At 38.8% G+C, this 137438-nt stretch overlaps 5 protein-coding genes, 1 long non-coding RNA gene, 76 other non-coding genes and 1 pseudogene across 82 annotated transcripts; 73 read left to right on the top strand and 10 right to left on the bottom strand.

Moving 5' to 3' along the window:
• Positions 1–2985: 2985 nt before the first annotated feature.
• LOC115766556 (general odorant-binding protein 56h) lies at positions 2986–3587 on the bottom strand. The gene is made up of 2 exons (XM_030710535.1): positions 3511–3587; positions 2986–3443 (listed from the first exon to the last, which is right to left on the bottom strand). Exons 1-2 carry the CDS (start codon positions 3565–3567, stop codon positions 3093–3095), a joined length of 408 nt encoding a protein of 135 aa, XP_030566395.1. The 5' UTR covers positions 3568–3587; the 3' UTR covers positions 2986–3092.
• A 19238-nt stretch (positions 3588–22825) lies between these two features.
• On the top strand, positions 22826–22898 carry Trnar-acg. The gene has a single exon. It is a non-coding gene; the product is annotated as a tRNA-Arg (tRNA).
• Positions 22899–23186: 288 nt separating this feature from the next.
• Positions 23187–23259, bottom strand: Trnak-cuu. Its single transcript has one exon. It is a non-coding gene; the product is annotated as a tRNA-Lys (tRNA).
• Positions 23260–28132: 4873 nt separating this feature from the next.
• Positions 28133–28333, bottom strand: LOC115766599. Its single transcript, XR_004018226.1, has 2 exons — positions 28264–28333; positions 28133–28188 (listed from the first exon to the last, which is right to left on the bottom strand). It is a non-coding gene; the product is annotated as an uncharacterized LOC115766599 (long non-coding RNA).
• Positions 28334–58012: 29679 nt separating this feature from the next.
• On the top strand, positions 58013–58645 carry LOC115766560. The gene is made up of 2 exons (XM_030710538.1): positions 58013–58089; positions 58152–58645. Exons 1-2 carry the CDS (start codon positions 58033–58035, stop codon positions 58500–58502), a joined length of 408 nt encoding a protein of 135 aa, XP_030566398.1. The 5' UTR covers positions 58013–58032; the 3' UTR covers positions 58503–58645.
• Positions 58646–74249: 15604 nt separating this feature from the next.
• Positions 74250–77083, top strand: LOC115766584 (odorant receptor 56a). Its single transcript, XM_030710570.1, has 6 exons — positions 74250–74556; positions 74612–75042; positions 75098–75313; positions 75375–75476; positions 76615–76767; positions 76829–77083. Exons 1-6 carry the CDS (start codon positions 74250–74252, stop codon positions 76883–76885), a joined length of 1266 nt encoding a protein of 421 aa, XP_030566430.1. The 3' UTR covers positions 76886–77083.
• A 965-nt stretch (positions 77084–78048) lies between these two features.
• On the top strand, positions 78049–78167 carry LOC115766632. The gene has a single exon (XR_004018234.1). It is a non-coding gene; the product is annotated as a 5S ribosomal RNA (ribosomal RNA).
• Positions 78168–78459: 292 nt separating this feature from the next.
• On the top strand, positions 78460–78578 carry LOC115766646 (annotated as a pseudogene).
• Positions 78579–78870: 292 nt separating this feature from the next.
• Positions 78871–78989, top strand: LOC115766637. The gene has a single exon (XR_004018239.1). It is a non-coding gene; the product is annotated as a 5S ribosomal RNA (ribosomal RNA).
• Positions 78990–79282: 293 nt separating this feature from the next.
• Positions 79283–79401, top strand: LOC115766630. The gene has a single exon (XR_004018232.1). It is a non-coding gene; the product is annotated as a 5S ribosomal RNA (ribosomal RNA).
• A 293-nt stretch (positions 79402–79694) lies between these two features.
• LOC115766629 lies at positions 79695–79813 on the top strand. Its single transcript, XR_004018231.1, has one exon. It is a non-coding gene; the product is annotated as a 5S ribosomal RNA (ribosomal RNA).
• A 293-nt stretch (positions 79814–80106) lies between these two features.
• LOC115766628 lies at positions 80107–80225 on the top strand. Its single transcript, XR_004018230.1, has one exon. It is a non-coding gene; the product is annotated as a 5S ribosomal RNA (ribosomal RNA).
• A 293-nt stretch (positions 80226–80518) lies between these two features.
• Positions 80519–80637, top strand: LOC115766627. The gene has a single exon (XR_004018229.1). It is a non-coding gene; the product is annotated as a 5S ribosomal RNA (ribosomal RNA).
• A 293-nt stretch (positions 80638–80930) lies between these two features.
• LOC115766626 lies at positions 80931–81049 on the top strand. Its single transcript, XR_004018228.1, has one exon. It is a non-coding gene; the product is annotated as a 5S ribosomal RNA (ribosomal RNA).
• A 293-nt stretch (positions 81050–81342) lies between these two features.
• On the top strand, positions 81343–81461 carry LOC115766696. Its single transcript, XR_004018294.1, has one exon. It is a non-coding gene; the product is annotated as a 5S ribosomal RNA (ribosomal RNA).
• A 293-nt stretch (positions 81462–81754) lies between these two features.
• Positions 81755–81873, top strand: LOC115766634. The gene has a single exon (XR_004018236.1). It is a non-coding gene; the product is annotated as a 5S ribosomal RNA (ribosomal RNA).
• Positions 81874–82166: 293 nt separating this feature from the next.
• On the top strand, positions 82167–82285 carry LOC115766695. The gene has a single exon (XR_004018293.1). It is a non-coding gene; the product is annotated as a 5S ribosomal RNA (ribosomal RNA).
• Positions 82286–82577: 292 nt separating this feature from the next.
• Positions 82578–82696, top strand: LOC115766694. Its single transcript, XR_004018292.1, has one exon. It is a non-coding gene; the product is annotated as a 5S ribosomal RNA (ribosomal RNA).
• A 293-nt stretch (positions 82697–82989) lies between these two features.
• On the top strand, positions 82990–83108 carry LOC115766692. Its single transcript, XR_004018291.1, has one exon. It is a non-coding gene; the product is annotated as a 5S ribosomal RNA (ribosomal RNA).
• Positions 83109–83401: 293 nt separating this feature from the next.
• LOC115766691 lies at positions 83402–83520 on the top strand. Its single transcript, XR_004018290.1, has one exon. It is a non-coding gene; the product is annotated as a 5S ribosomal RNA (ribosomal RNA).
• Positions 83521–83812: 292 nt separating this feature from the next.
• On the top strand, positions 83813–83931 carry LOC115766689. Its single transcript, XR_004018288.1, has one exon. It is a non-coding gene; the product is annotated as a 5S ribosomal RNA (ribosomal RNA).
• A 292-nt stretch (positions 83932–84223) lies between these two features.
• LOC115766688 lies at positions 84224–84342 on the top strand. The gene has a single exon (XR_004018287.1). It is a non-coding gene; the product is annotated as a 5S ribosomal RNA (ribosomal RNA).
• Positions 84343–84635: 293 nt separating this feature from the next.
• Positions 84636–84754, top strand: LOC115766687. The gene has a single exon (XR_004018286.1). It is a non-coding gene; the product is annotated as a 5S ribosomal RNA (ribosomal RNA).
• Positions 84755–85047: 293 nt separating this feature from the next.
• Positions 85048–85166, top strand: LOC115766686. The gene has a single exon (XR_004018284.1). It is a non-coding gene; the product is annotated as a 5S ribosomal RNA (ribosomal RNA).
• A 292-nt stretch (positions 85167–85458) lies between these two features.
• LOC115766685 lies at positions 85459–85577 on the top strand. The gene has a single exon (XR_004018283.1). It is a non-coding gene; the product is annotated as a 5S ribosomal RNA (ribosomal RNA).
• Positions 85578–85869: 292 nt separating this feature from the next.
• LOC115766639 lies at positions 85870–85988 on the top strand. The gene has a single exon (XR_004018241.1). It is a non-coding gene; the product is annotated as a 5S ribosomal RNA (ribosomal RNA).
• Positions 85989–86281: 293 nt separating this feature from the next.
• On the top strand, positions 86282–86400 carry LOC115766684. The gene has a single exon (XR_004018282.1). It is a non-coding gene; the product is annotated as a 5S ribosomal RNA (ribosomal RNA).
• Positions 86401–86692: 292 nt separating this feature from the next.
• On the top strand, positions 86693–86811 carry LOC115766683. Its single transcript, XR_004018281.1, has one exon. It is a non-coding gene; the product is annotated as a 5S ribosomal RNA (ribosomal RNA).
• A 293-nt stretch (positions 86812–87104) lies between these two features.
• On the top strand, positions 87105–87223 carry LOC115766682. Its single transcript, XR_004018280.1, has one exon. It is a non-coding gene; the product is annotated as a 5S ribosomal RNA (ribosomal RNA).
• A 293-nt stretch (positions 87224–87516) lies between these two features.
• LOC115766681 lies at positions 87517–87635 on the top strand. The gene has a single exon (XR_004018279.1). It is a non-coding gene; the product is annotated as a 5S ribosomal RNA (ribosomal RNA).
• A 293-nt stretch (positions 87636–87928) lies between these two features.
• LOC115766680 lies at positions 87929–88047 on the top strand. The gene has a single exon (XR_004018278.1). It is a non-coding gene; the product is annotated as a 5S ribosomal RNA (ribosomal RNA).
• A 293-nt stretch (positions 88048–88340) lies between these two features.
• On the top strand, positions 88341–88459 carry LOC115766678. The gene has a single exon (XR_004018276.1). It is a non-coding gene; the product is annotated as a 5S ribosomal RNA (ribosomal RNA).
• A 292-nt stretch (positions 88460–88751) lies between these two features.
• LOC115766633 lies at positions 88752–88870 on the top strand. The gene has a single exon (XR_004018235.1). It is a non-coding gene; the product is annotated as a 5S ribosomal RNA (ribosomal RNA).
• A 293-nt stretch (positions 88871–89163) lies between these two features.
• On the top strand, positions 89164–89282 carry LOC115766677. The gene has a single exon (XR_004018275.1). It is a non-coding gene; the product is annotated as a 5S ribosomal RNA (ribosomal RNA).
• A 292-nt stretch (positions 89283–89574) lies between these two features.
• On the top strand, positions 89575–89693 carry LOC115766645. Its single transcript, XR_004018246.1, has one exon. It is a non-coding gene; the product is annotated as a 5S ribosomal RNA (ribosomal RNA).
• Positions 89694–89986: 293 nt separating this feature from the next.
• On the top strand, positions 89987–90105 carry LOC115766644. The gene has a single exon (XR_004018245.1). It is a non-coding gene; the product is annotated as a 5S ribosomal RNA (ribosomal RNA).
• A 293-nt stretch (positions 90106–90398) lies between these two features.
• On the top strand, positions 90399–90517 carry LOC115766642. The gene has a single exon (XR_004018243.1). It is a non-coding gene; the product is annotated as a 5S ribosomal RNA (ribosomal RNA).
• Positions 90518–90810: 293 nt separating this feature from the next.
• Positions 90811–90929, top strand: LOC115766641. The gene has a single exon (XR_004018242.1). It is a non-coding gene; the product is annotated as a 5S ribosomal RNA (ribosomal RNA).
• Positions 90930–91222: 293 nt separating this feature from the next.
• LOC115766676 lies at positions 91223–91341 on the top strand. The gene has a single exon (XR_004018274.1). It is a non-coding gene; the product is annotated as a 5S ribosomal RNA (ribosomal RNA).
• A 293-nt stretch (positions 91342–91634) lies between these two features.
• LOC115766675 lies at positions 91635–91753 on the top strand. Its single transcript, XR_004018273.1, has one exon. It is a non-coding gene; the product is annotated as a 5S ribosomal RNA (ribosomal RNA).
• Positions 91754–92046: 293 nt separating this feature from the next.
• Positions 92047–92165, top strand: LOC115766674. The gene has a single exon (XR_004018272.1). It is a non-coding gene; the product is annotated as a 5S ribosomal RNA (ribosomal RNA).
• A 293-nt stretch (positions 92166–92458) lies between these two features.
• On the top strand, positions 92459–92577 carry LOC115766673. Its single transcript, XR_004018271.1, has one exon. It is a non-coding gene; the product is annotated as a 5S ribosomal RNA (ribosomal RNA).
• A 293-nt stretch (positions 92578–92870) lies between these two features.
• LOC115766671 lies at positions 92871–92989 on the top strand. The gene has a single exon (XR_004018270.1). It is a non-coding gene; the product is annotated as a 5S ribosomal RNA (ribosomal RNA).
• A 293-nt stretch (positions 92990–93282) lies between these two features.
• Positions 93283–93401, top strand: LOC115766670. The gene has a single exon (XR_004018269.1). It is a non-coding gene; the product is annotated as a 5S ribosomal RNA (ribosomal RNA).
• Positions 93402–93694: 293 nt separating this feature from the next.
• Positions 93695–93813, top strand: LOC115766636. Its single transcript, XR_004018238.1, has one exon. It is a non-coding gene; the product is annotated as a 5S ribosomal RNA (ribosomal RNA).
• Positions 93814–94106: 293 nt separating this feature from the next.
• LOC115766669 lies at positions 94107–94225 on the top strand. Its single transcript, XR_004018268.1, has one exon. It is a non-coding gene; the product is annotated as a 5S ribosomal RNA (ribosomal RNA).
• A 293-nt stretch (positions 94226–94518) lies between these two features.
• On the top strand, positions 94519–94637 carry LOC115766668. Its single transcript, XR_004018267.1, has one exon. It is a non-coding gene; the product is annotated as a 5S ribosomal RNA (ribosomal RNA).
• Positions 94638–94930: 293 nt separating this feature from the next.
• Positions 94931–95049, top strand: LOC115766666. The gene has a single exon (XR_004018265.1). It is a non-coding gene; the product is annotated as a 5S ribosomal RNA (ribosomal RNA).
• A 293-nt stretch (positions 95050–95342) lies between these two features.
• LOC115766635 lies at positions 95343–95461 on the top strand. The gene has a single exon (XR_004018237.1). It is a non-coding gene; the product is annotated as a 5S ribosomal RNA (ribosomal RNA).
• Positions 95462–95754: 293 nt separating this feature from the next.
• Positions 95755–95873, top strand: LOC115766665. The gene has a single exon (XR_004018264.1). It is a non-coding gene; the product is annotated as a 5S ribosomal RNA (ribosomal RNA).
• A 293-nt stretch (positions 95874–96166) lies between these two features.
• LOC115766664 lies at positions 96167–96285 on the top strand. Its single transcript, XR_004018263.1, has one exon. It is a non-coding gene; the product is annotated as a 5S ribosomal RNA (ribosomal RNA).
• Positions 96286–96578: 293 nt separating this feature from the next.
• On the top strand, positions 96579–96697 carry LOC115766663. Its single transcript, XR_004018262.1, has one exon. It is a non-coding gene; the product is annotated as a 5S ribosomal RNA (ribosomal RNA).
• A 293-nt stretch (positions 96698–96990) lies between these two features.
• On the top strand, positions 96991–97109 carry LOC115766662. Its single transcript, XR_004018261.1, has one exon. It is a non-coding gene; the product is annotated as a 5S ribosomal RNA (ribosomal RNA).
• Positions 97110–97402: 293 nt separating this feature from the next.
• Positions 97403–97521, top strand: LOC115766661. Its single transcript, XR_004018260.1, has one exon. It is a non-coding gene; the product is annotated as a 5S ribosomal RNA (ribosomal RNA).
• A 293-nt stretch (positions 97522–97814) lies between these two features.
• On the top strand, positions 97815–97933 carry LOC115766660. The gene has a single exon (XR_004018259.1). It is a non-coding gene; the product is annotated as a 5S ribosomal RNA (ribosomal RNA).
• A 293-nt stretch (positions 97934–98226) lies between these two features.
• Positions 98227–98345, top strand: LOC115766659. The gene has a single exon (XR_004018258.1). It is a non-coding gene; the product is annotated as a 5S ribosomal RNA (ribosomal RNA).
• Positions 98346–98638: 293 nt separating this feature from the next.
• On the top strand, positions 98639–98757 carry LOC115766658. Its single transcript, XR_004018257.1, has one exon. It is a non-coding gene; the product is annotated as a 5S ribosomal RNA (ribosomal RNA).
• A 293-nt stretch (positions 98758–99050) lies between these two features.
• LOC115766638 lies at positions 99051–99169 on the top strand. Its single transcript, XR_004018240.1, has one exon. It is a non-coding gene; the product is annotated as a 5S ribosomal RNA (ribosomal RNA).
• A 293-nt stretch (positions 99170–99462) lies between these two features.
• LOC115766657 lies at positions 99463–99581 on the top strand. The gene has a single exon (XR_004018256.1). It is a non-coding gene; the product is annotated as a 5S ribosomal RNA (ribosomal RNA).
• A 293-nt stretch (positions 99582–99874) lies between these two features.
• LOC115766654 lies at positions 99875–99993 on the top strand. Its single transcript, XR_004018254.1, has one exon. It is a non-coding gene; the product is annotated as a 5S ribosomal RNA (ribosomal RNA).
• A 293-nt stretch (positions 99994–100286) lies between these two features.
• On the top strand, positions 100287–100405 carry LOC115766653. The gene has a single exon (XR_004018253.1). It is a non-coding gene; the product is annotated as a 5S ribosomal RNA (ribosomal RNA).
• A 293-nt stretch (positions 100406–100698) lies between these two features.
• LOC115766652 lies at positions 100699–100817 on the top strand. Its single transcript, XR_004018252.1, has one exon. It is a non-coding gene; the product is annotated as a 5S ribosomal RNA (ribosomal RNA).
• Positions 100818–101110: 293 nt separating this feature from the next.
• On the top strand, positions 101111–101229 carry LOC115766651. The gene has a single exon (XR_004018251.1). It is a non-coding gene; the product is annotated as a 5S ribosomal RNA (ribosomal RNA).
• Positions 101230–101522: 293 nt separating this feature from the next.
• Positions 101523–101641, top strand: LOC115766650. Its single transcript, XR_004018250.1, has one exon. It is a non-coding gene; the product is annotated as a 5S ribosomal RNA (ribosomal RNA).
• Positions 101642–101934: 293 nt separating this feature from the next.
• LOC115766649 lies at positions 101935–102053 on the top strand. The gene has a single exon (XR_004018249.1). It is a non-coding gene; the product is annotated as a 5S ribosomal RNA (ribosomal RNA).
• A 263-nt stretch (positions 102054–102316) lies between these two features.
• LOC115766648 lies at positions 102317–102435 on the top strand. The gene has a single exon (XR_004018248.1). It is a non-coding gene; the product is annotated as a 5S ribosomal RNA (ribosomal RNA).
• Positions 102436–102728: 293 nt separating this feature from the next.
• On the top strand, positions 102729–102847 carry LOC115766647. Its single transcript, XR_004018247.1, has one exon. It is a non-coding gene; the product is annotated as a 5S ribosomal RNA (ribosomal RNA).
• A 293-nt stretch (positions 102848–103140) lies between these two features.
• LOC115766643 lies at positions 103141–103259 on the top strand. The gene has a single exon (XR_004018244.1). It is a non-coding gene; the product is annotated as a 5S ribosomal RNA (ribosomal RNA).
• Positions 103260–103552: 293 nt separating this feature from the next.
• Positions 103553–103671, top strand: LOC115766631. The gene has a single exon (XR_004018233.1). It is a non-coding gene; the product is annotated as a 5S ribosomal RNA (ribosomal RNA).
• Positions 103672–103964: 293 nt separating this feature from the next.
• On the top strand, positions 103965–104083 carry LOC115766690. The gene has a single exon (XR_004018289.1). It is a non-coding gene; the product is annotated as a 5S ribosomal RNA (ribosomal RNA).
• Positions 104084–104376: 293 nt separating this feature from the next.
• On the top strand, positions 104377–104495 carry LOC115766679. Its single transcript, XR_004018277.1, has one exon. It is a non-coding gene; the product is annotated as a 5S ribosomal RNA (ribosomal RNA).
• Positions 104496–112712: 8217 nt separating this feature from the next.
• LOC115766667 lies at positions 112713–112831 on the top strand. Its single transcript, XR_004018266.1, has one exon. It is a non-coding gene; the product is annotated as a 5S ribosomal RNA (ribosomal RNA).
• Positions 112832–113124: 293 nt separating this feature from the next.
• Positions 113125–113243, top strand: LOC115766655. Its single transcript, XR_004018255.1, has one exon. It is a non-coding gene; the product is annotated as a 5S ribosomal RNA (ribosomal RNA).
• A 293-nt stretch (positions 113244–113536) lies between these two features.
• Positions 113537–113655, top strand: LOC115766625. The gene has a single exon (XR_004018227.1). It is a non-coding gene; the product is annotated as a 5S ribosomal RNA (ribosomal RNA).
• A 639-nt stretch (positions 113656–114294) lies between these two features.
• On the bottom strand, positions 114295–114366 carry Trnad-guc. Its single transcript has one exon. It is a non-coding gene; the product is annotated as a tRNA-Asp (tRNA).
• Positions 114367–119332: 4966 nt separating this feature from the next.
• On the bottom strand, positions 119333–119404 carry Trnae-uuc. The gene has a single exon. It is a non-coding gene; the product is annotated as a tRNA-Glu (tRNA).
• Positions 119405–119756: 352 nt separating this feature from the next.
• On the bottom strand, positions 119757–119828 carry Trnae-cuc. Its single transcript has one exon. It is a non-coding gene; the product is annotated as a tRNA-Glu (tRNA).
• Positions 119829–120148: 320 nt separating this feature from the next.
• Positions 120149–120220, top strand: Trnae-cuc. Its single transcript has one exon. It is a non-coding gene; the product is annotated as a tRNA-Glu (tRNA).
• Positions 120221–120422: 202 nt separating this feature from the next.
• Positions 120423–120494, top strand: Trnae-uuc. Its single transcript has one exon. It is a non-coding gene; the product is annotated as a tRNA-Glu (tRNA).
• Positions 120495–120667: 173 nt separating this feature from the next.
• On the bottom strand, positions 120668–120739 carry Trnam-cau. The gene has a single exon. It is a non-coding gene; the product is annotated as a tRNA-Met (tRNA).
• A 4118-nt stretch (positions 120740–124857) lies between these two features.
• Trnai-aau lies at positions 124858–124931 on the bottom strand. Its single transcript has one exon. It is a non-coding gene; the product is annotated as a tRNA-Ile (tRNA).
• A 1011-nt stretch (positions 124932–125942) lies between these two features.
• On the bottom strand, positions 125943–126553 carry LOC115766596 (thioredoxin, mitochondrial). The gene is made up of 2 exons (XM_030710583.1): positions 126326–126553; positions 125943–126251 (listed from the first exon to the last, which is right to left on the bottom strand). Exons 1-2 carry the CDS (start codon positions 126493–126495, stop codon positions 125999–126001), a joined length of 423 nt encoding a protein of 140 aa, XP_030566443.1. The 5' UTR covers positions 126496–126553; the 3' UTR covers positions 125943–125998.
• Positions 126554–126728: 175 nt separating this feature from the next.
• Positions 126729–127311, bottom strand: LOC115766597 (general odorant-binding protein 56d-like). The gene is made up of 2 exons (XM_030710584.1): positions 127205–127311; positions 126729–127142 (listed from the first exon to the last, which is right to left on the bottom strand). Exons 1-2 carry the CDS (start codon positions 127256–127258, stop codon positions 126804–126806), a joined length of 393 nt encoding a protein of 130 aa, XP_030566444.1. The 5' UTR covers positions 127259–127311; the 3' UTR covers positions 126729–126803.
• Positions 127312–137438: the final 10127 nt, after the last annotated feature.

Here is a 137438-nt window from a genome sequence, read left to right as displayed (position 1 = left end):
TAAACATTATTATATAAATAACAAAAAAACTCAAAAATGTAATATAAATATAAAATCTGTACTCACATAAGATTCCAAGATTCCTTTTATAGGCAATATTTTAAATGTTCTATTAGATTATAACTTGAACATGTTCTGAAACGAAAATGTAGCTTAATAAAAACTGCATATTTATATAAAATAAATAATATATTCAAATCATTTTAAAAACATTCCTTTCGCTCATCAAAAATAGTTTCAAAAGATATATGGCCCGTCTTTGCATAGTATACTACTCATCACCATAAACAACAACTGTTTTAAATTCTTGGCAATATTTTTGCCAAGTCATTCAGCAGCACTTTGGTCTCCACTGGCAACCATTGAGAGGCAAATCGCAAGTCGAAGCAACCGCCCTGTGCAGATGCATCAACCCTTTCGACGAAGCTGAACAAAAGCCTAAAAACAAATCAACAGCAACTTTTACAATATATCCCATTGAAAGGCAGACTTTAGCCCAGCTAACACCACAGCACACCCCACCACACGCCACACCGCACCACACTGCACACCCTCTCCTGCTGGGCACCGTAACTACGTACAAACAATGAACTCATAACTCAAGTGACACTTTTTAACTTGACTGCATTTCATCATGTGGCACATGAGCGCTTCTTCTTGTTCATATTCTTCTACTGCTGCTGCTGCTGCCATCTTCTTCTGCGTCTTGGACTCAAGTCTTGCTGCTTGGATCTTTGGTTGCATAGGGTACCCGTCTACCCTTGCATAGGGTATTTTAATTATGTCACCAAATGTGTAACACATGGATATAGAATAAAGTAATTTCGTCCTTCTGTTGCATCTATATCTATATCTATATCTATATCTATATCTATATCTATATCTATATCTATATCTATATCTATATCTATATCTATATCTATATCTATATCTATATCTATATCTATATCTATATCTATATCTATATCTATATCTATATCTATATCTATATCTATATCTATATATATCTATATCTATATCTATATCTATATCTATATCTATATCTATATCTATATCTATATCTATATCTATATCTATATCTTGTATCTATATCTGCATCCTACTTCTATATCTACATCCAATATTTATATGTATCCTATATCTATGTCTTCAAGTCTGCAAGGGTATATATTCAGTGGCATCACGAAGACAACATCTCCATATTCTTTCTTTTTTTTTTCAGTTTCACAATATTCAAATTGAGTTTTCCAGTGCAGGCAACGACTGTAGTCATCCATCGTCAAAGTTTCTTTTTGTTCCTCTTGTTGTTGCCTGTATTTGTTAGTTGATAAAAGGCCAAGCCATTATATGCATGGCCAAGCTGCACAATTTCAACTGCCGCTCTGTCCAGGTTGTGGTGGGCGGCACGGAGAGGGCGGCGCAACAAATTTGTATGCATACGGCTGCTATGGCTACCGCCTGGCCTGGACTGGGCTGGGCCTAACTTCAACTCCAACTACGACCCGACCTTTCCTTTCAATTCAAAGTAGCTCAGCTTGAGCCGCAGCGTACTCCGCTCGAATGTCTTTTTTCCAAATTGTCATTGGCTTTGGGTCGTTCACTGTCCTTCAAAGAATTTCTTGGCTTTCTTTTCTTCTTCAGTTTTTTTAACACACGCGTACAAAATTTCGTTGTCTCATGTCGCCCGGGCTTGTCAACCTGCGGAGCACAAAACCCCCTCCCGCCCCTTCAGCTTCGTCATCTGCAGCAACATCTCAACCCCATTGCAAGTGCAATGAACTGCGCGTTGCAGGCTGGCGGCGTTGATTTATGTTACATCTTCTATGGTTACATTGGTCCAAAACCCCCCTCTCTCTACCCCCTTCACACAACACTCCAATCCAACGCAGTTGCTTGTAGCCCATTAAGCGCAGCTCATATGTTATGGAGAGAGAGAGAGAGTGAGAGAGAGAGAGAGCGGGAGAGAGCGCGGGTGCGGGGCACACACACGCACATGTGAAAATGATTTATTAGCGGTAATTGGTGTCACAATGTTCCAAAGAAAATGGAAAGGATTGCCATATCCCATTGCCCACGGCCATGACCAGGTTCTCCAGCTACAATGTCCCGCATTACTACCTCCAGTCACCCAGCCCCCACTCCCCCATGCGCTTTGTGCGTTGTTTTAATTATCTTGATTTTAAACTTATTAAAATTGACAAATGATATTCGTAGACAACATCGCGCTGTCGTCTTGTAGGAAACAGGTTGTCAATGGCTGCTTCCTAGAACTCCGTGCGTGCGCGCTCTCAAGCGACTCTTGATAAATCACATGAGGCATATTCCACTTGGGACCATCTTCATCTGCTGCTTACTACCAGCAACTTTTATTGGAGGTATAAATGTCTCTGGTCAGTGGAATTGTCTGGGCTGTGTTGTCTGGCTTGTCATCTCTCTAGGATGCGCTGGGCTTGGCCCCAGGAACGTTTTTGGAACACACCTTGCACTCTGAATGTTTTGATCGCAGAATACAATCTCATCGATTACATTTAAGATAAGCAAATACAAAATTTGGTATTGGGAATTATTTACTTACAGGTAGATATCTGTCACATCTATGGAGTGAAGAGTTCTCTGTGCATCAAATTCTTTAGTAGTTTTAAAATAAAAGTAAAATAATTGAGATTTTTTCATAACTTATCAACTGCTAGAAGAATTTGAACAGCGCTTCTTGAGTCGAATTAATAATGTTGCTAAATAGTGCTAGAAAGCTGCTTAAATTGTCTAATTAAATAAACACAAGAATTTGCTGCTTTGATTTGAACCGGTGACCTCCGACTCTATAATCCGACGCTTAGCAACGTAATTTCGTACGATTTTCCTAGTAACTCATTCGCTTTGGTCTCACCGTTTAGTCGATCAGTCAGAGCAAAGTATTTTATATAGATTTGAAAATCTTTTTTCAAGCACTTTCTCTTTTGCCAAGAACCCAACACCAAAAATATTTCCTTTAATGCATTATATAAAGAGACAAACAAACATTTATTTAACATTAATCTAAAACCTCTGAGCCCTGCCGAATTGAATGTGGGAAGTAACTTGATTAAGTTATTTTATTGTGGGCCGCCGATTGCCTTGTGTTCCTTTAGACACATGGAGATCTTGAATGCAGTATCGCAATCATTGGTGCCCTTTATGTTCCTGCATGCATTCACACCGGACGAGATTTCGGGCATTTTATCTTTCATTTGGGGCACATCCTTGAGGCTATTGAGCAGAGCGTCAGCGTTGAATTGTCCATTGACCAGGTGCCCTTGCTTCTCCATCAGGCACTTGGCGTAACATTTGAGGTTCTCATTGGGATTATTATTCATGCCACTGGACATGAACGCCTTCAGCTCCGCCTCCGTCAACTTAGTTTCGTCCAAGCACTGTTTCATCATCTGCTGGTAATTCGGATTGCACTGCAAAGGCCGAATAGTGGAAGCTCTACATGAACTGTTTTCACTGAAGGATAAGCCGTCACGTTACCTGGACAACCGACATAACGACAAAGACTAGAGTTGCTGAGAAAAAAGTTGGCTTCATTTTGCTCTGAGGTTTCAACTGTGACTGTTGTGGACATGCTAAAAAAGCTGCTGTTTATATACAGCCCACACAAGTAAGTGCAATTGAAGCAATTAGAGTTTTTGCAATACTGTTTCAGTGTTTGATTACGCACAATGCTTCAATTATTGAATAATCGAATTTCCCTTTTAAATACCCTGTGATCCATAGAAATGGGCATGCATACGGCAATGTGCTTTACTTTTAGAACTGAAGCACACATCGCATAATATTTAGTACAAATATTACTATAAATTCTTCAGCTGTATTCATTATGACCTCATTTAAATCAGTGATTTGAGCTTGAATGCGAAAATGAGGCATATAATACCCTGATAACTATCAAATTAATAAGGATACAATTCTGATTGATAATAGTCAAATTAAAAAAGATAAATTATTGATTTTTTTTACACTCGTATCTTAGCACAACTTTTTGTAAATAGTTTACAGAGCATGGTCTAGTCGAGTACTCCCGGCTGGAACGTTTTTTTGATATTGTTATTATATTTCAGCTAAAATTAACAGCTATATCTATAACGCCGGCGACTGGGATTGTAAACAGGCACACACACACTTAAATGTAAACTAAAATAAGTGTGTGCACACAAAAACATAAACATGAGTGTGCACACATACTCACACAATGGTCAAGCACAATTAGTTTTCTGCTTAAACAACAGCAGATCAATTATTTATTTATTGTGTGTATGTGTGTGTGTGTGTGTGTCCGTGTGTGTATGCTGACAATTTCAGCTTTTGTTTAAGCCTTTGTCTACATTATTCAGCTGGACAAAAATTATAATTTGTCGTGCACACTTTACACCAATTTTGGCCAACAAATCCGCAGTTGATTTAAACAATTTGTTGCTCTCCAATTTCGAACTAACTGGCAATTGCAGATTTTTGGCAAGGTCATTATTAAATAATCAACCGAATTGTCAAAGCTCTCCCCTGCTCGCCTCGTTTCTTATATAGTACTTGAATGATGCGAATTAACAAATTATTAGTCATGGTGAGGTGACAATTGTTTCGCTATTATTCAACATTCATCAAAAAAAGCAAATTTCATTTAAATTTGTAATTTTAGAATTTGATGAGAGTCTGTCAATTAACATAATAAACAGTCAAGTATACGCTTTAATTGACACGTGTCGAAAATGGGAATAGAAAAGAAACATGTAAAAGAGTCGGAAGCTGTCAACCAGGAGATACCCTGAGCAAAGTGCCTGCGGTATTAAAATCAGATTATTTAATTATTTTTAAGGTTTGGAATAGCTTGAATTTAAATTTGAACTAAAGCGCTGTTTAGATAAGATATCGATAAGTATAAATATGTAACCACTAACCATACAATGCATTATATTTATGACAATATTAAATTTTTTCGATCCCGCTATACTATACGAGAGTGTATCAAATATGGAGATCTAAGCTCTTATAAGCTCAATATCTATAAGCAGACATTTACGCAAAGCAATTATACCATATTTATCAATTTTAAATGTGCTCAAGGGCACATTATTGTAAAAATGAAATCAAAGCCAGTAAAATTAAATGTATTTAGTTAATTTAAATACATATATTTCTCTGCAAATAACGTATTACTTTATAATTGGATAGAATTAGATAAATATTGATCATTTGAGACGAAACAAATTATTATGTTGAAGAGAGAGAGTTAAGTCTACTTCTATAAAATTCCTATTTAAATATCTCTATTTTTACATAATAATTATCAATAAATAAGCTTCTACTTAAAAATTATCTCAGGACTTTGCTTGTTGCCCAAAGCAATATGTAGCTAGCATTAAATATTCCATATAAAACTATATTTATACCATTAATCTATGTAAATAAATCGCATCAAAATGTTTTCTATGGAAACCAAGCTAACAAAAATAAAAAAAAAAATGAACAAAGAAAAACAATTAAGCAAGCAGCGTGTGGCCCCGTCCAGTTGCCTGACTCCCCACACTCTGAACTGGCCTATCGATAAATGTGGACTATATAAGTTATCTAATACTTTGGCCAAATTCAAATCAATAGGCCAAACAATAAGTCGAGGCAAATGCCATTTACAGGCCCCGTTCAGACGAGTATGCCGAAAGCAATGCTGACAGTGAAAATAATTTATGCCTTTGTTATAAAATGCGCACCTGCCTCTGGACTTGGACTCTGGGCTTTGGCCCTTGCCACTTGTCACGCCCATTGGCCGGGGTCTGGGGTGCAGCCCCTGAGTAGTAGTTGCTGCTTCTGCTGCCGCTTGTAAGTTGGCTTTTTACCAGGCAGCAAGAAGACAAACGCCATTAAAGCCAAAGAACTGGAACTGAAATGGAGATGCGAAATGGAGTTTGTGACGAAGACGGAGACGGAGACGGAGACGTAGACGTAGTTGGTTAAGCTGGCCAATGACTATGAGTAAGAGTCGTTGACAAAAAGGCAAAGGGATACCGGGACGACCGGGACAACCGGGAACCGGCAGGAATTGGCAACGTGCTGCTGCCTGGCTGGCTGCTTGTCATTAGTCAGCCCAGGATAAGCAAAAGGACATGGCCATAAAAAGGGCAATGCGAGCGAGGCAAGTGCTGGCCAACTACAAGGTGTGTCCTCTGTGAATGAATTGCTGAGTAACCAATAATGAAGTAAACTGTGCTAGAGTCCTGAATGTGTCATTGTGGCAGGACGAAACTCAACCGAAGCACAATTCACTGTCAGTTGCATTGTTTTGACCTGATTTACATGCCGAACCCAAGTACAGAGCGATACTAGAAGGAGAGAGATAGAGAGAAGGACTAAGCCGAGTTCGCACTGTGGACATTTATAAATTACAACAAGAACAATCTATCTGCGATACAACGAATATAAAATACTCTTACAGAAATATCGCTAACCAGCTTGCAGTTATGTAGGGAGATGTTTGGTGGGGACATCTTGAAATTCCGACCAATGCCTGCTATATGAATTATTTATCCGATGATAATAAAATTAATAAATAAATATCTTGGAAAACAAATATATTATACAAGAAGTTAATATTCGAACGCACCGTTCCGATCCACCAAACAAAAACTTTCCTAACGATAGATTTAAAACTGAGTAACTAGTTTGTATACAAACAGGACTTTAGATGAAGAATATATATACTTATGGGATTGGAGATATAATTTTCTATGTGATATTCATTTAATGACAAAATTATAATATTCCCTAGAAGAGTACAAAAAGTACTGAAACGGCGACTGCTTCCTGTCCTGCCAACAGGACCCGCAGACGCCGATGACAGGGCCAAAACAAAGGCCAACGTTAATGAGCCAAGAGAATGGCGCGAGCCGTAACAAATGCACAAGGAAAATAGAAACGGGCGCAAATTGTAAGAAAGCAGAACTGTGTCACAATGTTTTGACACAGAGCAAAAGGCTAAAGGGAGCGGGAGAAAGAGTGAGAGAGTGTGGCAGAGAAAGGCAAAGTGAGACAAAGATAGAGAGAGGGATAGCGCGGCACAGACGGCAGCAGGGACCACAGCTCGGCCATGTAGCTAGTTAAGGCCGGGCGGACGCAAAAGACAAAGTTGATAAAATTAGATTTGTATGGTAAATAGTTTCGTGGCTTGGCGGCAGCCGTTCCAGATCCTGTCGTCCTGCTGCTTCCCCGGCCCCATCCACCGCCTGTCGTGCGCCAAAAGTTTAATAAATGTATAAAATTAATTAGCCAGTTGAATGTTCATTAACAGCTGGCGAAACAACAAAACAACTGACAACTGTATTAAGCCCGTCCCCCTACAACGCAGCACTCCTCCCTAATCCCACCAAACTCTCAAACCTGGTCGCTTCAAGTCGGCGCCTTTTGATGCTCGCAACGGGTTCTTAAACTGGAACCAAATTCTGTTTTAATACTCATAATTCTATTTTTTATAAAAATCCTCATGCTCTCGTATTTCCTGTAGTATTTATCACACCTACCGCGACCACACCACACGCTGCTTGCGTTTTTAAGCCAAATAAAAAAAGAATGTTCTAGTCGGGATTGCCCGACTGGGAGATACCCTGAGCACAGCGCCAAGCTGTCGTTAAATACTTTCTAGCTTTTAACAATATATATAAACATACAGAAACACACACACACATACATATATATATAATCGCTATAATCGCTCTATAATGCACCCCTTATTAACTTCTTAGTTTATAGTCCGATATTTCTGGAATTTTCAGGTCTGAAATACGGCATATAAAAGAGTGTATATACCAAGTCTCTAGCCCTAATATAAGTTTTATTATTTAATTTAGAGGAAAGTTATATAAATTGAGAAGAAAAACACATTTCTGTACATATGGAACGCTATCCTACATACCAAAACTTATGTATCCAGCACTTCAAATCTTCGAGCTCATCTCTCACAATAGACGAGTAACAATATTATCAAAATGGGAAAAGATATCGAAGAAGAATGTGATAGCCCATTTTTTCATACGGTAAAAGATAATATTTAATTTAAATTTCCAATTTCTAGCATTTCTAGTTTCTGTTTCGGGTTGGAGATGCTTCCTTCTGTCTGTTACACACATTTGCACATTATACAACATTATACCCTTACCCACTATCGATGTGTACAGGGTATAAAAATAGAAAATAAAAACGGAAAGTGAAAAACTCCCTAAAAATGTTGACTGACCTTTAACGATTGCCCAATCCACGTGGGCTCTTTGTGCCCCTGGTTGCAACAATCGGTTGTTTGTAGATACCTCATGTTGTGAAGGTATTTATTCATTTCTTCTTTCTTTTGCTGCTATATTTGTTGTTGTAAATGTTGCATTGGTTGCAACAGCGATGACCACAAAAGTGCCGGACAGCAGGAAATGAAATCAAAATTATTTTTGGGCATTGTGGTAGAGTAATTGGTTTTCAGTCAAATTCCATTAAACAAGAGCATTGGAGACGAGGGGTTGAGAAGTTAGTGAGAAGGATATTGAACGGAAATAATATTAAAGAAGCATACCCAATAGATGAAAAAAAATATGGTGAATGAAGCAGAAAATTTAAACCCTATTTTAATTTTTAGCATGTTTTATGGGTATTTTATTCATAATACCCATTCCCGTAATATAATTCAGAATTTATTTATTTTTGTTATATTTATATTTGTACTCGTTACTTTTTCTTCGAGACTGGGTGCATAAAATGATGTGATTCTTGGCTGTAATAAAATTTAGTAAATAATTTCAATAAAATGTGTTGAGAATTCGATAATCGTTTTTCGAAGGGCTTTCTATTCGATTTTCCAGAAGCGTTGTCAACTTAAGTCTGTACTATCGAAAAATTTAATTTATGTAATTCACGGCCAACACTTTTCGCCAATGGCAGCTGTAATTGAAATTGGGTGGGTGTGTGTGTGTGTGTGTGTGTGTGTTGAAGCTATTTGGCAGTCAAAGACACAAATGCTCAAGAGAGAAAAAAATTGAAAAAAATAAAGAGGAAGATTAAAAAGCGAACGCACAGAGTTATTGAAATTAAACATCAAATGTCAGCAGCAGGCGAAAACGAAGGCCAAGGCACGCACAAAAGCGCAAAAGTCCTGCCACATGAAACACCGAGGAGAGGCAGCAGCAACAGGAAAGAAAAAATGGCTGCCACTTGGCTGACAACTTGCAAAAGAGCATGGAATTTGAATTTTGGAATGGAGAGCTTGCAAGTTTTTTGGCAAAAATAAAGTCGATGCAAGCGCCAGCGTCGAAGACAATTGCCCCAGCAAATGAAATCAAGCACAAGCAGGAAAGCGCCCGAGCGGGGATCCGGCAAAGGGAACCACTAAATACGACGACAAGGGCTGCGCACAAATACAATTTACATGCGTACGTGTGACAGCAGAGGGTAAGGATGGATGGACGGACGGGCAACGCTCTATAACATGTCCTTAGGATATTTGTATGCAAACAGGCACAATGCGCTGAAATCGATATGCGGGCGCGCGCGTCCTCGTCCTCGTCGTCGACGTCTGCGAAGAAGCTGAAGCTGCAGCTGGCTGCCGAGACGGCTCAGGCCGCATCTACTGCTGGCTGCTGGCAGTTGACAGCCATGTGCAGCGGCGCAATAAAATGAAAAATAGTGCGAAGACGAACAGGACGACGCCGCCGCCTGCAGCTAAAAGCCTGCGGGGCGGCGACAAAGAAACAGATTTCTGATATGCCCATAAACCGTATCGATGCTAGGGATGGGCCGCAATCGACTCTGATTTTGGCAGTTATAAATTAAATGGAATCGGAAGTTCAGTTGGATTTTTCTATTTCAGACTAGAATTTGCAATCGATTTACAAATGTAATATTTTTTTTAATTTTTATATATATAAATATATTATATGGGAGACAAAAAAAGCCAAAAATAATCTGTGGCAAATAAAGCTAACAAATCTTATATACATTGGCACTATAATTATGGGAAAGCAGTGTTGATAAAGGTAAACTAAGAACCCAGTGTTAGTAGGTAGTATTATATGGGAGACAAAAAAAGCCAAAAATAATCTGTGGCAAATAAAGCTAACAAATCTTATATACATTGGCACTATAATTATGGGAAAGCAGTGTTGATAAAGGTAAACTAAGAACCCAGTGTTAGTAGGAAGACTTTAAAACCACGGTAGCTATTAAAATAAGAGAATATATTATATAACATATAACATGATGATTTTATGATTTAAATAAAACATTATAAAAAACTATTTTGATAGTATCAAAATTTTTCAAACATAAGTTGTGGTTTTAGTGACCATTTTATTATTAAATACATACTCATATTAAGCCGGCCAGCTCGAGGTCAACGTTTAATATTAACCTACAAAATCTAGGCTTGCTATATCTTAAAAAAAATTAGCGGAATAGTTTTGCACCGAAAACCACATGAAGTCAAATAAGTGTTGGAAAATGAAAATTGTGACCCAGTTGCTGTTTATTAGCGTTTTTATATATACATCCATTCTCTTTAGTATTGCAATAAAAAGTGTTTTAAAATGTGCGAAGCCCAAACCTTACTTTTAATAAAACTCTCACATTGCACAGCCTGAAAATTACATAATTAATGCCATAATCTCACAAATATTTGTGTGCCAAGGTTCACACAGGCATTAACATTAACAGCGTCACTTTAACATAAAATGTAAAGCAAATTCGGAAATGCTGTTTTCTGCACCCATCCCTGGTTACACGTTGCTGTTGCTGCTTTTGCTGTTGTGTGTGGCAGTGTGCCGCATTTGATTATATCTGAGCTCTGTTGCTTGATTTGTTTTGCACACATTACCCAACTGATTGTCTATGCCACGTACGGTGCTCCACTCAGTCGCGTATGACTTGCAGTCAACAGTTGCCCTCTATGAGTGAGTACTTCTCGATGCCCGAACTCAAACTCAAATATTCAATACTCTCAGTTATCCAATACCCATTACCCGGAGTGTTGCCTCGTTTTATGCTGGTGCGTCATGCGCTGCTCTTCTTCGTCTTCTTGTTCTTGTCTTGATTGTGCAACTTTGATAAGCAATTTTGAGCGTCGTTCGTTCCCCCCACAATTGTGCGTGTGTCACCAGCAGCAGCTCCCTCTTCCTCTCCCACATTTAGATAGTCATCAAATTAAGGCCGAGGCAAATCAATGCATTGGACTTGCCCTGAGGTTGCGGCTGCTTTTACAAGTCAGCTCATTGTTTAGCCAGCCTAATTGCCAGTTTTACCTTTTACGGACAGGTGAAAATTGTTATGAGACTTCTTTCTCTCGATCTTAACCCTAACACACATGTTCACTAAATGCAAATGAAAAATGTTTAAAATATGCCAAAAGCCGAGCTGCCTGCGCACTTACATGTGCTGTAAAATATTCTTTTTTTTTGGGTTTTCTTTTTTTTTTTTTTACGGTAGCAAATTGGTTACAAACACAGCTGTCGACCCTTACGGGCCATAAACTAAAAGACAAAAGGTATTTGATTCTTGTTTCTTTTTACCTTGCCCCAAAAATTACATTAGATGGCGAACAGAACACGTGACCGAGACGCAGAAGAAACAAAGAAGAAGAAGAGGAAAACGCAGAGTTAAAATAATGCGGCTTCGAAGTTATAAAATGTTTAGGTATTTTTCATGGGTGGTCAAAAGGTTCAAGTGGAATGCCAATGCAAATATCGTTGCCGGCCATTACAAAATTTGTATAAATATTTACGTCATGTTGTTATTGTTGCTGTTGTTGTTGTTGTTGCTGTTGACCACAAAAGAACTGTAACTATGTGCGGTTGCCATTTGTGTAGGACAAGCCAGACAGAGAGCGAGAGAGATGCAGATGAATTTGAGTGGGCTCTTGAATATAGTTATCATTTTGTTTTTAGTTATTTAATATATGCATTGTACATACTTGACCCACAGAGTTGTGTGTGAGCTATTTGCTCTACTAAAGATACATTGTTTAGCTTTGTTTCCGAATATTTACACATTGTCAATGGCTTTAATAATCCAAAAGGCTTGCAAAAATTAAATTAAATATCTTTAAGTTAAATACTTTGGTAAAGTTTTGAGCTTTCTGCAATTGATACAGAGAAAACAACTCCAAGCATACAGTAATATTTGAGAAAAGCCGCATAAATTAAAGAAAAAATGAGAAAAAAGCACAAATGTATGGTAGCTTATATCTAAAATAAAAAAAATTATTGCAAAATTGGAATCATATTTTTTTAAATTTATATTGCGAATACAAGATATTCTATCAAGTTAACTAAGGAACAAATATTAATTTTCTGATATCTAAATTTCCGCATTACCCAAATTTTAAAGCCTTGGCAATTTAATGTAATCAATGTAATTAAATGCTGTAGTAAAGGCTTTATATGGCCGCAGATGATATCAATTATGTATATCGTATAATATCGCAGGTGCACTTTATTAGTATTTAAATCGAAAATAATCATTTTAAAGTTTGTAAAATCCTTTCTAACCCATTTGCAAGTATTGCATCAACAACCTCCTATACACACATCTTGTGATAATTTATAGTTTAGGCTTGCATTTTATGCAGCACACTTGATTGTATTCAGTTATTCCTTTTTTCGTAAAACCAAACAAAACATAAATATTCACCATCAGCTGTTGAAAACTGGCACAACAAACTACAGAGCACACACAATAAACATTTCTGCTGGGAATCGCCTCTTTGTCTGCCTGTCATCGTCGGACCACAGCACAAATATATATGGCTATATATATACAAAACAGCAAAAGATATATACCTTTATATATACATTGCATTCCTATATGTATTCCTCTAGAGCTGCCTTCGAGCTGATTACGATTGCGAATTGCAAATCGATGCCGACGAGATATAAACGTAAAAACCGCACGGTAGGAAATTTGAATAAAATGCAATAAGACAAAGAAATCAAGACAAACACATGCATGATAATTTGTAACCGTCGCTGCTGTTGTTGTCGGCACTTTGGGCATCTCAACCTGCCCTCGCCCCCCTCTAAATCCCCCCTACAACAATCCCTTCCTGTGTATATGCAAAACTGAAAGCAGACGCAGCTCGTGCGTGTAACTCGTGATGATGATACAGTAAAAACAACGAGCTCTAAACAACCTCAGCCACAAAATACATCAAAATGATGCGGTTAAAACCAATGCAAAAAAACAAGTTCTCAAGTGGTTAAGAGGTGTCTGAGCTGTGTGTGTGTGTGTGAGAGAGGAAAACTACACACACACACACTCAGCGCTGGGCATGGTACAATGAACCACTATCGAAGTGCTTCTTCGACTATTTTAAGTGGATCCGTGTTCTTGGTTTTGTTGTTGGCAAAAAGACAGACAAATGTGTTTAAAAATCAAAACAGAAAACTTGATTGGAGTTTGGAAAAGTTATAGGGAAATGCAAAGGGCTTACATGTGTACGATTTTTTCAGTTAAAATATATAGTTTAACAGGAGTTTAACATGACTGACGAACCGACTGATTGGGCATCAACGCACAGCCCAAATCGTAAGGGATGGGAAGTTGAAATTTCTATTGAAACTTCTTTTTGGAAACTTTTACTTCCAAGTGGTAAAAAAGGTTGGTCAAATATTACGAATTGTTCTCTTATTTTGTCAACTACAATGCTGTCACATGTCATCTTTCCCATCTTTCCACAGACTAGAGTAACGACGTGGGCTAAGCAACACAGTGAGCATTATGTTTAGGGATCGAACCTATACGAAACAATGATTGCTTCTTTACAAATTTCTCTTGTCGTATTTATTCTTTTAATCATAATTGTTGAAATTAGAAAATATATAAAATTACATACACAACAGACGGGGTCGCAAATTGAACCGCTTTGTATGTAGTGTTTAGTATGTGTATTCAAAATTATTGTGAATATGCAAAATATTATTAAACAAAAAAAAACGAAAATGTGTATTCATTTTTTGTTTTTATAATCTGAACAATTTAACGAAACAGCTTGACATATATTATAATTTTTAGATGCACATGAGTACAATTTTTAGATCAAGTACGAAATGGACAATAACAATATTGTTTTTTTGATAAATATTTTGTCCAGTTTAATAGTGCTCTTTGAGAGTCTCTCACTCAGAATACCAGAGTGCTATTTCAGAAAAGTGGGCGGTACGAACATTAGGTTTATTACCAAAATTGCCAGGGAGTAGGACAACAAATGGTAGTTGTGCAGCGGTCCTTGGGGGGTGCGCTGTTGGCAAATGCAACTGTCTGACCTTACGAGCTGTAAATTATGCATCTATGCATAATTTATAACTTATGCGTGGCTGGGGCCGAACCTCCGATACATTTTGCCATAGACAGATGCACAGACAGACAATGATTAGAGCCCACACACACACTCACACTCACAAGCACATACCTATTATTAACATTGTAGACCGGGGTGCACTGTCCAGTCGTGTGGACAATTGCAATTGCTTGGCAGTAATTTTCAATTTAATTATAGTAATACACATACACACACACTCGCGCACACACACACACACACACTTATACACACAGAGAAGCAACACAGTCACTTGTCTAAGTGCAGATTTGAGCGCATTTGCACTTAAGCCAAAGTTTTATGGCTTGACTTTGCCTTAAGGGCGAACCGACGGCCTGTTTGCCCTGGAGGCTGTGCTGCGTGCAGAGATGAGCGCGTGACACGAACATTTAAGAGCAGACACGACGTGTTCGAGTTGAGAAACTCGATTAGGTGCGTGTTTGAATTCAGTGGAACAACTCTTCATGTAGAGACTAGACTAGACACGACCTGTTCGTGTTGAGAAATTCGACCTGGTTCGTGTTCGCAAGTAAAACAAGACACGATTAAAGAAAACTAAGCACGACCTAACACGACATAATACAATCGAACAGGCTTGGCGTAACATCACCTAAGCCAACTATGTTGTAATAAAAATATTGCTATTTTTGATCCAATACAATAACGGATCCAATACAATATAAAAACGGACACGACAATACCTAACACGAATAAAAATTGGGTATGGGTCTAAATTAATGCATTACAAAACCACAAAATAACATGACCAAATTATTATTGTAACTAAATAATTTAGTCCCCTTGCCTAAGCTTCTCACGCACCCATCTCTCATCAAGAATATTTGCGAGCTCTGAGGAATTGTTCAGTGCGTAAATCAAATGCAAATGTTCTGTGCGTGTAACTGCACTGACAGCATTGTCCTTTCTGCCTGTCCAGCCTGTTCTGTTTGTCCTGCCCGTCTGTCTGCCTGTCTGTTTGTCTGGCTTGCATTTCGCCATATTAATTATGCGGTAAGTGCGGTAGCTGGCACTTAAACGCTTGCACTCGCAGTTATCTCCCGTGTCCACCCCTACCTCAAAAAGCAATTGACTTTGATTGTAGTTTTCTGACCTGGCCAAGTTTTAGTAGTTTTCATTTTCGCACGTAGCCCTAGACCCAAACTTATCCACATACTATATCGCAAATGAGTAATCAAGCGGCATAGAGAGGCGGTACACAGTTCCAGCTCGTAAAATGATGCTCACGTAGGAGGTACGTGCTGTTGATTTGATGGTCAGTTAATTATTATTTTTTGCGTTTATAGAGCTCAGCTCTGTACCACCTGGATATGCATGTTATATACATCGAAAATCAGAGTGGGTTACATTTAGTTGGGTTGGGTTCGGCTTCAGTGAGTCAAGAATAGATTATGACAAGACAGCTGCGTTATGAAGTGTCCTATAAAAATGAAACTAACATGATATTAAAATAAAAGCAGAAATATGCGATTCAATAAAAACAAGAGATATGGCGAGTACGCTGATACGTGTGAATAAGAACTTAAATTAAACGAAGAATTGGATATATGACTAGCTACAAAATAATTCAGAATAAGAGAGTATAAAATCATGTCCTCTGTAATGATTGGCCGTTATTTTTTTTATTTTTTTTTTAATATTTAAGCTATTTATGAATCAAATAAAGGGATCCACTGAAGTAAGCTTTGATTCTTTCGGTACAGTTCAGCTATGGTTCGAACCAGTTTCCTAGCTTAAGATTTGGTTCGTAAGCCTGAAATCCCATAAACTCAGGTTCTGATTCAAGCCGTGGTAAAAACTGCGATAAAAAATTTAATTATTAATTTGAAATTTCTGGAAAATAATGCGTGTTGTTCATAGAGAAGGCGAAGGCTAATTAAGAGAGAAATCAAATGCTTTAAAGTTCTCTATTTTGACTCAATTGGGGTTTGGGTTCGGCTATATTTGAGCAGCTGATTTGGTTTAAGATTCGATTCACGTTAACAATTTCATTTCGAGCCCGAAATCGAACGATTTGCAGCCTTTCGATAAACAAGAATACCATTTAAATATGAGCACATTTGAGCAGTTTTATCTTTATACAAGTACTTAAGCCTTTTCGATTATACCTCAATGAAAAGAGCTACCACAATGTTTTTCTGGTTGCTCCCAATCAGTGAATAACAGCCTAAACCTGGAAACTGAACCTTAACCTAGCATCAGGAGAACAACCTTCTCAGTATGAAGCAGCATCGAGGAAAACACTTCCTTAATACTTATGATTAATAAAGTTTTTTTTTTCTTTTTGTTTTTATGAGCCCACGCCACAGTTCAAGTTTAATTTGGTATGCCACTGCCCTGCCCTGCCTTGTTGTTTGCGCCTAATACCACAAAATTCACTGGGCCGCATCGTTGTAATGAGATGGCGAAAACCACCAACGCCAGAGAGCATTTCCTATGCTCAATGCCAATATTAATCAATTCTATATGGAGCGCGCGCAACGCTGCTGGACCATAACAATCCCTAACTGGTTATCCTTGTGCAGCAACAACAACAAGTCAAAACTCATTTCGTGTTGCGACTTTTGATTATGATGATTATTACGCGTAATCGCCGCTACATGTGCTACATGCAGCGCCATCGCCCCAGCCGCTTATTGATGAAGTACGAAGCTGACGTTGCCCCACGGCCAGAACCCTGGGACACCTGTGTGTATATTATTATTACACATGCGGCATGCGGCATGAGACATGAGGTATGGGGTATGGGGGATATTGAGCAAGGGCCAGGCCCTGGGCAGACGAATTTAAGCAAGATGCACACGCTGTAAATGGCCACTAATGTGGGCCCAAGCATATGAGCAGAACAACATCCACAGTGTTGGGCATTTATATAGAAACAGCTTAAGAAATGGACTCTGACTTGCATGCTGTACTTGTACTTTCTTGACGCTTTCAAATCTCAACTAGTTTAAGCTTTTCAATCGACAGCACAGTTTGCAAATCAACCGAGAGGTTGTTGAACTATGATAGTTTTCTCTTGCAAATTGCACAATGTATCGATTACGTTTTAATTTTTTTGTATAAGGTTTTTAGTTAAAAACAGATATTATTTTAGAAAATGTTTGCTGAGATTATTAGAGGGAATAGTTATCGATTGAGTTTTACATAAAACAAATCCTGACTAACAAAATGCCTAGTTTTTTACAAAATAATTGCTATGAATTGAATTAAGGAAGATGTTACTATTTAGAATATCTAAAACATTGTAATTGTAAATCAACCAATCGATGCAAATAAGTATATCGCAATACAACGAATTTGTTTTAGATTGAAGTGAAACTTCTTCTCCTGCCTCTGGCTGTTTTACCAGCAATCAAATGATCATCAGAGTATGTAAGACTTATATAGCAACTACAATACAATATATACAAGCTCAAGAGCAGACCCACTGAACGGCTGACGTAACAACAAGTTAACAAGATAATGACAGTAGCGGCAGCGGACGAGTAGGTTTAGTTCAGTTCGGTTCAGTTCAGACCGCGACTCTGGACTGGGTGACGCTCTACGAGGTTGCAACTAAGTTGCCTGCGTTGTGCCCCGCTCTGTTATTTAGCTGGGTGTGTTGTGTGTGCATGTGTGTGTCTGTGTGATGGGTGTAGAGTGTGTGTTCGCTTTGAGTGACGTGCCGTGCGCATAAGTGACTGATGGCCGGCGACGTCCAGTGCCCAGCCCCTTTCTTTATGTTGCTGCTGTCTCCGCCTCTGCTCCTGCCCCTGCCTCTGCTGCTGCTGGCCAAAGACCATAATCAAGTATGCTAAAAAGACGCGCAACCAAAAAGGAAATTGAAATGAAATATGTACATACATAACCGTATACATATATGTATGTGTGTATGCGTTACCTGTGTCTGCAAGTATGTGTGTACTATGTCCCAAGGTAGGCAGCGACCATTCGCGTTTACTCTTTCATGGTATTTCGCACCTGGAGCGGCGGCTGCGAACGGCGGCGCTCGCCTTGTTAAGCACAGCGTCGTTAACACTTAAGGCAGTTATACCCTGTATACCCATTGAAGAGGGATGTTACATGCAGATTGAGGCATAATCAAGTCTGTCTGCCCGACTGTCCGTCTGCCCGTATATGTTCGTGTGATTCTTATGTATAATCATACTTTATATTAGCCAAAATCGATTCAAATTTACTATCGAATACCGTTTTCAGGATAGTTATTTTACCCATTTTCATTAGATCGATTAAATAAGAGACACCGCTTGATAAAATCATACTTGTTGGATCCCTTCTCTCAGCTCATCACAAAATAAAAAAATAAAATTCGTATCTATCAACACATAATTTCAATGCAAGTACAAGGTATCCACTAGTCGGACACGACCGACTGGAGCACTTTTACTTGTTACGAGTTGTTGTTGTTGTCCGCTTCGTGGTGCTCTTGCATTGCCAACAAGCTCATTAGTTTCATAATTAGCTTTCGTTATGCTTTTCGTGTATTAATTAGAAGTTATTGCCAGCTACAGTCCAGGCGCCAGCACACGAATGGGTCCACTCAACACCCAGACTGAAACACTGGACACACTCGACCACGCCCACAACATTGCGCCAAGCACTGCACTTACGAGACCTGCGACTCGACCATGAAAACAAAAAACAAAAACGGGGAAAATAGAAAAACTTGCTTATCAAGAGCTTGTTTTCCGCACTATAGAGTTAACCTCTTTTTATTACAGATTACAGCTTTTCCTTCTTTAGTTCGTTGTTGTCTTATTTCTTATTTTTTATCATTGGCCAGCCACGACTAATGCGCAGATAATGATGCTGCGGCTTTGATCGATTTGATAACAATTTAATTTCGAGTGCACGCACAACGCTTTTTCTTATTCTCAGGCAAGATTTGCCAGAGATAATGCAATGCGGTGTGCAAGGCACGTAGGCAGATTAGTTGATGGGAGCGACGGGTAGAGGAGTATGGGAGGGAGGGGAGGTGGCAAAGTAATGGATGTACACACATTTAATTTGGCTAATGGTGCATGTTTCGACAGAAAAAGTATCAAAAGCCATAACAGGACTATAGAATCAATAATGTTTAGTTATTGTCACAATTTATATAATGTTGAGAAGAAAATGCCACAAACTATTAGAGCGAGTGCACATATGCACAATTTGTTCACAGTCCAAACATGATTAACTGCAAAGTATAAAAAAGGTACAATTAAATTTAAGTTTTAGTTTGTATAATACATTTTATTCAATACACTTACCCTATATACATATTTAGCAAGAGGGGAAAATAATAATAAAGGCTATGACGTCATAACATACGTTGCAAACAAGGTCACAGCAGGTAATGAGCTACAGACACTTTGGTGGCCGCCAGCAGTAACGAATAACGGACCGAAACGATTTGAGCATGGGAATCGCATTCATTCAAGCAAAGAATGAAAGTTAAAGAAGAGCGAAAATTCCATGTGTGTGCATGTGTGTAAATTTGCATAGTATTGCATACAAATAACTGTTGTCTGCTACGGCTTGCGTACCAATTACATACATACGTATAAACATATGTATATATGTATGTACACATGTATGTGCACACAGTGGAAAGCACTTTAGAATTGTATATTTTACTCTTCGACTTTTGATATGCCAGTATGTGTACGCTTAAACAGTCGTATTTGTTAATTACACACAAAACCACAAATTTTTTTCACTTGAAACATGAAATTGATCACTTTACTATTTCCTAAGCCAGTTTAAGCATGATGCGCGTGCTTCTTCTTCCTAATCGTCCAGCAGGTGGCTTGCGAACATATCAAATTCTAATGCAATAATAAGCATTTTAATAGCTCGATTTCAATTAACGACACTAACACAATTATAAGCAATATTTGGCAAACTCAAATTAACAGTAAATTAACAGCTTTTTCGGCCTTTAACCAATTGGCCCAAACGACACATTAAATAATAGGAAAACTGAATAATGTGACCAAATTGTAGAAACTGAAAATTATCCAAACATACTTGTTACTTATCACGTGATCACGTGCCAAAGCTGCGATAGTAGAAGTAACAGATGAAAAATCACTGCTGTACATCATAACAGATCGTGACTGCTATCGAACATCGTTATTGGTAATTGTGATTTTATACAATGCAGCGATAATTATTTTTGGAAAATACCTCAGACATAACGTGCATTCTTTGCATACTCCAATTTTTACGTAAATTGATTTATTGCATAATTTAAGCTGTTGAATGCAGTAGTATGCGATTTTTGTAGTATTTAAGTTTTTGTTGTTAACATTGTATGCTGCGCTTTTCAATTTGCTGCGCTTTAAGCCCCACAAACGTAATCAAACTTCACTTCTGTGCTTTGTTGTTGTTGTTATCTGCTTGCACAATTGCTTGCAAATAACAAAAACCAAATCTGGCATAATAAACATAGCAGAAAAAAATACAAAAATGCTGAGTAAACCTTATTAAAAAGGGATAACAGAGCACGAGCAACGCTAATGACAATGCCTGCGAGGATGGCCTGAATGAATAAATGAATGGTTGGGTGCGAATGAATTGGTTGTTTGTCAGTGTGTGTGTGTGTGTGTGTGTTCCCGTTGGTTGTGCAAACACACACGTCACTCAGCCACGATTTCCTTCCGGGAGCAGTGCAACCCGGCCGGGGCTTAACGCCGTTAATGACCAAGAACAGCGGCCTCGCCCTTGCTATCGCGGCCGGGGCACTGCACGGGTCGACTCGTTATGACGATTTTATTACGTGTATTCTCAACAATTGATGCTGCAATGTCATACGTCAGCAGAAGGTGCGCCAAATCAGGACGCACAGGACGTCGACAGGATAAACAATTGTTACACTAAACAACATAAAATGAGACTAATTGGAATGGCTTGTAATAAAAGTAGTTATAACAAAAAAATAAAAAAATAGCATACTACCTGAGCCCGGCAGCACAACTGAGTTGGTATTTTTGTTGCTATGTTTGGTGAATCCAAAGCTGGCATTTATTACGACACTTGCCATGTTGTTTAGTGTACAGTTTGTAAGTAAAAGAAAAAAAGTGCAGCATAATGTTTATTTGTCCGGACAATGGAAATTTATGTGTTTCTGCCGTCTGGCCAAGGCATTAAAAAACTTTTGCCCAAGATTTTGTTTGTGAAAAGGGTTGCGCCCGACCCACACACCCCCTGCTGACAGAGACCTGGGACAAATCTGCGTGGCCAATGCAACTTAATTAAATTTGAAAATACTTTGCTGGCCCGGAACTCAAGAATTATGATGCAAAATGTTTTCGCTGTTAATTACAAATTGTAAAACTCAAAGTTCAAATTGCAATTTGTATTCATTTGTGAAGCCGCCATTAAATTCGTTAAGCGCCGATGTCTAAGCCAACGGCGCAAAATTATAAATTAATGCGGGCGGTCGGCTGTGGCTGTGGCTGTCACAGCGGACACCTTCGGAAAAACCGCGGTTGTGAGCTCCCCCGGTCCCCCATCTACCAGTACTCAAGCATTCACCCACATAATTTAAATGCATTTCCTTCGGCGCATTAATTTCCTAAGCTTTTTTGCATACCAAAATCCCCGCACAAAACTGCGTTGAATGTAATCCCATGAGCTTTAAAGTCACGTGTGTGCGCCCCTGCCCTGCCCTGCCCTGCCCCCGGCACTTGGCTAACGGAGGCGGAGTTGGAGGCGTGTGTTTCGGCGAGACTGACGCAACACAACAAAAGCGACGGCGACGATGATGCCGACCGCGACGCCAGCGCTGGCATCGTTATTTGTTGTTGTATTTGCATGTAATAAATGTATTTGTTTATCCCCTCGTCTAATTTTTAACTGCATGTGGAAAATATTTCACAGGCGCTGGCCACAGGCAGAAACAAAGAGATGAAATGCTCTGTTGCTAGGGTTGTGTGTTGCGTGTTGGAATGAGAGAGAGAGAGAGAGTGAGAATGAGAGGGGGTGGGGTGGGGGGAGAGGCAGTGTTGCTCCATTCGTTGTTTAACCAGCTAGCTTTTGCGTAAAGTTTTTTGTAATATAAATTGTCCTGCGGCTAGGCACGGGGCCAAAATTCTATATGCTGGACCCACTCTATATATATTATAACAGGCTGCGTATTTTCAAAAATATGTATGGAAATATATTTGTTTTATAGATGTGTGTGAGTGGTGTGCATTGCAGAATGCAAATATATTACTGAAGGTCGCTTCAAATTCCACTTTCACTTGAAGCTCTTTAGACGGTATTATATTTTTGATTAACATAGAGTCTAATGAAAATCGATTTTCGTAAAGACTTGCAAAAACTTATATACAAATCAAATTATAAAATATGTATTTATATCTTTAAAAAAGTTAATCATTCTGCAGATCTTTTTATTACATCTTTTTATTTTTGTATTTAACTTATGCCATTGTGGAAACCATCGGTCCTGTGGCGCAATGGATAACGCGTCTGACTACGGATCAGAAGATTCCAGGTTCGACTCCTGGCAGGATCGAGTCAGATTATTTATTTTTGAAGTTAATTTTTTATATTATATATATATTTTATTAACACAAAGCACTTTTGTGCCACCAATAACGCGTGTTTTAATAACATGATAAATTAATTGATTTTTAAATAATTAAGTAAGTATATTAATGAATAGTACGTACGAAACATTAGCCAGTGTGTACAATGTAATAATTCAGCATATTTCATTGCTATTGTATTATAATTAGTTGAAGCACAAACTGTGCAAATCATTTTTATAATTAAAATAATAAAAACCCAAAAAATTTCGTTTCGCCCAACGTGGGGCTCGAACCCACGACCCTGAGATTAAGAGTCTCATGCTCTACCGACTGAGCTAGCCGGGCAGTTCCTGACAAGATCACCAATTCGTTAGTAGGTCTGACACACGCATTAAAGTATATATAGTATATTTATGCTACAGAACAAATTTATTTTGGTCGAAACTCTTTTGTTTCTGTGATATTTTAAATGAATTTCACTTTAAATATAGGCGTATTAAATGCACCTTAATTTACATAAGTATTGGAAGGCATTATTGTAATATTTAACGTAATTGAATATTGAAAGTTTTTTAAATTTGGTTATATATATCATGATAGAAATTAAATATATGATGTAAAGATTTGTTAATTATGAAAAATTTTAAAATTAGTATGTGAGAAATATATAGATTCCCATTTCTTTAATATTTAGAAAATCGTACATGTGAATGTACTTTGTACTTTCTATAAGGCTTAGCAGAACTCTTCGTCATCTCGACGTGTTCATTCATAAAACCTGTAACAAATGAGTCTCGCTGAGCTCGTTGAAGATCAAGGCATACATTAGCTCACAAAGGGAAGTACGAGTTTAAATAGCCCAGCGGCATAAATTCCATTACGAGTACAATTCTGTTCCGTTTCTCAGGGCAGAGCTGCCAAAGAGGTGCCAGAACGAGAACTACATAAAATATTTTGTGCAGAGAGATGAAGAGTTAGGAGGGAATGAACAAAAAATGGTTATTCATAATCATTTGTAACGCTTAATTGTTGTCTTTGCGGTTTTACCTCATGGGCTGCTTTTGTATTTTGTTGTTTGCCCGACCGCAAATTGTTTTTAAATTCATTTCTCACTCGTCCAGAGTCTCGGATTCTTTGTGGCGCGCGGCAAATTACAAAGCCCAAATGGGTAGCCTGAGAATTTTTGATTATTGTCATTACATATACTTATATACATATATTGAACCAAAACCATTTGGAAATACGAGTATATTTTCTGTGGAGTCATGTGTGAGGCGTTTCATACTCCAGTTATTTCCCATCATGGCTGTGAAATGCACGCCCAAACTCGAGACGCGCTCGTCTTTTTATGTCTATCTATTATACCCTGTACATTAATGACTGGGTCCAGTCCCAACGAACTCGTAGCCTGTCAGAGCTAAAATAAGCAAATTTGGTGTAAAGGTTTTCTGTATCTTATGCAAATGTATTTGATGTGATGGTTTTTCGTATCTCTCACTGGTTGCCAGAAAAGCGCCTTGGTTTTTAATAGGATTATTTATGTTTGCATTGGCTACAGGGCATCTGTTAGTCGCTCTCGTTTAACACTTATTTGTTGCTTATTTTTGTTGAAAATTTAAATCCGCACGCGTTCAGATTTTTGCTTTTGCCCGACCCTGTGCCTCGCCCTGTTGCTGTTGTCGCTGCTCCTGTTGTTGTTTTATCATCCTTTTGCTGGCACTTTTTTATGAGTTAAGCCAGACGCGGCTTATCTATGTGACAATGCGGTAGGCGCCCAGGGGTGGGGCTCCGGGTGTGTGTGTGTGTGTGTGTGGCAATTGCTTTTATTGCCAGCCTACCAGGCTGTCGTACCACTACCCAGCCCCACACCACATTTCATTCATAAATAAATTAAATAAAAATATTTTTCCAAGCCGCAAGCCATGCAACAATAACAAATAAGAAAAAAAAAAAATATATATATATATGAGAGAGAAAATGTTGAACGGCAAGAAATCTGCATAATGAAGCGTAATACGCAAATGGATGCGGAGTTTTCTGATTGGGGTAGACGGCAACAGCAACAGCCACGGCAAATGACAAGGTGAGGAGTTGGCTTTCAGAGTACCTTTGCGGGGGAGGGTTAAGTGCGGTTTATGGCTCGCCATGCTCACAATTGAATGATTTAAGGTAAACAGCATAATTATGCGAAAAAAAAACCAATATAAAATACATGTGATGAGCAGGTGCTGTTGATTTTCTATAGATTTAAATAATACACACGAATAATAAAGAAGCTGGCAGAAAAGTTTGAATGATGTGAAAAAGAAATGATCTGAATTTGCATAGATCCGCCGAGAATTTTAAATAATTTACTATATTGTTCTGCCCATAAATTTGTTCCCAGGTAAAATTATACATAAGTAAGTTTGCGTTGGTTTATTGTATCACAGAATAAAAGTTGCCAGCTGCAACTTTACTTTAAATATTAATTGCTTGAAAATTATTATTTCATTTTTTAAATAACATTTGTATATTTGTACACCCTGAATCCAGTGAAATGTGTAAAAAGGGTATAATGTTTTTGGGCAATTGTTTGTAAAAGGCAAAAGGCATCAGCTTCATGTCCGTCTGTCTGTCTGCTCGTTCGTCTGTCCATCTATCTGTGCGTATGTAGGTCCTCCTAAAGTCCGCGCAGTACGAGTTTGTTCCCAATCATCGATAACTTGCCCCGTTTCCAAGCAAACGATAAAAATCGATATCGAAGTTCTGTTTTTTGAGCAATTTGACAAATGGCTTCTAGAATAGCACATATGTACATATCAAGAATCTTTCATTTTATTGCTATTGAGAAAAGAGGATGGAGCTTGTAGTGCGAGCTGCATTTGGTGTTAATAAAAGATGGTTTAGCGTATCCCCTAGTCGAGTAGGCCCAACTAAAGCACTCTTAATTGTTTTATATAATATTTGTTTACAATCAATTTATATTAGAAACTTTGTTTACACTATATATAATATAATTGGACTTGTTAGATACAATCCATTAGCCTAAAAATATATTTGAGTTGATTCTGCATATATTTCTATCGAATTTTTACTGACTATAAAATAATGCTCCACATACAAACTGTCTTCATTTGCCCCATTCATAGCCAACATTTAAATAACAATAAATACTTTCCTTATTATCCTATAAATTGTTGAATCCATTTCAAGATTCAATTATATGCACATAAATATTCCAATCATCTGCGTTTCTCGGCTTTCACTCTTAGTTTCAGGCAAGCCAAAAAGCTCTGTAAAGATTTGTAGCGCTAAGTTCAGAGTATTAAATCCTACGCTTGGAATCAAAACATAGTCAATACCACCCAAGTCTTACTGCCCAGTAAAATTCGACACGCCTATCCGCCCACCATATTCTCCTCACGGCAGATTTCAGAATTCTGTGCGCCTCATTGGCAGCATTTGTTTGGGGCGTGTTAAAAGTTAAAATAAATCAAACAGCCATAAATTTTGCCGCTTTTGGCAATATGGGGAATTCGATACGTTCATCAAATGTAAAAGGGTTCAAGCGTTGCGTTTGCTATCTATCAATAAATGTCTCTATATAAACCGGGCCGACCACCCTAACGCATATATATTTTATCAATCGAAGGGCAGCAGCCGCAGCGGCAGACGACGACGAGGACGACGACACCAGACGACGTAGCCTTTTGGCCTGCTCAAATTTAGCACACTTGTCAAGCCAGAGAAAAGAAAAAACAACCAGGAAATAAGACAAAGGTGTGTGTTGTCGAAGATAGAATACTCTATATATCTATATATAAGAAAGAGTTTGCCCTGTCTGACTGAGTGGTTGGCGGCAGCTTAATTCGTAGGGGCTAGGATGTTGCTAGGATGACGAGCTCTAATATGGGATTTTGAGAACAACGACTTCCAAATGGAGCAAAATGCGGATCAAAGTTAATATGCAAAACTTCAACATAAGCCATATAAATATGCTTTACAAATGTGATGTCGTGAGCCTGAGTGACAAGTTATCTGAACGTCGAACTAACACGCGAGAAGTCACTGGTTCAAATTCAGCAGCAGATTTTATATTTGCTTAACACAGTTTGATTTCTTTACAACGGAAAAAATCTAATAAGGTAATAGGTCTTTAGTTGCTAGGGTCCTACTTGGGACTACCCTGAAAATTCTGCTATAAAACTAAAGATACTTGATCTGTATATTATATGTTAAAAGCTACATGTTAAAATTGGCAACTCTAGCCTAGGATTTCGATATCGATTTGTGTCGATTGTTTTGAAGCGGGGAAAGTTATCGATCATCGGTCATAAACTTGAGTGGCTTGTGTGAAGCTGGCGCGAATTACAAGCAAATCTTCAATGTTACGTAATATATACAAATATTCATTATAATCTTCCCAATCCAAATTATCTTCAATATAACATGTAATCACCCTAAGTGCGTTACACAGCACCCGAAAAAGTCATAATACCTTCGGTGAGGGCATCAAATAATGGCAAACCCCATTCAGCAGACGTACCCAAACACAGCAGAGCCCACCAGTGGGCCAGCTTATGAAAAATATGGCGCAAAGGGGTTAAATGACGTATGCATTGCCAGGCATTTTTCTTTGCTTTTTTTAGGGGGCTGACAGGACCCTCACTTGATTTGCCTGCCTGCCGATGTCTTAGTTACCAAAGCGGAAGTGCCAAATTTATCATAGACCTCTCAGCCGGACTCTGTTTGTGCTTTATGAGTGGGCAAAGGTTTTGGCAATAATTCTTCGACTAAAAATTTGATCAATAACGGTGCAAGTAGAGGCCACTACAAATATACAAATGTTGGGTCATTTGCAGTTTTCTGTGTTGTAAAAGTTCAGATTGTGCAAAAGTGACAAAAGTGAAAGCGAAGAAATCAATGTTAGTCAATTGATGGTGAAGATTATATTAAGTACGAAGTTCAAATCAAAAATTCGAATTGATGGACAAACATTGTTGAAAAGCAATGGATTAATGTTAAAAAAACTGTGAAAGGAAACTTGCTTATAGTCATAAGCAATTATTATGTTTCTTACTATTTAATTAAGAATCGTTCTAGAATGTGTTCGAGAGAGACAAAATAGTGTTGTAAAATTTATTGATGGCGCTGGCGACCTTTCCATATTTCAATATTTATTTGTTGGCTGGCTCGAGGTCCGTGTTTGTTAAAACAAACAATGAAAACAATTTTATTTTAATTTTCTTCCGATATATTTCGGTTGCACATCGGCAAACCGTCTTCAGGGCACTAACACCAAGATACAAAAAACAATTAACAATTATAATACAATAAATTAAACATTATTTCGAACATTTTACATACATTATTTTACACGTCTGCGCTTTTTGACGTGGAGATTGTTACTGAGGTTGTTTGGCTGTTTAAGAGGTGTCTATACAAGTGAGCGCAATTTTCTGTGCCTGTCTTGTAGTTTAGTCGTTTGTTGGTTGGTGTGTTAATTATGTGTAGCATTTCCAATGTGTGTCGCTTGTTATAGTGTTGTTCTCTTTGTAAGATTGTTGTTTCATCAAAATTTGGTGTGTGGTTGCTTTTTATACAATGGGTCATAAGTGCTGTTTTCTGTATATTATTTTGATGTCTTAGTTTGAAGTCCGATTTATGTTGACTAATCCTTGTTTTTAGCTTCGATTTTGTTGTACCTATGTAGACACTATTGCACTTGTTGTTGTTTTCCCCGCCGCATGGTATTTGGTAAACGACGTTGCTTTTGTCGATCATCGGGATTTTCGACTTTATCTTGTTGAAGAATTTTTGTAATGTATTCGTCGGTTTGTGTGCTACTTTTATATCTTGTTTGTTATAACAGTCTGAGTTTGTGAGGCGTTCTGATAGTCGTGGTACATATATTAGTGATTTGTATATTTTAGCAGGTTCTGTTGGCTTTTTTCTTTCGATTTGTCGTCTTTTTAATAATGTTTTGATTATATTTGGGGGGAAGTCATTTTTGGTCAAGAGTTTTTTGATTTCATGTTCAATTTCTTTGTGGTATATTGTGTCCGATATTTTCATCATTCTATTCATACAGCCTAGTGCTGTATTGATTATCATACTCTTTGGGTGGTTTGAATTGAAGTTGAGTATTCGTCCGGAGGCTATGGGTTTCCTATACCACTGTATTTTGAGTGTGTTGTCCATTCTGCTTACAATGGAGTCTAAAAATGGTAATTTCCCGTCCTTTTCTAATTCCATTGTAAATTTTATCTGTTTGTGGAAGGAATTCAATTCTTTTAGAATATTTTCCACGTCTATTTTGTTCGTTATGGCAAAAAGGTCATCTACATATTTGGTCAAGAGTCTTGGTTTTATTTTTAATTTATCTGTAATCTTGTCCAACAGTTCCTCCATTAATATATCTGCGATTACTGGGGAAGCCGGTGATCCCATTGGCATTCCCTTAAGTTGTGTGTATATTTTGTCTTCGTATTTGAAATATCTGTTTTCCTGTATGCAAAATCTAACTATGTCCATAAATAGTTGTTTCGGTATATTCGTGTGCTCTTCTAATTTGGTCCATTTTTGTCTTATTGTGTCAAGTGCTAATTCTATTGGTATGCTGGGAAATAAGGATACTACGTCAAAAGATACTAATGTTTCCTCTTCTCTAATCTGGGAGTTGTTGACTCTGTCTTTAAAATCTACCGCGTTCTTGATGTTGTACCTAGAGTCCATTGTCATGTTATGAAAAATGATAGGTAACGTTGAGAATAGTCTTGAATAATTCATAAATTTGTTTATATCTTATTTAAGGGATAGGAGGTTCTTCTTAGTAAAAGTAAAAACATTTTCGATCAGAATATTCTTTGAACTCAGTCAAAAAATTTGTTCAGTGTATGTTGACTATAAATAAAACTTGGCATACCTATTAAGCTACATTTAGATTGCAAATGTTGGTAGTTAGTCTGACGAATGTCCGAAATTGTAGGAAATATTTTATTTAAATTATATATGAGCAAAAGTTAAGTAAATAGCAAATGTGAGTAACCTTTGGGAGAGTTGGAGGTGGGTGAGGCATGCCAAAAAGGCACTGCAATAAAATGTATTGTACGATTGTCTGATTATCAGAGCAACCGCAAAACAATTTAATACTAAAACCCAAACCACATGCCACGGCACGCGCATCCCGTTCCCCTTTTGCGAACGCGTAGCCTGGGAGTATGGACGACCCAACGACCGACCACATGCATGATAAATGCACAAAATCTGCAACAAAGTGTTGGAAACACGCACTTTCTATGATAGGTAGGGGTACTCACTATATACATATATATATATATATATATATATATATATCTCTCCACCCATATCTCTGGGGTGTAGCATTACAATCTGAAGCCGCCCTCTGACAAATGGCTTAGGCAGAAACAAAACATTGAGCTGCAGAGACTCAAGATTTGAAGATAAGTTCTGTGCCAGGGTTGCCAAACTAATTTTTGTGATTGCAACCAGGTAGCGAGAGGGTCGAACAATGCCAAACCTTAATAATAATGATAATAATATGAAAACCAGCCAGAGAAATGCATACATTTTTGTCCATTTTAATGCACAATGTGGCAAAAGGATAATTTCGAAAAGCCATTAATATGCCATGGACATTAACATGCTGTTGTGACAGGCAGTCAAATAGGCGCAGGACCTCAGCTCTGTTAGCGACTGCCGGTGGAGGAATTACAGAAACAACAACAACAAAGAAACGTTGCAGGAAGTGCAAGCTGCAGGGCCTTCGCCCTTTTCCGAATTTCCATTTGCCGTGCTCCTGTCAATGGACACGCAGACCTCAACTGGCGGCTGTCGCTGGGCCCCGTCATTTACATGGAATGCAATAGATCGATGTATTCTGAGAAACTGTTGACGTTGCAGCCGCATAAATCAGCAGTCACTTCAGTGAGGGGGTCAGGGGGTGCGGGTCGGGTGTGTACAATGGGGGTCAGCCGCTTGTCTAGAGCCCAAAGAGTTTTTGTTATTTCAGATTGCAAGCTGAAGAGGTCTTAGAACTAAAAGTGATATTGAGACGAATGTGTAAAAACGGGTAAGTAGTTTACAGTATTTCCTGGAATCTTGTTAAATGTAAGTATTACAAACCTTTGTCTGGAACTTAAATAAAGTAAAGATTCAAGTGCTTGGATTATTATCATATTTTCATATGTTAAGCCCTTGGCGAGAAGTATATATCATATAGAAGTATATACCACTATATGATATAGCTGCAATAGGAACGATCGGTTGAAAATTAAGTTTTTGTATGAAAAAACATTTTGTTTGTCAAGATATCTTGACCAAACTCGGCATTAACTATTTTTCCTGTGCTTCTTAGATACGGGCAAAGCACTCTAAGCATTATGAAAAGGTTGGGTCTGCAAGGGTATTAGATCTTCGGCGTGCCGAAGATAGCCTTTCTTTCTCGTTTTAATTAATTTTCTATTAAATTCTTATTTTAAAAAATTTTACAAAAAATTTTTAAATGGTAATAAAAATAAAATAAAAATAATTATTTATGTGATACAGAATCCAATTATTTGTATAATTTTTATCACCATATAATTTTTAAAATATTTTTTAAATTATATTCGCCGAGTCCTAGATGCATTTTTAATTTGATCTTATGAAAGGTCGCTTAAAACTTTAATTTCTATCTCTCTCTCTCGCTCTTTGTCTCTCTCTTTTTTTCCGTCTCGTTCTCCCTACCCCTCTCTCTCTCTCTCTCTCCCTCTCTATATCCGCACAGCTGTCTACTCAACAGATCTCGACTTAAAAATAAGTTCTATAATACCTTACGCCTTTTACCAACAGCTACTTCTGTGGCTACCAAAGTCTGTTGCTTGTTGACCTTGGATTATCAATGTTTGCCAACTTTGAATCCCGTTTACGGCCGCAATGCAACCACAAAATCGCATAAACACAAATAGGCTGCAGTTCGCTGTCTGAAATAAATCCCATTTGAAAATCCAATTTGATAAATAGAAACCAATAAATGCAATAAAAAACGTCGAAATGAGCTCTAACCAAATATTTCTGCGTTTGCACAAATTGTAGAGCACAAATTAGCAATATGCCTGAATTTATGAAATATGTGAAAAACGTGACAACAATAATACGATACTAAAACCCAACCCAACCATACACCCAGACCCGGAACATTAACCCCAGCAACATTTGTTGCAACTGCCCTCCAAATGCTGCAATGGGAGGAATAAAAAAAAACAGGAAAAAACTGGGGAAACAGCTGAGTAACTAAAAATGAAGCCAATATAGAGCAAAGCTATGATTACAATAAAAACTGGGCTCGGTCCACGCACAAAGTCAGTGCCGGGAGGAAAAAAGGGCTGTGCAATGCCAATTAGAGGGTGGCTAGCGGGTGGCTATCGGGTGGTTCTCTCTGGGATTTTTTTTGGGTTGAAGGGGGCGTTGCGAGTGTCATAAGTGCATAAAATGTTTTTGTGTTTTGCACAAAAGCGAAGCGAAAAGTTTAATTTTCTCCAGGCGAACAACAGTGCTGGGTAACCAAATCCGTTTAGATCGAAACATAAAAAACACACACTTTAAGTGTGTTCAAGTTGCGTATTATAGCCTAGAAGATGCCCTGTACAAGCAGCTTTGCTAAGCTAAGAAACGTTTATACATTTGATTTGATTTACAACATTCTTTCTCTTAACGCTTACCTTTGCTTAGAATTAAAGATTAATTGGTTGAATGAATTCTGTGTTTTTATTTACTATATACTACATTTTGAGAGTTCAAATTTACCTTCGAAGATCAAACTTAACCTAATATCAAAGCTTTGATTTAAAAGTTAATTGGAATATGCCAAGAAATTACATATAACATTTTTCACTCTAGACCTAAGAGTTGCCGAGATTGTTGAGCTTATATAAATAAATAATTAATGACTTGGATAAAATATCATATGCAAAAATTTAAGTTGTTTGACTCTATCTATAATAGTTCCCGAGATTGTTGAGCTAACAGAGATAAAAGATCAAACTGACCTGCTCAAATGAACTTATGCATAAAACTAGAGCCTGGACTTATCAAATATCTTGACTCAATCTAAAATGGTTCCCGAGTTTGTTGGGCTCATATAGATAAGGAATCATGAGAGCTTTGACGTAAAATTAGTTCTGAATATGGTAAAGAGAAACTGCATATCGAAATTTTCGACATTAGCTCTTATAGTTCCCGAGATAGTTGGGATTATATAGAAATAGATTTTCTACATATGTTGCTTCTATAGTTACGCCTGATACAAACACTTTTCTAAGTATTATATGCCCTCGTTTGATCTTACAGGGTGTGCAAAAATACAATAATAAATGTAACAAATGACGCACACGCTGTTGCTTGGGTGAGTTAACAGCGGCCGGGGCGTTTGCAATTTTAGATGAATGCCCGGCGGCGCTATATATGAGAACCAGATATCGTCCATATATATATGCACTTATTTGACTAATGTCTTTAATAAAAAATTACACACGTCGCAGACGCGAGAGCAAAGTGAAAAATTGGCAGGCAGGAGCGCCAATGCCACATGCCTTATAGGAAGGGTAAGGCGTACGGCGAGTGTACGCTGTAATACTTGCGGCTTACAGAAATTTAGCATTTCATTAGGCAGACCGAACCACCCCCAGCAATTGCCGTGCCACCCTATACTTTTTAATATTTACTAATATTGACAATACTTAAAGAATTTTTTGTGTTTTTTAGCCGCCGTTGCACGGCTGGGAGGGTTGAGTTGGACCAATGCGCCTTGGTAACCAGAAACTTTGACATATTTATAGTTGACAATGGTAGAGGGGAGGGTAGAGGGGCCGAAAATGTAAGCCCAACCTTGACAATTGTAAAGTGGTGGCAGGAAAGCATCCGTGGTGCGAGTTGGTGGTGGGCCTGCTTTTGGGATTTACACAATATTTTTCAAGTGCTCGGCAAAGCGACCGCCGTCGCTCGGGTCCCCTGGTGACTTATTAAGGGTTGCATTTAGCGGGCTTTTCTGTCATTTTATATGCAAATTGGATTAAAAATGAAACGCAACGCATTTCCACAATCCATATCTGGCCAGTCGTTCGTTTTCTGCTCTACGCGTTTACTAAATTAGCATTCATCTTATTGGCATATAATGCCAACAATAAATAATGTAGCCACATGCACGCATAGAGAGTACAATCCTGTACAAAATATTCTTCAATGCGCTTTATTAACTGGGAAATGCTTTTGATGGCAACAATTTTCATTGCGCATTTCAGTTGCCAAGCGGGTGGTTCTTGTGGAAAACCTAAGCCTATCAGGCGATTAAATTTCCCAATTTGTTCAAAATTCTATTTTGATTAAACGATCTGTTTCTGGTTGCTAAGCTTTTGTCATGTAATTAAATTAAATTAAATAGGGAAGTATAAATAAATGAATGCATTATATATTACATGTGGAGTCTATAAAATATGATTTAGTTTGTGTTAACATTATTTAAGAAATAATCAGGCTGACTTTAATTATTTAGATATCAAAGAATAAATTTTAAGTGCAAAATAAAATTTAATTTTAATATGGTTGCTAAGCTTGTTGTTTAATTAAATTAATTAATTTTAATTTCTATATTCTTATGCATTAAAAAATAAATATTTACAAAAAGAATAATAATAAAATACTTTCTGAAATAGAATAAGATTTATATATAAAACAATTTCAAAAGTTTAAGCAATGATTAATTAAATCTTAGAAGTTATATTTCTTAAGTATTTCCTTTTTATATATTCCGTACAATTGTATTTACTTAGTGCACATAAAAACCCAAGTAAACAAAAACACCAGATATTTTTTATAAATAAATTCCAAACTAGCCGGTGAAAAATATGTCATCAAATCAAAACCTTGACTATAATTTAGGTATGGGGCAAGTATATGAACGGGGCGTTTTCTTTTCTATGGGCATATAGAGTTATCTATTTGATTATGGTCATCATGGCCGGCCATATGATTAACTTAATTTAATAGTCGCACGTTTCATATTTATTTGGTATTGAACTGTTTGGTGGAATGGCGGGGGGTAGGGAAAGGCATAATGAAAGCAATTTGTGTGTACCTAAAAAATAATACCATAACTATAACAATAACAAATGTGACTGTGTAAGTTGGTCTGTGTCTGTGTGTTTATCTATGGAGCTGCTTCCAGTTGGACTATTAAACTAATTTCTAGTTGTCATTGACAGGCACGCACACGTCCTGTATCTGGGACCTCGGCCCGCTGCTCAAACAGGACACGCACAGGCATAGACAGAGATAGTGAGTGGGGGGACGGAGAGAGAGGCGCCTATAAGATACAACAACACGAAGAAGCAGCAGAAAAACATTTCAACTATGTTAAACTTCGAATATTGCCCTTCGGCCCCAGCTGCCTGCTTTAGTCTACAGTCTTGTAACATCCTGTAGCCATTCACTCTGAATGTTGATGAATGCTGCTGATGTGTCGCAACTGCCTGTGACTTCTGCAACCCACCTCTGCTCCACTCTCCTCAGCCTTTACTTGCAAATGAAGTTGACTTTGTTGGCAGGATGCTGGCCGGAGCCGGGGGCTAGGGCCCAGCCATGGATAGCTGCTGCACTACCTGAGCTACCTTTGCCTCGTAGGCATTTTTGGGCCAGTGCCATTGCACAAATTCCATATTTACTGTCAATGTTAATTGCTCTGAATTGCACTAAAGTGTTGACTTTTGTGCCGCACAGGAAACTTGCGTTCCACATGCCACATGTAGCAGACACTCGCTGTGTGTGTGTGCGTGTGCGTGTGTGCGCCTCAGCCGTAGGCCAGAGCTGACTCATGACTGTTGCAATTTGGTCAACTATTTAATGAAAAGCTACGAAACGTATCGGACAGCACTTCCAATTATGCAATTGTTTGTCCAGGCCCCATTTTGAGTGCGTTTATCTTGAAATATTTTTTACTATTTATAGGTTAGAAACTACTCTGTCTGCTTTGGGAGTAACATTCGCTGCAAATAGCTATTGGAATTGAGAATTAGGAGCCTAATTGCACTAACCGCTTAGAGTCTAGGGCCCAAGAATGCATATGACAGCATTGTAGTTGACTAAGCAAAACCAAACCAAGGAAAAATTCTAATTATTTTAGTTAACATTCTATTAAGCCTAATGTGTTTGTTAACAACCGTTCAATTGTTATTTACTCCTTGTTAATATAAACAAACATAAGCAAACATAAACTTTAACCATTGTGTTCCCCACTTAAGGTTCGAATTTTTCTTATCCACTTGTGAAACAAAAGAAACCTTTAGTAAAAAGTTGAGCTTCGTTTACATTTAAAGATGTACTTTTTAAGAATTCTTACTCTATTTAAGTTTAAGTTTAGGTTCATATAATATATTTTATATACAAAAGCTTTCTTTTATGATTTAATTAAATATTTAAACATATTCTATTTCCCATTAAAAGATTTTTAACAGCTAAAATAAGCTGTAGTATTATTGTAAAACTTTCTATCTGTGTGCTTATAAAAAGTCTGCGACTCTTCATTAAGCTTCAGTTCAATTCCGTTTTAATTATCACAGATATGAGCTTAATTCTATCTGACCCCTGTCAGCTCTCACTTTCAATGTATTTATTTGTCTAAGGAGTTTTTGCAGTGCGAGTTTTATTGTAATGAACCTTAAGCTGTCCTTACAGGACACACTTCACGTGTCCTCTGGCACAGTGGGAAAACAAAGAATGGTGAAAATGATTTCCAGCAATTCACACTGAGCTGAGCTCTCATTGCTGCTCACTTACAGGGCATCGCTTTCCCGGGAATCATTTGCTACTTAAGGCGGCAACACATGTCGGCTTAAGCATCCTTCTAGCTCGGTATACGGCTTGGGTTTCAGCATCAAATTCGGGACTCACTTGGTTAAAGACATGTGGCGCAGCCATTGTCATTGTCAAATGTCGCCTTAGTCTCGTCTTACGCGCTGTGTTAATTATACTAATTGCACTAAATCACTTGAAAATTTCAGAGCAGGCCCTGGAAAAGACGCCTTGTTAAAAAATAGCTGAAATTAGGGCGTAGCAGCCAGTCCCAGAATCCAAGCTGAATGTCAACGCAGGCTGTGTGAGAAAATTTGTTGTAGGAAGCGTTGGTAATCCTAGCATTTCGGCATTTTTTTCTCTGCTCTCCGTGTTTTTTCTCTTTTTGCCTGGCATGTGGTACATCAAAATAAATTACTAAATCCTAGCTGGGATAATACTTAAAAAAGAATGATGCGCATTACTTTTCTTGTTCTCAAATATAAAATAATTAATGATAGAAGCCTAAGGCCTAATGAAACGCCTACATTTCTTCTTGAGGTGTTTGGGGAATCAATTTTGGAGACTGTGTCGCGGCTTTATAATAAATTAGGTTAGTTGAAGGAAGACTGTGGGAGACCCTAAGAATCGAATGTACTTAGAGAAATGATATATATGCCAAGGCTACAAAGCCGAGTCTAATCAAATTTCAACAAGTCTTTCCAAGAAAAAAATAATGCTTTGGCGTTTGATTTTTGAGACAGGTCCAGCGTAAAATTGCAGTTATACAATAAATCAAATTTAACACTCAGTTTGCATATATAAATATGTTTGACTTGCAATATTTTAGGAAGAACTGTTCATTACAAATTTTGAAAATATCTGATAAACGAACCAGTTACAATTTCTTTAGGTCTTTCATTTCTGTTTATAGTATACAATCATTATGTGACCAACCCTAAAGCTTAATTCTCATAATTCCCAACCAGTTTTGGTTCGAGACAAATCAATGCTTCTTTTGCATGCTGCCCTTAAATGCGTTGAATATTATGTAAATGTAAGTATTTGTTATGCGTATGAGGTCCAAATGCAACCCCGTGACCAGTATTTGATGCAACACAGTGCTGGTTCTTGTGCACCTTCTTGACGCCTACTTCAACTGGAGACCAAGTTCAATTGTGCAGACAGCCCGGATGTAACCGAGAGCCACAACCCCTAGCGGGCGCAGCAAGTGTGGATGTGCGTGTGTGCTTGTTGTGCGAGTCCACCCAAACCATTTAACCAGACAGCGCCTACACGGCAGTGCAACCTGTTTCTATGGTGGGAGATCTGGCACGCAGTGTGGGTCCATGTCGTGCATTTTCACAGAATTTATACCAATTTGTGCGGAACGTTAATAACAGTAAAAGGCCTATAACAATAACCCACATCAATACGGCGGCACGTAGTCGCCGCACGTGGTAAAGGCAAAAGGACTTGCCCCGCTGTGCGACAAACAAGGTGAGTAGGTAAGCCGGGGAATGCAATCAGCAAAGATGTGTGTGTGTGTGTGTATGCAACACCCACACCACCCAGCAGCGTTGCATGCAACCCTTACCGGCACAAAAAAACCCCAACTCCGCCCAGCACCCCCCACAATGCGCATTGTAAGCCGACAAACGCGTGTCCAAAACACACGCGCGGCATCTTTGACGGTCTATGGAATTGGGCACAGAGTATTTGGGTATGGGGCACTGGGAGTTGGGTACTGGACCGATTCTGGAGTGCGTACTCCTCCCTGCTCTCACTCATTATATTTGTGCATTGACTTTGCACATGCCCGAAAAACTGGCATCGTCTTTGCCGCTGCTATTTGCACAAGTGTTCCATGCTCTGCGCTTTGAACAACAATAAAAGAGATTAATAGATATGGGCTGTGGATGGATTGTGGATGAGTTGCGTTTGTGTGTGTTTGTGTGTGGATGGGCTGCCCAGTCACATAGTATGCACAATAATTGGTGCCTAAAAGGCTTGCATATTTGTCTGCGGGGGTAGCTCACAAAGGATTCTCTTAGCAGCAATGATCGATCTGCAAAATATTTCAATTTAATGAATTGCGTGCACAGTGCGTGTTGAAAGGGTTGAGCGCGGTGGTTGGCACAGTGGCACGAGATCTTGCTATATTCGAACTGAACACACTAATATTTTCCACATAATATTTTACAATTATTTCGCAAAAGTAAATTAAAGAACTTGGTTAAAAATAATGGAAGTGTAAAAACAATAGTAATATTATTATTACTATAATAATGATAATGCAAATTATTCAAATAATTATAATATTAAAATCTTTGGGCACACTTAAGACTCATTGCTTCATATTTTCCAGTTCTTTCACAAAAGTCAAACAATACAATTTGTAAATAAAATATCGGAAAATCGCAAAGAAAATAATAATGATAATAATAGTAATAATAATTAAAATAATTATAATATAAAAATAATAATAATATTTTTTGATCTTTTCATTTCTTTTGCAAAAGTCAATCAAAAAATTAATCGAAAATGGAAAATCGTTATCAAAATAATAATAATAATTACTGTTATTATTAAAGTAAATAAAATTAAGTTAAATAAATAAATTTTAATATTATTATTAATAATCAAATCTTTGGGCACACATTGCTTAGTATTTTATATTTTTTTCGCAGTCAATAACAAATTAAAAAATAAATATTAAAACAAAACAAAAATAATTGTTATAAATATAAAATTATTTAAAATCTTTGCGCACACCTTAAAACTTCGCTTAATACTTTCTAGATATTTCGAAACAGTAAATAAAAGTTGTATAAAAATTAAGAGCGTTTAGAAAAAAGTAATAACAATAATTATGATGATAAAATAATAATAATAAAAATTTTAATATTAATAATTAAATTATATTATTTATTATAATAATAATAATAAAATTATAATTATAATTATCATGGAGATAACAGAAAAAAGAATTTTTTTAATTTGTTAAAATTTTTTTTAAATGATTAAATCATCTGACTCGAGGTCTAGGGTTTAAGTTATAAAAATCAGAAATGAAAACAATTTTGTTTGAATATATCTTTTTTTCCAAAATCTTTAAAGCATATTAAATATACATATATTAAAAATATAATATAGCATATTTAAAAATGAAGAGGTAGCCATATTATACATTTACAATTTTTTAAATGCAGCTTTTAAAAAATATTCGCCTTTTACTTTTGAGTATATAATATTGAATATCGAACCGGTTTATAAGTACGCTATATGTGAAAGTTTCGAATCATATATATTTGAGATCATATATATATTTATTTTCAAATTCCTGCTTTTATAGATTAATATCTACAACTTTACAGCAACTCTTTAGTTTTTGTATTATGCTGTCAACCCCACTGTTAGCTTTGTAATCGGAGTTGTTGTCTACGTCCTGAGGTTATTGTCTGCGCATTAACTGTAACTTTAACACGCTTATCGCTTATCGCTATTAATGGCCAAATATGCGGCTCAAATATGCCGCTTATGAGCCGCTCATCATGAGGATAATGTTGTCCCTCTTGTTGCTGTTGTTGTTGTTGTTGGTGGCTTGTCAATCAAAATGTTCGTGGAAAAAAGGGTTGCCACCCCCCGCTCGGCTGTAAAGCCAAAAGCCTCGAGTGCCACTCGACGCTTAGTGCTGATAAGAAGATGCTGCAGGCACAACCCGAGTAGAGTATCTGTAAATTTGTACCGCCCCTTGAACTCCCTTCCCATCCTCACTCACTTTATACAATTGTTAAATATATGAATATATATATAGATATGACAGTTAAATGTTGACGCTCGAGTGCGCGCACCAATTTTTACCTGGCAAAAAGCTATTTTAATTTTCCGACTTTTTGGCCGTTTTTCCCGTTTGCCCGCTTCCACTTTCCACCACTTGGCACATAATTTAGTCATTTCATTTGAAATGCTCGGCTGGGTTTTTGTATGGCGTGGTTTTGGTCGGGTTGTCTGGGTCTGGGCCGCACTATGCGCGATCTGTCAAATGTCAAATGCATGTCAAAGGCAACATGTCAGAGCCATTTCCTACGCTTCAGATTGTGCTGCTTCTTCATATTTTTTTATTTTATTCTATTTTTTTTTTTTTGAAATTTTTTTCGGTACAGGCGTTAAATGTATTGGACAGCAGCGAGCGCTCGATGCCTGCTGCCTGTCTGCGGTATGGGTTACTCTTGGTGTTTGGTTCCGGACAGAGTTTGGCTCGGCTCTGGGGTGGGTCGATTGTCATTTTTTGCGTTGCGGCAATTTGCGGCTTTTGATTAAAAAATACGCCACACACACACCAAAAACACGTCGAGGGAATAATGCGACTGTTTTGTTCTCTACTCTCCCTAAATGTGCCACAGCAAATGGCTTTTGCCTTTCGCCTCCGAATGGCTTTTTGTTGTTGTTGCATGCATATTGACGCGTAGTTTAATTTGCTCCGTAACGAAACGAGCAGCGGGCCGAGCAGAGTGCTCTGCGCTGCAATAGAAATAGCAAGAACATGGACAAATTAAGTTAAAAGCTTGAAATTTATGGAAATATTGAACAGCGTTTCCATTAGGTGGGCAAACACGCGTATACAGTTATTTAACAAAACAAAATAAAACAAATTTTTTTTGGAAAAAAACATGACTGCAATCAAAGTTTCCAGTGACGAGGCTCACGGTGCAAACGCGTGTCACAATTTAAGGTTCGGTTCGTGCACCTGACTTTCCACATTTGTGTTGCCAGGCTTGAGTTCGAACCTTGGTTTTTATTCTAATTTCTTGAATTAGCATAATTTATATATTTTTTTATTATAAAACAAAATCCCGAGAATCGAACCGCAACTGATAAGGTTAAAGTTTTGGTTCATGGCAAGTACAAAAATTAAGTTCCGGGCTTAGCCGGCTTGAAGCTTTGGAAGTAAATTTGGAATGTTATAAACTATAAAATATCTAAAGAACCGATTATAAACTTAACCGAGATTTCGCTATCTTTCGCCCTCTCTCTACTTCTACTGAAGAACAGATTTAAAGCTTAACCAAAGGTTCGCTCAATATCTCTGTCCCCTCTCTCTCCATCATATATATATCTTTTCTCTCTAGATTACAAGTATTTCGAAATGAATGCTGAATACTGAATATTAATTTAACAATATTCATTATGTTTGTATATTCTAGAAAGCCTTTGCTTCAAATTAAACTACCTTATAGTTTATCTAAGTTGAGAAAATGAAATGCAATTCCTCGTAGCCTTAGTTCCTTGCCTTTCCTTTAGCTATTTTCCCAACCCAGTCTCGCTCCGACTGCCGGTTACAAGCAATTTAACTTAGTAAAGAACCCAAAGGACTTTCAGCTGTATTAATAAAGTGAAGGTCCAACCATGTGATCATATTTTACATGCCATTTGGTTTTGTCGTTGTCGCCGCAGCTGTTATGATTTTTGCCATTTCCCCCGCCACCCCAAACACTCAAATTTTAGGGCCTGTCAATGCTCTAATTGCTCCTACCACAGAACGTCCGTAACATTAATCACAAGAACTCAACTCGTCTCAAAAAGGAAAACAAAAAAAGAAACGATGGGAAATCACAGTCATTTGCTAAGCGATTGAGGGCCAGCACCAGGTCCAGACAACCCCCACCCAAACACCTCCCACCCTTGAGGCTAGTGTTTGAGTTATTGTCAGTTCTGGCTGGGCATTCGATGCATTCGAGTGTAACGCGAACTTTTTCTGTACTCTTTTAGAGGGTATTGTTAGTTTGTGGTGACATGAGTAACGCATTGAATACTCTTGAATATTCTTGATCTTGATCAGCAGCCGATTAGATATTGCCATACCCATTTGTTTTATTCTTGATTTTAAAATGACATTATGTATATATAAGTGCGTCTTTCCGATGCAGCCAGTAAATATGTCGAAAACTGCGGAATTGGACCACTTTATCATTTAGTTGCCATTCGAACGATCGGTCGAAAGTAAAGTTTTTGTATAAATATTATGAATTTTCAAGATGTTTCGATCAAGCTCTGCTAATATAAGTTATAAAAGAGCCGAATCTTATAAATATCAGAAGAATTAGTTGAGGAAAGAGTCTGCAATTACAAATCTGCAAGGTCGTTAACCATAATTCTTGAAGGGTATTTAAAAGTCGGCGTGCCGCATATAGCCGTTCTTTCCGTGTGTTTTTTTCTGCTGCGATTCGGCCCCCGGACCTTTTAGTGAGCACCGCAATGGAACGAAATGGCATGGAAATGGAATGGTTGTCGCGTGCACGGCCGGAACTGACACAGGAAACGGCGTACATCAGGCGAACGCGTTGACAATGCACTCGCGGCTAGCGGGTGGAACAGTCCGCCGGAGGAACGGGTACGAGCGCCGGCACGGGCCAGAATATACGCAGCACAGTTATTGTGTGTGTGATAGATGGGCGGAGCGGGTCTTATAGGCATTGCGACATTATTAGCTGTCAGTTAACGGAATTGTCGCGACGCGACTTCAACGCTTTTTCTTACTCTTTGCCCCAACAACATTTTAACATAATTGGCCTTTATGACATAAAGGACGCGCCGGGTTGTGTGGTTGGGGGCTGGTAACTCTGGCAATCACTTTTTACTACCCCGCTAGCCAATTTTGTATCTGCAACTTTGCGCTTGAATGCATGCAACACAACAGCTCCACAGCTCATGCCACATCCAGCCACACAACCAAACCAGGGCCACTTTGCGTGGCTGCACTTTTCCAAGTTAATTTCGCAAAGGCAGCAAAGAAAAAGTTCAAATGTAATGAAACAAGCTCTAATTAGACTAGCGAAATACCCTGTATATGTAAATAAGCCTTACAAAGTTGATCAAAATGATGAGCATTGCATGTTCTAAAGTTGTTTGCTGATATTAAATAGTTTAAGGCTACAACAGTCTAAGTAGCTGCTCACAAGACTATGAAATACCCTGTAAGTACTTCGTAAGAGTTTAAAATGTTAGCTCCTTAGCTTGCAGAGAACTTGGCTATGTCTGTTGACACTGGCTACATTTCGTGTACAAGTGTTTAAGCAAATTGTAACTTGACTATGTAATATCCTGTAAATTCCTAAAAACCACTTTTACTCTACCAAGCTCTACCACTATTGATTTAAAATTAGTTATTCGCAGAAGGTTAGTGTTGAAGCCTCTGGAAAGACGAAAAACTATAACAAAATAACAGAATTAGTTACAGCTATAGACATTATTACTATTACCCTGTAAATACAAATAATACCCTATAATTAGAAACACTCAAAATTGTTTCAACTTTGTTAATTTACTCTGCTTCTGCTCTATACTTTTCTTTTCAATCTACCCCACGCTGAATTTGTAGCGGGGAACAAATAGATTTGCCTCTTCTTTTGCGCAGAAAATGGCTTGGAAAATATTTTTCAATCACTTTAATTGTAAGCAGCCGGGGACGCAGACGCTGTGGAGGGCGTTTATACATCAACTTGCATCGGTATATGTTAGAGTATTGGTTAGCCTGGGCATATGTTGTTGTGCCTGCCCAGCCTGCCCGTCTACCCGCCTGTCAGCCCCGATTTGAGCCCCTGCCTGCCGTTCGTTTTTCCATAAACAAACTCCAGCAAGAGCAATGCAAATTTAATGTTGTCAAGCTGTCGTATCATACTGAAATATGCGCATGACTCTTCCCCAAACCCCCATCACGCCACTCATGCAGCCCCTGCCATGTGCGAGAGAGAGCCCTCGCCCCCTCCCATCTCCTTAACGGCATGGGGACAATGTTATTGGGGTTGTATACGTACTAGTCATATGTCCAAGACGTAATATGAAACGAGGCGGCAGACACGCCTTATAGCATGCATAGCACTTACTTATAGCTATGGGGCGAAGGGGAAGGGGACGGGGGTCAGGGCATGAGTATAGCTTACTTATTTTAAGATAATGCCGGCAAGTAACAAAGTCTTAAAAAAAAGGGTACAAATTTCCTGTGCTTCCGTTTGCCTGTCACAGCGCTGACAGTGGAGAGTGTCAACCCGGGGGCGCGGCTAAGGGGAAGGGGTCGGGTTCTGTGTCAGCACGAACTTCCCTCAATGCATATGAAACCCGGTTATTATCGCCTGCAACGCTCTATACCACCCGCTGCCCCAACTACCTGCTTATATAACTGCCGGGCATTTGTAATAAAACTCAAGCGCATAATTGTTTGCCATATTTCTAAACTGTGGCAGGGGCAACGGCTCCCAATTGCATACTTTTCGGGCGTCCCGGCCCCTTGCCAACCCACCTCCCCCTTGCCACTTCCTAACTTCGGCCAATTTATGAGCAGGTGGAATTTTTAAGTAGTGTATGTCGTTCTCGGGTTGTTCTCGCAGTTGCGCTGATTTTCGAGCTGATTGCTTTGGAATTCTTGATGAAGCTGCGTTTTTACATACACAAGCATAAATACACACACACACACACACACTCACACACACATAAGCACTTTTATTCTGGAGACTGTCGAATTTGGAAACTAGGCAACAGCCATTGCACCATGTCCGGGTTAATTATTATGGAAGGTGTGAAGCGCTTATGCTTCCCTGAGCAATTTCCAAAGAGCTAAAATATGCATTAAACACCTTACTTATTTCTGTTTTAAGCATAGAGCAGATTTTTCTTTATTTAAATATTCAAATAATATGCGAAAATATGATGAAATGAGTATTCAATAATTTAAGATGCCTATTCAGACTGTGTTGAGCTTAACAGTATGAGTATAAAAAGCTTGAAAGTAACGTGCTTTTAATGAAAAACCAAGAAAGAACAAGAGCATCGGCACGCCAAAGCTTGAATACAATTGTAAAAGTGATGGTGGTCCGAAGTTAATTAGATTAGGTTCATACAGAAGAACCTTTTCGAAGTCAAAAATGCCGAGTTTGATTAAGATATCTGGATAAACATAAGAATTGTTTATATAAAAACCTACTTTTCGACCAATTATTTCAATTGCAGCTGTTTGATAAGTGTTGTCCGGTGTTGAAAGGGTTTTTGCTTATATTAAGAAAACATAGTGAAAATTATAAATGCAAAATTTTGTCAAGATATCTTGATGAACAAAAGAACTATTGATGCTAATCTAGCATGTATATACCTTATTTGTGGCCGGAGAGTCTCCTTCTATGCATTACACATGTCATGATAAAATCACAATATCCTCTACAAGAGTATACTAATTATAGTATCATCAAGCTTAATTATTGATCTTGTTTAAATTTGTTGCCGTATTATTATTAAACATGACGTGTTCAGCATTTTAGCGTACGTAACCTTATAACAATTGTTACGCTTCCAAACTTTTCTCATCTCCAATTTGAGCATGTTTTCTCGCACCGTCCGCATGCCCCAGGATTGTGGCAATCAAAATTCTTTAGCTGATGTGCCTCCCCCCTTTTTCAATTTATGAAACGCTCAGCACTTTTCTTAGTTTCAGTTACTCAGTTTCAGCTTTATCAAACGCACCACGCCCACAAGCGCCTTATGCCCTGCTGCTTGAGGGGCAACATTGTGATGCTTATCCCTTTTGCCAGCTTGTGCAATTATGGACATATTTGACGCATGCCCAACTTTATTTAATATTTTATTTTTATTTTTATTTTTATTTTTCAACTTACCTTTTTTGCAGCAAACTCAATCTGAGCCAATCAATGGCGTTACGCATACGCCGCGTAAGCCACGTTGCCAACGCCTCGCGTTGCAAGTGCCAAGGCAACAAGTACAACAACAACAAGAACAACTACAAGGTCTGCTCAAAAACCCGAAAACCCCGCAGCCACCACAGATCCCAGCCAGGATCCCAGTCAGATCCCAATTGCCAGCCAGATACACCCACCCAGCCTGCTATTCATTACGTTGACGTCTGCAGCAGCGCGTCGCACAAAGGCGACGTTGCGTCTCGTCTGTGTGCCACGCCCCCACGCCGCCTGTCGCACAGCGGCTCTTACTAACACTTGGGCCGGGTCCGCCCCATTTAGCCAAGAACTTGACAGCAGCGTCAACGCTGGCAGCTGCTTTATATGCACATGGCGTATTCATCAAAGTGGTTTTTATATTACGTGATATTTTTGGTGCCTTTTTCGCATTATTTTCCTTTTTCTTCTTGGTTTTTTTTTTCGCGCCAAACAACAAAATTTTGTTGACAATATTTTCGCCTCTTTTATATCAGTCTTGCCTTTATTTTTTGCTGTTCCCAAACTTTTCACACTTGTGGGCGTGCGTTTTGCCTGCTTTTTTCTTTGCTTTAACGAAATCATAAATATTCAAAGCGCATTTAAAATTCTTTCACATTCTTTTTCTTTTGCAGCATAATTAGGTTTTAATCATCAAAATAAATGAAAATACTGTCGCAATTTTTTTGTTTGCGCCAATCAGCTGGCGACTAGTTAGCGTGATCAATTCTGACAAATGAGGATAAATTTGTTGAAGCAATAAGACACACAGCGAAAGCATTGGACATGGGGCTGCAAACAGCGCAGAGACAGGGCGAATGTAATGAAAGTAATTTTCAAAAGCTGACATATACATCAGCAGGGAAAGTTATGAAAGTAATTTTTAATTTAATGAAGCGGAAGTACCCTGGATATATAGAAACAAGCAAACAAGGGTAGAAATATATTTATAAATATTACAAGAGCTTTCCATAGCTATCTAAAAGAAAACAAGTAAGAGGTTCTAGTCGGGCGCTCCCGACTAGGGGATACCCTGAACCCTCTTCTTTGGTGACTCTAGCTCTTATTATTTACCAAAATTTCCAAAAAACAGGATATCGATATCGAATTTTATCGATTGCTTGGAAACGGAGTAAGTTATCGATTATCGGAAACAAACTCGGCAAACAGGCACTAGGAGCACCTACATCTAAAATTTCAAGTCTCTAGCTCTTATATTTTCTGAGATCCTTGCGTTCATACATACGGACGGACGGACAGACGGACGGACAGACGGACGGACGGACGGACGGACAGACGGACAGACAGACAGACGGACATGGGTATATCGACTGGGCTATTGGTGCTGAGCAAGAATATATACACTTTATGGGATCGGAGATGCTTCCTTCTGCCTGTTACATACATTTAGATTTTGCACAAATACAATATACCCTTATACCCATTTTTAATGGGTTCAGGGTATAACAATTTGCTGTGTCTCAATAACAACAATAACTATTTTAACCATATTAAAACTTTTGAAGAAAAGAGAAAATCTATATCTCAACCTCATTGCAAAGTTCAGGACACTTATCATGAAGACAAACCAACAGCGCGAGCTCATTTGCCATGAAGATTAAACAACAACATTAATAATGAAGAACTTAAATTCAATCTAAGAACAGTTACAATCTGAAGGAAAGGATTGTCTACAATCATATATTGTATAGCTCAGGGCATCTACCTGCAAGATGACTTAAGCCAGCAGATAAAGTTGTTCAGTTAATCTCAATTTCATCGGATTGGAGAATTCAAATTATAATTGTGGCACTTGCAACTCGATAGATGCTCATTATGTAGTCCGGGTTATTTGCAATGAACATAACTTTGGCCATAGGATAAATTTCTCAACTTCATCGGATTGGTCAACATCAAATAACAATTGTGGCATATATACAGCAAAATCCAGGAATTTGCAACGCTCAGGTCATTTACAATGAATATTACTTTAGTCAGCGGATAATTTGATCGCTTATTTTCAAATTCAACGTAATGGGATATATCAAATTACAATTTTTAGTTTTGCAACACATGAAGACAGTAAAATCAAGGGATTTATAACATAATTATGCTAATTATAGATAATGCGATTGAAATTGAAGACAACTTTAGCTGCAATGCTATTATATTATTTATTACTATTCTCGTTGCATCAATTTGTACAACATAGATTAATACCTGTACATTTTTGTCACCCAAAATAGACAACTAAGTTCAACTGCAAGTTACGGTGCGCATTATATTTTAAATCAAAGTATGTTGTATCATAAATGTTTGCTAAATATTTTCTGATTGCAGGGTATTCGCACATCAGCAATGTTGAGCCAACCGGGCAGCGAATGCAGGAGACACTTCATCGGCTTGTGCGGCTGAGTGGCTTATCACCTGTTCCATGTGTCAGCAGAGCTGCCAGCTTCATGGCAACGGGTCCACAATGTATCAACCTTCAAATTGACTTTTATTTCGCTGCAGCTTTGAGGTCGCATCCATGCACACGGCCATGTCAAACGAGCAGCAGCAGGAGCACCCGCTGCCGGAGCAGGAGCAGGAGCTGGATGAGATTGAGGTTGACGACGAAGCTGAAAGCGCACAGCGCGTGCGGTTTTTTGATTGAAATTGGAGATTGCGCCTGAGCTGTATTTGCAGTTGGCGACGGAAATTTGACTATGTCGCGATATGCGACCAGACAATTTAATACCCACCAAAAATGCCCGACGGCAGGGCTCAAATGCGGTGGTAGCTTTCGGTTGCCAGTTGCCAGTTGCCAGTTGCCAGTTGCCGGTCGCCGGCAGCGTCTGTGTCGGGGCCAAGTGCAAAGTGGCAAGTGTCAGGGCAACAAGAAATTAGTTCCAAATGCTACACTCTTTTGTTTGGAAAGTCGAAAGAATGGGATTATCTGGAATGCATGAGTAGAGCTAATGTACAAGTGTACAAGGAGTGTAATGCACAACAAACTAGATTTACCATCGCGTAAAATGGGGAACTCAATGTGTGTAAAGTATGCAGAAATATTTTGAAAGAATGGATTAACTTGTCAAATATTCTTACAGCTGCAATTTTATAGGTTTGTATGGTAAAGCTTGCAAAAAAGGAAAAAAATATTTAAATTCCAAACCAAAACCTACAATACTATTGAGCATCACACGATTACTATACAGTAAAAAAATCCAATCAGTATTAAGAAATCATCAATACTATAAATAAATCCATTAAAATGAACAAGATTATTTCTGCAGACGAATTATTAGCTGTATCATTATGATATTATATTATTCTATTAATTATACCATAAAATAATTGTAATCGATATTGAGCAACCATCCAACAAACAAATATAACAAAATGAACAAAAGGAAATGAATACAAATCAGAATACTCTGAACCCATTGAAAATGGGTATAAAGGGTATATTATATTTGTGCAAAATGCAAATGTATGTAACAGGCAGAAGGAAGCAACCCCGACCCCAAAAAGTATATATATTCTTGATCAGCATCAATAGCCGAGTCGATCTAGCCATGTCCGTCCGTCCGTCCGTCAGTATGTATGAACGCAAGAATCTCAGAACCTATAAGAGCTAGAGACTTGAAATTTTAGATGTAGGTGCTCCTAGCTCCCGCGCAGATCGAGTTTGTTCCCGATAATCGATAACTTACTCCGTTTTCAAGCAATCGATAAAAATCGATATCGACATCCTGTTTTTTGAGCAAATTGGGTAAATAATAAGAGCTAGAGTCACCAAACTTGACATATAGCTTCTAAAATAGAATATATATATGCATTTGATGTTGGAAGAAGAGGGTTCAGGGTATCCCCTAGACCTTAAGCCTCTTCAACATTCTAACAAAAAATCATACGTGTCAAGGTACTTAATCAAATACTCAAAACGTAATTTAATTTATTAATCTTCAATATGCTCATTGCAAACGAGCAGCCCTTCATCATTTCTTGATGTGAAATGTGTTCATTTAGCAAATTTTTGTAATGCCCAGAAAACTATTTCCATAAATCTCTCCGTCAGCCACCCCTCTACACCCGTTCTGTTCATCTCAGCCAAACTCTGCTCAGTCCAAACACAAAGCGTACACTTTGTAAATTAATAATGCACGCAAGTAAATTAATTTAAAATCATATTTATAGCATTTTAGTTAATTAAATGCGCAAAAATGTGCCCATTCCGAGCTTCCATCTTGCCTCCTGCACCGCAAACCACCTTCCAGCTAGGTGAAAGTGTCAACTGGGCGAGTGTGTTGACTGTTCCCGTTGTTGTGTCTGGCGCAGTTTAGCCAACACATACACACGCACACACACATCCGCTACACACCTCTTTTTCGCCTTGCCTGCCGCCTGCTTGCCGCGACATTTATGAACTTTATGAAGTCTGCTCCATAAATCATCTTACACACACGGCAGGGCTAACATTTTGCTTAGGCGAATTTAATGAAAAACAAAAAAATATATATGCGAATCCAAAACCAAATATCGGGTCATAAACGAGACTGAGATACCCTTTACAATATTGTTTGTTTTCATTAAAAAATCTTTAAGGCTAAAAAAAAAAAACAAGAAAAATATAAATAGAATATCAAATGCATCGAAGAATTGAAATAAATATACGAGAAGAAACATTCATACGTCTTATAAAATTCTAGCAAAACTTACATAAAAAACTGGGAAGGAATATTTCATTTAAAAATATTGCATATAGTATATCGCATTTTAATATCTGAGAGAAAACATTTCTTTTAAGAATATCGCGAATAAATCGAAAATTTAGACAATTATCTTGGAAGAAAATTTTCATAAAAAAATATCACATATATCTAAAAATTAACTTTTTAATTTCATAAAATATTTTTTTATATTTATGTATTTTACAAAAAATATTTTCAGATATTAGACTAATTTGGAAAAAAATTCCACTAAAATATAATTTATAAAAAAAAGTTATCTAAAACAAAAAAAAATTGCATTGCTCTTCTAAAATGTATTGAAACAATTTTGGTCGAGTCGATTAAAAGTATTTAAATACTCATGCGTATTAGATTTATATATGTAAATTGACATTTTGAAAGGGTATTTCGTTCGGCACACCCAATCCATAAAGTTTTTCTTTATTTTTTTGCTTAAGTTGTCTGCACGAAAGCGAAAGATGAAATCATGCGGTCGTTGCAGAGACGCTTTGCTCTCTAGAGTGCTGAAGCAAGGTGCACAGGGAGGGGCAGAGTTGAATGGTTGGGCAGGTGGATAGGTGGATGAGCTGACTGCCCAGCTGCTTGGCACGCCGCCTGCCTGTGCTTCGGGCTGCCTGTGCTTCGGGCTGCTGCAGCATGTGTGTGGCAGAAGCACTTTGCCACATGGCGCAGCGAATTCGACTGTTTGTTTGCTTCATATTTTTGTTGTTTCTGGTATTATTATTATTATTATTTTTTGCTCGCCACTCTGCGACTTGAAGTTGGTTTATTATTTTGTGCTTATTTCTAATTTTTTGCGCATTATCTTGGTTTTGCTTTTATTTTTATTTGCCGTGATATATTTTTGTGTGCGCTGCAAAGTTAATGTGGCGCATTATGGAGTCACATAGTTTCAGTTACGCTTGGATTATGCAAAGTAATGCGGCCTGGGGCTATCACGCCCGCTTCCCCCACACATATCCCTCACATATCCTGCCAGAGCCATCAAAGTCAATAAACTGCACAGGACCCAGGCGCATATAAAACAATTTGCCTACAAAGGGCCAAAACCATTTTGGACAGCAATTTAAAATTGTTTATAAAATAGCAGCACACACATCCCCAACCCTGGCCAACACACACACACCCCATCCCCGGCCCCTACACCCATACATATGAGCATAAAACTTGCATAGAGCTCGGGCCGCGGCCAAGATGCGGCTGCCACGGCCACAATAGCTCCCAGAGGTCGGCATTAAATTGTGTTGCTTGGCCTATATCAAAATGTAGAGCAGGGGTAAATGGTGTGGGTTGTGAAAGCTGCGGGCCAGCCTAACTACACCATGGGGACAGCAATTGATGATAGTCTAAGGCTAAAGATATGTATGTAGCCAAAGCTTAGGCCAAAGCGAATGCTGCCGGATATAAAAGGACTTAGTCACATGTTAACGCAACGCCTACGCAAATCCAAAACAACAACAGCAGCAGCCAACCCCGGCCCTACCCTCGTATCCTTCGCACAATGCAATGCAGCTGTCGGCTGGCCGCAGGACTCGAACGCTTGGGAGGCTGGGAGCTGGAACTGGTCTGCTAATACGACTTATGCCTCCCCAAAGTCATCGTCCTGGCCGTGCCGGCTGTCCCGGCTCCTGTCTAGCTTTCATTATGAAGTCATAAACGCACATGCAGCCAGGCCAAAAATTGGGGGACGCCGCGGGTTTATTTTTCTTCAAATTTGGTGGTGGACTTTGCTTGTTTTTTTAGCACATGTTAAAATGCTCCTTATCAAAAACAAAAATGGAACACAAGCAGGCAATCTGCTTAAGAAGTACAGAAGAATAAATACCCTTGCTGGCCATGTTGACAATTATCTGAAAATGGTAAGAACAAATTTTCAAGCATAAATTCCCAACCCTCTTTTCAATTGTTTGTTTATTTTGTTAATATATATTTTTGTGTTCTTAATATGAAATTAAATAAACACTTAAACATTTTCGCAAGTTGCTTGATTTGAACCGGCAAAGTACTAGCTTCTCGCTCAATCAACAAAGCCAAGCAGTTGCATGCCTTACCGTTCGTAGAGCACATTGAGTTGCTCTTGATGTTTTTTATACAATGTTTAACCCCAAGCTCCTCCACTTTTAGGTAGAATTTTGCAAAACCCCGTCTTAAGGCATACACTCGAACCAAAAGGAAGTTTTGCTTAAAATATCACCTTTCTTCTTTTCTGAGGATCACAATTGAAGCCTAAGATTTCCAAACAACCTTCTCATGCTCATACTTGAAGCATAAGTTGAACGACCCCCTGTTGGAGTATCTACAAAAAAAGAAAACACTGCGAGCTAACAAAAAAATTAAACAACGAGATGTGGACAATTTTCGGGCAGTGCCTCGAGCTTAAACTGTTATTACTAGTCGGGGCTGAGAGGCTGCTGTTTATGAGTTGTAAAGCCCTCAGTCAGACAATAGCCTCAACGAGGCGTTCTGCAACAACAGCAACAGCAACACATGCGAACTAAGCCCCAGGACATATTACGTAGCCAGTGTGGAGCCAATGCCCGGTCTAGTTTGCTATTTTAAAGGGCCTGAAGGGCAATGCGGCGGGGAGGGGGCGGGTGCAAGTATATGTATGGGTAGGAAAAATAAGGCTAGGGTAGATGTTAGCATAGGTATTCACGTAGTTGTCAATGGTCTGTGGTAGCTTCTTATGCCTGGCTGCATTTTGTATTTATGTTCTTTTTAGTCGCTCGTAATATGTGCCAGGCTTTTCAGAGGCTGAAAGAGGGAGAGAGGCAAATAGGGGATTTGTGAATTGTGCAAATTTCTTTAGTCTAACAGCAAGAACAACAACTTAATATCCAAGCGACATATAAGATATAGAAATAAATGTATTTTATATTCCTATAAAAAATAAATTAAAATAGGTCAAAGTTTCTTGTTTTTATATACAAAACATGGTAAATATGCGGCTAAATAAAAAAGACAATCATGCTTCCTCCATGTTTCCTTTCTTTTTAAGACGCAATTCAGACATGCTTCTAAAAATGCAAAGGTTATTTTTTACCGCGGACCCATTTAAAATTGGGTAAGAGTGTATAGTGTTTTGTGCGAATGTATGTAACAGGGAGAAGCAAGCATCTTCGAGCCTATAAAGCATATATATTCTTGTTCCATTAATAACCGAGTCGATCTAGCCATGCCCGTCAGTCTGCTTGTCCGTCTGTCGTATGTATGTACGTGTCGATCCCAGTACCTATTAATGCTAGAGATTTGAATGTAGGTACTCCTAGTGCCCGCCCTAGTGAGAGTTGGTTTCCAATAATCGATAGCTTCGCGCGTTTCCTAGCAATCGATAAACATTTATATAGATCTCCAGTTTTTGGGAAATCTCTTAGGTTTTAAGAGCTGGAGTCACCAAATTTGACATTTAGCTTTTTGAATAGTATATGCAGGTCAGGTATTTTCTATTTTATGGAGAGGGACGGAGAGAACTTAATTTTGTTTTTTTTTTTTTCATTAATTGATTTCATTTTATTGATGCTCAGGCAGAGGGACGCGTAGGGCGAGCTGTACTTGGTGTTGGTAAAAGAAGGTTCAGGGTATCCGCTAGTCGGGCACTCCAGACTAGACTTGTGTTTTGTATCTTCCCTATTTTTTTGCAATATAGTAGAACAGCATATGTGCCCCTTTTAATTTATAGCTTGGCGATCATTTAAGGAAATTAAAAAAAATCGTTATTATTTTTAATGTTTTTCTCTACCGAAAATATATTCATATATATTGGTTGTCAATTTGCTTGATTATAATTATATGCATATTTCGCACAAATTTCTGAGCTAAATTGGTAATTATATTGTTTTCACATATCTATTTTCATGTGCGTCCAAATTTTGCTTTCAGCCATTTTTGAGCATCCCCTTTGAAAATGCATCTCCAGTTTCATTGACTTGCCACTGTATCTTTTCAAGTATCTCGAGCCCCTTTTTGATGTAAGCTGAGAAGCAATTGTTGTGCCTCGGCCCTCCTCGCCCCCTTGCCACACCCACACCCAATATTAATACCTTGGGGGTGTTAAACTAATTGAATGGCTCACTCTGAAAAGTTCGTTATCTCAAATTTCGCCAGCCTTTCAATATAACAGTGGAACACGAGGCCACGCGTCAATTAAACTGAAGTGCATGTAAAATGTATTTTAAAAGCTTGGCCAATATTATTTTACTCGCCAAGTATATTTGATTCGTGCGGAAATCGCGTTCGCACTAAAGTCCAGGGCCGATTCAGCACGTGCCGCTGGCTTAAGAGCTTGTTAAGCATTCGATTTTATGGTATTACATTAAGTTCCATTGCCTAAAAGGCCAACTACGAGATTTACTGCATAGCAAAAAGAGAAACACGCTGTGCTCTTGTTAAAAGCACTCGAACTGAAGATACCCTGTAAACCTATAAGAAGTATGTACAGCCTATTTAATTACCCCAATAGCTTTGTAAAACAAATAACAGTTAATTTAGAGTATATATTTAACATTTTCATTATATTTAATTTATATGGGATATGTCAGAATCCATATACAGAGTTTGGTAGCTCTAACTTTTATGATTCCTGAGTACACACTGGCAGAAAGCTAGGCTTACAAGGCCTGATTGTGGTTGAGCTACTATATAAAACCCCCTTTAGCCATTTCATAAGGTATACTAAAAATTGTTGTTGGACAGTTTACAACACATTTTTGGCATACTTCACACAATCTACTGATGAAGTCAACTGGAAAACTCGCATTGCTTTGATGTTCCGACAGCAATTGCAATGTGTTTGTATGCGTGTATATAACACACACACACGCACAAGCACAAAGCATGCTATTTGTTAAATGTCCTTTGGCGAATTTCAAAGCGTAACTTCAAAGCCCGAAAATGACCTTTGTGTGTGACCAAAGCTGTGGCCAGGTGGCCAACATCGTCCTTGTCGGCCATATAAAAGGGCCCACTAAATAGTAATTTACTAAATTAGTTTGTTTTTCCTAACTACACCACAAAGGGAGGGTCTGCGCACGAGGCGGGCGGGGATGGATGTAAAAGCAGCTGGCAACTGGCAGCAAATTTCCATCTCTTGTGCATTACAATTTTCCTAATTACTCTAAAAGGATTTCAATTAGCGCCTGAAATCATGTTTAACTCAATGAAAATGTATGCGCGACCATAAAAATATATTATTAATAATAAAAATAACTAATCAAATGATGATAAAAAGAAAATAATATGCAAAGCCAATTAACACAAAGTCATGAAATGCAATTAACATTTAAATAATGTAAAAATAATGAAGCGGAATTTACACAAAAAAAAAAAAAACTAGATAATTGCAATGTATAAACAATTGCAATAAAACGTTTTTAATTAATATGCGACCAAGTGCAGGCATGTTTATAAATTGTTTACAAAAAAAATAAACACGTAATCTAGATACTTAGTGAGAAAATACAAAACTCACAACAATTTTATTGCATTTCAATGGACAGCTGCGGGGCATTTGATTCAAACAGTTTCATTTGTTTATGGTTGCGCAAAAATGAACTAGAAATCCGAGATTCAAATCTAATATTAATTAGTGTAATCTATACAATAATTAAAAATTATATACAGTAAACGCGCAGTATGTTGAATGGGAAGTATATATAATAAATATATATTTATATCTATAAGAAGAATCTATTTAAATTATATTTTTTCAAGTATAAAATATACGATATATATATATATTTTTATATATACTAGTGGATATTACCCGGCCTCGCTCGCGGATACACCTCAAGTACATTTTTAATAAGAAATGCAGTTTAAGATAGCGCGGAATATCGTGAACACAACTTCTTTTTCAAAATATGTTTAAGGTCCAACGAGTAAAGAACCATAAGGTGGAATCAATGTGTTTGCCCATCTTAGTCTTGTGTCGAGAATAAAATCTCTGACCTGCTTTCAAGAACTAAATGTCAAAATGCGTATCAAATAAATTTTAAAGATCTTTGCAAATGGATATGAAGCCGAAATTATGATACACTAAAAATTGCATACAAACGTTGTCAGCCAATTTTCATAAAGATTTATGTATAGAGAGAAATAAAATTAATATAATAAATATTGAAATTTGTATCAATGTACAATTACGACTTTTTATATAAAAAAATCCCTATAATAATTTCTATGGTTCGGTTCACCCGATTATAAATTTACTGTTATTTTGCCACTTTTATAATTGCCTAATTGGGGTCTCAGCGAATTAAAAATACCCTACACTATGTCTCAAAGAAATAGAGTCTAGTTTAGGAATCGTCAGAAAGTCTGCCTTTTAATTTGACCAACTTCGTGTCTGTCAAGAAAATAGTTTCGACAGACTCTAGGCAAAGTTCCCATACTCTTCAAGGTATTCTTTCTAAAGTTCCCAAAGTCTTAATACTTATTCTCAATAAATACGTTTTCATATAATAATACACATTATTTTTAATAGTCCCAAAAATATATTTTTACTACAAAATATTCGCTTAACTGGACAAGCTTTTACGGAAACAGCTAGTAAATTAACAAAATAATACATAAAATTAAAAAATGGCAAATTGCATTAACTTATGACAGCATCTGCTGTAATCTGTTGCGCTTTTCCAATGATTATAATGCTAATTACACACATACATATGCAAAGTGCAAGGGCATCACGTTAGCCTATGGCCATGACAGTGACAAATTCATATGTGCACTCAGCGTAACCAACTTTAGATAATGATTAAAAAAAAAAAGTGTCATGCGAAATGCAGTTACAAAGTTGCGATTACCTATAAAAGTGCAATTGGAGTTCACAGAATTAGTTAATTCAAAACTAGCGCAAAATGAAGTCCGCATTTGCTTTGGCGCTGCTTCTGGGCTGTCTAACTGGTTGCCTGATGGTAAGTAAAACACAACAGTTCAACACACCATTCTAGCCAAATCTCGGGATCAAACCTTTCAGGCTGACGATGCCGACAATGGACGCCAAATTGTGGAGACCTGCTTGTCGGAGAATGGTGTAGCCGAACAGGATATTGCCGATCTGAAATCGGGCAAAATAAAGCCCGAGGAGGTCAAGGATAACGTCAAGTGCTCGGCCCAATGTATCCTAGTCAAGCTCGGTTTCATGAACAGCAAGGGTCAGCTACTAAATGATAAGATATTGGAGCACTTTAAGGATGCGCCGGCTAAGGAGCAAGCGGAAAAGGCTCTGGCTGCCTGCGGCAGTGTCACTGGCGCCAATCCCTGTGATTCGGCCTTCCAGATCATGAGCTGCCTGGAAAAGCATGTCAGCGAGGTGATGAAAATGTAGACAGCTGCTGAGTGTGTTACGGAGAAGCAAAACATGCACAACGCACAACATTTAGTTACAAGAGCCAAAAAAATACCCACAACAAACTTAATATCTAATTAAAAGCAGCAACAAATACATTACGCCAAATTTAATCAATGCTTTTTTAATATATGCATTATATAAACCAGCTAAAGCTAAGTTTTCTAGATTATCTTGTGTCTTGCCCTTACGCAATTGAGCTCTTGCAAATGCTCAACAGATGGCGCCAGCAGCTAGAATATTGTGTTCTTTTTTCTTTTTTTTACCAAAGTTTCAAGTTTTCCTTTCTTTATACTTTTCTAATATTACAAATTTAGTTCATTTGCGCTTTTGATGTTTTGCAATTTTTTTCGCCAAACTTTTTGCTCTCATTTCGTTTAGCCACTGCTGATGTGCAACAGATGGCGCCACTTATTGCTTAAACATTTTCTTGGTTAATTTTGATCATATTTTGCAAGCATCTGTAAAATGCGAACAATTTAATTATATTTGAACGCTTCCGCCAAGACAAACGAAATGCTCATAAAATCATAGCCACTGGCAACAATTTCAATCGAATTGCCAGGGTCCGGGACACTTCGATGAAATTGTTGTTCTTCTTGTTCTTGTTGTTGTTGTTGTTATCGGAAGCCCAAAGGCGTACAAAGTTTCTGTTAAATAGACAACGCTGGTTTGGCAGCTTGTGGGCACTGAATTCGCCATTTTCTCGTCATGTTCTATTATTATTTCGAAGAATTTTTAATTTCTGCATTGCGAAAATATTTATTGAAACCGAAAAAACGCCAAAGGCACAAGAAGTTGACTTGGTAGCGTGCAGGACTTGAATGTAGTAAAAAATAAACAAGTAAAATGCACCAGTTATGTATATGATGGACTGGCAGACACCCTGTAAGTAGCTCTAAGCGCATCTAACATATGTTATTTATAAGCAATTTTTAAGGTTTCCGTAGAAAAAGATAATATTTCTTAATATAAAATTCTCAATAGCGTATGAAGCTTACCCAAATGTGAATTACATTTAATTTGAGTCCAGCATACGAGCATACCAAATTGTATACCCTAGGCTTGTTTAGTTAGGGAGTTCGTATAGACAGGCAGGCGGAGGAACATGTTGCTAAATAAAAATCTTTTCTTTTAACCTTGATAAATATATTTTAAAACACTTATACCCTTTCTTAAATGTTATTTGAATGCAGGGTATAAAAAGGCCATAGAAAAACAAAAACCAGAATATAAGAGAAGTTGCCGGCGCTGCCGTTCCGTTCTTTATATGAAAGAGCTTTAATGGGGCAAGTATAAGAAACAGCTTAAAGTGTGGCCAAAGTATGACTGGAATATATTCAAGAGCATTGCAATGTGGTGGCAACCCTTTTCCCTTTTTCTTTAATTTTTTTTTTTTGCTGTTTGGCTGTAATAGCCACTGAAACCTGGGCAAACAAATTGAATGAAATCAACTCGTTAAAAAGTAAATAACTCTGATGAATGGACTGGAGAACACAAAGCGCATACCTGAACTTTAGCCCAGGTAGCCCCCAGGTAGGCGGGCAGGCAACGACTCTGTCAGTCAATTGAAAATGAAATACAAATAAAAATGCAAACAACGGGACCCGCCTCCCAAACGCATTGCCCACACACAAACATTGGGCTAAGCAGACAGCCTGGCTGACTCTCTGGCTGGCAGGATATGCCGCTGACAACGTCTGGACTTGGCCGAGGAAATTAGTGGAGCTGGCTCAGGATGCAGGCTCGCAGCAGCAGCAACTGCTTACAATGTGGCCATTGCATATACAAAAGAAATTGAAAATGTTGAAACGGGCTACAAGGAAATGGACTGTAAGCAGCCGCAAGGAAACAGGCTCACAAACTGCAGTCGTTCGAGTATTCCGGCAAGTGGATTTGCTACTGGGTTTTCGTTTGCCAACTGTGTATTGCTGTATTCATCGATGAACTTTCAATAACAAAACTTTCAGTTTGGCGTTTTTTTTCATATCCGTACTCTGCTGTTTTTTAGCTTTCAAGGATATGACATTGAATTGCATTGGCAACTAGCTGAAGGGCTCCTGCAGTTAGGCAACCCTACAAAAAGTTTGCCACCCTCATGAAGTGGTATTCGAAAAGTTTCCTTCTTCCCTCTCTTTTTTTGCGCACAAAGTTTTTATTACAAAAAAAAAAAAAAATTGCATAAGAGCATATGGTTGATTAGTAGTGGCCGCGGGAGGCTCCTATGAAAGTAATATTATATTTAAGGCGTAGAAATGTATTCAAATTGTGTTACGAATGGGTTTAAGAACTGCTGTTTGGATTGTTTAAGCTGGCAAGTTTTTTTATAGACGAGGCTTAGAGCATTTTATTTATGCAAATATTTCAATGTTAAGAACTTCTGCGCAAAATATCTCTAAAGTCCTCTAAAGAAGTCAACAGAACTTGTTAAGTAAAGAGCACGGCCCGATAGGCTGAACAGATAAAAATCGGTCTGTAGTTGGTTATACTGGAAAACTCTCTGCCCCAGATTATTGATAAACCTACATGGCAGACTTGATTCGACAGACGTCTGCGTGCCGATTTTCGGGCGGGCAGATATATGACAGACCCATATCCACATTTTAAGGGCATACCAATTGTCGGTCTGCCAGTTTTTATTTTTGTCTTATGTCGGAAATTTCAAATGCCTAAACTCTTCCTTACAATAGCTGCTTTATAGCTAATTACGTTCAATATTTAAATGTTAAATAACAACTGAAGGATCCCGCTCTACTGGCTGCGCCGACAGAATCTGTATTTGGTCACATTAGACAATTCTCGATTGCCCACCTTAGGGTACAGCAATTGTCGGTCTATTTGAGAATGTTTGTTTGCAAATTCCGAATATGAAAACTCATGCATAGATAATCTCTAATTTCGACAATTATACTCAAAATTTATTGACAGAAAACTGGCGAATTGTCTACTTCGTCTTTACCATAAAATAATTACAGTCTGCTTTTTGTAAGGAAAACAGCTGTAGTATTATATAGTCTATGCATTCATTTAGCTGGAAACACTATGTTTAATAGCTGATAATTGTTCTAAGTTTACACCAATTGACTACTTAGCTAGTGTACTGTATGCTGAAACAAGTATCTTTGCCTCACTCACTCGGCACAAATCACAATCTAAAATGTAATTCATGATCGAACTGAGTTCTTCCCATGGTGCTCAGCATAAATGTAGTTGCTTATACACAAACATAAAATCGCCCTTGACAGCTTTTGCATGCACATCTTATAAAGTTAATTACATTCCATAAGCGTTCAGTAAATAAATCGCATCATACGGAATTCCATACACAGCCACGCACCTTGGCAACGCTTGGCAGCAAACTTTTAGCAGCTGCTGTTGACAATTGGCAACGAGCGCTACGAGTTTGTGGGCCAGCTCTGGCAGTCTCCAGTTACAGTCTCAGCTACTCACATCTGGCTCCATAGTTAATTAAAAGCTAAATAGTGAAGTTGTTGCTGGTGCTGATGCTGCCAATGGCAAATACAGGAAATATGCATAAACGTAACCAGCAACAGCTACGAAACAACAAAAACACCCAATCTCCAAATCCCAAACTGTGAGAACCCAATCCAAAAACCTCCGAGCAAGTCAAAACCCATTCAACAACAGTTTCGCATAATTGTAAATTCAAGTGGAAATGAATGAATTTACGCTGAACTCGACAGAAAATACCAACGAGCAAATGCGAATATTGTTCCCGTTCCTCTTCACGGCCATGGAGCTAGCTGGAAGAAAAAGAGGGTAGCGGTAACGGTTACGGTAACCATACTGGCAATGCCATTGCTAACGGTTACGTTTCCCAATGGCGCCCCCTGACGGAGAAAAAACCACCAGCCCACACCATCCCAAAGCAATATGGCGTCGCTGTCGCAGTCGCAGTCGCGTCACTGAGAATCACGTTGCTTGCATATTTTCATTCATTCATTTCAACGTCAACGTCTGACGACGATTCCAAAGTTATGGAATGCATAACGGTTCGCTTTTCTATTTTTATAATTCCTGGAATGGGGTATTATAAATTTGCCAAGAATTGTGTAACGCTAGAGAAGAAATGGTCTGTAAAGCCTTCAAATATATTTTTGATCAGAAAGTAGAACTGAGCTGATCGTAAGCAAATTTTCAGCTTGTTTTATCCGATGTGCAAGGCTATCTTGGTTAAATGTGGTGCCAATGCTTCTATTTGCTGGAGTAGAAACATGTATCGAAACCAACCCAATCGTATCAATGGATATTATCGTATCCATTTTAGCCTATGTGAACTCGGTTCTCGACAGGGCTATCTTGATGAAATTTGATACTGATGCTTCTTTTTGCTGGAGTGGAAGCATATATCGAAAGCAACCTAATCGTCTCATAAATAAGTTCGTTTCCCATTTTAACCCATGTTAACAGGGTTCCCCGCAGGGTTATCTTGATGAAATTTGGCACTAAGGCTTCTTTTTTCCGCATTAAGAGAATTTATCGAAGCTAACCTCATCGTATCAGAACTAAGTTCGTGGCCTATGGGAAATGGATTCTCTGCTGGTCTTTCTTAATGAAATTTGGTACTGAAGCTTCTATTTTCGGCAGTAAAAACACATGTGAAAACTATCTTTATCGTCTTTATATATCATGTATCTGTCATGGTATGCCAAATAATTCGTTTTACTCATTAAATACAATTTTATGTTGTCTGTTTTATATAACTAAAGTAAACCTATTTCAATTGGATTTGAATCCGTTTTGCCCTTCTAGGGTATCGAAGCGTCGTCCACCCAAACTAAGTTACTATTTCTTGGTATTTTTTTTTTTAGTATATTTACTTCTGTGTATATCCATAACGTCCAACACAACAGCATTTGAATGTTCTGCCTTGTCGTTGCTGTTGCCCCTCAAGTATTTACGCCTTTATTTATTTAACATTTCAATTGCATATTTTCGCACAAAAGCGCGTGTTGCTCCCAGTGTCAATGGCTTTTGCCCGGGTATAGCCTGAAAGGGTTCAAATGCTGTGGTTTGGGTATTGCACACATTCACACACACACAACAAATAAAAAATTTCTTGAAATCTTGCACGTTTTTTCGTAGGCGTGAGCTATGTGAAATGTCCAAAGACCAAACGCGTTGCACTCAAATACGTGTTGCAGTTGAACAAAATCAACTGGCGAGAAAGGGTTGCTGCCACATGGCAGGGGGGAGGGAGTCATAGTCTCCAGGAGCAGCAGTGTTAAAGACTCTTCAAGACTTTTGGCGAGCGTTAAAGTGCCTGTCAAAATCAGCTGTAGACGTTGCCAACATACTCACACATACAACACTTAAATAAATTATGATCAGATAAATTATTACCGCATGCGTGTGCAGGATATTTAATAATCAGACTATATTTGGGGAAATAAATTTTATGAAAATTGTATTATCCTTTAAAGTAATTCAAAAATGTATTAAAGACGAATATGAACCATAAATCAAAATATAATAACAATAGAAAATGGCAAAAGGGAAATCATAGCATTCTTTAAAGATTTACTCAAGTGGGCGTAGAAGGGAACTTATAAACTGTAATATAATTAAATAAGTAAATATAAAATATATTAAAAAAAACATAAAATATATCAAAAACAATGAAAAAAAAAACGTACCTGATATTTGTTGTTACCATTAATTTTTTATGTAACATCTATTTTGGCATTTAAGCAGTGTGGCAGTACAAGAAAGTAAAGGAGTTTCCTTCTGAAAAAGAATGTACAAAAAAAGTGAATTTTTTAAATTTTATATTTTTATATTTTATAAAAATAAATAATAATTAATAAATAAATAAATAAATACTAAGAAATATTTAATATAAAAGATAAAGCAAACTTCAATTGGTAAAATACACATAAGCTTTTTTTTGGCATTTTTAAATAAATTGAGAATTTTCTTAATTCTTGTAATATTAAGGATTACTCAAACTTCAACTGATATGATGTGAAATAATTAATTTTAAAATATTTAGAATTATATATATATATTATTTATATGCCAATATATTATTGATATTTTAGAAAACTATTAAAATGTAATTGATAAAGTATATTCAACATAACATGTATTGGGTTTATGAGTTTGTCCGGCTCTAGATTGTTGGTTTTGCTTGCTTTAATTTGCCATTATTTTTGTTCAAAGAAAAAAAAAAAAAATCCCAGCCAAATATGAAATTCGTGTAAAAAAAGAAAAAACTAAACTACAAATAAATTCACGCTTTCTTTTGAAGCTATAGTATGCCTTAATCAATAATTATTCAATGTACTTAAAGTCTTTGAAGCGCAGTGCAAATAAGCTATCTATCTAAAAAATATATAGTATATAGAAGTGTTTACCTTTGAGACTTTGTGTCTAGAGTAGGCAGCCCCCGCATACTCATTGCTGGAAATGTGGATACTATATCATCTCGCCCCACAAATTTGCTGAAATTTGTGTTGCGCCTAAAAGTATGCGACAACAAATGCGTTTTTTCTGTTTCTTTGGGCTTTTAGTTTAGTTGCTTTTGGGCTGCTGCTGCCGCTGCTTCTGCTGCTAATGCTGTTGGTGACATCAATTGTTATTCTTGGGCAAACAAAAGGCATTGGCAAATCCAAATAGATTTGCCTAACAGACTACCCTCGCTGATATCTATAAGTGTGAGCATCTAGTATCGAGTATGTCTGCATGACATTTAAGATAAAGTAGCTTAAGATTGATGGTTGCCAGCCTAAATGATACCTGATTGAGTGTGTGTGTGTGTGTGTGTGTGTACGGGAGTGTGTGTGAGTGTGTGTGGCAGCATATGTTTGCTTCAACCCAAGCCTCCCCCACCCCTCCCCACACTCACACCCACACACACCTTCCCTCGGCTACGGCTCGTACCTTTAAGTGTCATTTTGTGTTCTCGACACGCATTTTTGTCAAGAGCCGCTCAAAAACTTTTTGATATTTTGCCAACAAAATTTTTGCACGCTTGATATGCTGACACTGAGTGTGATAAATGGTAACAAGTTTGTAGGCCAATTTGCTAACTAAAGCCAACTAACAGGCGCCACACACACGCACAAGTTCTTTTTGCCATGCTCAATCAGCGCTCAGTCATTTGGCTGCTGGGCACAAAATTGTAGTCTACTGCCACGCCCACAACCCAGGCAGCGATCATCAATTGTGCGCACAATTAGCTTGGCCGGGTCAGTAGCAGCAAAAAAATAAAACAAGTTGGAGCGCTCTAGTCGGGTGTACTCGACTTGTAGATATCCTGAGCTCAGCTAAAAGCTACCTTTACAAACATTCTAGCTTCTAAATATGTAAGTATATACTTCTATATATAAATAAAGAGACTGTAATTCTTCTTGTAATCTCCGAGATATGTTCCCTTAATAGAATATCGATATCGGTTTGCGTCGATTTAACGGAAATAGGACAAGCTATCGTTGATTTGAAACACCTCCGATTTGGGACATGATGCGTCTGTCGATTCTGACCAAGCATATGTATAGTTTAGGAAATCGAAGAACAAAACAAGTTGCACAACTTTTTAGCCATTTACAATGGGTATATAAATGAAATGCGTTGTGCAACAGCATTTTAGCCAACATCAGCCATTGACTGCGGGCTTATTTCACAGTTGACTTGATGCAAGTTGCGCCTTTCTAACGGTTCCGCTCAGCTCTTAGCTTGGCTTCTTGACTTTGGCCCCGCAGCGTTTGTCGTAATTTTCGCGCCATCAATTTAAAAATTACCTGCGATCCGCTCAGCTCCATGCGAATTATATGCTTCATTTCGTCAACAACAACTGCAGCTAACTTAGACAACCAGAGCCAAGCAGCGTCTTGACCAGGTGATGCCAGCATGCCAGGAATGCAGCACAGCCTTATTTTTGCATAAGTGGCGCAAATGTTATGCATTTTAAGTAAAGTGCACTCAATGGACATTCGCAGCTAACCGTGGCTGCAAGTGTTGGTAAGTGACGTAATTATCGATAAATGGATAAAATGGATATATGTATTCATCCACTTAACGTTTCGCCATGATAGCATCGTGTTGAGCACATTATAATGCGAGCATTAGCATATGAATATTGGAAATGGAATCACCAATTTAATTTCGACATCAATTTTTATCAAAATTTTCCAACACTATGATGATGATTTGCTCTGTAGATTATATCTGCATTTAGATTTGAATTTAATATTTTTGCTTTATTATTGATATTAAAATTCCAAAATGTAACCAAATTTTCGAATTTTCCACTCCATTTTTCATGCTTTGTCATGTTTTTACCGAATAGAAATAAATTATTGATGTAATTTTTGTGTCCTATTTTTTGAATGCTTCACAAAACATTTGGCACTATATAATTTCAACAATTTACAGCGTCTTATTTCTTGACATGAAATAATAATTTGTGTAAACATTTTCCTAGTTAAAAGTTGTATTATGAGTTACTTTTGCGAGCTTGTGGGCAAAAATAGAGCTAAACAAATCTTAGATAGCCGCTGGCTGTAACTCCCCAAGTCTCAGTTTCATTGCTGGTAAAAGTCAGAATTTATGCTTTTTAACGCTGCGCAGTTGAGGGAATGAAGGGCCAAAGACCCTATAGCGACTAGAGCACGAGCTTTCTCTCTGCTATCCCTGCTATCCCCAACACCCAACCCTCTCCCCACCCGACCCTCTCCCCAACCCAACCCTCTTTTGTAAGCCCTTTGCTGACCCCTTTGCGCGCAGTTAAACAAAAAACTGCATTCATCTGGCCGAACACACACAATTCTCGCACACATAGCACAAACAGTGGCATGCCTCTTGGGAACGGGAATGGAAACGGGAAATGGGCATAAGAATGGATTCCAGTTGGAATGGTGGGATACTTGGACGCATACTTTCTGCTCGCGACCACTTTTTACTTTTCTTTAACATTATTTTGCACTTTTCAATTAAAAAGTGTGCGCCCCACGCAGCCGAGAGCCTGCAGCCGGCGCCGGGCACCAGTCGGCAGTCGACAGTCGGAGCGGCATGTCAGGGGTGGCCCAAAAAGGGGGCAGGGGAGGAGCAACTATGGCGTAAAGGGCGAAAATAACCCCAAAAGCTGATAAAACCAAGCAACCAGCCGGGAGCAGGCAGTCAGCGAGCCAGAGCTAGCAAACCAGCTGCCATAATTATAATTTCTTAATGCAAATAAAAACTCGATGCTGATTTTTTTATGCGTGTGTATGTGCGAGGGTGTGTGTGTGCGCAGCTGTGTGTGTGCCGGTCTGCGTTAGTATGTGGGAGCCAGCAAACCAACCACAATTTAAACATTATGGTATTTTACTTGGGCGCGTCGTTTTACGCTTATTCTTTCATTTGTCTAAATACTCTAACAATTAAGGTGCTTGAGAAAAGGCTTCCATTTTGACCAGGACTTTTTGGATACATATATATATATGCCGAAAGTCTGTAAAATCAGAGTCCAAAAAATTTTATAGATATCGTACTTGTGGCTTAAAGTACGATATCTATAAAATTATTTGGAGATACTGTTTTAAAATTAATATGGTATAGAGTATGGTTGATTCGACGCGTTTTTAGAAAAGATGCTTTGTTATTTTTTGGGTTTTATACGCTGTTAAAACTATCTGTAAAAATGATTAAAAAGGGTAGCATGAAATGGTGTTAATATAAACCTGGCATTTACGCCCTCATAAAGAATATGTGTTTGCGCCCTCTGTAGTCCTATTGTAGTATGTCTTAAGATATGCAAAACCTTGTGTGAACTCGTCGAATATAGATTTCTACAAAAAATATATATTTTTCTCGGCGACTCGAACAACAAACTTCGCTATACCTTGTACCGTCGTCCAGCCAGTCTAAAAAACTCAAAAGATCTCTATGTTTTATGCCTAGAATTTCTGTAAGGAAATACCATCTTCATTCTTTAAGTCATCAATTTTAGTTAGTTGTATAATGCATACACTCAAAAAAATGAACCGTATTTCAAACAGAAAATCAAAATTTAGTCATTGTTTTCTTGTCTAAAGACATATTTTATTATTGAAAAATTAAATTATAAAAAAATAGGATTTTCTTTGCCGACATTCAATACTTATTTGCCATCCATATACGTATATTTTTATAATCGACTCAATACCTAATCTACAGGGCATATTTTAGTCGGCTATTCTTAACTTGAATAAATGTACTTCCTGCTTTTTTATGTTTTTTAATTCTTGCGTAGCGCCAAAGGGCAAGTGAAAAGGGTTAAAAAAGAAATTCACAGTACGTTCCCAGAACTGTTGCTCTCCCAACTCCTGTCCCCTCACCACAACCCTGCACGGCTGCTGTCCTTTATGTGCCGGTCATTGTGGCCAGCTGCAGTGCAAATAAACATGCATAGTTTATGAATGAAATGAAAAGCGGGCACTGCCAGCTCTGACCAATGCACAAATACTTATTTAAGCGCTTGGCTTTTCAGAGCATAGTGTGCTGCGCAATGGGCTTACATGGCGTATAATTAATATTAAATGTTATACTTATAAATTAAATAAAAATGTGCAAATGTGAGTGAAAAGAAAAGCAACAACAACAATAACAAGAAGAAGCACAAGCAAACAGCGAACAGAAAAAATGAAACTTTTGCCTCTTGTGCTAGCAGGATTGATGACTATGGCCGTCAAGTTTATTGCCAGCGACACGTTGTGTGTGTGTGTGTTGTGTGTGTGTGTTTTGTGTGTTTGTGTGTGAGCCACCCTCTTGTTATAAATGTGTGTTTTGCCAAGTTTGACTTGGAGCTGAGCTAGCGCCAACTTCCGCTGTGCGGAAAAATGCTTTTGATTTGATTTTCACCAAATGTCAACTTGACGTCACGTCGCGACGTCGGCGATGCCGTCGACAGCGACAGCGACTGCGACGCCGGCGACGGCAATGTCGCCGCCTTTGTTGTGCCGTTTCAACTGCATGATTTATTGTTTTGATGAAATTGCGTGTAAACAATTTAGTGGCTGGTTGGCGCCCCCGCACCCCATCCCTACACCCATCACCAAACTACTCCCACATGCTTCTACTACTTCTACTGCTGCTGCCTTTGTGCGCCCTCAAGACCAGCCCAATCCCCACTTGCGCTTTAAGTTTATGAACTTTTAAAAGACTTGATTTAAGGTTAAATATAACGATATTTCATCGCCCGGTAGCATATAGACAAACTTGTAAGTTGCTGTCAAATGAGCCACAAAAACTGACTACATTGGCAATGGCTTGTGGCATACCCCTTCCACACTTCCTAAAGTGTTTGATAATGTCCCAAAAAGGCATAAAATATGCGATTGTTTATCATAGCTGTTTTATGTACTTTTTTACAATGTGAATTGTCAAAAACAAGTGTTACTCTTAGGGGGTATTATTACTGTGTCATGATATAAGCCACGCATATAAATAAACATATTCTTCTTGATCAAATATATCAAGCTTATATCATAATAAGTATACCCTTGTCAAGAGAACTTTGATTTGTTGATTAAATGAAATATATATATTCTAGATCAGCATCCACAATCGAGTTGACATAGCCATGTCCATCTGTTTGTTGGTCTGTCTCTATGCAAGCTAGTTTCTCAGTTTGAAAGCTATCGTCGTGAAACATTGCATAGGTCCGTCCGTCTTTCTGTTGCAGGCAGTACATATGTCGGAACCGGCCGGATTGCATTATTGCACTATGTCATACAGCTGCCATGGAAAACATCGACCGTTTTATACTATTAATAAGAACGACACATTGTGGCAAGCACACTGTTGCAATAATAATGCGTAATGAAAAATAGTTTACTTTGGAAACTTATAAAGAAAAGTCTTGAGGAATGAAAACATTTCCAGTGCTCACATTACAATTGACGTGATTAGAAAAGTAGCTCATCTTGCTGGCTTGTTTTTCAAATGTTGCTTTGTGCACATTCCTTGGCGCTTTGCGAAATGAACTGAAAATGTGATATTGGAATTCCAATTGCTTGACCAACATGGACAGCTGGCATTAAACAATTGCCAAGTTGTAAAGTCTTGACCACAAATCCCACACACATACACATAGAAGTCAAAAAACCACAGAAATTGCACACACACAACATGCCGCTGAAAACCGAAGCCGAATCCAGTTACCCTTTTGCCATAGGTAACACTTAACTGGCCAAGTTATGTGTGGCACTTTAAGCAGCGGCCATTTGGCTAACGTTTGCAATTTTGACTGGCTATAAATATGCCATAACAATAACTAAGACCAACTAATATCCGATTACTGGCTAAGGCCAATGTGGAAATGTAGCGTGAAAAGCTTCAAGCGAATTCCGAGACAGTAAACCAACAAGCGCTTTCCACTCACAGCCCATTTTCAACACCCACAATTGTCATGTGCGTGTGTGTGTGGAAGTGCAAGAGTGTGTCTGTGTCTGTGTGTGTGGCATCATTTTGCCAAACATGAAACAAATGCATAAGTAAATACCAGAAACGAGTGACTTTCAATATCCTTACAGGCTTATTGCTTACAGCAAATTTCACGCCAACCCAACACAAAGCGACTCGTGTGTGGGCAGGCGAGGGGCTGGTGGTAAGGCAGCGGGGCAAATGCGAATGCATTTACACATTTGCAAACACAAACAAACAGACACACGTACAAATACTAACATAACAGACAGTTGCAAACATGCAACATACAAATATGCGTACAGCTAAAGCGACGCCCGAGCAGGGATCCACACCAACAGCAGTTGCAGGAGCTGCAGGAGCAGCAGAAGCAGCAGGAGCCGTGGAATGGGCCTACAGCTAGGCCCCCGGGCAGCCAGTTGGAGCGTGGCAGTCTGAACGTCTGAAGCATTTCAATGCTACGATATACGATTCAGTTTCGGTCTATGCTCCATTTCAGTTGCCATTCTAGCTGAGAACCCAAGTCTGAGTGCGTCGTTGCCTAGAACGCATTTACGTTTATTGCATTTGTAAATTATTCACACAAGGATATTAAATGCAAATTGTGAAATAGACGACACTCTGCTACGGCCAGGCTATAGATACAATATCCGTTGTATGCATCAGCCAGTCACCACCCAACGCCCTCAGTGGATAGCCCAACCCAATGCTCAACGCCACGAATTACTCAAATGCTGCATATGATTGTCGCATTGACAATGCATTCACAAGTTGCCCATTTTTGTTGTGTGTGTGCGACTGTGTGTGTGTGCATGTGTGTGTGTGTGTTTTGACTGCTTGACTGCAAATGCAAAGAATCTCATTTCATATAATGCCATTAGCCGTGCAACAGGAATAGACACAGCCCAGTGAATTAAGCTCACTCGAGCTGCCGGCTACAGTTGGGCAACCAGGAGTCGAGTCGGGTAAGTTCAAGTGGCTAGTTAGGAACCTGAGCAGTTGACAAGCCACTCAGCAAATTGGAGCGTAGTTACCAAAGGCCAGCATTAAAGTAACTACAAGCAGCTCCGATTGTAAATCAATTTGAATGGGCGCTTTGGTGCGCATATAAGCAGCATAATTCTCTAGTAATCATTTTAAGAGTTTTTTACTCAAAAATAAAATTCGAATTTCATGCAATAGGAAATTGTAGTGCACTATCAAAGACGCTTAAATAGACGACAAGCTTCTATGCAGTCGCCAATTGCTGCTAAATTTGAACTGGCGATCTCTCTCTCGTATATTACAACTGAAAAGCGCACTTGTAACTATCTGTTTCTCCAGCTTATTTATTCAGTTTTAAACATTAATTATAAGCTTATCTATTAATTAAAATGAAAGAATATAGTTATAGTTCAACCACGCAGAATTTAAACTGTCGATCTCTAATTGGCAAGTGCAAATCTCATATATTATATATATCTGCATTATTGTTTACGTTTTTCTGTAAGTATTATTGTTTATGTTTATATGCATTATTGTGTATGTTTTTCTGTAAATAACGGAATATAGTGATTGTTTATCTACTTGTAATTTCAACCAGCGACCTGTCGCTTCTTATTATGCATTATGCATATATGGATCCTTGGCTTATATATTCATTAAAGTAAAGGAGTATATTGATAGTTAATCCACTTATAATTTGAGCCGGTTACCTTTCGCTTGTTAGTTCTACGCTCAGACACCACTGGGCTTACGTTACATCTGAAAAGTACACCTCTGTTTTCTGTTTTATTGTTGATGTTTTTTATCAATTCCTTAACTGAAACTTTCCGGCTCTCCAGCGCATCATTCTATTCATGAAAGTAGAGGAATATAGTAATGGTTTATAATAATTTAAACCACGAACTACTGGTAAGTTCTATGCTATGTTTGCAACTTCTGTAACTGCATTATTGTTACGGCTTTTCTGCAATTCGTATAAATAATTTATCTGTTTCACTAGCTAATCTATTTATTAAAGTAAAGCAAAGTTGGTTCACTAGTTTATTTACTCATAACACATCAGTAATTGGAAGAATTTGTACACATGAATTCAAGTTTGCGTCTGTTTGCAACAAAGTATTTGTTGTTCTCCTAATCTGTGTAGCAAAAAAAGGTATACTACGTAATATCATAGTTTCCACAGGCAATCCTTTGGCCCCACCCTACCTTGGAAATTGTTGTTCTTAACTTGGAAATTAGATTTGCATGTTACGCTCGCTGGCACCTTTTTGCCAAAACTTTGTCCACAAGAACTAACTGAAGTATCTAAACAAAAGTCTAATGTCAAATGGTTTTAGTGCACAGCATCTGCATGCGAGTTAAATTTCGTTAGTGAAATTCAACTTTATGAACTTTTCTGCAAGCTCAGTTTTTTCCATCTTCTTCATCCTTCTTTTTCTTCTTCTTTGCATTGACTGTAGGGTATGTTTGAGTTTCTTGTTTGACATGTTTTTGACAGTGCTTTTTCTTCTTTTTAATAGTTAGCTTAATGTGCACCCTGCTTTAGTTTAAAATAGAAAAGAATGCGGCAGGACATGAAATAATGAGTAAATTGACAGGCATATACTATAAAATAATATGGGTACTTATCTAATAATAATACTACTAATAAATAATAATGATAATACGAATAGTGCTGAAATAAAAATACTAAAATTATCACGATTCTAAGCATTGGCCCTGCCCTCACAAAAGCTAAACTTATCTTTCAATTAATTAAAAAATAACGCATATAAATTAATGTAAACACTCAAACAGTTTTTTTATAAGGCTTCGATCCCCGAATTTCATGTCGACGGTGAGTTGACTTAGTTTTTTTATGGATAAATCATTAGGAAAGTTCCCTTTATAAATTCTGGGCTAGAGTTAGACTTTTGGAATGCCTAAAAAATGTTGAATTAATAGCTTGTAGACATAACATATTGAATTTAAAGTGAATAATACTAATAATTAACAATTATACCTTTGTATTTATGTTAAATAGAAGGCCTCACAGAATATATTAACATTCATAATGTAAATTTCAAGTTTAGTTTCAATTGCATATATATGATAATTGCACGATTTGTCACATTTCCCCCGGAGAACTGAAACAACTGTTAACCAAAAGCAAGCAGACATTAAATATAGTTAAATAGCAGCTATTAAATGACAATTACATACTATGCAATTTTCAGCACCTTAGATATTCAAATTGCGGTCCACTTAGCCAGAAAATCGAAATGGAAGCGTTGGCCGAAGGTAAACAGACGAAGGCTATAAAAGGCTAAAATTATGCCCCAACCGGGCACAGTCAAAATGTACAAGGTGAAGGAGCTGCAGCTAACGCCGGATAGCTTTGACAATCCCATTTTTCGTATACACTTGCGCTGCTTTCGCTGGTACGGTTATGTGGCCTCCATGGAGCAGCGTCATCCGTGGCTGTCACTGGTCCGTTGCACCATCTTCACCTCCTCCATTTGGCTGAGCTGTGCGCTGATGCTGCTGCGCCAGTTTCTGGCCCGTGGCTATGAGAATCTCAATGATGGCGCCACCAGCTGGGCGACAGCGGTGCAATACTTTACAGTCTCTATAGCCACACTGAATGCCTATATGCAGCGGGAGCGTGAGTAGCTAATGAGAGATCTAAACAAACGTTGCTAAATCCAAGTCATGGTCAGGCGTTGTCTTAATGCTGCGCACAGCCCATGCGGATCTGCAGCAACTAATGCTCGAGGCTGATGATCAGGAGTTGGATGTGCTGCGCACCACCCAACGCTATGTGAGGACTATAACGTTTTTGCTGTGGGTGCCGTCGGTGGTGGCTGGTTTTATGGCCTGGTCGGATTGCATTTATCGCACCATCTTCTTGCCGCAAACTGTTTTCAACACTGCCGCAGTGCTTCGCGGCGAGGCGCAACCGATTTTACTCTTTAAACTGTTTCCCTTTGGCGAGCTATACGATAATTTTTTCATCGGCTATTTGGGTCCATGGTATGCACTCAGCCTGGGCATTACCACAATACCGCTGTGGCACACCTTTATCACGTGCCTCATGAAGTATGTGACCCTCAAGCTGCAGATACTCAATAAACGTGTGCTTGCCATGGATGTGAGTACATGTGTGTGTGGGTATTGCAGCTCGAGCTAGTTTTTGGCATTTGCAGATTCAACGTCTAAAGCCTGAGCTGTTGCCGCAACAATTAACTGTGAACGAGCTTATCCACTGGCAGCTGCAACTGTGCAAGTCTTTTGTCCAGGAACAGCGCAGGATACGTGCATTTGTCGGGCAGATCGAGCAACTGATTCGTATTCCTGTCATGGCCGATTTTATAATATTCTCCATACTCATATGTTTTCTGTTCTTTGCACTGACGGTGGGCGTAAGTTTTTCACAGATTTATATTTTAAATTCTTATTTTAGTTTATTTTTGATATTTTTAGGTGCCCAGCAAAATGGATTATTCGTTCATGTTTATCTATCTGTTTGTCATGGCCGCGATCCTGTGGGTATATCATTGGCATGCGACTCTCATTATTGAATGTGTAGGTTTTTGATTCCCTTTACTCATTTAGTATTCATGAATGGTCGAGTATGAACTTATAACATCAAAAATAGTAAAACTAAAAACCCAATCGCACACAAAAACATAACATTCACACAATTGCCCCTTCAAATTTTAATTGATCAAAAATTGTTTACATTTAATTGCATAATATGCAAACATTTTTTATAGCTGATTTTTTGGAGCTCCCAAATTAAATTGTGTCTGTTTAAAAAAATCCGAAATGTTTTTGGATAATTCCTTGCGCACAAAAATATTGTGGAATACTTTTTGGCATACGGCTTAAAGCATCAAAACGCGATAAATACACAATTAGTTTTGATTTTATCCGTGAATACGAATAATCAATAATCCCGCTAAAAAAAATTCACATATGAACATTCAAAAATGTTATTTTTATTTAGTTTAAACAATATATGTTTTCTATTCCATAGAAAACAATATTCCTTTATGCCTCTGACAAACTTGAGTTTTTCTATTATCCATGAGCTAAGGAAAGGGCTTCCGGATAATATCAGTTAATTCCTATAAGTCATCTATATAAATCATTTTTCTTTTAATGTTTTTGCCAAACGTGGCAAATTTATCTATAACCTGGATTCTGGATTCTGGATAATAGAAGCTTAAGAGAAGGTTTCCGAAAAATAGAGGTAAATCAGGTTTCATAGACAGTTAACCGTTGTTCCCGGTCAATGGAGTTCCAGATAATCAAGGCTCAGTTGTATTTCTAAATTAAACATATTTTTAAAAATGTTAACTATGTTTTCGTTTTTTTAAAAGTGATATTTATTTATTCCACATTTTGTATGCCATTTCCGAGATAATACGTTCAACTTTCAACTTTTTATTTATTTCCTTTCAATCTATGATTCCACCTTTAATGAATATCCATTTATTAGAATTAATTCCAAATTGAATGTAAAGTTATACTTAATATAGTTCCACTCTCTTTTTTAAATGCTTTTTCTGAGATAATCTTCCACAACTTTTCATTTGTTTCTTTGCAATTTGTGATTCCACATTTAGTGAACAGCCTGCTTCTTGTCATGTTACCTTTTATTTTCTAGCTAGCTAGTTAGCATTTATTTGCACTTTTTCGAATTGATTTTCAATTGCAGCAGAATGAATTGTGCTTTGCCTTTTATGCCGGCGATTGGTACAACTTCAGCCTGCCAGTGCAAAGAATGCTGCTCTTCATGATGATGTACGCCCAGAGACCGTTGAAGATGCGCGCCCTGCTGGTCGAGTTGAACCTGAGAACCTTTCTAGATGTAAGTCAAATGATTGCATTATTGCTTTTAAATGTTTTAACTCTTTTTTTTAATGCCACAGATTATGCGTGGCGCTTACAGTTATTTCAATTTACTGCGTAGCTCGCATTTGTATTAGCTTTTATTTTCTGCTCGTCGTGCCGCTAATCAAATGCCGTTGCGCTTGTCAACTCGTCGTTTGGCTAACATGACAGTTAACATGGCTTGCAATTCATTTGCCGGGAGGGCTGGGTGGTAGACGAACAAGAAGAAGAAAAAACGCATGACAGACGAGTTGGCAAAATGCTAAAACATTTTACAGCGCAAATAAACGTGATGGGCTGCTACTCAAAAGCCAATGTCAGTAACAAGCAACATCATTTATCACTTTTGAGTTACGTATCTCGCTGGCAAGCGAATGTCAGGCGCATTGTGTGTGCTTTTATTGTTAAATTGTATTCTTTCAATGGCTGCTAGAAAACGATTTTGCACTTTTTACTTAAGCGTAAGTATGCACATGCCACTGCCAGAGACCAGAGACCAGAAACCAACGCCACCCGCCGCAAATACAATATTTGCTGCCTTAGTTCTAATTGTCTGGGGGGTTTTCTGGGACTGAATTTATGCGTCTGGTCTATGTACATATATTGGAAACGGTCCGAATACGTCAAGCCACCACCAAAACTAACCGAATCAACCGAATTGTTGTGCCCTTGGGTGTATTTTTTAATAATATTAAGAGTATAGAGACAAAAGGAATAAAGCCGAACCGCACTCAAAACAACAACCCACGAGCCAAACCAACAACAATAATAAACACGCATATTGTTGCGGTTATTGCACGTCCCGGGGATTATACACACAAAGTGGCTAAATGGCTGATAAAGGCGCACGCTGAGTGTCTCCCAACGCAACACATAGAAAAAAATGCAGATACTAATGAGTATTAATGGGTTCAGGCCATGGCAGGTATACCCAACCCAAGGGTAAGGGTGCGTGTGGGGTGACAACTACTCTTAACAAGCGACAGGCAAAAAGGGTTGCTCTACAGATCAGATATGCATCTCTAAAAAGTGAGCTGTTGATGTGGAAACAAAGAAACACTTTTAAGAATTCAAGCACGGGTAGTAAAACCAAGTTCAATTTAAAATATATATTTATAAAAAATTAACAGAGACATTTTAACTAGTTCTTGCCTATCTCTCTTGTAGCATTTCACAACCATATTAAATGCAGCAAAAATTCACTTCTTTTAATTTTGAAATTTCGTCATCAAGTTTATTCTCTAAGCGCTCGACATTCGCCAACGACCATACCACGCTGAATACATCGGTTCTCGTCCGATCACCGAAATTAAGCAGCGTCGGGCGCGGTTAGTACTTAGATGGGGGACCGCTTGGGAACACCGCGTGTTGTTGGCATCGTCCACAACTTTTTTTTATAGCTCGAACAAATTTTTGAAAATATTATTCAGTCAAATTCCGTATTAATTATTATTTTAATTTTCCCCTTTCCCGACTACTTGCCGTCTTGTCGTTCAGACTTATATATTAAAATAAAAATTTTCTTGCCTTCATTGGCCGACTCTTGCAAATGCTGAGCCCCAAACGTCATACTTGTAGCATAACAACAATTTCTGAATGCAGCAAAAAGTTCACTCCTCAGGATTTTGAAAGTCCAGCTACAAGTTTGGGCTCTAAGCACTCGACATTCGCCAACGACCATACCACGCTGAATACATCGGTTCTCGTCCGATCACCGAAATTAAGCAGCGTCGGGCGCGGTTAGTACTTAGATGCGGGACCGCTTGGGAACACCGCGTGCTGTTGGCATCGTCCACAACTTTTTTTTATAGCTCGAACAAATTTTTGAAAATATTATTCAGTCAAATTCCGTATTAATTATTATTTTAATTTTCCCCTTTCCCGACTACTTGCCGTCTTGTCGTTCAGACTTATATATTAAAATAAAAATTTTCTTGCCTTCATTGGCCGACTCTTGCAAATGCTGAGCCCCAAACGTCATACTTGTAGCATAACAACAATTTCTGAATGCAGCAAAAAGTTCACTCCTCAGGATTTTGAAAGTCCAGCTACAAGTTTGGGCTCTAAGCACTCGACATTCGCCAACGACCATACCACGCTGAATACATCGGTTCTCGTCCGATCACCGAAATTAAGCAGCGTCGGGCGCGGTTAATACTTAGATGGGGGACCGCTTGGGAACACCGCGTGTTGTTGGCATCGTCCACAACTTTTTTTTATAGCTCGAACAAATTTTTGAAAATATTATTCACTCAAATTCCGTATTAATTATTATTTTAATTTTCCCCTTTCCCGACTACTTGCCGTCTTGTCGTTCAGACTTATATATTAAAATAGAAACTTTTCTTGCCTTCATTGGCCGACTCTTGCAAATGCTGAGCCCCAAACGTCATACGTGTAGCATAACAACAATTTCTGAATGCAGCAAAAAGTTCACTCCTCATGATTTTGAAATTCCAGCTACAAGTTTGGGCTCTAAGCACTCGACATTCGCCAACGACCATACCACGCTGAATACATCGGTTCTCGTCCGATCACCGAAATTAAGCAGCGTCGGGCGCGGTTAGTACTTAGATGGGGGACCGCTTGGGAACACCGCGTGTTGTTGGCATCGTCCACAACTTTTTTTTATAGCTCGAACAAATTTTTGAAAATATTATTCAGTCAAATTCCGTATTAATTATTATTTTAATTTTCCCCTTTCCCGACTACTTGCCGTCTTGTCGTTCAGACTTATATATTAAAATAGAAACTTTTCTTGCCTTCATTGGCCGACTCTTGCAAATGCTGAGCCCCAAACGTCATACTTGTAGCATAACAACAATTTCTGAATGCAGCAAAAAGTTCACTCCTCATGATTTTGAAAGTCCAGCTACAAGTTTGGGCTCTAAGCCCTCGACATTCGCCAACGACCATACCACGCTGAATACATCGGTTCTCGTCCGATCACCGAAATTAAGCAGCGTCGGGCGCGGTTAGTACTTAGATGGGGGACCGCTTGGGAACACCGCGTGTTGTTGGCATCGTCCACAACTTTTTTTTATAGCTCGAACAAATTTTTGAAAATATTATTCAGTCAAATTCCGTATTAATTATTATTTTAATTTTCCCCTTTCCCGACTACTTGCCGTCTTGTCGTTCAGACTTATATATTAAAATAGAAACTTTTCTTGCCTTCATTGGCCGACTCTTGCAAATGCTGAGCCCCAAACGTCATACTTGTAGCATAACAACAATTTCTGAATGCAGCAAAAAGTTCACTCCTCATGATTTTGAAATTCCAGCTACAAGTTTGGGCTCTAAGCACTCGACATTCGCCAACGACCATACCACGCTGAATACATCGGTTCTCGTCCGATCACCGAAATTAAGCAGCGTCGGGCGCGGTTAGTACTTAGATGGGGGACCGCTTGGGAACACCGCGTGTTGTTGGCATCGTCCACAACTTTTTTTTATAGCTCGAACAAATTTTTGAAAATATTATTCAGTCAAATTCCGAATTAATTATTATTTTAATTTTCCCCTTTCCCGACTACTTGCCGTCTTGTCGTTCAGACTTATATATTAAAATAGAAACTTTTCTTGCCTTCATTGGCCGACTCTTGCAAATGCTGAGCCCCAAACGTCATACTTGTAGCATAACAACAATTTCTGAATGCAGCAAAAAGTTCACTCCTCATGATTTTGAAATTCCAGCTACAAGTTTGGGCTCTAAGCACTCGACATTCGCCAACGACCATACCACGCTGAATACATCGGTTCTCGTCCGATCACCGAAATTAAGCAGCGTCGGGCGCGGTTAGTACTTAGATGGGGGACCGCTTGGGAACACCGCGTGTTGTTGGCATCGTCCACAACTTTTTTTTATAGCTCGAACAAATTTTTGAAAATATTATTCAGTCAAATTCCGAATTAATTATTATTTTAATTTTCCCCTTTCCCGACTACTTGCCGTCTTGTCGTTCAGACTTATATATTAAAATAGAAACTTTTCTTGCCTTCATTGGCCGACTCTTGCAAATGCTGAGCCCCAAACGTCATACTTGTAGCATAACAACAATTTCTGAATGCAGCAAAAAGTTCACTCCTCATGATTTTGAAAGTCCAGCTACAAGTTTGGGCTCTAAGCCCTCGACATTCGCCAACGACCATACCACGCTGAATACATCGGTTCTCGTCCGATCACCGAAATTAAGCAGCGTCGGGCGCGGTTAGTACTTAGATGGGGGACCGCTTGGGAACACCGCGTGTTGTTGGCATCGTCCACGACTTTTTTTTATAGCTCGAACAAATTTTTGAAAATATTATTCAGTCAAATTCCGTATTAATTATTATTTTAATTTTCCCCTTTCCCGACTACTTGCCGTCTTGTCGTTCAGACTTATATATTAAAATAGAAACTTTTCTTGCCTTCATTGGCCGACTCTTGCAAATGCTGAGCCCCAAACGTCATACTTGTAGCATAACAACAATTTCTGAATGCAGCAAAAAGTTCACTCCTCATGATTTTGAAATTCCAGCTACAAGTTTGGACTCTAAGCACTCGACATTCGCCAACGACCATACCACGCTGAATACATCGGTTCTCGTCCGATCACCGAAATTAAGCAGCGTCGGGCGCGGTTAGTACTTAGATGGGGGACCGCTTGGGAACACCGCGTGTTGTTGGCATCGTCCACAACTTTTTTTTATAGCTCGAACAAATTTTTGAAAATATTATTCAGTCAAATTCCGTATTAATTATTATTTTAATTTTCCCCTTTCCCGACTACTTGCCGTCTTGTCGTTCAGACTTATATATTAAAATAGAAACTTTTCTTGCCTTCATTGGCCGACTCTTGCAAATGCTGAGCCCCAAACGTCATACTTGTAGCATAACAACAATTTCTGAATGCAGCAAAAAGTTCACTCCTCATGATTTTGAAAGTCCAGCTACAAGTTTGGGCTCTAAGCCCTCGACATTCGCCAACGACCATACCACGCTAAATACATCGGTTCTCGTCCGATCACCGAAATTAAGCAGCGTCGGGCGCGGTTAGTACTTAGATGGGGGACCGCTTGGGAACACCGCGTGTTGTTGGCATCGTCCACAACTTTTTTTTATAGCTCGAACAAATTTTTGAAAATATTATTCAGTCAAATTCCGAATTAATTATTATTTTAATTTTCCCCTTTCCCGACTACTTGCCGTCTTGTCGTTCAGACTTATATATTAAAATAGAAACTTTTCTTGCCTTCATTGGCCGACTCTTGCAAATGCTGAGCCCCAAACGTCATACTTGTAGCATAACAACAATTTCTGAATGCAGCAAAAAGTTCACTCCTCATGATTTTGAAATTCCAGCTACAAGTTTGGGCTCTAAGCACTCGACATTCGCCAACGACCATACCACGCTGAATACATCGGTTCTCGTCCGATCACCGAAATTAAGCAGCGTCGGGCGCGGTTAGTACTTAGATGGGGGACCGCTTGGGAACACCGCGTGTTGTTGGCATCGTCCACAACTTTTTTTATAGCTCGAACAAATTTTTGAAAATATTATTCAGTCAAATTCCGTATTAATTATTATTTTAATTTTCCCCTTTCCCGACTACTTGCCGTCTTGTCGTTCAGACTTATATATTAAAATAGAAACTTTTCTTGCCTTCATTGGCCGACTCTTGCAAATGCTGAGCCCCAAACGTCATACTTGTAGCATAACAACAATTTCTGAATGCAGCAAAAAGTTCACTCCTCATGATTTTGAAATTCCAGCTACAAGTTTGGGCTCTAAGCACTCGACATTCGCCAACGACCATACCACGCTGAATACATCGGTTCTCGTCCGATCACCGAAATTAAGCAGCGTCGGGCGCGGTTAGTACTTAGATGGGGGACCGCTTGGGAACACCGCGTGTTGTTGGCATCGTCCACAACTTTTTTTTATAGCTCGAACAAATTTTTGAAAATATTATTCAGTCAAATTCCGTATTAATTATTATTTTAATTTTCCCCTTTCCCGACTACTTGCCGTCTTGTCGTTCAGACTTATATATTAAAATAGAAACTTTTCTTGCCTTCATTGGCCGACTCTTGCAAATGCTGAGCCCCAAACGTCATACTTGTAGCATAACAACAATTTCTGAATGCAGCAAAAAGTTCACTCCTCATGATTTTGAAATTCCAGCTACAAGTTTGGGCTCTAAGCACTCGACATTCGCCAACGACCATACCACGCTGAATACATCGGTTCTCGTCCGATCACCGAAATTAAGCAGCGTCGGGCGCGGTTAGTACTTAGATGGGGGACCGCTTGGGAACACCGCGTGTTGTTGGCATCGTCCACAACTTTTTTTTATAGCTCGAACAAATTTTTGAAAATATTATTCAGTCAAATTCCGTATTAATTATTATTTTAATTTTCCCCTTTCCCGACTACTTGCCGTCTTGTCGTTCAGACTTATATATTAAAATAGAAACTTTTCTTGCCTTCATTGGCCGACTCTTGCAAATGCTGAGCCCCAAACGTCATACTTGTAGCATAACAACAATTTCTGAATGCAGCAAAAAGTTCACTCCTCATGATTTTGAAATTCCAGCTACAAGTTTGGGCTCTAAGCACTCGACATTCGCCAACGACCATACCACGCTGAATACATCGGTTCTCGTCCGATCACCGAAATTAAGCAGCGTCGGGCGCGGTTAGTACTTAGATGGGGGACCGCTTGGGAACACCGCGTGTTGTTGGCATCGTCCACAACTTTTTTTATAGCTCGAACAAATTTTTGAAAATATTATTCAGTCAAATTCCGTATTAATTATTATTTTAATTTTCCCCTTTCCCGACTACTTGCCGTCTTGTCGTTCAGACTTATATATTAAAATAGAAACTTTTCTTGCCTTCATTGGCCGACTCTTGCAAATGCTGAGCCCCAAACGTCATACTTGTAGCATAACAACAATTTCTGAATGCAGCAAAAAGTTCACTCCTCATGATTTTGAAATTCCAGCTACAAGTTTGGGCTCTAAGCACTCGACATTCGCCAACGACCATACCACGCTGAATACATCGGTTCTCGTCCGATCACCGAAATTAAGCAGCGTCGGGCGCGGTTAGTACTTAGATGGGGGACCGCTTGGGAACACCGCGTGTTGTTGGCATCGTCCACAACTTTTTTTATAGCTCGAACAAATTTTTGAAAATATTATTCAGTCAAATTCCGTATTAATTATTATTTTAATTTTCCCCTTTCCCGACTACTTGCCGTCTTGTCGTTCAGACTTATATATTAAAATAGAAACTTTTCTTGCCTTCATTGGCCGACTCTTGCAAATGCTGAGCCCCAAACGTCATACTTGTAGCATAACAACAATTTCTGAATGCAGCAAAAAGTTCACTCCTCATGATTTTGAAATTCCAGCTACAAGTTTGGGCTCTAAGCACTCGACATTCGCCAACGACCATACCACGCTGAATACATCGGTTCTCGTCCGATCACCGAAATTAAGCAGCGTCGGGCGCGGTTAGTACTTAGATGGGGGACCGCTTGGGAACACCGCGTGTTGTTGGCATCGTCCACAACTTTTTTTTATAGCTCGAACAAATTTTTGAAAATATTATTCAGTCAAATTCCGTATTAATTATTATTTTAATTTTCCCCTTTCCCGACTACTTGCCGTCTTGTCGTTCAGACTTATATATTAAAATAGAAACTTTTCTTGCCTTCATTGGCCGACTCTTGCAAATGCTGAGCCCCAAACGTCATACTTGTAGCATAACAACAATTTCTGAATGCAGCAAAAAGTTCACTCCTCATGATTTTGAAATTCCAGCTACAAGTTTGGGCTCTAAGCACTCGACATTCGCCAACGACCATACCACGCTGAATACATCGGTTCTCGTCCGATCACCGAAATTAAGCAGCGTCGGGCGCGGTTAGTACTTAGATGGGGGACCGCTTGGGAACACCGCGTGTTGTTGGCATCGTCCACAACTTTTTTTTATAGCTCGAACAAATTTTTGAAAATATTATTCAGTCAAATTCCGTATTAATTATTATTTTAATTTTCCCCTTTCCCGACTACTTGCCGTCTTGTCGTTCAGACTTATATATTAAAATAGAAACTTTTCTTGCCTTCATTGGCCGACTCTTGCAAATGCTGAGCCCCAAACGTCATACTTGTAGCATAACAACAATTTCTGAATGCAGCAAAAAGTTCACTCCTCATGATTTTGAAATTCCAGCTACAAGTTTGGGCTCTAAGCACTCGACATTCGCCAACGACCATACCACGCTGAATACATCGGTTCTCGTCCGATCACCGAAATTAAGCAGCGTCGGGCGCGGTTAGTACTTAGATGGGGGACCGCTTGGGAACACCGCGTGTTGTTGGCATCGTCCACAACTTTTTTTATAGCTCGAACAAATTTTTGAAAATATTATTCAGTCAAATTCCGTATTAATTATTATTTTAATTTTCCCCTTTCCCGACTACTTGCCGTCTTGTCGTTCAGACTTATATATTAAAATAGAAACTTTTCTTGCCTTCATTGGCCGACTCTTGCAAATGCTGAGCCCCAAACGTCATACTTGTAGCATAACAACAATTTCTGAATGCAGCAAAAAGTTCACTCCTCATGATTTTGAAATTCCAGCTACAAGTTTGGGCTCTAAGCACTCGACATTCGCCAACGACCATACCACGCTGAATACATCGGTTCTCGTCCGATCACCGAAATTAAGCAGCGTCGGGCGCGGTTAGTACTTAGATGGGGGACCGCTTGGGAACACCGCGTGTTGTTGGCATCGTCCACAACTTTTTTTATAGCTCGAACAAATTTTTGAAAATATTATTCAGTCAAATTCCGTATTAATTATTATTTTAATTTTCCCCTTTCCCGACTACTTGCCGTCTTGTCGTTCAGACTTATATATTAAAATAGAAACTTTTCTTGCCTTCATTGGCCGACTCTTGCAAATGCTGAGCCCCAAACGTCATACTTGTAGCATAACAACAATTTCTGAATGCAGCAAAAAGTTCACTCCTCATGATTTTGAAATTCCAGCTACAAGTTTGGGCTCTAAGCACTCGACATTCGCCAACGACCATACCACGCTGAATACATCGGTTCTCGTCCGATCACCGAAATTAAGCAGCGTCGGGCGCGGTTAGTACTTAGATGAGGGACCGCTTGGGAACACCGCGTGTTGTTGGCATCGTCCACAACTTTTTTTTATAGCTCGAACAAATTTTTGAAAATATTATTCAGTCAAATTCCGTATTAATTATTATTTTAATTTTCCCCTTTCCCGACTACTTGCCGTCTTGTCGTTCAGACTTATATATTAAAATAGAAACTTTTCTTGCCTTCATTGGCCGACTCTTGCAAATGCTGAGCCCCAAACGTCATACTTGTAGCATAACAACAATTTCTGAATGCAGCAAAAAGTTCACTCCTCATGATTTTGAAATTCCAGCTACAAGTTTGGGCTCTAAGCACTCGACATTCGCCAACGACCATACCACGCTGAATACATCGGTTCTCGTCCGATCACCGAAATTAAGCAGCGTCGGGCGCGGTTAGTACTTAGATGGGGGACCGCTTGGGAACACCGCGTGTTGTTGGCATCGTCCACAACTTTTTTTATAGCTCGAACAAATTTTTGAAAATATTATTCAGTCAAATTCCGTATTAATTATTATTTTAATTTTCCCCTTTCCCGACTACTTGCCGTCTTGTCGTTCAGACTTATATATTAAAATAGAAACTTTTCTTGCCTTCATTGGCCGACTCTTGCAAATGCTGAGCCCCAAACGTCATACTTGTAGCATAACAACAATTTCTGAATGCAGCAAAAAGTTCACTCCTCATGATTTTGAAATTCCAGCTACAAGTTTGGGCTCTAAGCACTCGACATTCGCCAACGACCATACCACGCTGAATACATCGGTTCTCGTCCGATCACCGAAATTAAGCAGCGTCGGGCGCGGTTAGTACTTAGATGGGGGACCGCTTGGGAACACCGCGTGTTGTTGGCATCGTCCACAACTTTTTTTTATAGCTCGAACAAATTTTTGAAAATATTATTCAGTCAAATTCCGTATTAATTATTATTTTAATTTTCCCCTTTCCCGACTACTTGCCGTCTTGTCGTTCAGACTTATATATTAAAATAGAAACTTTTCTTGCCTTCATTGGCCGACTCTTGCAAATGCTGAGCCCCAAACGTCATACTTGTAGCATAACAACAATTTCTGAATGCAGCAAAAAGTTCACTCCTCATGATTTTGAAATTCCAGCTACAAGTTTGGGCTCTAAGCACTCGACATTCGCCAACGACCATACCACGCTGAATACATCGGTTCTCGTCCGATCACCGAAATTAAGCAGCGTCGGGCGCGGTTAGTACTTAGATGGGGGACCGCTTGGGAACACCGCGTGTTGTTGGCATCGTCCACAACTTTTTTTTATAGCTCGAACAAATTTTTGAAAATATTATTCAGTCAAATTCCGTATTAATTATTATTTTAATTTTCCCCTTTCCCGACTACTTGCCGTCTTGTCGTTCAGACTTATATATTAAAATAGAAACTTTTCTTGCCTTCATTGGCCGACTCTTGCAAATGCTGAGCCCCAAACGTCATACTTGTAGCATAACAACAATTTCTGAATGCAGCAAAAAGTTCACTCCTCATGATTTTGAAATTCCAGCTACAAGTTTGGGCTCTAAGCACTCGACATTCGCCAACGACCATACCACGCTGAATACATCGGTTCTCGTCCGATCACCGAAATTAAGCAGCGTCGGGCGCGGTTAGTACTTAGATGGGGGACCGCTTGGGAACACCGCGTGTTGTTGGCATCGTCCACAACTTTTTTTTATAGCTCGAACAAATTTTTGAAAATATTATTCAGTCAAATTCCGTATTAATTATTATTTTAATTTTCCCCTTTCCCGACTACTTGCCGTCTTGTCGTTCAGACTTATATATTAAAATAGAAACTTTTCTTGCCTTCATTGGCCGACTCTTGCAAATGCTGAGCCCCAAACGTCATACTTGTAGCATAACAACAATTTCTGAATGCAGCAAAAAGTTCACTCCTCATGATTTTGAAATTCCAGCTACAAGTTTGGACTCTAAGCACTCGACATTCGCCAACGACCATACCACGCTGAATACATCGGTTCTCGTCCGATCACCGAAATTAAGCAGCGTCGGGCGCGGTTAGTACTTAGATGGGGGACCGCTTGGGAACACCGCGTGTTGTTGGCATCGTCCACAACTTTTTTTTATAGCTCGAACAAATTTTTGAAAATATTATTCAGTCAAATTCCGAATTAATTATTATTTTAATTTTCCCCTTTCCCGACTACTTGCCGTCTTGTCGTTCAGACTTATATATTAAAATAGAAACTTTTCTTGCCTTCATTGGCCGACTCTTGCAAATGCTGAGCCCCAAACGTCATACTTGTAGCATAACAACAATTTCTGAATGCAGCAAAAAGTTCACTCCTCATGATTTTGAAATTCCAGCTACAAGTTTGGGCTCTAAGCACTCGACATTCGCCAACGACCATACCACGCTGAATACATCGGTTCTCGTCCGATCACCGAAATTAAGCAGCGTCGGGCGCGGTTAGTACTTAGATGGGGGACCGCTTGGGAACACCGCGTGTTGTTGGCATCGTCCACAACTTTTTTTATAGCTCGAACAAATTTTTGAAAATATTATTCAGTCAAATTCCGTATTAATTATTATTTTAATTTTCCCCTTTCCCGACTACTTGCCGTCTTGTCGTTCAGACTTATATATTAAAATAGAAACTTTTCTTGCCTTCATTGGCCGACTCTTGCAAATGCTGAGCCCCAAACGTCATACTTGTAGCATAACAACAATTTCTGAATGCAGCAAAAAGTTCACTCCTCATGATTTTGAAATTCCAGCTACAAGTTTGGGCTCTAAGCACTCGACATTCGCCAACGATCATACCACGCTGAATACATCGGTTCTCGTCCGATCACCGAAATTAAGCAGCGTCGGGCGCGGTTAGTACTTAGATGGGGGACCGCTTGGGAACACCGCGTGTTGTTGGCATCGTCCACAACTTTTTTTTATAGCTCGAACAAATTTTTGAAAATATTATTCAGTCAAATTCCGTATTAATTATTATTTTAATTTTCCCCTTTCCCGACTACTTGCCGTCTTGTCGTTCAGACTTATATATTAAAATAGAAACTTTTCTTGCCTTCATTGGCCGACTCTTGCAAATGCTGAGCCCCAAACGTCATACTTGTAGCATAACAACAATTTCTGAATGCAGCAAAAAGTTCACTCCTCATGATTTTGAAAGTCCAGCTACAAGTTTGGGCTCTAAGCACTCGACATTCGCCAACGACCATACCACGCTGAATACATCGGTTCTCGTCCGATCACCGAAATTAAGCAGCGTCGGGCGCGGTTAGTACTTAGATGGGGGACCGCTTGGGAACACCGCGTGTTGTTGGCATCGTCCACAACTTTTTTTATAGCTCGAACAAATTTTTGAAAATATTATTCAGTCAAATTCCGTATTAATTATTATTTTAATTTTCCCCTTTCCCGACTACTTGCCGTCTTGTCGTTCAGACTTATATATTAAAATAGAAACTTTTCTTGCCTTCATTGGCCGACTCTTGCAAATGCTGAGCCCCAAACGTCATACTTGTAGCATAACAACAATTTCTGAATGCAGCAAAAAGTTCACTCCTCATGATTTTGAAATTCCAGCTACAAGTTTGGGCTCTAAGCACTCGACATTCGCCAACGACCATAACACGCTGAATACATCGGTTCTCGTCCGATCACCGAAATTAAGCAGCGTCGGGCGCGGTTAGTACTTAGATGGGGGACCGCTTGGGAACACCGCGTGTTGTTGGCATCGTCCACAACTTTTTTTTATAGCTCGAACAAATTTTTGAAAATATTATTCAGTCAAATTCCGAATTAATTATTATTTTAATTTTCCCCTTTCCCGACTACTTGCCGTCTTGTCGTTCAGACTTATATATTAAAATAGAAACTTTTCTTGCCTTCATTGGCCGACTCTTGCAAATGCTGAGCCCCAAACGTCATACTTGTAGCATAACAACAATTTCTGAATGCAGCAAAAAGTTCACTCCTCATGATTTTGAAATTCCAGCTACAAGTTTGGGCTCTAAGCACTCGACATTCGCCAACGACCATAACACGCTGAATACATCGGTTCTCGTCCGATCACCGAAATTAAGCAGCGTCGGGCGCGGTTAGTACTTAGATGGGGGACCGCTTGGGAACACCGCGTGTTGTTGGCATCGTCCACAACTTTTTTTTATAGCTCGAACAAATTTTTGAAAATATTATTCAGTCAAATTCCGTATTAATTATTATTTTAATTTTCCCCTTTCCCGACTACTTGCCGTCTTGTCGTTCAGACTTATATATTAAAATAGAAACTTTTCTTGCCTTCATTGGCCGACTCTTGCAAATGCTGAGCCCCAAACGTCATACTTGTAGCATAACAACAATTTCTGAATGCAGCAAAAAGTTCACTCCTCATGATTTTGAAATTCCAGCTACAAGTTTGGGCTCTAAGCACTCGACATTCGCCAACGACCATAACACGCTGAATACATCGGTTCTCGTCCGATCACCGAAATTAAGCAGCGTCGGGCGCGGTTAGTACTTAGATGGGGGACCGCTTGGGAACACCGCGTGTTGTTGGCATCGTCCACAACTTTTTTTTATAGCTCGAACAAATTTTTGAAAATATTATTCAGTCAAATTCCGAATTAATTATTATTTTAATTTTCCCCTTTCCCGACTACTTGCCGTCTTGTCGTTCAGACTTATATATTAAAATAGAAACTTTTCTTGCCTTCATTGGCCGACTCTTGCAAATGCTGAGCCCCAAACGTCATACTTGTAGCATAACAACAATTTCTGAATGCAGCAAAAAGTTCACTCCTCATGATTTTGAAATTCCAGCTACAAGTTTGGGCTCTAAGCACTCGACATTCGCCAACGACCATAACACGCTGAATACATCGGTTCTCGTCCGATCACCGAAATTAAGCAGCGTCGGGCGCGGTTAGTACTTAGATGGGGGACCGCTTGGGAACACCGCGTGTTGTTGGCATCGTCCACAACTTTTTTTTATAGCTCGAACAAATTTTTGAAAATATTATTCAGTCAAATTCCGTATTAATTATTATTTTAATTTTCCCCTTTCCCGACTACTTGCCGTCTTGTCGTTCAGACTTATATATTAAAATAGAAACTTTTCTTGCCTTCATTGGCCGACTCTTGCAAATGCTGAGCCCCAAACGTCATACTTGTAGCATAACAACAATTTCTGAATGCAGCAAAAAGTTCACTCCTCATGATTTTGAAATTCCAGCTACAAGTTTGGGCTCTAAGCACTCGACATTCGCCAACGACCATACCACGCTGAATACATCGGTTCTCGTCCGATCACCGAAATTAAGCAGCGTCGGGCGCGGTTAGTACTTAGATGGGGGACCGCTTGGGAACACCGCGTGTTGTTGGCATCGTCCACAACTTTTTTTTATAGCTCGAACAAATTTTTGAAAATATTATTCAGTCAAATTCCGTATTAATTATTATTTTAATTTTCCCCTTTCCCGACTACTTGCCGTCTTGTCGTTCAGACTTATATATTAAAATAGAAACTTTTCTTGCCTTCATTGGCCGACTCTTGCAAATGCTGAGCCCCAAACGTCATACTTGTAGCATAACAACAATTTCTGAATGCAGCAAAAAGTTCACTCCTCATGATTTTGAAAGTCCAGCTACAAGTTTGGGCTCTAAGCCCTCGACATTCGCCAACGACCATACCACGCTGAATACATCGGTTCTCGTCCGATCACCGAAATTAAGCAGCGTCGGGCGCGGTTAGTACTTAGATGGGGGACCGCTTGGGAACACCGCGTGTTGTTGGCATCGTCCACAACTTTTTTTTATAGCTCGAACAAATTTTTGAAAATATTATTCAGTCAAATTCCGTATTAATTATTATTTTAATTTTCCCCTTTCCCGACTACTTGCCGTCTTGTCGTTCAGACTTATATATTAAAATAGAAACTTTTCTTGCCTTCATTGGCCGACTCTTGCAAATGCTGAGCCCCAAACGTCATACTTGTAGCATAACAACAATTTCTGAATGCAGCAAAAAGTTCACTCCTCATGATTTTGAAAGTCCAGCTACAAGTTTGGGCTCTAAGCCCTCGACATTCGCCAACGACCATACCACGCTGAATACATCGGTTCTCGTCCGATCACCGAAATTAAGCAGCGTCGGGCGCGGTTAGTACTTAGATGGGGGACCGCTTGGGAACACCGCGTGTTGTTGGCATCGTCCACAACTTTTTTTTATAGCTCGAACAAATTTTTGAAAATATTATTCAGTCAAATTCCGTATTAATTATTATTTTAATTTTCCCCTTTCCCGACTACTTGCCGTCTTGTCGTTCAGACTTATATATTAAAATAGAAACTTTTCTTGCCTTCATTGGCCGACTCTTGCAAATGCTGAGCCCCAAACGTCATACTTGTAGCATAACAACAATTTCTGAATGCAGCAAAAAGTTCACTCCTCATGATTTTGAAATTCCAGCTACAAGTTTGGGCTCTAAGCACTCGACATTCGCCAACGACCATACCACGCTGAATACATCGGTTCTCGTCCGATCACCGAAATTAAGCAGCGTCGGGCGCGGTTAGTACTTAGATGGGGGACCGCTTGGGAACACCGCGTGTTGTTGGCATCGTCCACAACTTTTTTTTATAGCTCGAACAAATTTTTGAAAATATTATTCAGTCAAATTCCGAATTAATTATTATTTTAATTTTCCCCTTTCCCGACTACTTGCCGTCTTGTCGTTCAGACTTATATATTAAAATAGAAACTTTTCTTGCCTTCATTGGCCGACTCTTGCAAATGCTGAGCCCCAAACGTCATACTTGTAGCATAACAACAATTTCTGAATGCAGCAAAAAGTTCACTCCTCATGATTTTGAAATTCCAGCTACAAGTTTGGGCTCTAAGCACTCGACATTCGCCAACGACCATACCACGCTGAATACATCGGTTCTCGTCCGATCACCGAAATTAAGCAGCGTCGGGCGCGGTTAGTACTTAGATGGGGGACCGCTTGGGAACACCGCGTGTTGTTGGCATCGTCCACAACTTTTTTTTATAGCTCGAACAAATTTTTGAAAATATTATTCAGTCAAATTCCGAATTAATTATTATTTTAATTTTCCCCTTTCCCGACTACTTGCCGTCTTGTCGTTCAGACTTATATATTAAAATAGAAACTTTTCTTGCCTTCATTGGCCGACTCTTGCAAATGCTGAGCCCCAAACGTCATACTTGTAGCATAACAACAATTTCTGAATGCAGCAAAAAGTTCACTCCTCATGATTTTGAAATTCCAGCTACAAGTTTGGGCTCTAAGCACTCGACATTCGCCAACGACCATACCACGCTGAATACATCGGTTCTCGTCCGATCACCGAAATTAAGCAGCGTCGGGCGCGGTTAGTACTTAGATGGGGGACCGCTTGGGAACACCGCGTGTTGTTGGCATCGTCCACAACTTTTTTTTATAGCTCGAACAAATTTTTGAAAATATTATTCAGTCAAATTCCGTATTAATTATTATTTTAATTTTCCCCTTTCCCGACTACTTGCCGTCTTGTCGTTCAGACTTATATATTAAAATAGAAACTTTTCTTGCCTTCATTGGCCGACTCTTGCAAATGCTGAGCCCCAAACGTCATACTTGTAGCATAACAACAATTTCTGAATGCAGCAAAAAGTTCACTCCTCATGATTTTGAAATTCCAGCTACAAGTTTGGGCTCTAAGCACTCGACATTCGCCAACGACCATACCACGCTGAATACATCGGTCCTCGTCCGATCACCGAAATTAAGCAGCGTCGGGCGCGGTTAGTACTTAGATGGGGGACCGCTTGGGAACACCGCGTGTTGTTGGCATCGTCCACAACTTTTTTTTATAGCTCGAACAAATTTTTGAAAATATTATTCACTCAAATTCCGTATTAATTATTATTTTAATTTTCCCCTTTCCCGACTACTTGCCGTCTTGTCGTTCAGACTTATATATTAAAATAGAAACTTTTCTTGCCTTCATTGGCCGACTCTTGCAAATGCTGAGCCCCAAACGTCATACTTGTAGCATAACAACAATTTCTGAATGCAGCAAAAAGTTCACTCCTCATGATTTTGAAATTCCAGCTACAAGTTTGGGCTCTAAGCACTCGACATTCGCCAACGACCATACCACGCTGAATACATCGGTTCTCGTCCGATCACCGAAATTAAGCAGCGTCGGGCGCGGTTAGTACTTAGATGGGGGACCGCTTGGGAACACCGCGTGTTGTTGGCATCGTCCACAACTTTTTTTTATAGCTCGAACAAATTTTTGAAAATATTATTCAGTCAAATTCCGAATTAATTATTATTTTAATTTTCCCCTTTCCCGACTACTTGCCGTCTTGTCGTTCAGACTTATATATTAAAATAGAAACTTTTCTTGCCTTCATTGGCCGACTCTTGCAAATGCTGAGCCCCAAACGTCATACTTGTAGCATAACAACAATTTCTGAATGCAGCAAAAAGTTCACTCCTCATGATTTTGAAATTCCAGCTACAAGTTTGGGCTCTAAGCACTCGACATTCGCCAACGACCATACCACGCTGAATACATCGGTTCTCGTCCGATCACCGAAATTAAGCAGCGTCGGGCGCGGTTAGTACTTAGATGGGGGACCGCTTGGGAACACCGCGTGTTGTTGGCATCGTCCACAACTTTTTTTTATAGCTCGAACAAATTTTTGAAAATATTATTCAGTCAAATTCCGAATTAATTATTATTTTAATTTTCCCCTTTCCCGACTACTTGCCGTCTTGTCGTTCAGACTTATATATTAAAATAGAAACTTTTCTTGCCTTCATTGGCCGACTCTTGCAAATGCTGAGCCCCAAACGTCATACTTGTAGCATAACAACAATTTCTGAATGCAGCAAAAAGTTCACTCCTCATGATTTTGAAATTCCAGCTACAAGTTTGGGCTCTAAGCACTCGACATTCGCCAACGACCATACCACGCTGAATACATCGGTTCTCGTCCGATCACCGAAATTAAGCAGCGTCGGGCGCGGTTAGTACTTAGATGGGGGACCGCTTGGGAACACCGCGTGTTGTTGGCATCGTCCACAACTTTTTTTTATAGCTCGAACAAATTTTTGAAAATATTATTCAGTCAAATTCCGTATTAATTATTATTTTAATTTTCCCCTTTCCCGACTACTTGCCGTCTTGTCGTTCAGACTTATATATTAAAATAGAAACTTTTCTTGCCTTCATTGGCCGACTCTTGCAAATGCTGAGCCCCAAACGTCATACTTGTAGCATAACAACAATTTCTGAATGCAGCAAAAAGTTCACTCCTCATGATTTTGAAATTCCAGCTACAAGTTTGGGCTCTAAGCACTCGACATTCGCCAACGACCATACCACGCTGAATACATCGGTCCTCGTCCGATCACCGAAATTAAGCAGCGTCGGGCGCGGTTAGTACTTAGATGGGGGACCGCTTGGGAACACCGCGTGTTGTTGGCATCGTCCACAACTTTTTTTTATAGCTCGAACAAATTTTTGAAAATATTATTCACTCAAATTCCGTATTAATTATTATTTTAATTTTCCCCTTTCCCGACTACTTGCCGTCTTGTCGTTCAGACTTATATATTAAAATAGAAACTTTTCTTGCCTTCATTGGCCGACTCTTGCAAATGCTGAGCCCCAAACGTCATACTTGTAGCATAACAACAATTTCTGAATGCAGCAAAAAGTTCACTCCTCATGATTTTGAAATTCCAGCTACAAGTTTGGGCTCTAAGCACTCGACATTCGCCAACGACCATACCACGCTGAATACATCGGTTCTCGTCCGATCACCGAAATTAAGCAGCGTCGGGCGCGGTTAGTACTTAGATGGGGGACCGCTTGGGAACACCGCGTGTTGTTGGCATCGTCCACAACTTTTTTTTATAGCTCGAACAAATTTTTGAAAATATTATTCAGTCAAATTCCGTATTAATTATTATTTTAATTTTCCCCTTTCCCGACTACTTGCCGTCTTGTCGTTCAGACTTATATATTAAAATAGAAACTTTTCTTGCCTTCATTGGCCGACTCTTGCAAATGCTGAGCCCCAAACGTCATACTTGTAGCATAACAACAATTTCTGAATGCAGCAAAAAGTTCACTCCTCATGATTTTGAAATTCCAGCTACAAGTTTGGGCTCTAAGCACTCGACATTCGCCAACGACCATACCACGCTGAATACATCGGTTCTCGTCCGATCACCGAAATTAAGCAGCGTCGGGCGCGGTTAGTACTTAGATGGGGGACCGCTTGGGAACACCGCGTGTTGTTGGCATCGTCCACAACTTTTTTTTATAGCTCGAACAAATTTTTGAAAATATTATTCAGTCAAATTCCGAATTAATTATTATTTTAATTTTCCCCTTTCCCGACTACTTGCCGTCTTGTCGTTCAGACTTATATATTAAAATAGAAACTTTTCTTGCCTTCATTGGCCGACTCTTGCAAATGCTGAGCCCCAAACGTCATACTTGTAGCATAACAACAATTTCTGAATGCAGCAAAAAGTTCACTCCTCATGATTTTGAAATTCCAGCTACAAGTTTGGGCTCTAAGCACTCGACATTCGCCAACGACCATACCACGCTGAATACATCGGTTCTCGTCCGATCACCGAAATTAAGCAGCGTCGGGCGCGGTTAGTACTTAGATGGGGGACCGCTTGGGAACACCGCGTGTTGTTGGCATCGTCCACAACTTTTTTTTATAGCTCGAACAAATTTTTGAAAATATTATTCAGTCAAATTCCGTATTAATTATTATTTTAATTTTCCCCTTTCCCGACTACTTGCCGTCTTGTCGTTCAGACTTATATATTAAAATAGAAACTTTTCTTGCCTTCATTGGCCGACTCTTGCAAATGCTGAGCCCCAAACGTCATACTTGTAGCATAACAACAATTTCTGAATGCAGCAAAAAGTTCACTCCTCATGATTTTGAAATTCCAGCTACAAGTTTGGGCTCTAAGCACTCGACATTCGCCAACGACCATACCACGCTGAATACATCGGTTCTCGTCCGATCACCGAAATTAAGCAGCGTCGGGCGCGGTTAGTACTTAGATGGGGGACCGCTTGGGAACACCGCGTGTTGTTGGCATCGTCCACAACTTTTTTTTATAGCTCGAACAAATTTTTGAAAATATTATTCACTCAAATTCCGTATTAATTATTATTTTAATTTTCCCCTTTCCCGACTACTTGCCGTCTTGTCGTTCAGACTTATATATTAAAATAGAAACTTTTCTTGCCTTCATTGGCCGACTCTTGCAAATGCTGAGCCCCAAACGTCATACTTGTAGCATAACAACAATTTCTGAATGCAGCAAAAAGTTCACTCCTCATGATTTTGAAATTCCAGCTACAAGTTTGGGCTCTAAGCACTCGACATTCGCCAACGACCATACCACGCTGAATACATCGGTTCTCGTCCGATCACCGAAATTAAGCAGCGTCGGGCGCGGTTAGTACTTAGATGGGGGACCGCTTGGGAACACCGCGTGTTGTTGGCATCGTCCACAACTTTTTTTTATAGCTCGAACAAATTTTTGAAAATATTATTCACTCAAATTCCGTATTAATTATTATTTTAATTTTCCCCTTTCCCGACTACTTGCCGTCTTGTCGTTCAGACTTATATATTAAAATAGAAACTTTTCTTGCCTTCATTGGCCGACTCTTGCAAATGCTGAGCCCCAAACGTCATACTTGTAGCATAACAACAATTTCTGAATGCAGCAAAAAGTTCACTCCTCATGATTTTGAAATTCCAGCTACAAGTTTGGGCTCTAAGCACTCGACATTCGCCAACGACCATACCACGCTGAATACATCGGTTCTCGTCCGATCACCGAAATTAAGCAGCGTCGGGCGCGGTTAGTACTTAGATGGGGGACCGCTTGGGAACACCGCGTGTTGTTGGCATCGTCCACAACTTTTTTTTATAGCTCGAACAAATTTTTGAAAATATTATTCAGTCAAATTCCGTATTAATTATTATTTTAATTTTCCCCTTTCCCGACTACTTGCCGTCTTGTCGTTCAGACTTATATATTAAAATAGAAACTTTTCTTGCCTTCATTGGCCGACTCTTGCAAATGCTGAGCCCCAAACGTCATACTTGTAGCATAACAACAATTTCTGAATGCAGCAAAAAGTTCACTCCTCATGATTTTGAAATTCCAGCTACAAGTTTGGGCTCTAAGCACTCGACATTCGCCAACGACCATACCACGCTGAATACATCGGTTCTCGTCCGATCACCGAAATTAAGCAGCGTCGGGCGCGGTTAGTACTTAGATGGGGGACCGCTTGGGAACACCGCGTGTTGTTGGCATCGTCCACAACTTTTTTTTATAGCTCGAACAAATTTTTGAAAATATTATTCAGTCAAATTCCGAATTAATTATTATTTTAATTTTCCCCTTTCCCGACTACTTGCCGTCTTGTCGTTCAGACTTATATATTAAAATAGAAACTTTTCTTGCCTTCATTGGCCGACTCTTGCAAATGCTGAGCCCCAAACGTCATACTTGTAGCATAACAACAATTTCTGAATGCAGCAAAAAGTTCACTCCTCATGATTTTGAAATTCCAGCTACAAGTTTGGGCTCTAAGCACTCGACATTCGCCAACGACCATACCACGCTGAATACATCGGTTCTCGTCCGATCACCGAAATTAAGCAGCGTCGGGCGCGGTTAGTACTTAGATGGGGGACCGCTTGGGAACACCGCGTGTTGTTGGCATCGTCCACAACTTTTTTTTATAGCTCGAACAAATTTTTGAAAATATTATTCAGTCAAATTCCGTATTAATTATTATTTTAATTTTCCCCTTTCCCGACTACTTGCCGTCTTGTCGTTCAGACTTATATATTAAAATAGAAACTTTTCTTGCCTTCATTGGCCGACTCTTGCAAATGCTGAGCCCCAAACGTCATACTTGTAGCATAACAACAATTTCTGAATGCAGCAAAAAGTTCACTCCTCATGATTTTGAAATTCCAGCTACAAGTTTGGGCTCTAAGCACTCGACATTCGCCAACGACCATACCACGCTGAATACATCGGTTCTCGTCCGATCACCGAAATTAAGCAGCGTCGGGCGCGGTTAGTACTTAGATGAGGGACCGCTTGGGAACACCGCGTGTTGTTGGCATCGTCCACAACTTTTTTTTATAGCTCGAACAAATTTTTGAAAATATTATTCAGTCAAATTCCGTATTAATTATTATTTTAATTTTCCCCTTTCCCGACTACTTGCCGTCTTGTCGTTCAGACTTATATATTAAAATAGAAACTTTTCTTGCCTTCATTGGCCGACTCTTGCAAATGCTGAGCCCCAAACGTCATACTTGTAGCATAACAACAATTTCTGAATGCAGCAAAAAGTTCACTCCTCATGATTTTGAAAGTCCAGCTACAAGTTTGGGCTCTAAGCCCTCGACATTCGCCAACGACCATACCACGCTGAATACATCGGTTCTCGTCCGATCACCGAAATTAAGCAGCGTCGGGCGCGGTTAGTACTTAGATGGGGGACCGCTTGGGAACACCGCGTGTTGTTGGCATCGTCCACAACTTTTTTTTATAGCTCGAACAAATTTTTGAAAATATTATTCAGTCAAATTCCGAATTAATTATTATTTTAATTTTCCCCTTTCCCGACTACTTGCCGTCTTGTCGTTCAGACTTATATATTAAAATAGAAACTTTTCTTGCCTTCATTGGCCGACTCTTGCAAATGCTGAGCCCCAAACGTCATACTTGTAGCATAACAACAATTTCTGAATGCAGCAAAAAGTTCACTCCTCATGATTTTGAAATTCCAGCTACAAGTTTGGGCTCTAAGCACTCGACATTCGCCAACGACCATACCACGCTGAATACATCGGTTCTCGTCCGATCACCGAAATTAAGCAGCGTCGGGCGCGGTTAGTACTTAGATGGGGGACCGCTTGGGAACACCGCGTGTTGTTGGCATCGTCCACAACTTTTTTTTATAGCTCGAACAAATTTTTGAAAATATTATTCAGTCAAATTCCGTATTAATTATTATTTTAATTTTCCCCTTTCCCGACTACTTGCCGTCTTGTCGTTCAGACTTATATATTAAAATAGAAACTTTTCTTGCCTTCATTGGCCGACTCTTGCAAATGCTGAGCCCCAAACGTCATACTTGTAGTATAACAACAATTTCTGAATGCAGCAAAAAGTTCACTCCTCATGATTTTGAAATTCCAGCTACAAGTTTGGGCTCTAAGCACTCGACATTCGCCAACGACCATACCACGCTGAATACATCGGTTCTCGTCCGATCACCGAAATTAAGCAGCGTCGGGCGCGGTTAGTACTTAGATGGGGGACCGCTTGGGAACACCGCGTGTTGTTGGCATCGTCCACAACTTTTTTTTATAGCTCGAACAAATTTTTGAAAATATTATTCAGTCAAATTCCGAATTAATTATTATTTTAATTTTCCCCTTTCCCGACTACTTGCCGTCTTGTCGTTCAGACTTATATATTAAAATAGAAACTTTTCTTGCCTTCATTGGCCGACTCTTGCAAATGCTGAGCCCCAAACGTCATACTTGTAGCATAACAACAATTTCTGAATGCAGCAAAAAGTTCACTCCTCATGATTTTGAAATTCCAGCTACAAGTTTGGGCTCTAAGCACTCGACATTCGCCAACGACCATACCACGCTGAATACATCGGTTCTCGTCCGATCACCGAAATTAAGCAGCGTCGGGCGCGGTTAGTACTTAGATGGGGGACCGCTTGGGAACACCGCGTGTTGTTGGCATCGTCCACAACTTTTTTTTATAGCTCGAACAAATTTTTGAAAATATTATTCAGTCAAATTCCGTATTAATTATTATTTTAATTTTCCCCTTTCCCGACTACTTGCCGTCTTGTCGTTCAGACTTATATATTAAAATAGAAACTTTTCTTGCCTTCATTGGCCGACTCTTGCAAATGCTGAGCCCCAAACGTCATACTTGTAGCATAACAACAATTTCTGAATGCAGCAAAAAGTTCACTCCTCATGATTTTGAAAGTCCAGCTACAAGTTTGGGCTCTAAGCCCTCGACATTCGCCAACGACCATACCACGCTGAATACATCGGTTCTCGTCCGATCACCGAAATTAAGCAGCGTCGGGCGCGGTTAGTACTTAGATGGGGGACCGCTTGGGAACACCGCGTGTTGTTGGCATCGTCCACAACTTTTTTTTATAGCTCGAACAAATTTTTGAAAATATTATTCAGTCAAATTCCGTATTAATTATTATTTTAATTTTCCCCTTTCCCGACTACATGCCGTCTTGTCGTTCAGACTTATATATTAAAATAGAAACTTTTCTTGCCTTCATTGGCCGACTCTTGCAAATGCTGAGCCCCAAACGTCATACTTGTAGCATAACAACAATTTCTGAATGCAGCAAAAAGTTCACTCCTCATGATTTTGAAAGTCCAGCTACAAGTTTGGGCTCTAAGCCCTCGACATTCGCCAACGACCATACCACGCTGAATACATCGGTTCTCGTCCGATCACCGAAATTAAGCAGCGTCGGGCGCGGTTAGTACTTAGATGGGGGACCGCTTGGGAACACCGCGTGTTGTTGGCATCGTCCACAACTTTTTTTTATAGCTCGAACAAATTTTTGAAAATATTATTCAGTCAAATTCCGTATTAATTATTATTTTAATTTTCCCCTTTCCCGACTACTTGCCGTCTTGTCGTTCAGACTTATATATTAAAATAGAAACTTTTCTTGCCTTCATTGGCCGACTCTTGCAAATGCTGAGCCCCAAACGTCATACTTGTAGCATAACAACAATTTCTGAATGCAGCAAAAAGTTCACTCCTCATGATTTTGAAATTCCAGCTACAAGTTTGGGCTCTAAGCACTCGACATTCGCCAACGACCATACCACGCTGAATACATCGGTTCTCGTCCGATCACCGAAATTAAGCAGCGTCGGGCGCGGTTAGTACTTAGATGGGGGACCGCTTGGGAACACCGCGTGTTGTTGGCATCGTCCACAACTTTTTTTTAACGTCAAATTCCGTATTAATTATTATTTTAATTTTCCCCTTTCCCGACTACTTGCCGTCTTGTCGTTCAGACTTATATATTAAAATAGAAACTTTTCTTGCCTTCATTGGCCGACTCTTGCAAATGCTGAGCCCCAAACGTCATACTTGTAGCATAACAACAATTTCTGAATGCAGCAAAAAGTTCACTCCTCATGATTTTGAAATTCCAGCTACAAGTTTGGGCTCTAAGCACTCGACATTCGCCAACGACCATACCACGCTGAATACATCGGTTCTCGTCCGATCACCGAAATTAAGCAGCGTCGGGCGCGGTTAGTACTTAGATGGGGGACCGCTTGGGAACACCGCGTGTTGTTGGCATCGTCCACAACTTTTTTTTATAGCTCGAACAAATTTTTGAAAATATTATTCAGTCAAATTCCGTATTAATTATTATTTTAATTTTCCCCTTTCCCGACTACTTGCCGTCTTGTCGTTCAGACTTATATATTAAAATAGAAACTTTTCTTGCCTTCATTGGCCGACTCTTGCAAATGCTGAGCCCCAAACGTCATACTTGTAGCATAACAACAATTTCTGAATGCAGCAAAAAGTTCACTCCTCATGATTTTGAAATTCCAGCTACAAGTTTGGGCTCTAAGCACTCGACATTCGCCAACGACCATACCACGCTGAATACATCGGTTCTCGTCCGATCACCGAAATTAAGCAGCGTCGGGCGCGGTTAGTACTTAGATGGGGGACCGCTTGGGAACACCGCGTGTTGTTGGCATCGTCCACAACTTTTTTTTATAGCTCGAACAAATTTTTGAAAATATTATTCAGTCAAATTCCGGATTAATTATTATTTTAATTTTCCCCTTTCCCGACTACTTGCCGTCTTGTCGTTCAGACTTATATATTAAAATAGAAACTTTTCTTGCCTTCATTGGCCGACTCTTGCAAATGCTGAGCCCCAAACGTCATACTTGTAGCATAACAACAATTTCTGAATGCAGCAAAAAGTTCACTCCTCATGATTTTGAAATTCCAGCTACAAGTTTGGGCTCTAAGCACTCGACATTCGCCAACGACCATACCACGCTGAATACATCGGTTCTCGTCCGATCACCGAAATTAAGCAGCGTCGGGCGCGGTTAGTACTTAGATGGGGGACCGCTTGGGAACACCGCGTGTTGTTGGCATCGTCCACAACTTTTTTTTATAGCTCGAACAAATTTTTGAAAATATTATTCAGTCAAATTCCGTATTAATTATTATTTTAATTTTCCCCTTTCCCGACTACTTGCCGTCTTGTCGTTCAGACTTATATATTAAAATAGAAACTTTTCTTGCCTTCATTGGCCGACTCTTGCAAATGCTGAGCCCCAAACGTCATACTTGTAGCATAACAACAATTTCTGAATGCAGCAAAAAGTTCACTCCTCATGATTTTGAAAGTCCAGCTACAAGTTTGGGCTCTAAGCCCTCGACATTCGCCAACGACCATACCACGCTGAATACATCGGTTCTCGTCCGATCACCGAAATTAAGCAGCGTCGGGCGCGGTTAGTACTTAGATGGGGGACCGCTTGGGAACACCGCGTGTTGTTGGCATCGTCCACAACTTTTTTTTATAGCTCGAACAAATTTTTGAAAATATTATTCAGTCAAATTCCGTATTAATTATTATTTTAATTTTCCCCTTTCCCGACTACTTGCCGTCTTGTCGTTCAGACTTATATATTAAAATAGAAACTTTTCTTGCCTTCATTGGCCGACTCTTGCAAATGCTGAGCCCCAAACGTCATACTTGTAGCATAACAACAATTTCTGAATGCAGCAAAAAGTTCACTCCTCATGATTTTGAAATTCCAGCTACAAGTTTGGGCTCTAAGCACTCGACATTCGCCAACGACCATACCACGCTGAATACATCGGTTCTCGTCCGATCACCGAAATTAAGCAGCGTCGGGCGCGGTTAGTACTTAGATGGGGGACCGCTTGGGAACACCGCGTGTTGTTGGCATCGTCCACAACTTTTTTTTATAGCTCGAACAAATTTTTGAAAATATTATTCAGTCAAATTCCGGATTAATTATTATTTTAATTTTCCCCTTTCCCGACTACTTGCCGTCTTGTCGTTCAGACTTATATATTAAAATAGAAACTTTTCTTGCCTTCATTGGCCGACTCTTGCAAATGCTGAGCCCCAAACGTCATACTTGTAGCATAACAACAATTTCTGAATGCAGCAAAAAGTTCACTCCTCATGATTTTGAAATTCCAGCTACAAGTTTGGGCTCTAAGCACTCGACATTCGCCAACGACCATACCACGCTGAATACATCGGTTCTCGTCCGATCACCGAAATTAAGCAGCGTCGGGCGCGGTTAGTACTTAGATGGGGGACCGCTTGGGAACACCGCGTGTTGTTGGCATCGTCCACAACTTTTTTTTATAGCTCGAACAAATTTTTGAAAATATTATTCAGTCTGTTCACACAAGAAGTGTATCCGACAGTCGCCATCCAACCGCCATGTAACTCCGGAACCAGTACACGGAACATGTACTGAAATTTCACCACACGTATACTAATACACTTGTAGGTACCCTTGTAATGTACTCTGAAAAAATGAAATAGATGAAAAATAACCTTCAAGCTAGCAAAACGTGTTTTTCTTTAAAACCTAAAATAAATTTGTGCAGAGCAGAAACGCTCCCCCAACGACGATTCATTCTAAAGAACTTCACCTGGAAGCCCTGCGGACGCCCTACTACATCATTTGGTCCTTCGAGCCGGATACTTCTACAACGTTTGGCATATCCAGTTCGCCCCAGCAAGCATTGGTGGATCTGCAAGAAAAGGTTCCAGGAACAGCCATAAATTCGAACAAGATAAGTAGCAGTGCACCTACCTCAACTTGTCCATTGCCAAATTTCCGGCAACTCCAGTTAATTAATTCTTTTGTGTGTCTGAACATATTTTTTTTCGCTTCACATTGTCCGTGGTTAAAGCGAGGGGCAATTGTATTTAAAAAATTCAACAAAAAAAACTCGCAGATAAAATATTGTTCGTGGCCATTAAGGCGTCTAAAAAGTGATAAATATTGAAAGAAATAAAACAGAAAGTGACTCCGATAAGGTCGCCATATTGGTGTCTGTACATATATATATACATATATGTACAAGTGCATACCCAAATATTTAACCGATCGCCATATTGATGTACGCAAGTACATCCAGACATATCTGCACACATAGGCTTTCGCTCCGTTGAACAACAAGTGTGTGCGCTTCTCCATTCCAACCTTCACCAAAGAATCACACACTAAATACATATATAAAAACACACAATTCTAATTGGTATTTAATTAAATAAAACCACACTGTGCAAATTCACCTGCATGTATACACACACACATCCTATTATATGTGTATCGTTTGTTATTTTTCCTCCACAGCAGCTTCAATATTAATTTATATATTTATTTTTACCAATTAATTGGCAAGTGTGAAACGTAAACAAACAACAAGGTTGTAAAGTGTCAAGATCGGTTTTCGATAAACTGATTCTGTGAAACTTTTATATTTTGTATGTTTCCACCTTGCCATTGAGCTGCGTTTACTTAATAAAATACAAACATATACATTACTTTTTCTTATTCTTATAAAAAATTTATAAAACATAATTATAAGTTAAGACGTTTCCAAGTTGCGTATTAAATCGAATATCCGTGCGATTTTTTATTAAAATAACAATTTATCACAAGTAATTCTATGACAAAGAACCTTTTCGTTGAGCTGCGTTTAGAATAAACGTGCTTCTTCTTGAGCTCAACCATCAATAAGCAATAAGCGATAAGCATCATTTTTTTTTTGCGCGATCCGTTTCCACCACACGGCCGCTTTGTCAAAAGAGAATAAATCCTTTTCTCTGGTGTTTCAATAAAGAAATAATTAGATTTTTTCTCAATTAAAGGAAACTAAATAAGAATCAATTTGGTAAATTATTAGTAAAATAATTAATTTAACAAAATTTTCCGATTTCGTTGGACTCAATAGTGCACACCATTTCGGTCATTCCATTTTATTCTGATATCTCGATTCCATCGTTCCTGTGCCATTTCTTATTCCGTTTTCTCTCTGCTGATTCAAATTATTTGTATTTGATCACATTTCACCTGGTTAGTACAATTTTTGGCTCTGTGAAGAGCCTAGTATGCCAATCGGTGGTGATCAAAACAGCCAAAAACGACTCACAGCACCGTCCGTCAAGGAGTCAAAGCGACCTTTAACCTCACCTAGAGCAGTTTTCGGGAAACTCAAGGTCGAGAGTACCAGCACAACCGTCCGCAAGACTGTGAGTCCGATTCCAACGAGAGATATTACCCCAAAAATTACCCGTTCGACTACGCAAAAAATGCAGAAGTCAAGCGAAATGGCACTGAACGACTTCGTTTCTATAACTGACCGACTAGGCCAGTTTGAAGTGAAGATCAATGACGCAGCGGACAGTGACGTGTCACTGTTCACTCTCCAAGTCCGACGAGATCAGATTAAGACTTTATGGGAAAAGGTAGAACGCGAGTACGAGTTATGTTCCAAAGCTCTCAACCAAGGCGCTTGCAGCAGCAGTGACCTGGTGGCTATGCAAGCTAAATATGATTACTCGTACTCCGTTTACGAGCGATGTGCGGCTCAACTAAGCGAAAAAATAGAAAGATCCACGGCGTTAAATAGACAAGCTGAGCAACCCCCCTCCAACTTCTCCATGTCCAGGGGTTGCAGTCTCCCGCCATGCGACACTGAAGTTTTCAGTGGGGATTACCTACGCTGGCCTACTTTCCGAGACTTGTTTACAGCTGTTTATATTAACAATCCAAGATTGACGCCGGTGGAAAAATTGTTCCATCTTAATTCCAAAACCAGCGGCGAAGCTAGAGCAATTGTCTCCAAGTCCCCGCTCACGAATGACGGCTTTCAGTCAGCGTGGGCGAGCCTGACGGAGAGATTTGAGAATAAGCGACTATTAGTCAATAGTCAATTGAAAATTCTTTTCAATCTCCCCTCAGCAACACAAGAGTCTGGAGCCGCCCTTAAAGAGCTTCAGGGCACAATCCAGGGATGTTTAACGGCTCTCGACTTGTCCAGGGTGAGCACCGAAAATTGGGATTGTCTGCTAATTTTCTTGTGCTCCTCTAAATTGCCTAAGCTCACGCTGTCGTTATGGGAACAATCGCTCCACGATAAGGCAGAGATCCCTCAATGGTCCGAGATGAATTTATTTCTGATCGACCGATATCGCACCTTGGAGGCGATAGAAGATGTACGACCTACCGCACATACGCCACTCCAGTCCAAACCCACAAGAAAAGAGTCCAACCACCTGAGAACCTTCGAAGCAACAGTGACTGCAAAGCCACAGCACTGCAAATTGTGTCAGAAGGAAAACCATCCCGTGCGTCTATGCTCGCGTTTTCTACAAATGTCCGTACCCGAGAGAGTTTCCGTCATTAAGCAACAAAAGCTGTGCTTAAACTGCTTCGCCAGACAGCACCAGTTGAAAGACTGCACTAGCGCACATAGTTGTTTCACGTGCAAGGGACGTCACAACACGCTACTCCACCGTGACAGACCCCAGGTGCCCTCAGCTTCCACAACACCAATAGTTTTGAACCCTCCTTCACCAATACAGTCCACTGCTACTTCAACCCAAGCTACCGTTCAAAACTATTTTTCCGCAAACTCACATGGTGTTCTCCTCGGCACGGCTGTCATCCAAGTGTGTCATTTGGGCACAAAGTATACAGCCCGGGCATTAATCGACTCTGGGTCTGAAGCGACCTTTATTTCAGAGCGATTGTTCAAAAGGGTTAAACTTCCTTATCAACCCGTCGACGCACAGGTCTCCGGTTTGAATCAAGCCATTTCGGCTCAACCTCAAAAACTTTGCCATTTTAATATTGGCTCTCCTATAAAGCCCAGGGTTCATATTGAAACCTCGGCTTATGTTCTTCCAAAGCTGGCAGGCAATTTGCCCTCCTACACCATCCCCCAAACTGCTTTGGAAGAACTTCCAAAATTACACTTGGCCGATCCCTCTTTCTATAGGAGCTCACAGATAGACGTGCTTCTCGGCGCCGATATCCTCCCATCCATATTGTTAGGTGGCTCCTATCCCAACATATGTGGCACTCTCCTTGGTCAAGAAACGATTTTCGGCTGGATCCTTACAGGCCCCGTTTCTAAGACCAGTGCCAAATTTGTCGCATCCTTTTCGACTCAAGTCTCGCTGAATCCAAATGCGAGCTTGGATAAACTGCTCACAAAATTTTGGGAGGTGGAGGATATTCCAGTTAAGCTGGAAAAGGAATCCGACCTTTTTTGTGAGCGCAATTTTCAAAAAACCACTAAAAGGGATAAAAACGGCAGATACTTGGTCACACTGCCATTCAAGAATTCCGATCACATCCAGTTAGGCCATTCAAGGTCCATCGCACTAGCTCAATTTCTACGAAATGAGAATCGTCTGGCAAAAAATGCCCCCCTTAAGGAGCAGTACGATGCGGTGATCCAGGAATATCTGGACTTAGGTCACATGCGACAAGTCCCTCCAAGCAATGGTTCAGATAACTTTTATCTACCACACCATGCTGTTCACAAGCCTGACAGCACCACGACCAAGCTCCGCGTAGTATTTAACGCCTCCCACCCGTCATCGAATGGTAAAGGTCTGAACGACGTGCTACATGCAGGGCCCGTTCTGCAATCCGACTTAACCATTCAAATTCTAAGATGGCGTTTCTTCCGATATGTGTTCAATGCCGATATCACAAAAATGTATCGGCAAATACTTGTGCATCCCAACCACACGTCCTATCAGAGAATTCTGTTCCGAACAAAGGACAACGAGCTTCGTGACTTCGAACTCAGCACAGTCACGTTTGGAGTTAACTGTGCCCCCTTTTTGGCAATCCGGGTACTACATCAGCTATCTGATGACGTTCGTTCGCTCTATCCCTTAGCAAGTCATATTATCGCAAACAATATGTATGTCGACGATGTACTAGCGGGAGCCCATTCCAAATCAATAGCAGATCAAGCAATTGCAGAACTCCGCAAGGCCCTTGAATCTGCCGGGTTTCCCTTGCGAAAATGGACATCCAATGAAAAGGACTTGCTAAGAGCGATTCCCAAGGACCACTTGCTTCACGCCGACTTTTTAGAGATCGAGGAAGCCTGTTCGGCAAAGACTCTCGGGATCAGATGGAAAGCTGACACCGATCAGTTCTTTTTCGCTCCATCCGAGCTAACAGCCAAACAGTCCGTCTCCAAACGTGAAGTCCTTTCACAGATTGCCAAACTGTTCGACCCAGCAGGTTGGCTGGGTCCAGTCATTATCCAGGCAAAAATATTCATGCAGGAGATCTGGCTCCAAGAACTGGGCTGGGACGATCCGCTACCTGAGAGTCTTCTCATTAAGTGGAATTTATTTCTGCAAGAGTTTCCAGGCCTTAGTGCGATTCGCATCCCTAGATGGGTCGAATTCCGCCCACAGGGGACTATCCAATACCATGGGTTTTGTGACGCTTCGCAGCGTGCATATGGGGCCGCCATTTACGTGCGCACTGAGATACAAGATCGCATCTCAGTACATCTCCTAACAGCGAAAACGAGGGTCGCTCCGGTCAAGACGATATCCTTGCCACGACTAGAGCTGTGCGGAGCAGCACTTCTGTCCGAGTTATCCGCTGCACTCAGTCCCCAGCTACCTTCCGCTGGCGGCGACTGGTTCTATTGGACAGATTCCACAATTGTGCTAGCTTGGCTTAATAAGCCACCATGCGCCTGGACTACCTTTGTAGCAAACAGAGTCGCAAAAATTACTCAGGCCACCGACTCCAATAAATGGTCCCATGTACGATCCGAGTACAATCCAGCGGACCTAGCGAGCAGAGGTGCCCCACCACACGCGTTAGTCAACAATGAGCTGTGGTGGCACGGGCCAGAATGGTTACGCCTACCTCAGAACCAATGGCCCATTCCTTCTGATCCCCTCCCAGATACGACAATAGAGCAACGTACGATTAAGGTAAACCTCGTAAACACGGCTTCCTCATTTTCTTTCCTCGAGCGCTTCTCCAAGTTCGATCGAGCCCTGCGAGTGTTAGCCTACATCTATCGCTTCTTCAAGCGTTGCAAACGATTGTCGCTCCCGTCAACTATTGAAATTGACAGCAACGAGATTTCTTATGCACAAGAAAAACTCATTCTCCTGACCCAGAGACAAGCATACTCGTCAGAGTACACTTGCTTGAGCACGAAAAAACAGCTCACTTCCAGCAAAATCCTTAATTTGAACCCCTTTTTAGATGGTAAGGGAATTATTCGAGCATGTGGTCGTGTAAGAGCGGCCGAAGCACTCGGCTACGATGAGCGGCATCCAATCATACTGCCATACACATGTGCATATTCGCGTCTCTTGACCGCTTTCACCCATCTTATATCCTTGCATGGAGGCAACCAGCTCATGATGCGTTTAATACGATCACAGTACTGGATTCCAAAGCTGAAGGTGTTGGTCAAATCCACAATTCATTCCTGCAAAATCTGCGTCATCCGAAAAAAGAAATTGCAAACGCAGCTCATGGGCGACTTGCCTGTGGAGAGAGTCACATTCTCTCGACCGTTCACTCACACAGGAGTCGATTTTGCAGGCCCCTTCGATGTAAAAAATTACACAGGTCGAGCCTGTCTTATTACGAAAGGCTACGTGTGCGTCTTTGTGTGCTTCAGCACCAAAGCCATCCACCTAGAAGCTACATCTGACCTGACCACAGAAAGATTCCTAGCGGCATTTGCGAGATTTGTGGCACGACGAGGGTGCCCAAGTCAAATGCATTCCGACAACGGCAAAACCTTCGTCGGAGCGGCAAAAGTCCTCTCGCGCGATTTTGTAGAAGCGCTTAAGACTCAACTCCAGGCCACTTACAGTCTCCAGAAACTGTCCTGGCACTTCAACCCTCCTAGTGCACCGCATATGGGTGGCCTGTGGGAGGCAGGTGTAAAGAGTTTCAAAAATCTATTTTATAAATCTACATCGACCTCCAAATACACCTTCGAAGAGCTTTCCACGCTCCTATCCAAAGTTGAAGCATGCCTGAATTCAAGACCGATATCTCCATTGTCGGAAGATCCTACTGATCTCCTAGCTCTGACTCCCGGTCATTTTCTAGTCGGGGGTCCTCTACTTTCCGCCACAGAGCCAGAGATCAAGGAAAACGCCGCGTCCATCATCAACCGCTGGCAGCGCTTGAAGGCTTTGCAACAACAGTTCTGTCTCCGTTGGAAACATGAGTATCTTTTAGAGTTAAACAAAAGAAACAAATGGCAAACTCCAACGCGAGACTTACAACGGGGCGATCTAGTCATTATTAAAGAAGATAATCTTCCAGTTAATGACTGGCGTCTAGGTCGAATCCAAACGACCTATCCTGGCGACGACCAAAGAGTCCGAGTGGTCGACGTCTTAACAGCCCGAGGTGTCTCCAAAAGACCCATCTCTAAGCTGATCCTGCTCCCGATAGAATCTAGTCTCCATTTTCCATCCAGTAAAATTTCCAGTAAAGACTAGAATCCTAGATCCATAGGTCTGCGGACCATCCGTATAAAGCCGCATCAGTAATGTCTACTATGTTTTTTTTTCACATTCTTCACGTAACAGCACGATGTCTCCACGCCAACAACATGGCCGATCCAAGAGCCGACCGGCAACGGAATCGTTCCGATGCCGAGTATGCCGAGGAGTCCACGCGCTGCGCAAGTGCCAGCGGTTCATGCGGCTGTCTCCAGAGAAGAGACTCCGAGCAGTTCTCGTTAATAAATACTGCCCAAACCGCAAAGCCGCAAGGACAAGTGCCGCAAGTGCCAGGGCGACCATCACACCTTGCTTCATTTGCAAGAAGCGCGTCGCATGCCATCTCCAGAGCGATCCCAGACAAGGCGCACCACTGGCCCAAAACACGGTCTTTGGGTGGATATTGTCCGGCTCCTGTGCTCAATAGTCGGAACAGAGCCACGTCCCTCTCCCTTTTTCTTTTGCAATACTGCAAGGCGGGCGGCATGTTCACACAAGAAGTGTATCCGACAGTCGCCATCCAACCGCCATGTAACTCCGGAACCAGTACACGGAACATGTACTGAAATTTCACCACACGTATACTAATACACTTGTAGGTACCCTTGTATTGTACTCTGAAAAAATGAAATAGATGAAAAATAACCTTCAAGCTAGCAAAACGTGTTTTTCTTTAAAACCTAAAATAAATTTGTGCAGAGCAGAAACGCTCCCCCAACGACGATTCATTCTAAAGAACTTCACCTGGAAGCCCTGCGGACGCCCTACTACATCACAGTCAAATTCCGTATTAATTATTATTTTAATTTTCCCCTTTCCCGACTACTTGCCGTCTTGTCGTTCAGACTTATATATTAAAATAGAAACTTTTCTTGCCTTCATTGGCCGACTCTTGCAAATGCTGAGCCCCAAACGTCATACTTGTAGCATAACAACAATTTCTGAATGCAGCAAAAAGTTCACTCCTCATGATTTTGAAATTCCAGCTACAAGTTTGGGCTCTAAGCACTCGACATTCGCCAACGACCATACCACGCTGAATACATCGGTTCTCGTCCGATCACCGAAATTAAGCAGCGTCGGGCGCGGTTAGTACTTAGATGGGGGACCGCTTGGGAACACCGCGTGTTGTTGGCATCGTCCACAACTTTTTTTTATAGCTCGAACAAATTTTTGAAAATATTATTCAGTCAAATTCCGTATTAATTATTATTTTAATTTTCCCCTTTCCCGACTACTTGCCGTCTTGTCGTTCAGACTTATATATTAAAATAGAAACTTTTCTTGCCTTCATTGGCCGACTCTTGCAAATGCTGAGCCCCAAACGTCATACTTGTAGCATAACAACAATTTCTGAATGCAGCAAAAAGTTCACTCCTCATGATTTTGAAAGTCCAGCTACAAGTTTGGGCTCTAAGCCCTCGACATTCGCCAACGACCATACCACGCTGAATACATCGGTTCTCGTCCGATCACCGAAATTAAGCAGCGTCGGGCGCGGTTAGTACTTAGATGGGGGACCGCTTGGGAACACCGCGTGTTGTTGGCATCGTCCACAACTTTTTTTTATAGCTCGAACAAATTTTTGAAAATATTATTCAGTCAAATTCCGAATTAATTATTATTTTAATTTTCCCCTTTCCCGACTACTTGCCGTCTTGTCGTTCAGACTTATATATTAAAATAGAAACTTTTCTTGCCTTCATTGGCCGACTCTTGCAAATGCTGAGCCCCAAACGTCATACTTGTAGCATAACAACAATTTCTGAATGCAGCAAAAAGTTCACTCCTCATGATTTTGAAATTCCAGCTACAAGTTTGGGCTCTAAGCACTCGACATTCGCCAACGACCATACCACGCTGAATACATCGGTTCTCGTCCGATCACCGAAATTAAGCAGCGTCGGGCGCGGTTAGTACTTAGATGGGGGACCGCTTGGGAACACCGCGTGTTGTTGGCATCCCTTAATATTCTTTTATTGCTCATTACTCAAACAAATTGTATATTCAGTTGTTTAATTTTTTTTGAAAGAATATAAATCTTATACACAATATTCCAATTTCTTTTCCGTTGCTTTACACCTTATCGTTTGCCGTATCTGCTTTAAATTTGGCTTATGTAAAAAAATTTAGATTGGATATATTTAATTTGTTATTAAATGTATAACTTTAAAATGGAATGTTTAGAAACTAGTGTACAACAAAATAAATAAACAAAAACAGTTTTGCAATTTTGCCTAACGTAGTTTCGAACCCGGGTACACTCAGTATGAAAGCCAGTCACGTCATAGGCATGAATTAAGTTATAATAAAATATCAAATATATGAACAAATATGGCATATATACATAGAAAGTAAATGAAAACAAAAAATTAAAAATCTTTATCAAATTTTATAAACATTAAGAAACATTATTGCTATATGCTGCCCTACGGAGCGTTGGCTCTTGATACCTTAACATACTGGAGTTTCTAGTATTAATTATTTTCTATCACGTTTAGAATAAATACTTTCCTGTATTTAATTTAAAATCCCATTACAAAAGAAAAAATTATTTTGAAAAATAAATATAATTTTATAAAAATATTGCTTACACAAACCTCCCCGACGGGGAATTGAACCCCGGTCTCCCGCGTGACAGGCGGGGATACTAACCACTATACTATCGAGGATTGATGACAACGGGTGATTAAAACTTGATTTTGTGCTGAATGCTATGGTGACTGCTAGGGCATTTGATACATTTGGTACTTAGAGAATTAAAGTTCTATAAATAGACTAGGAATCACTTGCCATGTCCAATTGCTGCCATCTGTTGCGGGCTATTTTTAGCAGTATTGGCAAATTTTTTATGGTTTTCGCTGCGCTGCACGTTTTGCGATTATTTATGACATTACAAAACGCACGAAAGTAATGGATGTTCATTAAACACAATGAATGTCATGCAGCCGACTCCCCTAGATGCACACATAGTATATGGATGTACATATGTGCAGTCACAACCCTCTTTGCACAGCTAGCTCTTGAGATGGCCCATTAGTCACCCTATTTTTCAGTTCAGAAAAAAAAAAAAATTAAAATTTTGTTGCCCGTTGTGAGCGAATTTGCACACATGTAATGAATATTTACCATTACAAGCCAACATTTCTTGATTACAAAAGCAAAAGGAACTGAGCGAAGGGCGAAAAAATATAAACGACAGCCTGACTAATGTGCAATACATATGTATGTGTGGTACATATATGCATATGAAGGATATAGAATATATTAGAAATATTTATATTCATTTTTGTTTTAGGGAAATAAATAAAGAAAGTCTCTCAAGTTTGGGACGCTTACCCAAACAATACAATTGAAATTTAAAAGAATAAAAAATTATTGGTGGATAACAAAAGGAATATACCTAACATATGATTTTTAATAATAATTTTTCAAATTTATAAATTTAGGCAAACGTCTTATGGATGACAAATAATGTAAATTAATACTTAAAAAAAAAAAAATAAAACACCTAATAGATTATTTATAGTAATATAATTTAAAATGCTTAAATATAATAAAGTAACTAATAGATGATAAAGACAATACATAATAAATAATTTATAAAAATATTAATTAAAATTTATAAGTTAAAGAAAATGCTAAATAGGGATAAATAATAATGTTATTTTAAAATTATAGATTGTTAATATTCAATGTTAATATTCATTGATTTATCTTCAGTACATTTACGCAATACTTTTAGCTACTTACAGCCTTTTTAAAACAAATTTTATGTTTATCCAAAAACATCACTAGCTTATCTGAAGAATGTCCGCAAAGTGCATAAATCAGTCACTTGGCCCTTCCGACAAATGTTCTGTAAAATTTATAAAAAAAAGGGAAAAAAATTCGTGTAAATTCTTAGAAAAAGGCAGCCATCTATTACAGTGTTCCAGGATCTCTATCTAAGCCATTCCCAACATTCGAACCAACTAAATATTTTACTGGCTTCGTGTCTAATTCAAAGAGTTTTCTTTCTCTTCTACCCGCACCCTAAATAGGTAAAGCAGAGGCGTGGGCGTGCACAGGGGGCGTTGATATGGGCGGGTCAGTTGACGCTATTGTTTTCATAAGTTCCTGTTATTGTTATTGTTGTTGTTGTTGCTGTTGCAGTTGTTGTTTTGGCATGTTTATTGCACTGTCAACGACAATGCATGAAAACTTTTAGTTAGCCAAGTTAGTGACTGTGCCTCGAATGTTGGTGACAAACCCGCATCGCCCCTCTGCGCGCTTCTCAGTTATACTTTTTTTTTAACATCGACCGTAACTGTTAATGTGTTTGAAGTCAAATTGTTTTCAGTCACGTGACCGGCAACAGCAGCAACAACAAAAACAACAACTGTGAACAGCAACAGCAACAGCAACAACTATATTCATGATTAATCAGTTGCATTTAAATATGTATTACGTATATTGCCTGGGCGGGACTGTCGTCCCACGACTGCAGCCAGTTTGGGTGTCTCCTTATTTTCGGATCCTTCCAACTAATTTGTGTGTTGACTTTTGTTTCGCCAAGCTTCGCTGCACATTTCGGGACAACAGATGGGCCCCCGCCACGGGTCATCGCCATGATTAACATTCAACATTCAACATTTAACATTCAAGCTACAACTTCATTTTATGGCGCTGGACAACAAATCGCCGTGCGTTAATTATATTTAATAACCAGGCGCATAACAACAGCTGGCCAAGTTTTTAGCGTGTATCGCCTTAACTATGCCCCATAAATGTTTAATGGCCTAAACACTTAACGTGCGCCGTGAGTCGCCAACTGCAATTGGCAGCTAGCAAAAGCAACTATACGCAAGTATAAGAGCCTTTTTTTCAGACAATTCAATTTGGTTTTAGTTGAAAGCATAAATATTTATAGAAGTTTAACTAAAGATATAATAAGCCTAAAAAATAAATTTAAAAAACATGTAAATAAAATGAAGTAAATAACTTAATATTTTAAAAATAATTCTAATTAATCTTTTTTCTCTCTTTAAAAATATTTAACGTGTCTAAACAGAATCAAAAACTTTATTTGTGCTTAATTTTGTTCTGTTCAATCAGTAATATTTAAAAAAATAAACTATAAAGTAAGAGGTTCTAGTCGGGAGCTCCCGACTAGGGGATACCCTGAACCCTCTTCTTCCAACATCAAATGCATATATATATATATATTATATTTTAGAAGCTATATGTCAAGTTTGGTGACTCTAGCTCTTATTATTTACCAAAATTGCCCAAAAAACAGGATATCGATATCGATTTGTATCGATTGCTTGGAAACGGAGGAAGTTATCGATTATCGGAGCACCTACATCTTAAATTTCATCTAAAATTTCTCTAGCTCAAATAGGTTCTGAGATCCTTGCGTTCATACGGACGGACGGACGGGCGGACAGACAGATGGACATGGCTAGATCGACTCGGCTATTGGTGCTGATCAAGAATATATATACTTTACGGAGATGCCTTCTGCCTGTTACATACATTTGCATTATGCACAAATACAATATACCCTTATACCCATTTTTAATCGGTTCAGGGTATAAAAAGATAAACGGTACTCCGAAGATTAAATACCCTTGCAGACCGAACCTTTTCATAATACTCATAATGTTTGCTCGTATCTGAGAAGCACAGGGAAAATAGTTAATGCCGCGTATGGTTAAGACATCTTGAAAAAGTTTTCCATCCATGAACCTCATTTTATATAGTGGCCCGATGTAAATAAGAATTTGCATAAATGTATTTTGTTTATTATTATTAAGATTAACTATAATGCATTAATATTATAAATAATACTATAAAAAAAAGAGAGCGCTAGCGAGCCTTCAGCTCAACTTCAAAATAATTTCTTTCTAATTTGTAAGATGTAAGGAGCATAGTATATACTTATAAAAGCCGAGTTTGGGAATAAATTTGTTCTTAATAAGCAAAAATTTGTTCATACAATGACCTACTTTTGGACCCCTCTCGACATATGTACTGCCTGGAATAGAAAGACGGACTTCCCTCAAATTTCTGAGAGACTAAAAGACTGGCTTGCTTAGAAACAAACAGACGGACAAACGGAAGAACAGACGGACACGGCTAAAGCAATTTGTCTATTGATGCTTATCCAGTATACATATACTTTATAGGGTCGGATTTGTCTTCTGTGCGTTACACATTCCATGACATTATTGTCTCTATAAAGGTATTACAAGATGATAATGATGATGAATAAGTCAGGAAATAACTCTCTCCGGTTGAGGATTTACTTAGCTAACATATTATTCCAGCTGCCTCTTTTCATTGTTAGCTCTAATGAAGAAAGCCTAGCTTCCTCTTTTAGGTTTAATAGATCTTAGTTATTTACTATAGATAAGCCTGATTTTCACTTTAAATAAAAGGCACTTAACCAGCTTCAAATGCTGTTTTTTTTTCGCCTACTTCCCATTGGTTCCTTTATAAATATAGAGTGTGCTGTCCAAATAGAGATCATTCTCGACAAATTGCAATTTGGATGTTTTTTATACGATTTTTATTTTTCGAAAAAAACCACAAAATGGTTTTCATTTGCTCGTTTTGGATGCGCTTTTTAATTTAATTTTCGTAGGCCGCGATGCACTTGAAACCGCTTTGCGCAGACCAAGAGACACACACACACACACACACACACACAACACTCACATAAACACACGTGTCGGGGCTTACAAAAGCGCAGTCGAGCTGGCGAGCATCCAATACGTTAAAACCGAAAACTCAAACTCAAACCACATTGCGCCCGCTTTCATGCGCTTCGTTTAGCAAAGTGGATGTTAAGTGTAATGCGATTTTTATGTAAATTTTCGCCGAAAAAAGAACGGAACACACCACACAAATACACACAGACAAAATGATGAGAGGCTGGCGGCGGCGGCGGCAACAGTTCACTGATGATTTCGTTGCCACGACCGACCACGGCCGACAACAGGCCGCACCCACTACTTCAGCGCAACAACCAGTCAGCCAGGCAGACGGGCTAACTGAATGGGCAACGGGCATCAATAAGCGCACAGACAAGTGCCAATGCCAATATGCCATATGGAGCTATGCCCGCCCCTTCCTACAGCACTTTGCCAAAACATCGTACACCGCAGTTCAATCTGCTCCGCCACACCCAATTGTAAACAATATTTACTTTTGAATTTATTATTTAGAAAGGAATTTTGTCATTAGTTTAGAGACCATCAGTACAACCGACAATTCTAGGCAGGAGCAACCCCGTCAGAATCGTGGTATTCAATTATAATCACAAAGTATCATAATTTTGTATCATCAACTGGCCTCTTAGTATTTGGGTAGAACGTCAGTCTACCACTACTAATGACAATTGTTTCGTGCCAAGCAGCAAGCATACCAACATGCCGGTGCTAAAACCAGTTGAGAATTGTTGGGCACAAAAAGTAGAAAAAAGAATATACGATCGCTGCGCGCACTGCATGAGCCAACAGTGCTCGAAAAAATAAAAAGCTATCTTATTTTGAATTCTTTATCGCTATTTTAAGAATACCTTCACAAATTAATAGCAATATTAGAAAATATTTAATACTTAAATTATTGAAAATAATTTTAAAAAAGTACTTCCCATACCGGGAATCGAACCCGGGCCTTCTGGGTGAAAGCCAGATATCCTAGCCACTAGACCATATGGGATACATAGATGGAAGTAGCATAAATCAGTTTTCTTATATTTATTGAATCACAACAAATTAAATTAGCCAAAGTTTTGGTTTTGTTGGTGCTGTATGTATTTTACGCCTACAGTGAACGTATTTTTCAAAAACTAAGTAATATATTGTTATAAAAATAACTTTCAAATTATAATTAAAATGACAACAAAACATAATTTTTTATTCACAATTGGAAATGAGCTGAATCCAATTCATATCATCTGAATGCATTGCGTTGTGCGTCATTCGTCACCATAAAAATGTTGTGATGAATAAATTTACTCTGCCAAAACTGCCGAAAAAATTTAAACAATAAAAATAACAATTCTACTTGTTTCCCATACCGGGAATTGAACCCGGGCCTTCCGGGTGAGAGCCGGATATCCTAACCACTAGACAATATGGGAGATGTGTGAATCGCAGCCAAACACCGGCTTTATATTTGCTATCAGCCAATACATTTTTTAAATCTTCTCAATAAGATATGCATATCATTATGTAATAAATAATATTGCACACTATTGTTAACTGATATTTAATTATTGCAGTGGACAAACGCAAAATCAATTTTCTTGTTCTTAATAAAACTTGCTACATTAATTAATATTTAAATTCAATGGTGCCTTAATTTTTATAGAGGCTTTCCACAGCTCAGAAAGTTAATACTCAATAGTAACATGTATTGTCATGAAACTCAAATGCCCGCTTAAGCAAAAGTTCGAGCACATCCCATATTGTCTAGTGGTTAGGATATCCGGCTCTCACCCGGAAGGCCCGGGTTCAATTCCCGGTATGGGAAGCACGAGCTAATTGTGTTTTATTCTCCCAGTAATAAATTAATAATTTGTGGCAATAATTTTTTGGTTTTTTTTTTTTTGACAGAATACATTTAGAATAGGGTAATCATGTATTTTTAAGTTTATTGATTTAATAAAACTCCCAAATTGTCTGAAATGAAAGGCAGTGCATTGAAATAAGTTATTTGGCAAACGGTTGATCAATCCCATATGGTCTAGTGGCTAGGATATCTGGCTTTCACCCAGAAGGCCCGGGTTCGATTCCCGGTATGGGAAGTAAAACATTTTTAGTTTCTAATGTGAGCACATTTTACAAAGTCCTGCAAAATATAAAAACATCTTTTTGGATGAATACTTTCAGTGAGCTCTGAGTGGGGTTGTTTGAATACTTTAGTGATTTTAGCAAATATAAAAAAGTGGAAATCACAGTTTTCCACCACAGTACTCTATAGCAGAGCAAGGTTTCGATCCTCGGACCTCTGGGTTATGGGCCCAGCACGCTTCCACTGCGCCACTCTGCTTGTTGGCTGCTTTGCAACTATTGTTCTATTAAACATAGTGACTGCGCACAAACCGCCAACTGAAAAGACTCTCTAAAGCAACTGAGTAGTATTTTGCTCTCTCTCACACACAAGTACACTGAGTGTATTCGCTCACACACGCAGTGAGCAACCACTCGACCACGACTCACGTGGATTACGTATTTACTTAGCTGTGGCCACACACACAACGTTGACGACTCTTATCGGCAAGCTGCATGCGGCACTGCTTGCGTTTTCCTCTACCGTTGCCACTTGCTACATCTTTTAGTTATGATGCTGCTGCGACAATTTTTGCCTCTGGCACAAATATGGCTTTAATAAATGCGCGCGCCCCGCGTGCATTTTCCTGTTGGTCTGCAAACTGACCTTAAAGTTTGCTCAAAAAGCTAAGAATCTAGGTAAACTATTTTAGGCCATTTATTTAAAATATATATATACTTTAGTGTGTGAATTACGATTTATTTCTATAAATATGCATATATTCTAGAAATTTCTTTGAAAATATGCCTATCTTTATCAAAGCTGCTTTAGGTTCGAACCCGCAACAGCTCGTTTAGTTTATTGAGGGCCTACAAATTTTTAAATTAATCAAAATGCTAAATATAAAAATTTATTTAGTTAAGCAAAACGCCCCTAATCTCGCTTGAGGGTTGAACCCGGAACTGCTCGTCCAATTTCGAAAGCCTAAATATTCGAAAATTTATAAATGCAAATGCAAATAACAGAAATTTCCCATAAATCTTCTTTATCAATGCAATTTTAACAAGTGCTTTTGGCAAATTTTGTAATATTTCGCCATATATGTTAGTTTTGCAACAATAAAGCTCAACTGCAGCGCAAATATGATTTGTATGCAACTAGTAGAAATAAAATTGACATATTTGTCAATAAATTCCAAAAATTTTAATTAATTTTCGCGCGCCACTTAAAAGGCAGCCGCCAGCCAGCCACTGCATTGTACAAACAGAGGTGAAGGACTCCCACTTCTGCTTTTCGGCAATGCCCATTTCAAATGGGAAATGTTCAGAGACCGCAAACACTAAATTGCAAATAAATTTGTTTAAATATGCAATGGTAAAGCGTCAAGTGTGTGTGTTCGACTGGCAATGCTAGAGGGATAGTAGGAGGAAGAGAGAGAGAGAGAGAGAGAGTGAGAGAGGTAGGGGAGAAGTAGCTGCGACAAGAGACAACGACAACGTGCGCATCAAATTTTAATAGGAAAACCCCAAAAAGTTGCAAGCCACAAAGTCCATTTCCATGGCGCCCCTCTAACCTCATGGCACCCGCTCCCCCTGCTGCTGTTGCAATTGCTGTTGGCTCTCGACATGCCTGATGTACGCTTTTTGGTTTTGGCCACGAAGATGTTGCATTGACATTGAATATTGATGAAAATAAATCGAATTTCCGCCAGGCAGCCCATAGTCCATGGCCAAAGCCGGACGAGACGATGGATCTGGTTGCCAAAAACGAAAAAAAAGCGAAAAAATGGCAAACCGAAAAACGAAAAAAAAACCTTGCAAAAACTGTAGAATATCTTCATATGTATAGCTCCGTGTCTGTTTATATTGATTGCCAAAATGGTTTGAGCCGGCAAAAAGGGTTCCGGCTGAATACAGTATCTGCTTGAGTGTCAAAATGTGTGCGGAGCGTTACGAGACATTTGCGGTCTTAGTGATTCAAAGTTTTGGCCAGAAGACAAATGAATGACGTTCGATATGGTTATAAGTCTGGAACGTGTTTGAGGAAAAAACATCGGTTGGTGATTGGAATATTATTTTAAATTTTCTCATGGAACAGTCTATGGGGCTTGAGTATAAGAGAGGGAGAGAGAGGAGGAGGAGGAAGAGGTGGAGGAGGAGGAAAGAGGGAGAGAGAGAGAGTATAAGAGAGTATGAGTTTAAGAGAGATCTTAATTCCAGGCCCTAACTTTCACAAGATATTTATTTTGAGTAAAGTTAAGGTTAATTACACAATTAAATAAATCTTTCCATAAATTGCCTGCTTATAGCAGGCTATAACTTTCACAAGAGATTTCAATTGAGTTATATATAAGTTGAGCTATATTAAAACAAATAAATAAATCCAATGGAAAAATGGTCGATGAATATAAGATAAGATAAGCTATATTTAAAACATGAAATAAATCTTTCAAGAGATATACTATGATTACTTACACCAGATATTTCTTTGGAGTAAAAGATAAGTTAAGCTAAGTTAAATTAACAATAATAACAATCAACATACATGCTTTGAGTATAAAAGAACTTGTCTTAATGATAGGCCTTAACTTTCCCAGATTTTTATTTTTAATTTCTGCCATGAAGCAGCTACTCGATAATCAATGTGTAACATTTAAAGAGAACTTATGAGTCCTATAAGAGCTCTATACATAATTTTATGATTTTTTAAACCGTTTCGCATACAGCTTTTTAAGCCCCGTTTTTACCCCCTAGACTACCGCGCTGAAATTGCCCATTGATGTTGGGCATGAAGCGCCGCAGTTAACACTTGATTTGTATTTAAAAATTATTGACCAATTCATGGCTGCTGATTAATTTTGTGTTTGTGCTTGTACAGCGGTGATGGGGGGTGGTGGCGGAGGGTGGAGATGTTGCTTGAGGCAGGTCGGGGAAAGTACGTTTCCACATTGGCAACCGATTGATTTTTGCAGCCAAAAGGCTGCTGCGAGGACCACTGGAAATTGCATAAACGCCACACCACTGCGGCCCATATGAAAATCCAATTTTCCAGTGATTGATCATACACACACAAAGTGGCATGAAGGGCGAGTTGACTGTGGCGGGAGGTAGTTAACCGCACACAAGCACACACACACACACACACACACACACATGGACACACGTCAAGTTGGTTTGTCTGCAGGACTATACGCAAAAATAATGTAATTAAAGCAATGTTTGCATAATAAAAATTAATATTTGTTGCATTTTGTGTCAGAGGACATAAAACACACACGAACAACAAACAATACACACACATGTACACACACACACACACACACGGATACACTAAAAGTCCACGCGATGGGCAATGCATTTATAGCCACGCCCACCTCTTTTACCTGTTTACCTAGGCGGCAGCACAGTTGTCTGCAGGCCGCTTTATGCGGGCTGTCAAATTCAGACAGTTTGCACACATGATGTTCACCCCCCCACCCCCCTTGCCAACCACTCCCACTGCCGATTAAAACACCCCAGCTTCAAAAACCAAACCCACAGATTTGCTGCTGCTTTTGCTCCTGGTGTCCAGCCCTTCTGTTTGTTCAAGTTTCGTTTCAGCAAATTATGTTCCAGCATATGGAGGGGATTTACACTGAACAGCACTGAAAATACACTGGCAACACTGGCAACACTGACAACACTGGCAACTGAGTGTTGTCTGGCGTCGTATAGAGTCTCTGGACTGTTGCATTCGACGTTATGCAAATATTGAAATAAGTCTTAATTGAATACAAATACTCAATTACATTGCGGCACATCTATTTTGTGGGCCCAGCACAAACAGTTTCCCATACACAAAAAAAAGCAACTCTTCTTCTTTTCCGTTGGGTAATTGTTCCACACTTTTACTTTATAATTTCAATTTTGTTTATGGCCATAAGTGTTGTCGGTCTTTAGACAGCCTCCCTTCTAAATCAACCAAGCAAAATGGTTATGGTAATCTGTGTGAGAGCATGGCAAAAGGGTTAAGGATTAGTCTGTCGTATTATGTATGCGGGCTGTGTGATGGATGAAACGAGACCTTGGGCAAATATTTCGAAACAAGGAAGAGGCAATAGACTTTGCTTTATTAAGCTGCATGCTAAAAGCGTTTAAACAAAATAATATGCATGCAGAATTAAGCTTAAAGTACGTATTAGCACGCAAAATTTGCTAGTTAAGGTGTATTTACTAAATGCATGAATTTTTTGCTTAAACGTTAGTCATTAGTTTTAATGTATCATAAATAATTGGGTTTAGTTAAAGTGTGCACAAAAATATTGTTATTTATTTATTAAAATTTCCGGTATTTATATCTTGAAAAAAATGAGTAAATTATAAATAATTTTCATATTAAAAATAAAAAAAAGTTGGTTATGGCCCATGGGGGGATCGAACCCGCGACCTTCGCGTTATTAGCACGACGCTCTAACCAGCTGAGCTAATGGGCCGACGTGACACGAGGATGTTTAGAGAGCTATTCGAAATAAATGTAACCAATTATAAAGAATCCAAATAAGAATTTTATATGCGTATATGCTATAATTATCTCTAGTGTGATAAGATTGTTTAAATTTGTTTTATATTATTGATTTATTTTTGGCTTATCTAATTGATTTCTGTGTAGGTTAATGTCTATTTATGCATCTATGAATAATTACTCAATGCCATTTATATGAGTCGATGAATGAGTGAAGCTACATGAATAGATAAATCATTTACACTTTTATTGCATTTGAAAATTGTCGCAAATTCTTTAAAATTAAGCCCCATCTCGAAAACTTCCATGACAAAAACTAGACTAAGCTTTACTTTCAGCTAAGCTGAAAGCTAGTCTCATATCATTTACGCAATTTTCGCTGCATTTTCCATGATGCTTGGGGAGCACAAGGACTCAATACACGCTTTATCCATTGTTCCCTCATGAGATGCATCTTGAAGGCTATGCACTAACCGAAACACACACAGAGGGACCCCAACCAAGCAACACATTTGACACTTCATTAAAAAGCAACATTAGCAAAATCAATTAGACAGTATTCCCCAAGCCCAGGACAACAGTGGCGCACATAACCAGCAAAAGCAAATAGAGATGGATAGATACATGAACACACAAACACACAGAGCAGTGGATAGATATCTAGATACGTAGATAAATGGGGAGTTTCAGTAACTGTGTTGTTTTTGGGCTAGCGCAAACAATTGAGAATACGGCGAGCTATACGCATTGTATTTGTTGTTGGTTCAACCAACTCACAAATTGTTTGAGAATCGGACGAGACAAGAGAAGCGAGACACGAGAATGGAGAATGGAGAATGGAGAATGGAGAATGAGCAGGAGTTGAGCTGAGACTTTGTTTGCATTTTGAATTGCCGGCGCCGATATTTGCACTGGTAAATCGCCAGACGGCAGCTCGTTAAAATGGTGAAAATTAATTAAAAACGTGTTTGTTCGATATTTGTTTTATGGAAAACAACCTGCGTTTACTTTTCTCTTCATATACACAAATATATTAATCTAGTTAGGGGAACAGTTTTTGATCACTTTGGCAAGCCAATTTCGAATATAATCTGATGTCTGCAGTCCAACCAAACGATTAAGCACCTTACCATTGTGCATGACGAGAAGTGACGGCACCGAACCGACGTTATAATCCAGGGCCAAATCGGTAAATTCATCGATATCGACGCGGGCCATACGTAGGCGGCCCCGCTGCTCCGATATTATGTTTGCGAGGCGAGGAGTGAGCGCTTTGCAAGGCGTGCACCAACTATAGATGGATTAAGGATGTTTTAGCTTTGCGAAATTCATCGATGGTCAATCTGTATCCAATAACGCATTTACCTGGCATGAAAATCTACCAATACTGGCAACTTGGAGCCCTTTACCTTCTTCTCGAATTCTTTCAGGTTAGCTATATCAAATATGGCCCGCTTTGACGGTGAATTACGATAGCTTCTGCTTAGCAAATGTTTTAAAAGTCTCAACTGTATCGAGTTCATTTTTGCCGACATTTTTATAAATTTTGATTTGAACTGTTTTTTGTTCTGATCTAAAGCGTTGTCCAACAAATAATGAGAAGCATAACTAACAAAGTACAACTCCTAGGCAGGTTGCTATGACTTACTTCTTACAGCCTACTATAAGGGGAAATGGAAATTTGTACAGATTCTAGAGTTTATTTACGGATCCTAATAAAATTAAAGGCTAAGCAGACTTAATGCTAGTTACCGAAGCAAATAGTTTGGAAATAATTTATGATGTTCTTGGAGCTTTATTTATGGGAAACTCAAGCGCCCAATAAATGTTACAGAATGGGCTTTCAGGGAAAAGCGCGATTCTTATAGAAGCATTGGTAGATCTGGAAACCGGTGTCGCAATTGTTCGCACCTTTGATGGAATCACAGGCACTTAGAGCGGCCTTCACTTGACTAGCTCCGGCAACGTCTGTCAGCTTTTGCTGTACTACAGCGGGCATAAGCTGGCCATCGACTATGAAGCCGGCCTTTTCCAAGAAACAGTTGGCAAAACACTTGATCCTCTCATCGGTATCGTCAAAGTTGCCATTGCGCAGTGCCATTGCCTGCTCCTTGGTGTTGCCCTCCTGCTGGGTGCATTCGTTGGCATGCTGCCGTATTATTGCTTTGTGCTCCTCAGTTATCTGAGTCAATTGACAGAATCGTCAGGGCTTACGCATCAATTAACATTAACTCTGATACTCACATCAGCTGCCAGGGCCAAAGTCACCAAGCTGAGCAAAGTTATCATGAATTTCATTTTTAGCGAATATATTTTATATTTTATATATGGTGTATATAGTTAATACTCGCAGCACTTTGGTATTCGTTCTGTTGACTGGGCTTACGCTGCGCTCCACTTTTATATGATTTTTGCAGTTATTAATCGAGTTGTTTTTGTTCGTTCAAAAAACTTTTAATGCAAGTGCTGCATTTTTTTTAACTTTATCTTTTGACAATGTAATTGTAAAAATGATGATGATTTTTAATGTATGTTATGTATTTTTTTTATTAATTGTTTCCTGAAACTAAACTACTCTGTATTTTAAATAATTCTAGTTTTTTTCTATATTCATTAATTTGTTTACTCGAATACATAAAATACAGTTTGTAATTTGCTGTAAAATGCGGCACTGGGTCAATTCGATGAGGGCGATATTTAATAAAAACCGAGAAAGTAAGAATAAGAATTAATGCCTTGTAGACATTTGCCTTGCGGCTTTGCAGATAAGTGAGAAAAATAAAGCCCATTAATGTTAAGTTTAATCAGATTATCTTGGAAATCAGAATGTTTGCCTTACAACATCCAACTTTTCCTATGGCTGTTATATGACGTTGTTCGGATTTTGCATATATGTAAGGAGCATAGTGAAACTTAGAGTTTGGTCACTATGTTTTGATAAACAATGGAGTTTTCCAGACAAGTATCTGCTTTTCGACCTTTTCCCATAGCAGATATATGATATAGATGTCAGTGTCAACTGTCCAAATAAATTATAACGAGAAAGAAGGGCTATCTTTGGCACGCCGAAGATCTAGATCTAGACCCAGCCTTTTCATAATGCTTATAGTGCTTTGCCCGTATCTAAGAAGCACAGGGAAAATAGTTAATGCCGAGCTTGGGCAAGATATCTTGATAAACAAAATGTTTTTTCATACAACTTAATTTTCGACCGATCGTTCCTATGGCAGCTATATGAAATAGTGGTCCGATCTTTATGGGATTTTGCATATATATGAGGAGTAAAGTAAAACTAATAAATGCCGAGTTTGGTCAAGATATCTTGAAAAACAAAATGTTTTTTATACAAAAACTTAATTTTCGACCGAACGTTCCTATGGCAGCTATATGATATAGTGATCCGATCCAGCTGGTTTTCACATATGTGCTACGTGCAACAGAAAGAGGGACTTCTGCAAAATTTCATTAAGATAGCTTTAAAACTGAGAGGCTAGTTCGCATAGAAACAGACAGACGGACAGACGGACATGGCTCTATCGACTCGGCTGTTGATGCTGATCAAGAATATATATACTTTATGGGGTCGGACATGTCTCCTTCTATGCGTTACACATTTCACGACAAAATTATAATACCCTCTGCAAGGGTATAAACATGTGTTGTTTCATTGATATCATGTATAGCTTATTATTAGGTATACATGAATAAATAAAGGTACTTCATATAAAGGTTTTAATTATATAAAATGCAATTCAAAGTTATTATACATTTTAAATGGTCAAAAAATGTGGTATAGTTAACCTAAATATGTGATATAACTATCTTTAAAAGTGTATATTCATCTAATAAATAACAAAACAGATATTTGAAAATAAAGTAAATTATAAGAGAGTGTGAGTGGGGCTACTCTACACCTCTCTTCAGGGCATCTTACATTTGCAGAGACTTCACAGAAGAAGTGTCTACAAGCTTCCGAAATTCTCATATATTTTAAGTATGCATGAAGATATATTATAACTATCATTAAAAGCGCAGAATAATTGGGTAAACAATATTAAAGAATATTTGTTTTTATTTGTTGTAGGAGAGCAACAGTTTAGCTGTTTGCAGACTAGGTGAATGTGCTTAGGGCTGATCTAGACCTGTCTGCAGAGTATCTTCTAGTAGGATAGTCTTTCTACAGGCACCTGTCTGCAGCAATAGGGAAGTTATTTAAGAATATATTTTTAGTTGGAAGATAATTAGAGTCTAAGCGAATATGTCTAGACATATCTGCAGGTCATCTTCTAGTAGGATAATCTCTCGACAGACACGTATCCTCAGGGTATCTTTCAGTTGACATGTTCCTGTCTGCAGGGCATCTTCTAGTTGCATAGTTTCTCTTAAAAAGTTGCCCAAAAATCCAGGCTAATCATGCGACCTAGTTGCCAAAGCTCCAATGAGATTGCTTTAAATTTGTTTGCCTTGGTCAGCAGCTACTGATGCCTATGCCCACGTCCGCCCAACCGTTTACCATATATATTCTGTATATATATATTTGGGTCACATTAGATCGCATGCGGCTGATAACATTAGGCAGGCATTTTCTTCATTTGGCCATGTTTACTTGCTCAAATGAATGATGAGCTTTCTCTCTCGGCCTGTGTGTGTGTGTGTGTGTGTGTGTTGTCTAAACATTTTTATGATTCAGGGTTAGAGATGGAGGATATGCCGCTGTCATTCAGCAGGGCTTTACATAATCTACACTGCTCAAGGAGCAGCAGCCTTTCAGCAATTAGTTTTCCACATCCAATGTGCTAGGCTGATAAGTAGCCAAGTTTTGCAAAGAACGTTTGCTTTTGGCCCACCCAACTGATGGGTTGATTGACAAGCGCGTGACAAGTGGGTTGTGGTTTAGTTGAGTCTGCCAAAGACAGCACAAATTTAATGGCATATAAGCAAAATATAGCTGGACAAGCATATATATAAGTTTTAGAGTTGATCGAATATATACATAGAATAATATACACCTAGGTTTAACAGCCTATGCAGAGGCATAACATAAAATATTTGCATGCTGATAAGAGATTTATATTTGTTATCATTTCTAAATTGTTACGAAATTAAATGAGTTTTTCACACACAATCATATAGCATTAAATATACATATAATTTCTATAGTAGATTGAAACACAGGGGCGTTGTTTAAAGCCAGTTAGTGGGGGGCGCAAATGTAATTAAAAAACTTTGCAACCGCATCAACATAAATGTATGGCGCATAAAATTCTGTGCATTTGACAATTTTTGGTTGGCAAAAAGTTGACATTTTCTCGCTGTAAGTGTGTGTGTGTGTGTATATATGTGCGTGGGCGTCACAAAAACCGCTAAAACGTTGGGCGTGACGCATTGTGTTTTGCCAGCTTGAAGCTAAATTAAATGAGTGAAAAGTTATTATTGTTCATAAACAAATGTTGGCTGCTATTCATCGATGAGCGGGCGGTCATTAAATGTGTTAAATGCTTTTACGAGCACCAACCCCCCCCCCCTCGCAACACCCCCTTCACACCCACTATTTTATTTATTTTTGTTGCTTTTTTGAGGTGGTGCGCAATTTCATTTATTTTAATTGAAGTGAGCGTGCAGCCCTTTTTGGGCCATTGCTGTGGCCATTAAGTGTGTCCGAAAACAGTTAAAACGCTCATGACGTATGTGCGCGACCAACAGATACCCTGTAAATGTATAGAGTACCCCAAGCACAGCTTAAAAGATTTTATTTAATATTTAAATGTGATATTTATTGCGTTTTGTTGGGGGAACCAGTCGGACTTTATAAATATATTTTTATTTATTTTTTATAAAAATAAAATTTCAGCCAAAGCAGATAAAGCAGGAAAATTGAAATTTTCTATATTCCCCAGCTTTTCTAGTTTCCGATCTTACTAACATTAACTAAATCGAGAGCTCAAAATCGTCTGTTACATATATGCGCAACAACATTTAAATACCCTATTTTAAACACTTCTATAGCATATAAACAGACATTTCAATTTAATTGCATTTAAATCGCAGGCCCAAAACCCGAGCCCAAACACCTTAATAGGCCATTAAGGTGCAGAGACCAGCCACCTGCCGTCCTGCAATGGCAAGCAAAAAGGTTTAGTTGCAATATGTGCTGGTAATAAACATTAAAAGTTCGTTCATTTAATTTCAAATGGCAGCTACATAAATTTCTCTAAAGGTAAATTTAATCAATTATATGACTCTCCATTGCATTATTAATAAGGCGTATAAAAAATGTGCCTAAACTGAAATTCATCCCATTCTGCCCAGCTAAGCCTCCTTTTAAAAAGCCACATATATACATTTTGCGATGTTTATATATTTAGTTTTTGCCCATGTCATAAAGCCACACCCACTCGACTGGAAACAAAGCGGCATCTCAGCGCCCATTCACGCGCTCCCCTAAAGAGTGCTCCATAATTTTCCATTAGCTTTATTATATACTCATTTGCGCAAATGTCTTATATCATTGTTATTAGTAAATCTTAGGCCTATGATTATTGCTTTCCTATGTGTGTGAGTTTCTGTGCGTGCGTGTGTGTGTGTCTTCGATAAGCTCCCTCTAAAACAGCTTCATCAGAGACTATTCCATTGGGGATATGGCGCCAGGTTGTTGAACTCTGTGCTGCTGTTTTTGGGGTCAGTTGGCAAAATACGGGGATAGTAACAAAATGAAGCCGCGAAATGATACAGCGAATGCTTCTTTAGGGGTTGCTTTGTACCCCAGCCAGTACATTGGCATTGTATTTTCTCAAAAATTAGTGGTAAAGTATTATAATAATTTTTTTATTCAAACATTTAATTTTAAAAAGAATAACAATAGAAAAAATGTATACTATCATATAATAATAAAAAATAATAATACTAATAATTATGTAATAGTTTAAAAATAAATAATGTAATATATAGTACAACGTTTCTAATTGTGTTAATGATTAATAGTATTTATTCATTAACTGCATAACAACTTAAACCTTTAATACTTAACAATCAATTAGCATAAATTCTACCCACTTGAGAGAATAATATTAAAAATTACAATTAATATTAAATGCACACTTTGATTTATTTTTTCTTAGAACTTTTAAGCCCGCGCTTAAATGAACAAATCTGTTTAGCATAGTGTTTTTAGCTTTTATGGGAGAACCAACTAAACAAAAACTTAAGTCTAGCTGCTGAGACTTGACTAATGCCCGCTTTTCAAGAGCTAGTACAATACTTTAAAGCCATTCCCATCCAGTTGGACCCAGGGTTCAGATGCAAATGTTCTGAGTTTGGGTGGCCAATTTTGTGCACAGTCATTTCGTAGGTGAAACTCGTTTTAATTAATTTAATGACGGATATTTGCATATTTTTGCAGCTTTCAACAAATTAAAATACACGTGACAAAAACTTAACGCACAGAACTCTTCTGTCTGTGTTTGCTGCCTTTTTGTTAAATAAATAATGTACTCATTTGTTGCACTTCGAAAGAAGAAAGAATGGCAACTTACGCTGTGGCGAATATTGAATACTCTAGCAGTCACAAATGTTATGCTTTTTGTAGAAATTCAAAATGCAAGAAATACATCTTGGTTAGAGTATTAATTTTTTTATTGTATAAATAACATGACATTCAGTTAAAAATATACAAAAGAGAGCAGTTTTTTTGAACACCAAGAACCCAATGAATACATTGCCCTTTCGAAGGCTTAACTTGATAAGAAGTATAAGCGTTAAGACAGCTTGCATATCAGAGTCTATTTTATGGATATTTTACCTTGCTTCAAATATAGTTTTATCAAAACCCCAAGCTCTCTGGTTTAATTAGTTTGCGCAAATGCATTATTGCGTTATTTTGCAGTGCTACACATCAGTTGCAGACATTACCAATAATAATGTAAACAGTTAATACATCAGACTTCGGAGCTAATAAATTAGCTGTTAATTGTTATGAGCTATAGGTTTTATTATTATTATATTATAGTTTATTTCTGCAATGGATTTCAGCTGGCACTTTCTAAAGCTGCCGAGAATTATTCATAATGCGCATAGCTTATCATAAATTCCAATCATAACTCAATGCAGAAATGTTGTTCGTCGAGCCAAAAATAAAAGAGGAAGAGCAGCAAATGAATACCAAAATCCGCATTGTTTTGGCCCCTCGATTAGCCTCTGCTCTTTCCCCAACAAAACTGAGATACCCAACCCGCAGGCATTGCAGTTACAACCATTTTTGATTGCATTATATGGCAATGGTTATGGTTTCTTTGGCAAATCGAATTCTTGTGGGAACGTAAATAGAATATTTTATGCAATTTATTTTGATCATCATTGAAGTGCCTAAATATTCTCGGGGTGTTGCTAATGCACTCGTGCGTTCCATGCAATGAAAATTATTGCTATCAGAAACAGTTGCTTCACAGCCTTTAGAACAATGAGAAAACACAACACAAGACAAATTTGGGTTTGACTAAAGCTGTATATTATTATATTTAATACAATTTATGACTTGACTGGGGTTGAAAATATTGAGAATATATTTTAAATTCCTCTCTTGAATTGGACCTTGAAAAATATATGCATCTGTATAGGCAAGCTTTATGAGTGCATTGTACTTTCTTTTAATATAGATATTTAGCAATTTTATGCTAAGACTCCAAATATTAAATATTTTTTTGAAATTTTATTTATATGAATTTTAAGCTTAACTTTTAAGAAAATATATCTTTTTATTAAAATATTAAAAATTTATTGGAAGTACTCCTCTTAAAATACTTGCTAAGGGTAATTAATGGCACAACGCCTGGTGAACTATATGTTTTCGCATGAGCTATAAATTAAAAGCTTATTATCTTTAAGTAAATATATACAAATATTTAATATTTTTACGTTAGTTTATTTATTTTCTGAGAAATTAGTTTATTGTCCTAAGACAGATTACAATTAAAATCCGATTGAAAATATAAAATTATTAATTTGCGAGTGAACTTTAATTTTAAAGCTTAAAATCTATTTAATTAAATTAAACTTTATAAATATTTATATAAAGCACTTAGATAAACTTCTTCAAACGAAAAACAAATCGACAAATATGCAAAAAAATATTAATTTGCTCAAGTCGCATCTTGTTTAGAGTATTTATTTACGTATTTATTTCAAAGCACATAAAAACTAACAGCCCTTAACAAATGGGAATATGTTAGCTATGCGGCAAGTAAGCATTTTGCTTCTACCCAAAACTAATTCCCACAAATAGAGTATCGAGTATTCCCTCCATAAGCACCTGCGTCGCCTTAGAGCTTTTTTTTTCCTGTATTTGCGACAAAATAAAACGCATTTACTGCCCCGCTCATTACACACTAAAAAGGCAATCGAGCATCAAATTACAAAGCAAATAAAATGCAAATAGCTTTTCTTTCCACTTTTCTGAGTTACATTTTTTCTCATATACATATTTGTATACTCTACTAGAGAGGGTATTATTGTATAATGAGCAAGTTGGTAGCGCATTTTACAACTAGAACTACCAACCGGTCAAAATGACCGGCTACATCAATTCAACACAACATTTTGTTCAGTAATGAAAAAATGCGGCAATCGAAATGTAGCCTTGAAAGATATAGAATATTTCTTCTGCTTATATACCACGTACTTTCAATTTTAAAATTAAATGTATTTTAATTTTATTTAAAATAAATTAATCTCAAATATAAAAACTTAGAAACAGGTATAGAAAAAATGCTGGTAGTTCTAGTGTTACACAACATTTACTATATTCATATTAGATCAATGTGTTTTAATCGGTATAAGAACTAACATAAAGTACATATTTGTATTAGATCAATGTATTCTCAGTATACGTTGGGATATATCTATCTGTATAGTACATTTATCTGCTCGTTTAACTGTGTAGACTTTAAGGTTTATATATATAAACAAAACACCATGAGATCAGATTACTATATCATAGAATTATCATCGGAAAGAACGATCAAATATGTAAAACCAGTAATGATTATTTCTTATAATATTTTTTATTAATATTTTATTGTAAAACGTGTTTGAAGGATTTTCAGTCGACCATCTTATTAAAATTGGTTTTTAAGCAGTGCAATAATTAATAGATAGATGGTTAATAGATATTATAAAATTAATAGTATAGTTGGGCTAATAAACCTAATACTTCTATTATTAGCCTCTTTGATTATTCCACTCAGAGCATTACATGTACAATACACCTATATTTTATTTATTTATTTTGCATTAATTCTTAGTTATTTGGTTATCTGTAAAACTGTTTGATCTGATTGACAGACTGATTGACTGAGTGGAACGCTGATTTCAACTTGTGGTTCTTTATGCGATAGACTTCAAATATATTTTCATAGAGTTATAGAAGATAGAAGGCGTAGATTTATATTTTGACGGGCGGGAACTGGAAAAACAATTTATACCTAAAATGCTAAGCACAAAATTTGCTACGGGCAAGGCGGGAGATTGCCCGCTAGTCTGATGACTATATTATTTAACTCTATAGTTACGACTTTCGACTTTTAAAACACTCAAACATTAAAATTAAAAAAAAAACCTATTCGTTTTTATTTATATAATATATTTTTATTATTATTATTTTCAAATGAAAGAGTAATCAAACTTCGCTATGGCGTAGTTTGTATGTATATTTCTTTGTTGTTGTTTTTTTTTCCGTGCTGTGTGAACGTTGTCAGCTCCCAATTTCATGGAGCTGACCACGAGCGCTGTGCCTTGTAATTGCTAAGCTCTGGATTAAACAATTTCCACATTTAACATGGCGCATCTTTAACCTTTGCCACAATAAATTTGTGGGGTTTTTTCGTCTGCTTCTTCTTCTGTGTACAGGGTGGGCTTAATTTTTGGCATTGTGATAAGAATTTTTAGCGACGCAGTCACTTTGTGGGGCGGGAGGGGGACTTTTGTTTTTACGAGCGGGCGCAAAAGACGCATATCCCGGTTCAGGTTGTGTTGCTTGTTGTGTCTCTAATTAGATGCTTTGCCTAATTAGTTGGTTTTATGTGAGGGCTCTTTATGCGTTTGGCTTACCTTTTTTAGATAATATGACCCCAGCCGAACTCTTCATATCGCAGCAGTGTAGGTTCCATGTCGATATGCTCGCATGTAAGTGCCAGGGAGAATGTTATAAACTTTAACGTTTATTAAAAAATTCCATGCACAAGCACAATATCCACAAGGACCATGACAATAATGTGAGCCAAAGCAGCGCATTTTCTGCTGATTTTCCTCACCCCAACCACCCCATGCCGACCTACAACCTTCCATATCGAGCTGCAAAGCGCTCTCTCTCACTTAGATTTTTCAATTTCTTACAAAACGGTTACTGCATTCCTTCACCTGACTGTCTTTGATGCGTTGTATAAAGAAAAAAGGAAAAGTGGGAGACAACAAAAGGAAAAACCTTGCTAAACGACAAAAAACTGTTCACAGTTCCATATGAAGTGGCTCTAACTGGCGTTTCTTGAGGGTCTGAGGTTGGCTCTCCTGAAGTTCTGGAACTAAACTGAACTGAACCGAACTTGTCACAAAAGAATTCATTTTGTCGCGTTTGGAATTTCGCCACGGCAGTTGGGCAAGAATATGCGTTGTGCTGCTTTTGCGTTGAGCAGCGCCTTTCCTTCCTGACATCCTAAAATATTTATCCGTACTTTTTTTTGTTTTTTTGTTGGAATTCAATAAATATTGCTAAAACACTCCGCAATCGACTTTGGCAAAACCAAATCAACAGCATTTTCACATAATTTTCTGTACTTTTTTCTATTCTTTTCTTCTGCTATTTTTGTACGCATATTTTGTGACCCTTTTTAGTGTCCCCTCAGGGCTGTGAGTCCTTGGACGTATTTTATGACGCGTTTTGTTACCAAAACGAAAATTTTTGGTAATACGAGCACATTTAATTGCCTAATTGTTTTGTTTTTGGCATTTTATTGCAATGCGGCGGCCACTTTTTTACGAGCGCACGCATTTTTTTTATGACTTAATTACTTAAATGCGTTTTATTTTGCATGCGGTTATAATCGTAAACAAATTATAGAAGTGGAAATTATGATATCTCTCTCCGGACCTAGACGCTCACATTTTATGGGCTCCGATGAGATTTTTATCAGACCCAGCGGAATGTTAAGGAGCTTAAATATATATATAAATATATATATATATAGAAGAGATATATATAAATATAAATGTATTTCTATAAAAAAATTGTGATTAAATTAAGAAAAAGTAAAACCCCCGACTACGGATACCGTGAACCTTCTCTTCTCTTCTCTTCTCTTCTCTTCTCTTCTCTTCTCTTCTCTTCTCTTCTCTTCTCTTCTCTTCTCTCTCTTCTCTTCTCTTCTCTTCTCTTCTCTTCTCTTCTCTTCTCTCTTCTCTTCTCTTCTCTCTTCTCTTTCTTCTCTTCTCT

The sequence above is a fragment of the Drosophila novamexicana genome, unplaced genomic scaffold, assembly GCF_003285875.2.
Source record: "Drosophila novamexicana strain 15010-1031.04,08,12 unplaced genomic scaffold, DnovRS2.1 tig00001209-arrow-arrow-pilon, whole genome shotgun sequence".
NCBI lineage: Eukaryota > Metazoa > Arthropoda > Insecta > Diptera > Drosophilidae > Drosophila > Drosophila novamexicana.
The sequence above is the reverse complement of the archived record's forward strand: the minus strand, read 5'-3'. Positions and strand labels throughout refer to the sequence as shown.

What these genes read in the sequence shown, in the direction of transcription:
- LOC115766556 (XM_030710535.1), bottom strand. Translation starts at nt 3,567, where the DNA reads ATGAAGCCAACTTTTTTCTCAGCAACTCTAGTCTTTGTCGTTATGTCG. An exon ending in TCGTTATGTCGGTTGTCCAG is followed by an intron (nt 3,444 to 3,510) that starts GTAACGTGACGG and finishes CGGCCTTTGCAG; the next exon opens with TGCAATCCGAATTACCAGCA.
- LOC115766560 (XM_030710538.1), top strand. Translation starts at nt 58,033, where the DNA reads ATGAAGTCCGCATTTGCTTTGGCGCTGCTTCTGGGCTGTCTAACTGGT. An exon ending in GTCTAACTGGTTGCCTGATG is followed by an intron (nt 58,090 to 58,151) that starts GTAAGTAAAACA and finishes CAAACCTTTCAG; the next exon opens with GCTGACGATGCCGACAATGG.
- LOC115766584 (XM_030710570.1), top strand. Translation starts at nt 74,250, where the DNA reads ATGTACAAGGTGAAGGAGCTGCAGCTAACGCCGGATAGCTTTGACAAT. An exon ending in TGCCTATATGCAGCGGGAGC is followed by an intron (nt 74,557 to 74,611) that starts GTGAGTAGCTAA and finishes AGTCATGGTCAG; the next exon opens with GCGTTGTCTTAATGCTGCGC. An exon ending in AACGTGTGCTTGCCATGGAT is followed by an intron (nt 75,043 to 75,097) that starts GTGAGTACATGT and finishes TGGCATTTGCAG; the next exon opens with ATTCAACGTCTAAAGCCTGA.
- LOC115766596 (XM_030710583.1), bottom strand. Translation starts at nt 126,495, where the DNA reads ATGTCGGCAAAAATGAACTCGATACAGTTGAGACTTTTAAAACATTTG. An exon ending in TTGGTAGATTTTCATGCCAG is followed by an intron (nt 126,252 to 126,325) that starts GTAAATGCGTTA and finishes ATCCATCTATAG; the next exon opens with TTGGTGCACGCCTTGCAAAG.
- LOC115766597 (XM_030710584.1), bottom strand. Translation starts at nt 127,258, where the DNA reads ATGAAATTCATGATAACTTTGCTCAGCTTGGTGACTTTGGCCCTGGCA. An exon ending in CTTTGGCCCTGGCAGCTGAT is followed by an intron (nt 127,143 to 127,204) that starts GTGAGTATCAGA and finishes CAATTGACTCAG; the next exon opens with ATAACTGAGGAGCACAAAGC.